Genomic DNA, 144,179 nt, shown 5'->3' with positions numbered 1-144,179 from the left:
CGGGTTTAATAACGCTGGTAGCATTAGCTGTGTAAAGTCCTGTTAAAAACACAAGTTTTTCAGCATTTTTTAGCATTTTTGCATTAGTGTTTAGGCGTGTTTTTTTTTTTCTTGTTTGTGTTTTTTAGCTTTTTTTTTTTTTTACAAAAAAAAATATTATTTGGTCAAAAAAAGTCCAAAAACACTGGTTTGCCACGTTTTTGCCACGTTTTTTCAGCATTAGTGTTTTTACAGTTAAAAAAACTCTTCTAGAAACCACTAGTTCTGGGGTTTTTTTCCAGCCAAGAAACACTGATTACAATGGGTTAAGTCAAGCTTGGCTGTAGGGTCTGGCCTCAGCACAGGACCTCGCACAGCACCCTGGGTTGGGAGCAGAACAAGATACCCCTGCCCGGGTCCTGCTCCGGTCTTTTATCTCCGGAGCAGGACGCTCCTAGGTTGCCAGGCAATGGCCGCCCTGGCATCATGTTACCGTGACAACAAGCCCCACTCCTCACTCTGGCCAAGCACAGGGAGCGCGGCCTTTGTCTTCGGTGGGTGCAGAGCACGGGAACATCGGGGCCACGCTGTGCCCGCCGAGACAAGGGGCCTGCATGTGGGGAATCTACATTCAGGCACAGTGGGGCAGCAGACTCCTTGGCGCTTGGCTGCGGAGAGTTGTGGGGACTCCCAGCAGGAGGCAGCTCCATGGCGCCCAGCACACCACTTTATGTGGGCTACGTGCGAGTGCAGGGGCATGTAATGGGGAAGGGGGGTGCCGGGATCCGGAGGGGAAGGAAGTGAGGGAGCAGGGGAGGGGGAACCTTGACAGTCATCTATAACTGCTGTACGTAAAATTTAAAAAAATGCATTTTCTTCACATTCTGGCAATTACGTCAACTTAAAATATACATTTTGGGCGAGGCATTTATGAAAATGGTGTGCTATATAAAAGCCTTCTTGGGCCGCTGGGCAGGAAAGGGTGTTAACAATAACCTTACAGCCATATAAGGAAGAGGATGGCGGTGAACGCCTCAGTGGAAAAACATTTGCTGGGGCCCCAATGTCGGTGCACACTGGTTTCTGCAGGAAGAGAAAGTGAAAGTGATTTGTACAGATACAACGCTGCAAAGAGGAACAGAAGGACAAGGAGACAGTCTTCAAGAAACTCTGGCTAAAGTTGGTGATTCCCCTTATTATTCCCTGCAGAGTATCTCTCCTTTCTCTGCTACTATCTCTCCTCTCCATGCAGAATATCTCTCCTCTCACTGCAGAGTATCTCTCCTCTCCATGCAGATTATCTATGCTGTCTTTTTCACTGCTCTCACCTCCTACACTCCTCTCTCTGTCTGAAGACTATCACTTTCCTTCCTGCAGATATCTCTTAGCATTTTCGCATTAGTGTTTAGGTGTATTTTTCCACATTTTTCCGCGTTTGTGTTTTTTAGCGTTTCTTTTTTAGAAAAAAAAAATTTTTTGCTCAAAAAAAGTCCAAAAACGCTGTTTTGCCATGTTTTGCCACATTTTTTAGCATTATAGCATTTTTACAGTTAAAAAACTCCTAGAGACCACTAGGTATGGGGTTTACTTCAAGTAGCGCTGTGCTTCATGAATGGTTCTGTAGTCTTCTGGGACCTGTCATGTGCCCCAAAAGACTACAAGTTTGGGGGCACACAAGACAGGCTCTGGCAGGCAATGGTTAAGTCCAGGGGGCACACAGCAGAAGGCAGGCAATGGGTTAAGTCCAGGGCACACAGCAGAAGGAAATCTCGGGCAGGCAATGGTTAAGTCCAGGAGGCACACAGCAGAAGGCAGACTTGGGCAGGCAATGGTTAAGTCCAGGGGGCACACAGCAGAAGGCAGGCTCTGGCAGGGAAGGGTTAAGTCCAGGGGGCACACAGCAGAAGGCAGACTCAGGCAGGGAAGGGTTAAGTCCAGGGGGCACACAGCAGAAGGCAGACCTGGGCAGGGAAGGGTTAAGTCCAGGGGGCACACAGCAAAAGGCAGACCTGGGCAGGGAAGGGTTAAGTCCAGGGGGCACACAGCAGAAGGCAGACTTGGGCAGGCAATGGGTTAAGTCCGGGCACACAGCAGAAGGCAGGCTCGGGCAGAGAAGGGTTAAGTTGGGGCACACAGCAGAAGGCAGACTGGCAGGCAATGGTTAAGTCCAGGAGGCACACAGCAGAAGGAAGGCTTGGGCAGGCAATGGTTATGTCCAGGGGGCACAAATCAGAAGGCAGACTCAGGCAGGCAATGGGTTAAGTCCGGACACACAGCAGAAGGAAGGCTCGGGCAGACAATGGGTTAAGTCCGGGGCACACAGCAAAAGGAAGGCTCGGGCAGGGAAGGGTTAAGTCAAGGGGGAACACAGCAGAAGGCAGGCTCGGGCAGGCAATGGTTTAAGTCTGGCTTGGCTGTAGGGTCTGGCTGCAGCACAGGACCTCTCACAGCACCCTTGGTTGTGAGCAGAGATGACGGGAGTCACTTTGGGTGGGGGGCCCATGGAATCCAGTTTACGTTGGAGAGGTGGGGAGATCCCTGTCTCAGCTCCACATATCCCTCTTATGTGTAGGTCACCCTGTGCCTGATAGGGGTACAGGGTGATCTGTCCTAATATTGGGGTGGGGGGTTGTTGATTGTTTGATGTTATGTGGTTGCATCCCATTGTTCTATTGTGTGTCTGACTTGGGAGCAAACTATTATGGGATGTATGTGTTTATATGTATATTGGTGTCGGGGATCCCCTCGATCCCCGCCGCGATGGTCCCGGCGCAGGCGCAGTGCACCGCCCTGTGCAGGGACACGGGCACTAGGTCCGGGCCGGCCGCGGCGTTCGAGTTCGCGCATGCGCAGTAGAAGCCGCGGCCGCCCGCTGGGCACCAATGGCAGCGCAGGGCGGGATATTTAAATGTCCCTGAGCTGTCATTCAGTGCCTTCTGGTCCTACCTGTATCCTGTGAATCTGAACCTGTGCCTAGTAAGTTATTTGACCCGGATTGCTCTTGACCTGCTGATTTCTCCTGCCCAGACCCTTGCTTTGCCTGACCTCTCTTCTGAATGCCCCTCATTAGATCTGACCTGCTGTTGCTGACCTGGCGTGTGACCCAACGATTCTCTGTCCGCTCCCTTGTACCCTACCGTCCTCTACGTTACCAACTCGGCCCGTCTGACTTCACACTTGCTCAGCCATCCATCCATCCCATCGGGGTCACCCGACCTCCTCACATCTGGCTCTCCCTGGTTGGAGCCCCTGGCGAACACCCCTACCACTGACAGGTGTGCTCAGTAGTGGCGACCTGGTCCCGGGGTACTCCAAGTCCATCCCCACCATCAGGGGCTCTGGTGAACAAGTACCCTGGGGCTTAGACTCCGCGCTCTGGGCACGCCTGACCAGTGGAGTGCTAGTGGTGCCGCTCGGCGATCCCTCACAATTGGCTTGGTGGGGGGTGTCTCCAGCACCCCTCCCTCCTGATGTGACTGTCTGTTGGTGTGTCTCTTGTTACTAAATGTAGATTGCCCCACCCTGTGTCGTCATGCAGGGAGGGGGGATTGTCCCTTGAGTGTATATATCTTGTATCTGTGTTCAAATAAAGTAGTCTACCTTCTGGCTTACTTCGAATCAGCTGTCCTCTGGATCTTGGGGTAACAATACCCAGATTCACTGGTCTCATGTTCCAGAGCCTGAGAAGCAGCTTCTTGACGGAGATACCCAGTCATGGGTGTCTGGGGTCCATTACACAGAGGAAGATACACCTGCTCCGGTCTCTTATCTCCGGAGTAGGACGCTCCCAGGTTGCCGGGCAAAGGCCGCCCTGGCATCATGTTGCCATGGCAACAAGCACCACCCCCTCACTCTGGCCATGCACAGGGAGCGTAGCCTTTGTCTCCAGCAGATGCAGAGCATGGAAACATCGCAGCAACATCCAGGTGGCCTGCATATGGGGAATCCACATGCAGGCACAGTGGGGCGGCAGACTCCTCGGCCAAGGAGAGTTGTGGGGACTCCCAGCAGGAGGCGGCTCCATGGCGCCCAGCACACCATTTTATGTGGGCTACGTGCGAGTGCAGGGGCATGTAATGGGGAAAGGGGGTGCAGGGATCCGGAGGGGAAAGAAGTGAGGGAGCAGGGGAGAGGGAACCGTGACAGTCATCTAAAACTGATGCGTGTAAAATTACCAAAAATGCATTTTCTTCACATTCTGGCAATTACGTCAATTTATAATATACATTTTGGGCATGGCATTTATTAAAATGGTGTGCCATATAAAAGCCTTCTTGGGCCTCTGGGCAGGAAAGGGTGTTAACAATAACCTGACAGCCATATAATGAAGAGGATGGCGGTGAACGCCTCACTGGAAAAACATTTGCTGGGGCCCCAATGTCGGTGCACACTGGTTTCTGCAGGAAGAGAAAGTGAAAGTGATTTGTACAGATACAACGCTGCAAAGAGGAACAGAAGGACAAGGAGACGCTCTGCAGGAACCTCTGGCTAAAGTTGGTGATTCCCCTTATTATTCCCTGCAGAGTATCTCTCCTTTCTCTGCTACTATCTCTCCTTTCTCTGCAGAATATCTCTCCTCTCCATGCAGAGTATCTCTCCCCTCCAAGCAGAGTATCTCTCCTTTCTCTGCAGAGTATCTCTCCTCTCCATGCAGAGTATCTCTCCCCTCCAAGCAGAGTATCTCTCCTTTCTCTGCAGAATATCTCTCCTCTCCATGCACAATATCAATCCTCTCTCTACTAGTATCTCTCCTCTCCATGCAGAGTATCTCTCCTTTCTCTGCAGTATATCTCTCCTCTCCATGCACAATATCAATCCTCTCTCTACTAGTATCTCTCCTCTCCAAGCAGAGTATCTCTCCTTTTTCTGCTAGTATCTCTCCTCTCCATGCAGAAAATCTCTCATGTCTCTTTCACTGCTCTTACCTCCAGCATTCCTCTCTCTATCACTTTCCCTCCTGCAGAATGTCTCCCCCTCCCTCGCTCTGTTACACATGTGAAGTATTGTCCTCTCCCCTGATGGAGGATTCTGTATATGTTGTGATTCCATCATTTATCTGTTTTGGACTACACTGGTAATAGAAAAGACAGAGAGGAAGATGGGAAATGGGGTGCAATAGTGAGGGTAGAGCTGGTACAAGGGGTGGGCAGGAGGGGCATCTGACCCGGGCGCAGAGAAGCAAGGAGGAAAAGAAGAGATGAACAGCAATCTACGGAATGCATTAACAGTGGGGGAAGGGGCACAATTCTGGATCCTTGCCCTGGGTGCTGGATGACCCTATCCCAGTACTGAGCAAGGGTGGTGAGTAATAGGAAGGGGGGGAGGAGGGCAGAAAATAGCCACAGTTTGACTGCCCCCCCCCCCCCCCCAACAGCAACTGGACAGGGTTGTACACATATCGCTACAAAAACGATACCCTATGTCGGGTTTAACGGGCAGTACAGACAGTGAACACAGCACATTCATGTAAATGGGGCTGCTCTGCATCTATGTGCATTTCAACATAGTGTTATGGGTGACATACCTACTCCCAGCCACCTGTCAACTGCCCTCTGAAAGGAGATCCACCACTGGTGGCTTTTCAGAAGGATGGCAAAGTCTGCCGCCAGTATAAAAGAACCCTTAATCCTAAATTTCTTATATTTAGCCTTCCTTGGTCTCCCCTCCTCCTTCATCGCTGGGTCTCTGTGCTTCTCTATGCAATGCAGGCAGATCATGGTTTGTGGGAGGAGCCAGAAGAATGCTGTACATTGCTTCCTGAAAACATCAAATCACCCTGCCTCTCAAGAGCCCTCAGTCCTAGGACAGGCAGAAGGCTGGCTCTTGGGAGGAGTTATGCAAATATAAGAATGCTTTGATGGGTGGGTGTCAGTCTGGAGGAGTGAGCATTCCTAGGCAGGCTGTATTTGCATGCAGACCGTTCTAGGTAATGCCCAACTGTTGCTGTAACTATATGTGATGGGAGTCGCTTTGGGTGAGGGGCCCATGGAACACAGCTCACTTTGGAGAGCTGTGTTCCATGGGCCCTGTTAAGTGTAAGTCACCCTGTGCCTGTTAGGGGTACAGGGTGATCTGTCCTAATATTGTGTAGACATGTATAGGTGGGGTGGGGGTTCTAGATTGTTTAATGCCATGTGGTTGCATCCTATTGTTCTATTGTGTGTCTTGCTTGGGAGCAAACTATTATGGGATGTATGTGTTTATGTGTATTGGCTTGGTGGGGGTCTCCAGCAGCCCTCCCTCCTGATGGGACTGTCTGTTGATGTGTCTCTTGTCACTAAATGTAGATTGCCCCGCCCTGTGTCATTATGCAGGGAGGGGGGATTGTTCCCGGAGTGTATATATCTTGTCTACTTTCTGGATAACTTCAAGATTGGTGTTGTCTAGTCTTGTATGGTCGGCTGTGGTGTCTGTTGTCGGTGTTCGGATGGGGAAGCGGTAGTCTAACAGAAGTACTCACCTGCAGTCTGGGTCGGTTCCATTACACTGAGCATCCATGAAAGAACTGAAGTCTAAAGAATGAAAGGGGCGGACCAGAGAAAGTCAGACTAGGGAAAAAAGAGCTAGATGATGCTGGACATCCTCCAGCCTGGACATTTATTGCTGAGGCTTCTAATGCACATTGTGGGAAGCTCACAGTGTGCAGTGAAATCAAAGTAGTCATTTCAGTCCAGGAGAGGAGCCGGTACAACTAAGCAAGACTGGAGGAAGGCTGGAGGTCAGCTTAAAATCAACTAAGGACCATAAAGAAGGAGCTGCAGGTCCTCATGTATGATATGCCTGCACCAGGGGGTATGAGGGGCACCTCCAACCACTGAAAACTGGTTCACTCACAAAGATTTTCAGGTGTGTTGGATAATGTATGTGTGATGGGCTGATGAAGAGGGACAGAAGAGCTTTAGTCAGCATATGCCCTCCAACGAGAGACCCCACAGCAGGAGCCAGGGTGGAGGATGGTAGGTGTCCCCTCCTCTGTCATTGTTGGAGAGATGACTGACCATCTGTGTCCAACCAAGAATCCATCCAACCCCGAGACCTTTCATACTGCTCATAGACAACACAACAAGAACTCCACCGTGATTAAACCAACTTCAACCCAACCAATGACCACATTTACCTCCCTGTCTTAGGACAGCGCCTGTCCTGCACACCGGTTCCTGGTACTATGCAAAATATGAGGTCATCGCCCTCCCCATCCACTGCATCAGGATGATTGGCAGGACAATTCATGGAATATGTAATGGGAACACAACCTTTTCATACCCACTAAGCTCTGATGCTGGGGGAGCCGCCCACACACAGGAACAAAAATGCTAATTTCTCAACAATTCCCGATAGACTGGAGACTCTTTAAAAACAGAATCCTCTGAGAGGTAACAAGCTGTCTATAGAATGATAATTTAGGATTGTAGTGATTTATGTACAAATATGGGTTACTACAATTTTTTTTTTTTTTTTAATATTTGAACTTGTTGATAATAAATATTCATACTAACTTTTCTTTTGCAGCTTAGGAGAGCCACTTCGGGTGAGGACAGGAGGCATTGGAATGGCGGACGAAGAAATGGACATAGAAGCTCCAGGTAATAAGACAGTTGGAATATGGAATAGGGATTGGGATAAGTAATGAAATGGGGATTAGGATAGTAATGGGACAGGGAATAGGACAGTGATGGGACAGGGAATGGGATGGTAATGGTATGGGGAATAGGACAGTGATGGGACAGGGAATGGGATGGTAATAGGACAGGGATTGGTATAGTAATGGGATAGAAAATGGGATAGAAATACAGTGGGGAATGGGACGGTAATGGGATGGGGAATAGGACAGTAATGGAACTAGGAATGGGATGATAATAGGACAGGAATCATACTAGTAAATGAACAGGGTTTGGGATGGTAATAGGGCAGGGATCGAGATGGTAGTGGGATGAGGAATGGGACTGTAATGGGACACAGATTGGGATGGTAATGGGGCAGGAACTAGGATGGTAATAATACAGGGATTGCCATTGTAATAGGATAGGGAATAGGACAGTAATGGGATGGGGAAAGGGATGGTAATGGAATGGGGAATAGGACAGGAATGGGACAAGGATTGGGATGATAATAGGACAGGAATCGTACTAGTAAATGAACAGGGTTTGGGATGGTAATAGGACAGGGATCGAGATGGCAGTGGGATGGGGAATGGGACTGTAATGGGACATAGACTGGGATGGTAATGGGGCAGGAACTAGGATGGTAATAATACAGGGATTGCCATTGTAATAGGATAGGGAATGGGACAATGGGATGGGAAATGGAATGGGGAATAGGACAGTGATGGGACAGGGAATGGGATGGTAATGGAATGGGGAGTAGGACAGTGATGGGACAGGGAATGGGATGGTAATGGAATGAGGAATAGGACAGTGATGGGACACGGAATGGGACAGTAATGGGATGGGGAGTAGGACAGTGATGGGACAGGGAATGGGATGGTAATGGAATGAGGAATAGGACAGTGATGGGACACGGAATGGGACAGTAATGGGATGGGGAGTAGGACAGTGATGGGACAGGGAATGGGACAGTAATGGGATGGGGAATAGGACAGTGATGGGACTGGGAATAGGATGGTAATGTGATGGGGAATAGGACAGTGATGGAGCAGAGAATGGGATGATAATAGGACACGGATTGATATAGTAATGGGATAGAATTAGAGTGGGGAATGGGACAGTAATGGGATGGGGAATAAGACAAGGATTGGGATGATAATATGACAGGAATTGTACTAGTAAATGAACAGGGTTTGGGATGGTAATAGGATAGGGATCAATAATGAGCATCACCTGTCAGAAGGCAAAAACCCACCCACACGTCTGATTATATTTCGTCAGCAACATCATAGTGGTGCCTTTTAACAACCAGTAGCCCTAAATAGGAAGCCGTGACCCAAACTAGATTGACAAGTGCCACTCAAGGTCCTCCTATAAAACAACCGCTTGGAGTGCAGGCAAGGACAGAGCTCATCCCAGCTCTAGACATCTAATGGCAAATGGAGAAGTCACACATCTCTGCAAATCCCTGTAAGAAGGTGTGTGACAGCCCCAGCCTGGGCTTCAACCAGGCCACACTCCCAACACGTTTCACTCTGCCCATGGAGCTTAGTCCCCATGACTAAACTCTGTAGGTGGAGTGAAACGTACTGAGAACGTGGCCTGGTTGGAGCCAGGGCTGAGGCTGTCACACACCTTCTTACGGGGTTTTGCAGAGATGTGCGACTTCCAGGACTTCTCCCTGAGCACATTCAACAGTGGTAGTAATACCAAGGCAAAGTGTCTCAATTCCCACTGCAGCTTGAGGTTTGCTTGGCCAAACACCCATTTGTTTAGCTGATCATACAGGATTCACTTCATTGGCACGTATGCTTTGTATATCTTGCCGAGGCCTCCCTCATATTATTTCCTCTTCTGGTCGAATGTTTTAGCCCAGTGGTCGGCAAGCCGCGGCTCGCGAGCCACATGCGGCTCTTTACAAGCTTAAATGCGGCTCTTCTGTGTGCCGGGCGCCCGCTCCCCTCCCTCCTCTCCCTCCTCTCGGATGGGCGTGTGCAGGGCGGCCGCCCCCTCCCCTCCCCTCCTCTCGGACGGCCGCCTGCTCCCCTCCCTCCTCTCGGGCGGCCGCCCCAAAAGTCAGGACTCTGCAGCTGTCAGGATGTAGGCGGGGCAGCCAGGATGTAGGCGGGGCAGCGTGACGAACTCCTCTCCTCTCACAGTCCGCCCTGAAGACCAGAACGGCGCGGGAAGCACGGCGAGAGGAACGCGCGGAGCAAAGGTAAGTGAATTGACACAGGGGGGACTTACTATATGGGGGATGAATTACTATATGGGGGACTTACTATATGGGGGGGACTTACTATATGGGGGGGACTTACTATATGGGGGGGACTTACTATATGGGGGGGACTTACTATATGGGGGGGGACTTACTATATGGGGGATGAATTACTATATGGGGGACTTACTATATGGGGGGGGACTTACTATATGGGGGGGACTTACTATATGGGGGACTTACTATATGGGGGACTTACTATATGGGGGATGAATTACTATATGGGGGATGAATTACTATATGGGAGATGAATTACTATATGGGAGATGAATTACTATGGGGGGGATGAATTACTATATGGGGGATGAATTACTATATGGGGGATGAATTACTATGGGGGATGAATTACTATGGGGGACCAATTACTATATGGGGGATGAATTAATATGGGGGATGAATTACTATATGGGGGATGAATTACTATGGGGGATGAATTACTATGGGGGGGATGAATTACTATATGGGGGATGAATTACTATATGGGGGATGAATTACTATATGGGGGATGAATTACTATGGGGGATGAATTAATATGGGGGATGAATTACTATATGGGGGATGAATTACTATATGGGGGATGAATTACTATATGGGGGATGAATTACTATATGGGGGATGAATTGCTATGGGGGATGAATTGCTATGGGGGATGAATTGCTATGGGGGATGAATTGCTATATGGGGGATGAATTACTATATGGGGGATGAATTACTATATGGGAGATGTATTTTCAGTTTTAAAAATGTGGCTCTCAAAATAAATTTCAATCGTGGTTTTGGCGAGATTTGGCTCAGTTGAAAAAAAAGGTTGCCCACCACTGTTTTAGCCTATAGAGTTAGGCTTTCTTTCTCTATTGATTGAATGTCTATAACTCCTCTCGTTAAATGTTCTCAAGACTATTTTCTCTTAGGATCGAATGTGTTGGAATGTTACATTTGCCCAGAAAAAGGTAACACACAGAAGCTGACCGACACACATATTATAAACTTTACAGGTGTTATTTATGACTTTTGCACAAATGCTGAGACATTCGCAAAGTAAATGATTTATAAATGGACCCCTAAGCAGTGAAGCTTTGTAACAGAAGCCTTTGGCTGCTGTAGAGATGCTCAGAAATTGGTGGCATGGTGTAAAGCACTTCATACTAGCAATGGCACATTCAAGTTGGCACTGAGGAACTGAAGTTCAGATTGCAAAGCACTCTACTCTCATACATTACTATTGTGGGATGAATGTTGGACGTTACAGGAGGATTTCTTGTCTCTTGATCTTAAACATCCAGATCAGGCTGCAGATCTCAAACTGTTGTACCTTCTGTAGATTTCAACGTTACTATCAAATGTGATAGTCAATGCAATTGCAAAATTCCGCTTTCGGGGGTGTTAATTGAAATGTTTTTTTCTCTGTAATTATTATTGGGTTGTGTACATTATGCATTATTAAAGAAACAGCTTTTATCACTTGACTTTAAGGCAGGCCAAATATTATACAATTTTTGTTCCTTTAACCAAGGGTTGAAGGAAAGAAAATTGCTCGATCATCAACAGAGTCAGTGTTGAAGGGGGAATCTTTCCTGCGGCACTATTGTGTTCTACCGGCAGGGAGTGAGGGGAGTCTTCCCCACCGGCAGAATGCAATCATCACTGCTGGCAACTGTAGCCACCAGAAGTGATCGCAAGAAAAAAACACAACAAGCTGGCTGTACGGAAGTCGATCAACTGGTTTAGTACAACCAACCTGCCCACAGAAAGATACAAATTTAGCCAGTTCCTGCTTAAGCGGCTGAATTTTCCATCTATCGCCAGCTTAAGTTCTACAGAGTTTTAAAGCATATTGTCTTTGTTTTTCAGACCTGTCTGAAGAGTCTCAAGAGACAGCAACAGAGGACAAGACTCCTACAAAAATGGAGCTTGGCAAAAAAGTCAAAGAAGTTGGACCCAAACCAACAGAAACAGAGCTTGGCAAGATGCTTAAAAAATTTGCACTTAAACCAGAAACATGGGTGCCACTTTTCCAGCAACTCCTAGGAGTGGAAACCACAGAGGCCTTGCAATATCTGAGTACCGAGGACTACCTTAAGCTTGAAAAGAACACAGAACATCCTTGGGAAAAACAAGCACTACAGAAGCTTTTGAATATAGAAGATCCTCAGACTACCCAGAAGAAATTACTGGAGGAACAGGCTGCAAAGAGCAAAGAAAACCAAGACAAAGCCAAGAGAAAACTAGAAGAAAACCAAGACAAAGCCAAGAGAAAACTAGAAGAAAATCAAGACAAAGCTAAGAAAGGACTAGAGGAAATTAAAAAGATGCATAAAGAAACCAAAACTTGGACCGATAACACTGCTAAGTCAGCAGCTGAGGGTCTGCAGAAGCACAAAGATAAATGTGTAAAAAATTCCAAACCACTAGAAGAAATGACTGAAAAATTGCACAGAGATCTGACTGCAACTGGGGGATCACCTCCCAATGCTGCTACTCTATCAGATGCAGATGTTCTATACCAGGCATCTGGTGGACTTGCTTTGGAAGGAATTTACATGACAAAGAGGCAGGAGGATGTTTTAATGAAACGGGAAAGACTTCTTGATGTTCCAAGTGATCTTGCTCTCACTGGTCCTCTGCAGCAGCCTGTGCTTAAGCAGAAAGAGTTCTCATCCTCTGATGAAGAATCAAGGTTCCAACAATCAATGGAGAAGTTGGGTTTCAGTATTACTACTGCAGCTAAAGGTGGCTTCTGGGGGTTCCAAGCCGAAGCCAGTTTTGGCTACAACTCAACCAGTATGTCAGAACAAAAGAGCGAGTCTCACACAGAACATGCTTATATGTCCACAACAAAATACTGCTACATTCCACTGGCCTCCTGCTATATTCCCAAAGAGAAGCTCCATCTCTCTCCAGCAGCCCTTGAAGAACTAAAATCTATTGAGGAACTTTTGGAATATTGCGATAAGGTAGAGAAACCTTCTGTAAGGGAACGATATAAAAAGTTCTTCAGCCGTTTCGGCTCGCATGCTAATCAAGGGCCACTTCATTTTGGAGGCATATACTGGTGGACAGCGTCATCCCGAGGGTTTAAGCAGGAGATGATGGAAAAAGTTAAAGAGGAAACTACAAGGGCTGTAAATGCTTCAGTGCATGTAAGTTATTCTAGTTCTTGGTCAGCATCAGCTGGTATTGATGTCACAAAAACAGACAAAAAACAATCCTCTCACAAAAATGAGACTAAAATGCTTGAAAAAAACATTGAACTGTCTGTAACAAAGACTGGAGGACCACCAACAGTGGACTCTCTAAATGACTGGAAATCAGGTCTTCAAGCCAACAACAAGACCTGGAGTGTGATTGATCGTGGAATCCATCTCATTCCAGTCTGGGAAATAATACTGTTTAGTCACAATGAGGTTTTTAAAAACGTTTATCAAGTAGCTAAAGATCTAAAAAACATCTATGCATCTGCTACTGGTCTACACCACCATTTGCCAATTGGTGAAAATGTTTCCACTGCTGTTCATGAAGCCAATTCGTTTTTTTCACAACTTCAATCTTGGGAGGTTCATCCAACACAGCAGCAATTAAAGAGGTTGATTGATTTTAGACAGTATCTCAATGAAAAGACTGGGAACTACAATGTCTGGTTAAATATTTGCCTCCCTCATGAAGAATTAAGAGGTTTCTTAGGAAGAGTTCAAGAATTTTACAGTCAAAGCTCCAGAGAAGATGAATCTGTCATTCGTTGCATGTTGAAATGTCTTCTTCAAAACATTGCATGTTCAAGTGTCAATGACGAGTCATATGCACCTCTAATTAAATGGATTTACCATTCTAAGAAAGAACAACACCTTCTTGACATCTCTGATTTTTCAGCTTTCATTGAATTGATGTCCCAGGCAAAAGAAGACCTAGAAGTTAATCCAACTGAAGATGGCGATGAGGACAATCAAGAAGCGACAACTAAACTTTCAGTTATTATTCATTCTTATCTTCAATCCTTCTTACAAACCTTGAGACGCATGGAGCAAAAAGAAGAGGAGCTTTTGGTTGTTTGCGCTGCAAGCTGTGTGGGATACTCGTTGCAGAATCATTATTTTCAGCAGGGTCTTGGGTGGCAAGAAGTCACCTTCTTGGTTGAAAAGATGCAGTATTTATTCAATGAATATAGGAATCTCAAAGATATCAAAGCTTACAGAGGACAAGCCTTTATACTGGCAGCAGGACTAACATTGGGTGATGAGGACAGTAGGCTTAGGTCCCCTGCACAAAAAAATGAACTTTACCATTTCATGGTGGGAAACATAGGAAGTGCCCTGGAACCTGAGGTTTTGGCTGTTCTACAAAAGCATACTGAACCTTTTGATTTGCAGTCCTTAATTGCTGACTTGAACCATTTACGATTGGGAACTTTTGAAGCCATTGTCAACGATACAACAGAAAGCCTTGTAAACACACTAAAAACAATAATTGTACCAACAACTGAATCTCAAGACCAACCAATTATTACCACTGTAGAAACTACTACTGACAATCAAAATGTTCATAGTTTCATGGAAATATTGGGCCTTAAGCAATATTACCCTAAAGGTCTGAACAGAAGAAACTTTCATGTAGTTCACAAATCTCTTCAGATTCTTCCAGACAAGGAGCTTGAGCTCCCTCGGCAGTTTATGCAGATGCTGATGGGTTTAGATTATCGCTTTAGGTACCTTGTGTGCAAGAACACTGATGTTAACAATGCTGAAAATGTAAAGAACCCTGAAGAAGACATCAGCACGTTTGACACAGTTGATGAGCTATTTGATTTCTGTTCCAAAGAAGAGACGCACGTGGTTCAAACCGAGACAAAGGTGATACACCCCATGGACCTGTTGTTGGCCATCTACCACTGTGCAGATGACATGATGAGGCAGTATATTTTTACCAAGCTGTCCATGTGCCAGTTTGCACTGCCACTTATAGTTCCAAGGCCATATGACTCCATGATAGAAATACCTTTGTGGGCTTTCAGACAGGTCTATAAAAGTATTTTAGACACTGATGTGTCAGATGTTGGGAAACATAAAGAAACGATGATCTGTCAAAGTGATTTTCCAGTCGTCTTTTTCACTCGGTTTGGAAACGCTCCATTTTCAAAATCCCAGATTTTAAACAATCTGCTGAGTAAGCACAAACATGACATATTCTTTCACAGAAACTGTGAAGGCAGTGTGAAAAATCGCATTTTGATTGATGGACTTGCAGAGATCTTCTGGTTTTGCCCAAGTGGGAAGGACACAGACCAGTTTAAAAAGTTCACTGCCTTTGTTAACCTCCGTGGTGATGCCTGGAAATATACCAAGCAAGCTGCACTTTTACAAGAGATTTCTTCAGTAAATGTGATTCTTTTCTCAAAATCGGATAAAAATGAACAAGGTGGTGAATTGTTAAAAAAACTAAAAGAGAAACCACTGATTATTCTCTCCCCAGACAGAGAGGTTTCTGTGAATGTAAACACAGAAAGCAAGCAGGTGATAATTGGCCTAAAAAACCAAAATGAAGCAAAAGTCTTGAAGGAACTCACTGATTCTCTTACCCGTTTGTTGTCTTTGTATTATAAGCCTTGCAGCCTTGAAATTTGTGCTGAAATAGGTCGACAGCATGGACTCTTAGTGGATGAAGACAGGGAGGAATGCACAGATGGCAAAATCCATGCTCAGAAGATTATGTCTCTTCTAAAACAAAAAGATCTTCTGGAGGCCAAGAATGAATTGTTACCTCTTTCAGGTCAACTCTGGCATTCCTGGTGCAAAAAAGACAAAGAGCTGACTCGACTACAGAACAAGATGAACCAAAGCATTGAGCAACACTCCAGCAATATTGAGATGGAGAAAAGGTTAATCAGGAAGAAACAGATAGAAAAAGCAAGTCACAATGAATTCATGAAAACCTTCATCTCTCAATTAAGGTGTCCTTCAAAAACAACCAAACTGTTCTTCTTACAGTGGCTAAAAATCTACATTGATGACTTATCCTGTGACCGTGTGATGGATCTACGGGATGATTACAACAGACTATGGAGTCAACTTCAATCAGAACAACTAGAGACCAAAGATTTGAAGAATACAGTACAGGAAGCCTTGGAGTCTCTCTCGGATCAGATGAATGCCTGTATGTTTGGTCTTGAGCATGTCCTTAGAGAAGTTGGACAGACATATGAAGCTCTCTGTGACTTGCAGTATATAGATGACTGCTTCTATGAGCTGCCTAAAATTGCAGCTGACATGATGATTTCTGGATACCCTATTGAGCTGATGGATGGGGATGCTTGCTATGTGCCCTTAAAATGGATAAAAGCTGTTCTAGGAGAATTAAACAAAATCATAGGAGATAAGAAATTATTTGTACTATCTGTACTTGGGGTTCAGAGTTCTGGTAAATCAACTCTGCTGAATACCATGTTTGGTCTACAGTTTGCTGTCAGTGCCGGGAGATGTACCCGAGGAGCTTTCATGCAGCTTGTTGAAATTGCAGATGAGCTCCGAAAAGACTTGGGCATTGATTACATCTTGGTTATTGACACTGAAGGACTGAGAGCCATGGAACTATCCAGCAAAGTAACCTTGAACCATGACAATGAACTAGCAACGTTTGTCATAGGTGTGGGCAACATGACATTAATCAACGTCTTTGGTGAAAATCCTTCTGACATCAAAGATATTCTCCAAATTTCTGTCCAGGCATTTCTGAGAATGAAACGGGTAAAGCTCTCCTCAAGTTGTCTCTTTGTTCACCAAAATGTTGGAGACTTAGCCGCTAGAGATAAAAATATGGAAGGACGTCACAACCTTCAGATGGAACTAGACAAAATGACGGCTCTCGCAGCGGAACAAGAACAGTGTAACATTCAACGATTCAGTGAGGTAATCAGATTTGATGCAAAAACACACATATATTATTTTGCTCATTTATGGGAAGGAAACCCTCCAATGGCTCCACCCAACCCATACTATAGCGAGGATGCTCAAAAAGTCAAAGATATTATACTGAGTAAGCAAAAAGATTCCCACAGCATTCTGAACATCTCAGAACTCATTGTCCGTATAGAGGACCTTTGGTCAGCTTTGAGAAATGAGAACTTTGTGTTTAGTTTTAAAAACACCTTGGAAATTTCTGCCTACAGCAAGGTGGAAAACAAATACAGAAATCTAACATGGCAGTTGAGACGAAGTTTTCTTGAATTCCAAACAAAACTGAACAACAAAATTAAGAAGGGTGAGATAAGCACTGTCAGCCAAGCTGCTGTGGAGGAAGAGGTGACAAAAACATTTGACTCAATTAAAGAAGAATTTGAACAATTTTTTGATGAAGATAAGGACAAAGAAATACTGATCCAGTGGAAAGCCAACACAGAAAACAGATTAAAGTGTCTATATACAGAGCTTGTAGATGACACCAAAAGGCAAGCAGTGGAACACATCAATCTGAAAAAGGGTCAAAGAAAAGTGGAGCAGAGGCAGACGGGATATGAGGAAGAGTTATTTAGGAAAAGTAAACAGCTGGCACTTGATGTTAAAAATGAAGGTCTAGATGAATCTCAACTAAGTGACCACTTCAACATGCTGTGGCAAGCATGGGTTGCTGAAATAATTGCCACTTCCCCACATACAGAAAAACCTAACATAATTGCTGAAGCAGAGGATGTCCTTTTGGGATATTTCAGGTATGAACGTAGTATGAATTCTAAACTCAAAAATTTCAGTAGGTGGACGTCATTCTCCATTGACTTGTCAAACCATGCTGTCGGTAAAACAAAATGGAAGGTAATGAACCACAAACCAGATGAATCTGATAGAAAACAAATCATGATAGTGTTTAGGAACCTTGTTGTAGACGTTAGTGATTATCTGGAGAAAAAAAGAAAAGAGAGGGTAGATTATAATCTAGCATACTTTCATGAGATAATAAATAAAGTGACTGACTCTGTTAACAGCATAAATTCTGACACATCAAGAAAATTTACAGTGACCAACGTATTCAAGTTTGATGTGTCTTTGCATCTCTTTGGCTTGGCAGTGCCCAAGTTTGATTCCATGCATGAGACATTTCAAAGAGCCAACAATCCTGTTGTAACTCTTGAGGACAACCGTGAAGTGTTTTTCAATTGTTTCAAAATTTCTTGCCAAGGTGCTGCCTCCATCAAAACATTTTCTGACTTCCTGTGTTTGAAGATTGTGGATGCTATGCGTTCGGCATTGTATGATAGAACAACTCTGGCGATTGTCGATGAGATGACCTGTAACTTTCCAGCCTTTAGTGGTAATCGTTCCAAACTAGAAAATTACATTTTAATAGACTTGGCTGAACAGGAAGACTTTGAGCAATACAGGGAATATATTCACTTCCCAAAGAGGTTTTTCAAAAGCTTTATTGAGAAATGTGTTAATGATTACTGTTTGGGCAAGAATTCTCAAAGAATGAAGAATTTCTTGCAGATCAGTCTTGATTATTTTCACAAAAAAATTCTGGAGAGCATCATTGAATCCACCAAATTCAATAATAAAAGCAGTGATGTGTCTAACTGGCTTGATGTCTTCTACAAACAAATTGAGGATCTTGTGAGTTTTTCAAGAGCAGATCTGAAGAGCATTGAGCACCAGGAGATCCAGGACATCCAGTTCTTTCGGGAAGTCTTGTGTACCGCTTGGGATACTGCCACTGAGAATTTTCAAAAAGAATTGGCAACAATTAATTTTGACAGTTTTGAGAAGAAGCCTCATGAAATACTTATTGATCAGCTTTGTGGCTGCTGGGAACAGTGCCCATTCTGCAAAGCAATATGCACCAATACAATCCCTGGCCATGATGGGGATCACTCTGTGGCTTTTCACCGTTCCCAGGCAATTAATGGCATGCCCTGGGTGGATTCGAATGAATTTGTCACAGAGATATGTTCAAGCCTCATTAGCTCGGATTCCTGCCTGGTCATAGACAGCGGAACTCAAATTCCTTACAAATATTATAGAAAAATTGGCCCTAACTATGCAAACTGGAGCATCACTCCGGACACATCTTCTCAACTCTACTGGAAGTGGTATGTGTGCAAATTCCGTACAAATTTAGAAGATGACTATGGCTTGACGTTTGAATGCAGAGGACAAATTCCACTTCAGTGGGAAAGTATCACTAAAGAAGATGTGATTGCCAGCTTGAGGGACCTTTAAAGTGTATCTATAACCAAAATTGTCTTGGATGGAGCAGGTTATTATCAGAACCCCTGTCAATGTTTTCTTTTGCTATGAGTGTGTCCTGTTTGGGATATCCAGGTGTCAGGAGACACAGCAGGAAACAAGAGGAACCTATCCAAAGTTTCATGATGTTCCACTTTCTGGTGACATCTGTAATGTTTTGGATCTCCCATCATTTCCTGTTGCGGTGACAGGGGTTATAACTGTTCCCTACCAAAACTAAAAACAATTCTAGATAGACTTTAAAAGACAACTGTACCCATAGTAAAAGTTGTCCTTTAATGAATCCCCTCCACTTCTCTGAGTGTGCTCACCTGGTAACATACTTATCTTCCTCCACATTCAAGTGATTTTGTATTCATGTGTATCATGGTCCCTTTCATTCCTATGGGGGAGACATACTCTTTTTGGCCTCCAGCACTCCAGAGTCTGGCTCTCCCAAAGAACTGAACGGGGTACCAGCGCACATGCCCACTAACAAGAAGACCCAATGGGTAAATTTTCTGAGGATGACATGCTCGGCAGGGCCACACAATGAAGAACGGTGGAACAAGGCGAAAGGTCAGTATGTAATCAAAGGGGCTACACTCAGGGGGGTGGACAGATTTAATAAAAGATAACTTGTATATTTAACTACACAAGATCTACCAAAAGCCAAAACTTAACCTGAGTGGATTTATTCAATCTCAGGATGATAAAACTGTTCTGAAACGGTATCCTCAGGACTGAAAAAGTCTCACTATAATTATCAATGGTGGAACTCCCCTCAGGTGTAGAAGAAGCATTAAAGGATCACTAACATTCCAAATGTTTTCTATTCCAGAATGGAAAGTCTTCACCATAAAAAAATCAAATATTCTCATTTTGTAGATAATGAGCAAGTTCAACAGCTGTGTGTCTACGTCATCTCGCTTTCCTCCATATTGACTATCCTTTACTGCCTTAGCCATGCTTGCAACGATACAATGTCCCTCCCCAGAGGATGCTGCACATATGTTATATGATGCTAGACCACGCCTAAAGCTCTCGTACCTTTCAGTGACCACATGGGGAAGGAGAGCATTAGATAAAGAAATGACAAAATAATGTATTCCTACCCATTTGTCTTGGAAGATCCTTATATATGCATGCTAACAATATTAATAAAGCTATGTTAAAGATTTTTCGTGAATATGAACTTTCTTTCCCTAAAGTTATGTTGTAAAAATGTATCACAACTGCAGTACACCTGTATATAGACACATTGGGTGGTTAGCAGGAAAGTGTCTGAATTATGGAAACTTGCTCCATGAAAATCTTCAGAGAATGGTCCATAAAAAACAGAACATATGCTTTGAGGTTCTGATAAATGGTTTTGTTGTCTTTAAGGTGAATGATAGATACAGTATTATCCATTGAGTCCATTGAGGACTAAATGTCCCCTGCTGTGGGTCCCAGACTCCCACCTCCCTTGTAATGTGCCCTTCTGTGTGCCTCATAATGTGCCCTACACCTATGTAGTGTGCCCTGCCCCCATGTAATGTACCCTCATCGCATGTAATGTGCCCTGTTGTGTGCCCCATAATGTGCCCTGCTCTCAGATAGTTTGACCTGCTCCCAAATAATGTGTCCTCCCCCCATGTAATGTGTTGTGCTTTCTTGTCATGTACTGCAATCCCATGTAATGCTCTCTTCTGTGTGCCCCATCATGTGCCCTGCTTTCATGTAGTTTGCTCTGCTCCCAAATAATGTGTCCTGCCCCATGTAATGCTCCCTGCTCTCATGCAATGTTCTGTGCTCCCATGTAATGTGCCCTGCTCCCATGTAATTTGCTCAGCTCTGCGCCCCATATTGTGTCCTGTTCCCATGTAATGTGCCCCTCTGTGTGCCTGATTATGTTCCCTGCTCTCATTTAGTTTGCCGTGCTCCTATATAATGTGCCCCACTCCCATATAATGTGCCCTACTCCCATATAATGTGCCCTGCTGTCATGTAATGAGCCCTGTCCATATGTTATGTGCCCTGCTCCCATGTAATGTTCTGTGCCCCCATGTAATGTGCCCTGCCCCCATGTAATGTCCTCTACTCCCATGCAATGTTCCCTGCCCCATGCAATGTTCCCTGCCCATATGTAATGTGCCTTGCTTACATGTAATGTGCCCTGCTCCCATGTAATGTGCTCTTCTCCCATGTAATGTGCTCTTCTCCCATGTAATGTGCTCTTCTCCCATGTAATGTGCTCTTTTCCCATGTAATGTGCTCTTCTCACGTGTAATGTGCCCTGCTTACGTTTAATGTGCCCTTCCCCATGCAATGTGCCCTGCTTACATGTAATGTGCCCTGCTCACATGTAACATGCCCTACCTCATGCAATGTGCCCTGCTCACATGTAATATTCCGTGCTCCCATTTAATGTCCAGTCTCCCATGTAATGTGTTCTGCTGTGTGCCCCGTATTGTGCAATGATCCCATATAATGTGCCCTCCCGACCCCCTGTACCCTACCGCCCCCCTGTACACTGCTTATCTCAACTTGGACCCAGAATTGAGCATCTGCGCAGAAAAAGGCAAGCACATACAGTATTTCACAATAAATAGGAATGGTTTAATATGGATTCTATTATTTAATGCAATTTCTATAAATATTTCTTGTTATATCAACAGCTCTCGGATGACACCAATGTTCCTGTATGAGTTGTAGATTTGAACATTATTTCAAAGGTTCCCCGAGATCTCAAACTTTTTGGGAAGCCCTGACATACTGTAGTTACATGGGTCCAAGCTAGACAAATGTAACCATGTAAAAATATCCATACCTGGAATTCTTCTTTAAGCCTCTTTCATACGAATGTTCTGAAAAGATCTGCCTGTCGATTTTTCAGGTGGACCTGATCGAATCCTCTATCATCCTCTACAGAGTGGTGAATGTAAATGGTCATGTGTCCAATGGTCATGTGTCATGTACATCCAATCCGATCCAATAAAAACAGATGAATGGGATCCATTCCCCATCTGTCTAGCACAGCGGTTCTCAACCTGTTGGTCGCGACCCTTTTTGGGGGTCAAACTACACTTTCATAGGGGTCGCCTAAGATCATCGGAAAACGCATATTTCCGATGGTCTTAGGAACTGAGACACCGCTCCTCTATCCATCTCCGCAGGCGGAGGGACTTGGCAGGATGTCCCGCACTCCCGGCTTGCTGCGAGCCTCTCACGCTGAACTAACACCAGCACACTGACTGGCCCGCTCCCTCTTCCCTGTGTGTTATGAGCGGCCAGCCAGGCTGGAGGCTCCTCCCCTGCAAGGGGCGGGTTGGAGGTGTCCCGCTGCCTCCCATTGGCTTCCCTTGCACCTGCTGCATGTTTCCCCGGGTGGGCAGCTGCTCACAACAGCTGGATAGATGTGAGCCGGGCCCCCCTTTGTCTCCGGGGAGGGGGGATCTGGTTACCCGCAGACAGGGGCAGACTGACAACTCATGGGGCCCCCGGGCAATAGGGGATCCTGGGGCCCCTGTGTCCTTGCCCAAACTCAAAAAAGCCTATGAAAAAGGTACCAGGGGCATCTCATGGGGCCCCCTACTGACCCTGGGCCCTCGGGCAGTGCCCAAGTTTCCAAATGGTCAGTCCGCCCCTGGTTGTTACTGTCGTGAACCCACTATTAGTCTGCTTTCACACTGATGCACTGTGGTTCACCAGCACAGTGGATGCAGCGCAGTGCACCTACGGTTGTCCTTGCTATCACTCTGTCTGGGACAGGAGCTGGGGCCACAGAGGAAGTATCAGCCTATGCAGCTCCTGCTCTCCCTGCTGCCAGCTCAATGCACTCTGATGCTCTGTGGTGGTTACATAGTTAGTCTGGCTGAAAAAAGACAAAAGTCCATCCAGTTCAACCATTAAAAAATAAAAGTTATAATCCTATACCCACAGTTGATCCAGAGGAAGGCAAAAAAAACCCAGCAAAGCATGATCCAATTTGCTCCTGCAGGGAAAAAAAATCCTTCCTGATCCCCCGAGAGGCAGTCAGATATTCCCTGGATCAACTTTACCTATAAATGTTATATCCAGTTATATTCTGTGTATCCAAGAAAGAATCCAGTACTTTTTTGAAGTGATCCACTGAGCTGGCCAGAACCAACTCTTGAGGGAGTCTTTTCCACATTTTCACAGCTCTCACTGTGAAGAAACCTTTCTGTATGGATGTCTTTGCAGTGTGGGAGGAAGCCAGAGTACCTGGAGGAAGCCCATGCAGACTCCAGGCAGGTGGTGCTGTGGCTGGGATTTGAACCAATGACCCTAGTATTGCCAGGTGGAAGTGCTAACCATTTAGCCACTGTGCTGCCTTAAAAATTACTAGCTTCAGGTGATACACAGAAATGAAACTAATTCTTCTACAGAAGTTGTACCGGTTTATCTGCAGCTGTCACTCCTCTACATCAATTCAAAATGTACAGTTTACACAGCACCTCTGATTGTGAGAAAGCAGGGGGTAGACTACAAGCACTGTAGACTACAGAGAGGTGAGCTGAGTGTAACCTGAGACTTGACTGGTGGGAAAGGACACCCCCCCCCCACACACACACACACACACACACACACAAACACAAAGTCTCATAAGGAAACATGCGAGGCTGAGACTGTCAATCAAAGACTGTGTGCTGGAGCTCCCCATCCCCACGATTCTGTGGTATCTGCATTACATGTCAGAAGTGACTTGTGTGCAGAGAAGAGGCAGCTGACTAAAATCCCGCTGTGCTTTGGGCTGAGGCAAATACTCCCTATAAAAAAATATGCTTTGTTCATTTTTCATTTCAGAGGTTTAGAACCAGTTCAACACTGATGGACATTTATATAAACCCTTTATCCCAAAAGAACAAAAAAAACTGCTGTAACTGCTTAAAAAGTGTCTGCTGGAGTTCAGCTTTAATTTGTCAAGTCCATCCAAATTTGCTGTTCAGTCTAACACTACCCTCTCCACAAGCTGAAAATACTGCTGCCCAAAGGTGGCTCTGTTGCTGTTCCAAAGAGTGTAGCCACCCTACAATAGGAAATGTGTTACTGTCAAGATCAACAGGTGAAAATAAAGTGGGGAAAAGTGAAACAAATGCAGCCACCAGATAAAACTGCATTATATTACATTTTTGGTTTTGTTGCAGTTTAGAAAATCTACCATGAGATGGCGACATGTCACAGCGCAAACTACTAAAGAAGTTGCAGCATTTAGTTTTGTTCATTTTATGACTTTCATCAGAAAAAGTCCAGATTGCAACACAATGCTAACCACAGTGACTTCTTACACAGACACATAGACACCCTACAATGGGAAGTATTCCTCTCTCTGTGATGTGGCCTCCAGCCGCAGACAGAGGAGAGCAGTGGGACACCAGGGGATAGGGGTGTAATGTCTTACAGAAATTCCAAAAAACAATTATGAGGCCCAAAAAACCAAACTCCTTTTCTTCGAGCAGAATGAAATTGTTCCTAGCAACACAACAGGAAAAATACCCCAACGTGCTAAAATTGGCCTATGTGTAGAGAAGAGGGGAACACCGGCCATCCAGTCTCAGGGGAAGATACAAATGGCCATGGTGGTGGTTTCCAGCCAAATGCTACTTTTCCTCCAATTTAAACTGCAGGGATGATTGTGCTGCAAATTCTCCAAAAGGACACTTCGTAAGGTAAAAACACACCTTGGAAACCTTCCTCTCTGACTACTCCCACCGCTTTCTATATATATTTATATATACACCCCGCAACTCCAAATGAGGTAGAAAATACAATTCCCCTGACATTCCCTCTACCTTTCTGATTACATCCACCACTGGGACATCACATCTCCAACATGACCCTCCATTAGATAGAACATACTCTTCTCCTGACCTTCTCTCTACCTTTCTGCGTACGTCCGCCACCAGAATATAAAATCTACAACAATACCCTCCATAGGGTAGAAAATACTCTTCTTCTGACCTACTCTCTTTCTTTCTGGTTACACTGACCACCGGGATATCACATCTCCAAGATAACTTTCCATAAGATAGAAAATACTCTTCTAACCTTCTCTCTACCTTTCTGAGTACACCCACCACTAGGATATCACATCTCCAACATGAACCTCCATAAAGTAAAAATTACTCTTCTCCTGAGTCCTGAATTTCTATCTGTGTTTGTAATTACACCCCCCCACCCCCACCCCACCAGGATATCACACCTCCAACATGACCCCCCATATGCTATAAAATACTCTGTTCCTGATCTTCTTCTCTACCTTTCTGAGTACACCCACCACTGGGATATCACATCCTCCAATATGACCCTCCATTTATGAGATAGAAAATACTCTCCTCCTGACTGTGTCCCTAACTTTTTTGAGTACGTCCACCACTGGGATATCACACCTCCAACATGACCCTCCATAAGGAAGAAAATACTCTACTCCTGACCTTCTCTCTTTCTTTGTGATAACACCAACCACCAGGATATCACATCTCTAACATGACTCCCCATACGCTAGAAAATACTCTGTCCTGACCTTCTTCTCTACATTTCTGAGTACACCCACCACCGGGATATCACATCCTCCAACATGTCCCTCCATAAGATAGAAAACACTCTCCTCCTGACCATCTCCCTACCATTTTTGAGTACATCCATCACTGGGATATCACACCTCCAACATGACCCTCCATAAGGAAGACAATACTCATCTCCTGACCTTCTCTCTTTCTTTCTGATAACACCAAGCAACAGGATATCACATCTCCAATATGACCTTCCATAAGATAGAAAGTACTCTTCTGGCTTTCTCTCTACTTTTCTGAGTACACCGCCATTGAGATATTACATCTGCAAGATGACCCTCCATTATGTAGAAAATAATCTACTCCTGATCTTCTCTCTACCTCCACCAGGTAGCTGAGCACCGGAAACAAAGCAAAGGAAGAAGGTGCATTGGCCTCATGCAATACCATAAAACTCTTTCAATAAATCTATAAAACTAATTCCAGTATACTCACAAAAGTACTTTACATGTTTCAAAAAAAAAAAAAAAGATGCCAGTGTAGGCAGACGCAGTTATCCACTTTGCTACTAGGTGGCGCTGTACCCCAGCAGGTTGTGACAGCAGGTGTTAGGCCCATTTTAGGTAGAACCCTCCCACAGTGATGTCAGGGATGAGTCAGCTGCTGCTATACAGTCCTAGAAAAGTGATCAAGCATGGATCCCTTTTAAGAGTGCAGTAAGCATTACTGCAAATGTGAAAGAGCTCTAAGGCTGGGCAGCACAGTGGCTAAATGGTTAGCACTTCCACCTGGCAGTACTAAGGTCATTGTTTCAAATCCCAACCATGGCACCACCTGCCTGGAGTTTCCATGTTCTCCTTGTGCCTGCGTGGGTTTCCTCCGGGTACTCCGGTTTCTTCTCACACTCCAAAGACATGCTGGTAGGTTAATTGGCTCCTGTCTAAATTGGCCCTAGTATGTGTATGTATGAATGTGAGTTAGGGACCTTAGATTGTACACCCCTTGAGGGTTAGGGACTGATGTGAATGTACAATATATATGTAAAGCGCTGCGTAAATTGACGGCGCTATAGGAGTACCTGAAATAAATAGGCTCCTTGTTTTCCTATCATAGAGAAAGACACTGTAGACATTGTGGTACACCAACCAGTAGATTTGGAGTGAGTGGTATCTGGTTATGAAAAAATAACTTTTCCTACGGGCAAGCTAACTGCTTGCGAATAACTGTTTGGTTTTTTTTTTTGTCCCTTGCTGTTGGAAGACTTGCTGGGTGTTTGAGTGCATCTCCCACTGGTTGATAAGGAATCCAAGAAACTGGCAACCAATGCAGGTGGACTGAGAATCCTTTACATCCAGGAGTTGAAAATTGACTATTTAAGAAACTGAATTGTGTCTTTTTACCAATCTTTTGATCTACAGATTCCTTCACACCAAGTACGGAGCAGGAACATGCATGAAATTGTGCATTTTCCCGCACCTCATGAAAACTCGCTTCCTTCTGCAGACACACGCGGGTGCCATTAATTCCTTTTAGCACCCCCACACATATGGCAAATGCGCATGCCTTCCAAGCCACCAAAACCCACGGTACCGCGGTTCCATTCGATTTGGTGCAGTTCTAAATATTGTACACTCTTTATTTCTGTTCCATGCGTGAAAGGCGGACCAATGAAATGATTGGGCTGCCCTAAACATAACGTCAACGCACAACCAACCGCGAATGGACAAACCCTATGGTGCGAATGATCTCTCCAAGAGAGAGTGTTTGTTACACATGGTATATAAGAGAAAGCTATTATCTGATTAGCTACAGTTTCTGTTGCAGCTGAGTGCTTTACATGCTTACATTTCCACAGTGATCTAAATGTTCCTTTAAAAGGAGAGGGCTTTATAAATTGTATAAAACAGAAAGTTTCTTTTTTTTCAATAACAAAGCAATCATCTTTGTTATTGTTGAGTGATCTACACTCTGATCCCAGGGATTGTCCCCAACATGTTCGTGGATCTTCTGCTATACATTTATGGTGGAAGGCTGAGTCTTTTGGGTTTGAAATGGGTCAATTCTTGAATTAATTTATTGTGATAATCATAGAACATTGACCGGCCATAACTAAAGCCTAGCACACACATTCAGAAAATCAGACGAAAAATACTGCTTTCGAATCCATCGTATGACAATCTGATCGTTAGTACACAGCTTTCGAGAGCTGATCACAACAGTTCTTGCAAAATTATCCAAAGGGCCAAGCACAAAAATTTTTCTCGTACGATGCCAGAACCAACGATTTTCATTTAATCAGCACAGCATTCGTCCAAAAAAGAATTGGAAGACCAAGCTCGGAGTCAAAAAAGTACATTATAATACAATACAATAAAATATATTACATCGCTTCCGAAGTTGTATTCTGTTCGAGAATTTTCGTTACTTTAGTAACCTATTGGTTTTCTATATGAGCTTAGCATGAAAAAAAAAGGATGATCATTTGTGATCATGAATATTTTCATCATGTGTACGAGGCTTAAGACTGGGTGAGGTTTGTGGTGAGTTGTTCTTTTATAGGGTCGCAAGGTGTCAACTCTTTCTTTTCTATGAGCCACCATGAAGTAGAAACTACTCTTCTCCTGACCTGGTCCCTACCTTTCTGATTAGGCCCACCATCAATATCCTATCTTCCAACATGACCTTCCATAAGGTTGAAAATACTCTTCTCCCAGCCTTCTCTCTGCTTTCTGATTATACTCACCACTGAGATATCACACCTCCAACATGGCCCTCCAAAAGGTAGAAACTACTTGAATCCTGATTTTCTCTCTACCTTTATGATCATGTCCACCATCGGAATATCACATTTCCAACATGACCCTACTTAAGGTAGAAAATACTCTTCTGGCCTTCTCTCTACCTTTCTGATTACGTCCACCATCGGAATGTCACACCTCCAACATGACCCTCCATAAGGTACAAAATACTCTTCTGGCCTTCTCTCTACCTTTCTGATTACGTCCATCATCGGAATATCACATCTTCAAAATGACCCTCCATAAGGTAGAAACAACTTGAGTCCTCATTATCTCTCTACAATTCTGATTACATCCCCTACCGGAATATCACATCTCCAACATGACCCCCCCATAAGGTAGAAACTACTCTTCTGGCCTTCTCTCTACCTTTATGATCACGTCCACCATCGGAATATCACATCCCCAACATGACCCTCCATAAGGTAGAAACTACTTGAATCCTTATTTTCTCTCTACCTTTATGATTACGTCCACCATTGGAATATCACACCTCCAACATGACCCTCCATAAGGAAGAAACTACTCTTCTGACCTTCTCTCTACCTTTATGATCACATCCACCATCGGAATATCACACCTCCAACATGATCCTCCATAAGGTAGAAACTACTCTCCTGGCTTTCTCTCTACCTTTATGATTACGTCCATCATTGGAATATCACACCTCCAACATGACCCTCCATAAGGTAGAAACTACTCTTCTGACCTTCTCTCTACCTTTATGATCACATCCACCATCGGAATATCACACCTCCAACATGATCCTCCATAAGGTAGAAACTACTCTCCTGGCCTTCTCTCTACTTTTATGATCACGTCCATCATTGGAATATCACACCTCCAACATGACCCTCCATAAGGTAGAAACTACTTGAGTCCTGATTTTCCCTCTACCTTTATGATCACGTCCACCATCGGAATATCACATCTTCAACATGACCCTCCATAAGGAAGAAACTACTCTTCTGGCCTTCTTTCTGCCTTTCTGATTACACCCACTATGAGGAGATCACATCTTCCAACCCGATATGATAGGCTGTATACTCTTCTCCTGTGTGAATGATGTCATACACCTCCCAGAGATGTAAGATATGGAGTGACTGTTCTCTGCAGAGGATAATACATCTGGGGTTGGCCTGGGAAGTTGTAGAAGGATATATTGTATAATATCCGATATTACACATACTGATGGCAAAGAAGGAAACTTTATACAAAGTTGCATCGCTCCCAGCTCACACACAGCCAGTCAAGAGTTAACTATAGTCCAGATGTTGTAGAGCGACCAATCAGGAGGCAGTCTGGGGCAGTGGGTGGGTCTTTTATTTTCCCATCTCACTCAGAAGCCAGCTGTCCCTGGATCTGCAGTTCTGAAGATCTTCTGATCAGACTGAGCTTCATGCACCTTGTGATCACTGACTGTCCTGTGACCCCTGATGATTGGATTCCCTGCACCCCTGGTCACTGGATGCCCTGCACCCCTGATGACTGGATCCCCTGCAACCCTGATCACTGGATTCGCTGCACCCCTTACTGGATTCCCTGCACTCCTGATCACTGGATCCCCTGCGCCCCCTGATCTCTGCATCTCCTGCACCCCCTGATCTTTGGCTCTTTTGTACCCCTGATATGTGCATCTCCTGAGCCTCTCTCTCTTCTGCTCCATGCCACCCTGAATGCTGGCTGTCCTGCACAATTTCACCAGTGGATCTTCCTTCACCCTATGATCCTCACCTCACCTGCACCCCTGAAAACTGATTGTCGTTTCCTTTATTACAGGGTTCTTCCTACCTGCATTGCCTTCCTCTACTTGGTGCTACTCTGACCACCTGCCTCCAACCCCCCCCCCCCCCCCAACTACTGTTGCCTTTCTTTCTCACTGCTGATTCCTCTGTTTTTTCCAGTTACCTGTTGCCCAGCACCCCAAATATCTGCCTTCCTTGCACCCACACAGTACTTTACCCTCTTTTATTCTTTTTGGGTCCTGCACTCTCCTGATCTCTATCTTCCCAACACCCCTGGACACTGTCTCCCCTGTGCCCCCTGAACACTGTCTCCCCTGTGCCCCCTGAACACTGTCTCTCCTGTGCCCCCTGAACACTGTCTCCCTGTGCCCCCTGAGCACTGTCTCCCCTGTGCCCCTTAACACTGTCTCTACTGTGCCCCCTGAACACTGTCTCCCCTGTGCCCCCTGAACACTCTTTCCCCTGTGCCCCCTGAACACTGTCTGCCCTGTTCCCCCTGAGCACTGTCTCCCCTGTGCCCTCTGAGCACTGTCTCCCCTGTGCCCCCTGAACACTGTCTCCCCTGTGCCCCCTGAGCACTGTCTCCCCTGTGCCCCCTGAACACTGTCTCCCCTGTGCCCCCTGAACACTGTCTGCACTGCATGCTTGATCTCTGTTACTCCTGTGCTACATGATCTTCACGTTATCTGCACCCCATGACCTCTATCTCTCCTGCACACCTCATACCTCTGAATATAAACCCTGCACCCCCTGATCTCTCACCTGCACCACCTTTCCTTGCTCTCTCTCACTCCCTTGCCCCCCTGAATTATCTCTCCCCTGCACCCCCTTATCTCTCTCTCCTCTGCACCCTCTGATCTCTCTCCTGCAACCGCTGATCTTTCTCACTCCCTTGCCCCCTGAATTATCTCTCCCCTGCGCCCCCTTATTCCTCTCTATACTCCTTGATTTCAAACTCCCCTGCACCCTTCATCTCTGCCTACAGTTGGTACTGTGTGAAATACCAGAGCAGGTAGGTTGCCTGTATACATTGTACATGAGACATACTGTATATATCACTGATATCATTGTTGCTGTGTGTTGTATAAGGCTGGTCTGTCGCTGCTCCCACCAGAACCCCCAGAGACTGCAGAATTCCAGGTTCACTTGTCGCACTCCAAAACCGTCTGCTATCATTTCAAATAATGACACCTTTTCTGTGGACAACCAGTGTGGTCACCTAGGGCACCGTCCTGTGGGGGGCGCTACAACTGAGTTTAGTAATAGGTACACAGTGGTCTTGCTATGAAGGCTTTGATTTTCAGCTGGAGCATTTGAGCTCTCACCATATCATGTCCTTGTGGTCCAAATTATTGCCCCGAAGCAGTCCTTATGGCACAGTTTAGGTCACAAATTGCCCAGCACAAAGGTAATCAGTTCACTGGGCCCTGGGAGTGGCGCTTCCCGGTCACAGATTGGCCGTCTCCTGCACCATTGGAATTGTGAGTCCAGGAACCCACACATGCACCAATTAGTCTTCAGCCTTTGAAGGGGACAGACCTCCATTGGGTTCTGCAAATGCTTCCACAGAGCTCACAGTTTTTCCCTTTGACAATGTCTTCAATGGCTTTTCTTTCCGGAAAGACAGCGCCATCTTTGTTCAGGCATCATCCAGGGCCACCATCTGCTTTTTGGAGATGCAAACTCACAGTCATGTAAATCCTGGTGCCTGTGCAGTTCTTGTCTGACGCCGAACAACCTTGTGCTGCAGCCTTTCACCTTGGGACTTGCTGCAAAATTACAATGTTGCAGTCTGATCACTGGAGGGAGAGGATACTGAGGAAATGCCTCCTACCACCTGCAGCAAATGATGACATCATCCCAGCCTAGGCAAAGTTACTGATTGGAGCTGGCCCACATGGAAGAAAAATATATTTCCAATATATTTAGAAAAACAATTATGTATCTGACATATATTTACAATATATTGGCCTACGCTAATATATTTTATTATGTATTCTAAAAAATGTAAATTTAAATATATTTTCTAAAGGCATATATTTAAAAATATATATTTTTTAAAATATATTCTTCAGATTTTTTTTAACATATAAAAATGTCATTTTAACGTATATTTTTACATAAATTTGTAAATGCGTTCCAAAAACGTAGATTAAATGTATTTTCAAAGACATATATTTGAAAAAGTATTTTTAAAAATATTTTTTCATATATTTTTTAATATATAAAAAAACGTATTTCAACATACAGTTTATGTGTATATATATATATATATATATATATATATATATAATTCATTTATTTTTTAAATATATTGAATACGGCCAAATTTGTAGTGTTTCAAATATATGTCAATATATTTGGGAAGAATATTTTAAAAATAGATTTTAAATAGATTTTTCTTCCACGTGGGGGAGGGCAGCTTTTTACTGTTACTGTGTATTGGAATATGTCAGGAGTTTATTCGTAATGACAGGTCCACTTTAATGTCAGAATCATGGGTAATGGGGACAGTAAAAGTGAAGAGACACCAAACCTCAGGCCATGGACCGCTCAGGCAGCGGGATTTACATGGTTGGGTCAGCTTCAGCAGAGATCAAAGCTTCTGTATCCTGTACCTTGTGTTTATAAACAAAGAGGCAATAAATAAATCACCATAATAATATAATGCTTGTTGTTAACCCCTTGCCCTCCTGATGATTCCCCCCCCCCCCCTTCCTGACCAGGCCATTTTTTGCGATACGGCGCTGCGTTAATTTAGCAGACAATTATGCGGTCACGCAACGCTGCACCCAAATGAAATTTACGTTCCTTTTTTCCCCACAAACTGAGATTTATTTTGGTGGTATTTGATCGCTTGTGCAGTTTTATTTTTGGTGCTATGAAAAAAGAATCGACCGACAATTTTGAGAAAAAAACAGTATTTTTGACTTTTTGCTATTAAACATAAAACATTTAAAAAATCAAATTTCGTCATAAATTTAGGCCAAAATGTATTCTGCTCCATGTCTTTGCTAAAAACATTCCCAATACGTGTAAATTACGTGAAAGTTATAGCGTTTACAAATGGCGGTATAGATACTGGGATTTTTTTTTATTATTTTATACTTTTACTAGTAATGGCGGCGATCAACGACTTATAGCGGGACTATTCTGACACTGGGGGGAACTGACTTGGTGTCACTGACATCCCCAGTGACACCAATACAGTGATCAGTACTAATAAAAAGCACTGACACTGTACTAATGGCACTGGGCAGGAAGGGGTTAACATGAGGGTTAACTGTATGCTGTGTGTGGTAGGTCCTGTGAATTGGCACTGCCATGTCACACATTTCACAGAGCCTGACTCGGGGGAGGAGGAGTTTCAGGAGGCGGAGTCAATACAGGGATCACTGCCTGCAGGCAGCAAGGTACCATGGGATATGTAGTCCTTAGAAATGAAGCAGGAGTTGCAAAGCTTGCGGAGATTCTAGGAATGCATGGAAAGAGAAGGCAGTGTGCAGGAGCTGACAGGGGAGAGATCTCGGCAATCACCGGGCACCAGCGAGTAATCATCGTTGATTGACAGCCAAGGCTGTAGAATTCCCCTACCTGGAAATGCGAAATCACATGTATATATACGTGATTTTGCGCACCACTGGTGCCCTGTAGCAGTATTTCTGCTATAGGGCGGCGCAGACGCTGTTAATGATAATAATATATTTCTCCTAACCCTGATGTATGTTGTGAAGACCACACAGCATTAGATCAATGCTGTGTGGTCTTCACAACATACATCAGGGTTAGGAGATCGGTGGACATCAGTGTGTCGTGCCAGTCTTGTGCCCACCAGCGGGCATACTGTTGCCCTGCACCCCGCAGACAAGCTCTGGAATATTGTCATTTATAATATACATTCTAGTGTAGGCAAACCCAAACAATTAATTTCTTTTATTTGCTCCCCTTTGGTCTCCTAAAGAGGGTTTTGTTACATTACTTTGATCCTGCCAGAAATCTTGGGTTCTCTACGTGTGCTGCACTCCTAGCAGTTCCATTGTAATCAACTATCTCTGGGGACTACAGAACACCTCCCCCCTATGTTAGGATGTATGGCTGTTGTGGGCAGCACAGTGGCTAAATGGTTAGCACTTCCACCTGGCAGTACTTGGGTCATTGGTTCAAATCCCAACCACAGCACCACCTGCCTGGAGTTTGCATGTTCTCCCTGTGCCTGCATGGGTTTCCTCCAGGTACTCCAGTTTCTCCCACACTCCAAAGACATGCTGGTAGGTGAATTGGCTCCTGTCTAAATTGTCCCTAGTATGTGTATGTATGAATGTGAGTTAGGGACCTTAGATTGTACGCCCCTTGAGGGTTAGGGACCTTAGATTGTATGCCCCTTGAGGGTTAGGGACCTTAGATTGTACTCCCCTTGAGGGTTAGGGACCTTAGATTGTACTCCCCTTGAGGGTTAGGGACTGATGTGAATGTGCAATATATATGTAAAGTGCTGCATAAATTGACAGCGCTATGTAGGCACCTGTAATAAATATGGGAAAGTGTAGGAATATTCTGTAGTTCTAACACTCTTACAGGTTACATTGTTCCAAGCTATCTCTAAAGACTACAAAACACCTCCCCCTAGGTTATGGAGAGGAGGTGGGGTATTCTGTAATTCTAACACACTTCCTGTGCTCTGTTCTGCACTCTTATCAGTTACCCAGCTCTCTCTGGGGACTACAAAACACTTCCCTCCATGATATGGAGAAGAGGGGGATATTCCATAGTTCTAACACAATTTTTTGATCTCTCTCTGTCTGTGATGCGCTTTTATCAGTTAAATTGTTTCTAGCTATCTCTGAAGACTACAGAACACCTCTCCTCTATGTTAAGAGCTGGGGTTGGGGATCTGTAGTTCTAACACACTACAAGTGGTCTCTGCCTGTGCTGCACTCATTTCAGTTACATTGCTCCCAGCTATCTCTGTATAATACACAGTACGGGGGGGTCCTGTATGATCTGTATATTACACATTACGGGGGGCCCTGTATGATCTGTATAATACACAGTATGGGGGGGGCTGTATGATCTGTATATTACACAGTATGGGGGGGGGGGCCTGTATGATCTGTATAATACACAGTATGGGGGGGGGGGGGCTGTATGATCTGTATAATACACAGTATGGGGGGGGGCCTGTATGATCTGTATATTACACAGTATGGGGGGGGGGCCTGTATGAACTGTATAATACACAGTATGGGGGGGGGCTGTATGAACTGTATAATACACAGTATGGGGGGGGGCTGTATGAACTGTGTAATACACAGTATGGGGGGGGATGTATGATCTGTATAATACACGGTATGGGGGGGGCCTGTATGAACTGTATAATACACAGTATGGGGGGGGGCTGTATGATCTGTATAATACACAGTATGGGGGGGGGGCTGTATGATCTGTATAATACACAGTACGGGGGGGGGCCTGTATGATCTGTATAATACACAGTACGGGGGGACCTGTATGATCTGTATAATACACAGTATGGGGGGGGCCTGTATGATCTGTATAATACACAGTACGGGGGGGGGGCCTGTATGATCTGTATAATACACAGTATGGGGGGGACCTGTATGATCTGTATAATACACAGTATGGGGGGGGGCCTGTATGATCTGTATAATACACAGTACGGGGGGCCCTGTATGATCTGTATAATACACAGTCGGGGGGGGGTCCAGTATGATCTGTATAATACACAGTACGGGGGGGCCCAGTATGATCTGTATAATACACAGTACGGGGGGGCCCTGTATGATCCGTATAATACACAGTATGGGGGAGCCCTGTATGATCTGTATAATACACAGTATGGGGGGGGCCTGTATGATCTGTATAATACACAGTACGGGGTGGCCCTGTATGATCTGTATAATACACAGTACGGGGGGGGGGTCCTGTATGATCTGTATAATACACAGTACGGGGGGGCCCTGTATGATCTGTATAATACACAGTATGGGGGGGCCCTGTATGATCTGTATAATACACAGTATGGGGGGGCCCTGTATGATCTGTATAATACACAGTACGGGGGGGGGCCCTGTGTGATCTGTATAATACACAGTACGGGGGGGCCCTGTATGATCTGTATAATGCACAGTACGGGGGGGGCCCTGTATGATCTGTATATTACACAGTACAGGGGGGGGGGGCCCTGTATGATCTGTATAATACACAGTAAGGGGGGGTCCTGTATGATCTGTATAATACACAGTATGGGGGGGGCCCTGTGTGATCTGTATAATACACAGTAAGGGGGGGTCCTGTATGATCTGTATAATACACAGTATGGGGGGGGCCCTGTATGATCTGTATAATGCACAGTACGGGGGGGGGCCCTGTATGATCTGTATATTACACAGTACAGGGGGGGGGCGTATGTGGGAGATTCTCAGTTTTTATCACCAAGCTCAGATGCTAAAATTAGATTGTGAGCTGTGCGGACTTTGTCCCGTCGGCTGTTTACATGGCGGGGAATGGCGGAGAGGTGAGAATCGCACACACGGCTCCCGATAATCCAAGCCTGGACCGCCTGGCACCTCCGACCTCATGTGCACTACAAGCCCCAGCATGCCTAGGCCACCAGCCCAATGTAAGGTGAGTCCTGCTTAGGCTGGGAAAGGTTTTCTAGGACATTTTTGAAGTTTGAACCAGACCAGCTTTTTATATACTATTTATATATATATACGGTAAGAATAGGTGTGTATTGGGCCCCCCATAGTTGCTGACACCAGACTCTGTCCCCTGCTTTGCTGCATTACACGTTGGCTGTGCTTTACTGATCCTTCTCAGAATGTAAGTCTATGGGTTAGATTTACTCAAAGCAAACAGACTGAGCACTTTGCAAGTGCAGTTGCTCAAGAGCTTAATAGATGAGCTGAAGCTCTGCTGACTTCCTTCATCCAATCATGTGCCAGCAAACATGCTTTTTTGTTCTTTTTAAAATTTTCCTGGCATGTGATTGGGTATTCTTTGCAAAGTGAAGCTTCACCTAGTTCTGGATCACCTGCACTTGCACAGTGCACGGTCTATTTGCCTTTAGTAAATCAATTCCTAGGAAATAGTTGACCCGCTGAGAACAATGCAATCCCCGAGTAGTAAAGTAAGCCACAGACGGATTGAATCTCTGCTGGTTCAGCGGGGATTGGCCGAGATTTGATTCATCTATGGACGGCCTGGTTGTACCCAAGCTGATCGAGATTTGATTCATCTAGGGACGGGCTGGTTGTACCCAAGCTGATTGAGATTTGATTAATCTAGGGATGGGCTGGTTGTACCCAAGCTGATCGAGATTTGATTCATCTAGGGACGGGCTGTTTGTACCCAAGCTGATCGAGATTTGATTCATCTAGGGATGGGCTGGTTGTACCCAAGCTGATTGAGATTTGATCCATCTACGGAGGGGCTGGTTGTACCCAAGCTGATCGATATTTGATTCATCTATGGATGGGCTGGTTGTACCCAAGCTGATTGAGATTTGATCCATCTACGGACGGGCTGGTTGTACCCAAGCTGATCGAGATTTGATTCATCTAGGGACGGGCTGGTTGTACCCAAGCTGATCGAGATTTGATTCATCTGAGGACGTGCTGGTTGTACCCAAGCTGATCGAGATTTGATTCATCTATGGAAGGGCTGGTTGTACCCAAGCTGATCGAGATTTGATCCATCTACGGACGGGCTGTTGTACCCAAGCTGATCGAGATTTGATTCATCTAGGGACGGGCTGTTTGTACCCAAGCTGATCGAGATTTGATTCATCTAGGGATGGGCTGTGTGTACCCAAGCTGATCGAGATTTGATTAATCTAGGGATGGGCTGGTTGTACCCAAGCTGATTGAGATTTGATCCATCTACGGGGGGGCTGGTTGTACCCAAGCTGATTGAGATTTGATTCATCTATAGATGGGCTGGTTGTACCCAAGCTGATCGATATTTGATTCATCTATGGATGGGCTAGTTGTACCCAAGCTGATTGAGATTTGATCCATCTACGGACGGGCTGGTTGTGCCCAAGCTGATCGAGATTTGATTCATCTACGTACGGGCTGGTTGTACCCAAGCTGATCGAGATTTGATTCATCTATGGAAGGGCTGGTTGTACCCAAGCTGATCGAGATTTGATCCATCTACGGACGGGCTGATTGTACCCAAAGCTGATCGAGATTTGATTCATCTATGGAAGGGCTGGTTGTACCCAAGCTGATCGAGATTTGATCCATCTACGTACGGGCTGGTTGTACCCAAGCTGATCGAGATTTGATTCATCTGAGGACGTGCTGGTTGTACCCAAGCTGATCGAGATTTGATTCATCTATGGATGGCCTGGTTGTACCAAGCTGATCGAGATTTTATTCATCTATGGACGGGCTGGTTGTACCCAAGCTATAACTTTGGCGCTATAACTATAACTTTGGCGTAAACAAATCAATATACACTTATTCAGATTTTTTTCTTACCAAAGACATGTAACAGAATACATTTTAACTGCAATTTATGCAGAAATTAGATTATTTCTTTCTTGGATATGTTTTATAACAGAAAGTAGAATTTTTCTTTTTTTTTTTAAATCGTTTTTTTCATTTATATAATAAAAATAAAAAAGCCCAGTGGTGACCAAATACCACCAAATGAAAGTTCTATTTGTGTGAAAAAAATTATATAAATGTCATTTGGGTACAGTGTTGCATGACAGCACAATTACCACTTAATGTGCACAGTGCTGAATAGCAAAAACAAATGCCCTGGTCATGAAAGGGATCTTCCAGGAGGCCAAGTGGTCAAGGGCCCATTTACACCAGGCACAGCGTTGCTTGATGCGCGTTGCGGTGCAGGCAGTGCTGATGCGCAGATCCAAGCACATCTCACTGTTCACTACTTTTTTTTTCAATGATCTTTATTGAAATGTCAGACAGTGACAAATCATACATTTCTAACAGATGGCATGCAGTGACTACTCTGCGCTGGAAAAAAGTACTACATGCATTTTTGTGAACTGACCACACCGAACATTTTGTAATGTTTTGTGGGCGTGGTGGGACTGTACTGGAATAACCACCCACCACAGTCTCACCTGGTGTGAACGGACCCCATAAATTGGACCTTTCAGCAAATTACAAGTCTGCAGCTATAAATGAATGTCACAATGTACATTTCAGAAAAGCTCCACCTTGAACTCATCTCTTACTCAGTGACTTTTGGCTAGGCTGGGCTGATGACATCAGTCTGCTGCAGGCAGGAGGAAGCATTTCCTCAGTCTCCTCTCTCTCCTTGTGATTAGACTGCAACATTGTAACATTGTAGCAAGATGAGAGGCTGCGTCAGGGGCTGATCTGAAACTTGTGAACACAGCCAAGGCCTGCACAGGCACCAGGATTTCTATGATTGTGTGATGGCATCTCAGTCTGGGAAGTAGATGTGACCCTGGATGATGCCTGAACAATGATGGCGCCATTCTTCTGCAGGGGAAAGCAGATGCAGATGGGAGGACTGTTAAGTGTTGCACTGACTCTTTATTGTTCCTTCTCTGTGGGTTACTGAAGGGTTAATACGTGGATCATGTGTACACATGTCAGATCGGATAGACGTGTACGTGTGCTGAGTCAGGGTGTTAAACTTTTTTCTAATAAGTGGTTACGGGACAGGGTGAGTCACAGCGAAAACCACCGCGCCGGGATTGATGCGTCCGTACATGACTCCACTCCGGGAAACGGAGAATAGTCCCCAATATCATCCTCTATGGCTCCCCTGTATGCCTCTTACATGGCTGCTTCACCTCGGACAGCTAGAGGGGGGGGGGGGGGCAGTCAGATTTTTTACTTCCTGCGGGACGCATTCTTATGATCTGTTCACTTATTTACATCTGAACCCAACTGGATAAAGTGCGGCCTTTCTGTGGAATGACAGAGGATGCCCATAACCTCCTCGTGGCTCTTGGACCCACGTGTACCTGCTCGTGGCTCTTGGACCCACAGGTACCTGCTCGTGGCTCTTGGATCCACAGGTACCTCCTCGTGGCTCTTGGATCCACAGGTACCTCCTCGTGGCTCTTGGACCCACAGGTACCTCCTCGTGGCTCTTGGACCCACAGGTACCTCCTCGTGGCTCTTGGATCCACAGGTACCTCCTCGTGGCTCTTGGACCCATGTGTACCTCCTCATGGCTCTTGGACTCATGCATACCTCCTCGTGGCTCTTGGACCTACATGTACCTCCTTGTTGCTCTTGGACCCTTGTGTACCTCCTCGTAGCTCTTGGACCCATCATGTGTACCTCCTCATGGCTCTTGGACTCATATGTACCTCTTCATGGCTCTTGGACCCATATGTACCTCTTCATGGCTCTTGGACCCATGTGCTTTAGGCATCTAAAACTGCATGTAAACCGCATGGGTTTCCATATACTTATGTGTCTCCTATGGTGTGTTTAGGAGGCCCCTGCTTGCCTTTTGTGTAATAACAAAGGCTACCTATGGCCTCCCTTGAGTTGTTGGGGACCTAAGCACTTGTATATCTCCGCACTTTAGACATCTATAACTGAACACAGACCACGTGGGTTTTCACACTTCCTATGGTGCACTGTAGAGGCTCCTGCTTGTTTTCTGTGAAATATCAGAGGCTATCTATGGGTTCTTTGTGGCTCCTGGGGCTGTTGTCTACCTCTGTGCTTTAGATATCTAAAACTGTGCATAAACCACAGGGGTTTCCACATGTATCCATGCATCTCCTAGGGTACATTTTAGAGACTCCTATTTGGTTATTGGGGTCCAGGTATACCTCTGTGCTTTAGACACCTAAAACTGCATGTAAACCACATGGCTTTCCACGCTACCTATGTGTCTCCTATAGTGCATAAAAGAGGCGTCTGCTTGCTTTCTGTGAAATGACAGAGGCTACTTATGGCTCTTTGTGGCTCTTGGGGCCATATATGCAGTACCTCTGCATTTTAGGAATTTAAAGCCTCATGTAAGCAGGATTTCAAAAATGTCACTTTTAAAGATGTTTGACTTTTCTTCTGACTCTAAACGCCCCTCTGTGTATATCTATGTCTCCTTGAACATATAGGCATTTACATGCATTTAGAGGCACCACCAGTGCGTTCAGGAGAGGCGTGTTTGGCCAAAAAAAACACCAAACGTGCATTAATGCTAGCGCTACTGGAGCAAAGGCATCCAGGGGAGGAAAGAACATCCGGTGTGCATGAGGCCTAAAACTGCATGGGTTTCCACAGTACCATGTGTCTCCTATGGTGTGTTTTAGAGGCTCCTGCTTGCAGCATTCCTCTTGCATTTTTCATAAAGTGCATCTTCGATGAGTATGAGTGGTGCCATAGGTAAAATGTGTATAAAATGCACCATGCACCTGCTTATCATCCCAATAGGAACAAATACAGAAAAATAAAAAAAAATAAACATAAAAATAAATATCTGTATTTATATATATATATATTTTATACTGTATACTGTATATATATATGTACATATATACACATATTCAGTATATATATATATATATATATATATATATATATATATATATATATATGCACACAGTATAAAAAAACATTGAAATTAAAAAAAATAAAACCATATATATATACACACATACACACAGTATAAAAAACATTGGAATAAAAAAAAATATATATATAATTTTTTTTGGAGTGTTTTTTATACTCTGTATATATATATATATATATATATATATATATATATATATATATATATATATATATACACTGTGTATTTATATATATATATATATATATATATAAATAAATAATATTTTATTTATACTATATATATATATATGTACAGGGGCGGACTGACAACTCAGGGGGCCCCCAGGCAATAGGAAATCATGGGGCCCCTGTCTCCTCGCCCGCACTCAAACCACACCTAAAAAAGCCTATGAAAGTTACCAGCAGCATCTATTGACCCTGGGCCCTAGGGCAATGCCCAAGTGCCTAAATGGTCAGTCCGCCCCTGTATATATATCTATATATACAGTGTATATATATTATTTTAGTGTTCTTTATACTGTATATATATATATATATATATATATATATATATATATATATACTGAATGTGTGTATGTATGTATGTATATGTATTGTACGTATATATAAATATTTATATTTTTTTATTTTTTTATATTTTTTTGGTGTTTTTTTTTTCCAACGCAAGCATATAATCAATGATATTTCTGTGACGTTTGTTTAATATGGTTTATATTGTGCCTTTTATATATCTTTCACATTTTGTTTGGCGGATTTGTAGAGGGATAATAATTGTTTGGAGATTTTGCTTCCATCTGCTTGTTATATTTTTTAACAAGCGGATTTTGTAGCAATATTAGAAGGCTCATGAGTAATGTATTAGTTCCCCTCCTGGCCGTCTGTTTGAACTTTAATTACTATATTTAAATAAAAAACATTTGAGATAATGTAATCCCTAAGACAGTAATATAATCGGTATAATAATGTGAGCTCTAACGAGCAGATTCCTCTTGTAGCAGATTGTATTGTACCTGTAGTATCTGCCTTCATTCTGTAAAGCGCTGTGCAATCTGTTGTCACGATATAAATCCTGTATAATAATAATAATAATTTCTACATACATTCTAGATACAATGTAACATTATAATAATAGAACGGTAGCAGGATAATAATGTGTACTGTGTGTGTGGAGGGCTGCAGCATAATATAAGAATCATACCCTGGGGACTCGTTCAGCTGAGGGCCATAAAAAACTAGTCTGTTGAACCCCAACCCCCCCCCCCCCCCGCCATCATCCTTTTGCTGCGATGGAGGCCGGGCTGCCTGGCACACAACCTCTACCCCGACATGTTCAGCGCATTCCAGCGAATGGAGCCATGCTGCAATCATGTCTGACAACATCGGGCTGCAAGCTTTTGGGGGCTAAATCAGGCAGTGAGGAGGCATCATATCGCCTCTCAGCTGCCCGACAAATGCCCCCTGAAAAGCAATCCATTGGGGATCACTTTTCAGAGGAGCAGCAAGGAACCAAGCCTTTCCTGTAAGCCAGTTCCGACACAAAGCTCTGTATTTCCGGGTGCTGCAGGGAGAAGAGAAATGGCCGTGGCAGTCTACTCCTTCCTCACCTATTCACTAAAAGCCTTGTCTTTTTTCACAGAATACAAGGTTTTGACATGATCTCTTCTCCTCTATTCAGAGAATTACTTGTATTCTGGGGAAAAGTGAATGGATGAGAGGGATAGAGGGGCAGGTATACAACATGATCTCTTCATTCAAGCAATGCCTCGTATTCTGTGAAATGATGAATGGGAGGGGAGAAGAGGGGCGGGTATGCAATACGATCTCTTCTCCTCCATTCACAGAACACCTTGTATTCTGTGAAAAAGAAAGGAGGCTTTTGGTGGATGGGCGAGGAGGGGGTGGGGATGCGACTGGAACCCTTTACTGCCACAACCACACCTGGAAATCCGGCATGCAGCAAGGTATGATTTTTATGCTCTGTAGCAGCCATCCACGGGCATCATACATATTATTAGCATCCATTCACATTAGCTTTGCCCCCTGAGGAGCGATCTGCAGTGGATCGCTTTTCAGAGGGCATTATGTAGCCTCCTCACCACCTGTTATGACCCCTAAAAGTCTGCACCGCCGCACCACAACTGGGTGCACTGCACGTGGCTTCAGGGCGGTTGCGGCACAACCCTATTCACTCGAACAGTCAGCAGGAGTTACCGCCGAACACGACAGGGGGTATCATTCTTGTCGCACCTCAAAGCATTGTGCCCACGGCAGGGGCGGGCTGACAACTCATGGGGCCCCCGGGCAATAGGGGATCATGGGGCCCCTGTGTCCTTGCCCAAACTCAAAAAAGCCTATGAAAAAGGTACCAGGGGCATCTCATGGGGCCCCTTACTGACCCCAGGCCCTCAGGCAGTACCCCAGTTTCCAAATGGTCAGTCCGCCCCTGGACCACGGCCAGTATACAACCCTGTCCGGTTGCCTTTGTAGCTTAAGGGGTGGTGGATACTTGGGAGGGCAGTAAAAACATGGCTCAACTGCCTGTTTTTACCACCCCACAACTGCAAGTGTAAACTTATACATAAAATCTTTTTTTTTTTTCGACTTTTGTATGTTTCGGGCTCCTTCGTGCGCACGGTCCCATGCACACATCGTATGCGTACGGCCAGCAGCCAGATCTGTCCCCTGAACATGCAGATGGTCAGCACCGGCGCTGTTCGCTCCTACGAGGGTCTCCGGACCAGGGGCGGACTGACTATTCGGAAACAAGGGCCCCAGGGTCAGTAAGGGGCCCCTTGAGATGCCCCTGGTACCTTTCATAGGCTTTTTTGGGTGTGGTTTGAGTGTGGGTGAAGACACAGGGGCCCCATGATCCCCTATTGCCCAGGGGCCCCATGAGTTGTCAGTCCGCCCCTGCTCCGGACGCAGACAGTTCACTTGGTACGGATCACGTCTGCACTTTCCGAGGGCTGGGAGCCTGATTACGCCTTGTTTCTTCCAGCAGAGAGAAGGTTAATGATGGCACCTCACCCCCCGCCCTGCGGCTCAGCAAACTTTCCAATTAGAGCCGGGATGAAAGATGTTCGGATTTGTGAAGGTTGCCGGATTTCTCGGGCTCCATGGTAACTACATTCACTGAACCAACCCGGGGGCCGCTAACTGACAAAACGCTTTGTGTGCCGGAGAGCGAGGATCAGAAGAGAACGGTCCGCACCCCCCAATAATCGCCAAACCAACCAGCCCCATGGGCAGGGCGGGGGAGGGGGGGTAGGCAACTGGATGGTCATCTGTTATTACAATGGTCAGCCTCCTATATCTATGTGATCCCGTTCTTGGCCCAATCGCCCAGCAAATCTCACCACACATTGCTAGACATGTGCAGGACGAAAACATTTGCTTCGGTTCGATTCGTCATTTACATCATTTCGGTTCGCTAAATTCATTCACTTCATTTTCACAATTCGTTTCATTTCAAATCCGATTAGATTCAATTTGGCATTTGAATTCCAATTTTTTTCTGTTCGAAATTCAAATTTCAGAAGACGGTTATAGTCCTTCTATTTCATTCTATTCTGTTTTATAGTTTTTTTTTCCTATTCTATTCTATTCTTTTCTATTCTAATGTATTCTAATTTGAATTCATTCTTTTCGAATTTTGGAAGACGGTTATATTCTTTCTATTTTATTCTGTTCTAGTCTATTCTTTTCTATTCTATTCTAAGCTATTCTATTCAAATGTATTCTGTTCAAAATTTTAATTTCAGAAGACAGTTATATGCTATTTTATTCTATTCTAATGTATTCTAATTTGAATTCATTCTTTTCGAAATTCGAATTTTGGAAGACGGTTATATTCTTTCTGTTCTATTGAATTCTATTCTATTGTTTTTCTCTATTTTAATCTATTCTTTTCTAGTCTGTTCTAATCTACTCTATTCAAAATCAAATTTATTCTATTTGAAATTCTAATTTCGGAAGAAGGTTATAGTCCTTCTATTTCATTCTATTCTGTTTTATAGTTTTTTTCCTATTCTATTCTTTTCTATTCTATTGTATTCTAATTTGAATTCATTCTTTTCGAATTTCGGAAGACGGTTATATTCTATTTTATTCTGTTCTAGTCTATTCTTTTCTATTCTATTCTAAGCTATTCTATTCAAATGTATTCTGTTCAAAATTTTAATTTCAGAAGACAGTTATATGCTATTTTATTCTGTTCTAATGTATTCTAATTTGAATTAATTCTTTTCGAAATTCGAATTTTGGAAGACGGTTATATTCTTTCTGTTCTATTGAATTCTATTCTATTGTTTTTCTCTATTTTAATCTATTCTTTTCTAGTCTGTTCTAATCTACTCTATTCAAAATCAAATTTGAAATTCTAATTTCGGAAGAAGGTTATATTATTTCTATTTTATTCTGTTCTAGTCTATTCTTTTCTTTTCTATTCTGTTCTAAGCTATTCTATTCAAATTTATTCTGTTTGAAATTCTAATTTCGAAATAAAGTTATATTATTTCCATTTTATTCTGTTCTATTCTATACTTTTCTAATCTAAGCTATTCTATTCGAATTTATTCTGTTCGAAATTTGACTTTCAGAAGACAGTTATATTCTTTCTATTTTATTCTATTCTTTTCTATTCTTTTCCTTTCTATTCTAAGCTATTCTATACAAATTTATTCTGTTTGAAATTCTAATTTTGGAAGAAGGTTATATTATTTATATTTTATTCTGTTCTAGTCTATTCTTTTCTATTCTGTTCTAAGCTATTCTATTCAAATTTATTCTGTTTGAAATTCTAATTTCGGAAGAAAGTTATATTATTTCCATTTTATTCTGTTCTATTTTAAACTTTTCTTTTCTAATCTAAGCTATTCTATTCGAATTTATTCTGTTTGAAATTTGAATTTTAGAAGAGGAGTTATATTCTCTTTTATTCTATTCTTTTCTATTCTGTTCTAATCTACTCTAATTGAAATGAAAATTAATTTTCTATATGAAATTCTAGTTTTGGAAGAAAGTTATATTATTTCCATTTTATTCTGTTCTATTCTGTTCTTTTCTTCTCTAATCTGAGCTATTCTATGCGAATTTATTCTGTTCAAAATTTGACTTTCAGAAGACAGTTATATTCTTTCTATTTTATTCTATTCTTTTCTATTCTTTTCCTTTCTATTCTAAGCTATTCTATTCAAATTTATTCTGTTCAAAATTTGAATTTCAGAACACAGTTATATTCTATTTTATTCTATTCTTTTCTATTCTGTTATAATTTACTCTATTTGAAATCAAATTTATTCTATTCGAAATTCTAATTTTGGAAGACAGTTATATTCTATTTTATTCTATTCTACTCTTTTCTATTCTAAGCTATTCTGTTCAAACTTATTCTGTTCCAAATTTGAATTTCAGTAGACAGTTATATTCTTTCTATTTTATTCAATTCTTTTCTATTTTGTTCTAATCTACTCTATTCTAAATCAAATTTATTCTATTCAAAATTCTAATTTTGGAAGAAAGTTATATTATTTCTATTTTATTCTGTTCTATTCTATTCTTTTCTATTGTAATCTCTTGTATTCAAATTTATTCTGTTCAAAATTTCCATTTCAGATGACAGTTATATTCTTTCTATTGTATTCTATTCTTTTTCTTTCTATTCTAAACTATTCTATTCAAATTCATTTTGTTTGAATTTTGAATTTTAGAAGACAGTTATATTCTATTTTATTTTATTCTTTTCTATTCTGTTCTAATTTTGGAAGACAGTTATATTCTTTCTATTTTGTTCTATTCTTTTCTATTCTAATCTATTCTATTCAAGAGTTTAATTTCAGAAGACGGTTATATTGTTTCTACTTCATTCTATTCTTTTCTATTTTGTTTGAATCTACTCTATTCAAAATCAAATTTATTCTATTCAAAATTCTCATTTTGAAAGTCAGTTATATTCTATTTCATTCTATTCTTTTCTATTCTTATCTATTCTATTCGAAATTTGAATTATTGAAGACAGTTATATGCTTTCTATTTTACTTTATTCCATTGTTTTTTCAGTTCTATTCTATTCTTTTCTATTATATTCTGATATATTCTGTTATTTTACATTGTGTTCTATTCTTTACTATTGTTTTCCTATTCTATTCTATTCCTTTCTATTCTTTTGTCTATTCTGTTCATTTCTTTTCTATTCTATGCTATTCTTTTATTGTCTATTCTGTTCTTTTCTTTTATGTTCCATTCTGTTCTTTTATTGTCTATTCTGTTCATATTTGAATTTCATTCAAATTCGAGTCTGATTTAATTCAAATTAGAATTTCATCCAGACTTTGTTTCATTATTTCGGATTCATTACTATTGTAATTCAGAAATTCGGAGACATCAGAATGTCTGAATAATAAAAAATTAGTCAGAATTTGAATTCCGAACGAAACGAACCGCACATGTCTACACATTATAATCTGATTGGACAATCTCCTTTGGAATTGCCATGGCCCTTCCTGATTGGATATAGATTGACTGGATAGATCAGGTTGGTCCACATATTAAATAGTTTTGTTAAATCTAAAGCTGATTGTATGGTCAGAATGTAATATGTATGGTGACCCCAGAATCTCAGTGCAGCCAGTGGATGGATTCGGCACAGGACACTCCATGAAGCTGGACTCCAGGCAGATGTAAAAGACACAAATGTCTGCAATAATGAATACATTGTTACATTTTTTTTTTTAAATGCCAGTACCTGATTATGACCCGTTATCAGCCTCTCCCAGTCCCTGTACAGTAGAGCTCTGACTGGGAGCGGAAGTAGCAGCACAAGTAGCCAATCAGTTCATGTCCTGACTAGGAGCATGCTGATAGGAGGAGATAGCAGAGTGACAGAGAGTCACTGTCCAATCATAGAATTGGGAGGGTCCATGACAGCCTGGCCTCTGAGGAAGTGGGCTGTCTATGTCAGGTTGCAATTATATTTAAAAAAAAAAAAAATATCCTAATATAAAGTAAATTGTGTGGATGGGTATTTATTATCTCTATTGAACCATTTATATATTTCCCCAATGGAGCTTACTATCTAATGTACCTGCAGGTATAGGAGCCAAATAGGTTGGCAGGTATGTTATTGGGTTTTAAGGAAGACCACCTAAACACAGGGAGCTTATAGCTGGATGGATACCGAGGTGCGCTCAGTATTGGAGGTCGTAACACTTGGGTTTGTTTATTAAACATTGTTTATTGTAGTTAATGATTCACAGGTAATGAATAGAGCCGACGAGTTTTGGGGGAAGTGTCTCCCCTTTAATCACTAGTACAGTGATGGCGAACCTATGGCACGCGTGCCAGAGCTGGCACGCAGAGCCATCTCAGTGGGCACGCCAGGAAGAAGAGGATGATGAGCGCGCATGGACCGGCCATCCAGATCTCGTCCACACTGGATCCCCATCAAACTACATTTCCCACATGTCTCTGGGGCCAGGGTGGGCGTGGACGAGAGAAAACGGCTCCAATGCGGCTCTGGCACCAGGGGTGATGTACCCGGGGATGGGCGCGGAAGAGAGGAAGAGGCTCCCACACTGCTCCCACACTGCTCCGGGGCCAGGGGTAACGTGTTCAGCGTGGATGGGAATGAGCTGCTGGGTTGGAAGCCACACCGACGCTGCCAGAGGTGAGATTGCTTGCAGTGTCATCCATCAGTGCCCAGCAGTGTCGCCTGTCAGGGCCCAGCAGTGTCGCCCATCAGTGCTGCCCATCAGTGCCATCCATCAATGATGCCCAGCAGTCCCATCCATCAGTGCCCAGCAGTGTCGCCTGTCAGTGCTGCCCAGCAGTGCCACCTGTCAGTGCTGCCCAGCAGTGCCACATGTCAGTGCCCTGCAGTATCGCCCATCAGTGCTGCCCAACAGTGCCACCCATCAATGATGCCCAGCAGTGCCATCCATCAGTGCCCAGCAGTGTCACCCATCAGTGCCCAGCAGTGTCGCCTGTCAGTGCTGCCCAGCAGTGCCACCTGTCAGTGCCCAGCAGTGTCGCCCATCAGTGCTGCCCATCAGTGCCACCCAACAATGATGCCCAGCAGTGTCATCCATCAGTGCCCAGCAGTGTCACCCATCAGTGCCCAGCAGTGTCACCTGTCAGCGCTGCCCAGCAGTGCCACCTGTCAGTGCTGCCCAGCAGTGCCACCTGTCAGTGCCCAGCAGTGTCGCCCATCAGTGCTGCCCATCAGTGCCACCGATCAGTGCCGTCTGTCAATGTGTCCAGGTAGGCAAGTGGTTAATTGCAGTGTTGGCACTTTGAAATAAAAAAGTTGGTTTGTGTTGCAGTTTTGGGCACTCGGGCTCAAAAAGGTTCGCCATCACTGCACTAGTACTAGCTCTGATACCAGCCTTGATGAAGGAGAGGGCACTTCCCCCGAAACTTGTCGGCTCTATTCATTACCTGTGAATCATTAACTACAATAAACAGCTTTTAATAAACAAACCCAAGTGTGACGACCTCTGATACTGAGCGCACCTCGGTATCCATTCAGTTCTACATTACAGAGCATCTTTCTGTTGCTACCTGAGAGCATGGCCAGATTTAGGGGGGTGGTAGAAAGGGCTATTCCCCCCCCCCCAGATTTTAGTTGTGCCCCCCAAAGCCAAAGCTATCTGTGTGGGGAGGAAGAGCTCTGTTGTCTGTGCCCTGGCTGTGTGCAGTACAGGAATGGGAGATGGAGCTCTTCTGAGTGCCCTACTCAAAGTGACCCCTGTCCTCTTCCCTGCCAAAAGTGACCCCTGTCCTCTGCCCTACCAGCAGTGACTCCTGTGCTCTGCCCTGCCAGTTGTGTCCCCTGTCTTCCAACGTGCTGTCCACTGCCATCAGCTCTTCTGTCCCCTATCCTCTGCCCTGTTATCGCCTGTCCTCAGCTCTTCTGTCCCCTATCCTCTGCCCTGCCAACCCCTGTACACTACCCTGCTGACCTCTGTACACTGCCCTGCTGACCTCTGTACACTGCCCTGCTAATCCGTGTACACTGCCCTGCTGACCTCTGTACACTGCCCTGCTAATCCCTGTACACTCCCCTGCCAACCTCTCTACACTGCCCTGCTGACCCCTGTACACTGCCCTGCTGTTCTCTGTACACTGCCCTGCTGATCTCTGTACACTGCCCTGCTGACCCCTGTACACTGCCCTGCCAACCTCTCTACACTGCCCTGCTGACCTCTGTACACTTCCGTGCTGACCCCTGTACACTGCCCTGCTGACCCCTGTACACTGCCCTGCCAACCTCTCTACACTGCCCTGCCGACCCCTGTACACTGCTCTGCTGACCCCTGTACACTGCCCTGCCAACCTCTCTACACTGCCCTGCCGACCTCTGTACACTGCCCTGCTGACCTCTGTACACTTCCCTGCTGACCCCTGCACACTTCCCTGCTGACCCCTGTACACTGCCCTGCTGACCCCTGTACACTTCCCTGCTGACCCCTGTACACTGCTCTGCTGACCCCTGTACACTGCTCTGCTGACCCCTGTACATTGCCCTCTTAACCCCTGCATACTGCTCCCCTGACATTTTTTATTGCACTCCCACATCAGGCAGGCTAGTTCCGGCCCGGCCTGAGAGGTAGCAGCCAAGACCCTAACAAGCCCTCTCCACTTTTTGCTTTCACCATCCACGTACCCTCGTGATGGACTACATATCCTGTGTCACCTCCAGGTATATCACACCACAGACTGGTCCAGCACTGTCACACACACACAGGGAGGTTATAGGAAGGAATCCCATACAGGTAGTAACCCTGGTGGGACATAAACCCACCACCCCGGTGCTGCAAGACCACCGTGCTGACTATTTAGTCTTCATGCATGGCTAAGCCCATTAACCCCAAGGCTCAAGCTACCTCTTTAGAGGAACAGCCCAGGGGGCAGGGTACATGTGTCTTTGCTGTTGGTTTTGCTGGAACTTGTGGTTCCACAGCTGATGGCGATAAGCTGATATTGTTAGAGGTGAATTGTTTCCACTTTATTTCGCAGCATGCAGTAACAAGAGCCGTATGTGAGGGGGATCGGGAAGATTGGAATAGAGAATATTCTTCTATCTGTCATCCGCCCACACACATCAAATTCCCCCATCTCACCCTCCACCCTCCTGGATTCACTGACAGATGTGAACCTGCGAATCACCTCCCTCCACAGCTCCATCCAGCAGCATTGTACTAAGGTGAGAGGGAACTGAAATCTGCCCCGGGGGGGGGGGGGGGGGGTAGTGTAGGGGGCATCAAGACTACCCACTGCTCACCTATCATCTCCAGGAGGGGGCAGATGGGAAGTCTTATGTAAGGGAAAGGATCTGCTGAGAAAATTGTTACATTCAGCCATCTCTGCTAATAATTTATAGATTATTCCATCACTGACTGTCTAGAGATCTGCAGAACATTGCTCTGTCCTATTTCCCCCAAGACAGAGACATACATATATAATCTGCAGATTATTCCATTACTGGCCACTCTAGAGATCTGCAGAACATTGCTCTGTCCTATTTCCCCCAAAACAGAGACATACATATATAATCTGCAGATTATTCCATTACTGGCCACTCTAGAGATCTGCAGAACATTGCTCTGTTCCCTCACAGATACATATTGATATATTCTGCAGATTATTCCATCGCTGACCACACCAGAGAGTTGCAGAACATTGCTCTGTTCCACCTGTTCCCTCACAGATACATATTGATATATTCTGCAGGTTATTCCATCGCTGACCACACCAGAGACTTGCAGAACATTGCTCTGTTCCACCTGTTCCCTCACAGATACATATTGATATATTCTGCAGATTAGTCCATCTCTGACCCCTATAGAGATCTGCAGAACATTGCTCCGTTCAATACACCCCCTGATAGGTGCATAATGATATATTCTGCTGATGGTTCCATAACCAGCTTTCTACAAATCTGCAGAACATTGCTCCATCCCCCCACCTCCCCCCCCCGACAAATACATATTGACACATTCTGCAAATTATACCATCTCTGACCTCTCTAAAGATCTGCAGAACATTGTTCCTTCTCATCTGCCCCCCGATAGACACATATTGATATAATCTGCAGATTATTGCATCGCTGTCAACTCCAGAGACTTGCAGAACATTGTTCCTTCTCATCTGCCCCCCGATAGACACATATTGATATAATCTGCAGATTATTACATCGCTGACCACACCAGAGACTTGCAGAACATTGCTCTGTTCCCTCACAGATACATATTGATATATTCTGCAGATTAGTCCATCTCTGACCCCTATAGAGATCTGCAGAACATTGCTCCATTCAATACACCCCCTGATAGGTGCATAATGATATATTCAGCTGATTGTTCCATTACCAGCTTTCTAGAGATCTGCAGAACATTGCTCTATCCCCCCACCTCCCCCCCACAGATAAATATTGACATTCTGCAAATTATTCCATCTCTGACCTCTCTAAAGATCTGCAGAACATTGCTCCCTTCTCATCTGCCCCTGATAGATGTATATTGATATAATCTGCAGATTATTCCATCACTGACAACACCAGAGACTTGCAGAACATCGCTCTGTTCCATCTTCCTCCTGACAGATCCATATTGATATATCCTGCGGTATATTCTATTACCAACTTTCTATAGATCTGCAGAACATTGCTCTATCCCATCTACCCCCTGACAGATACATATAGGTATATTCTGCTGTTAATTCCATCTCTTACCTTTCTATAGATCTCCAGAACATTTCTTCATTCCCATTTTCCCCTGATGAATACATATTGATATGTTCTGCAGATTATTCCATCACTGACCTTTGTAGAGATCTGCAGAACATTGCTCCATCCTATCTCCCCCTGACATATTGGTATTTTCTGGATATTATTTAAAATGACGGCGCTATAGAAGTACTTGTAATAAATAAATAAATATTATATCATCACTGTCCACTCTAGAGATCTGCAGAACCTTCCTCAAGCCCATCTCCCTCTGACAGATTTATATTGAAATATCCTGCAGATTATTCAGTCACTGTCCTCTTTAGAGTTCTGCAGAACATTGCACTGTCCCTGACAGATACATCCATCTATGTGCTGTGTTATGTTTCGGGGGTGCAGAGTTCATATCCGATGAATGATGTTGTTTAGCTGATGATATAAAGACTAGTGTCAGAGACTGTGAGAATAGGAGGGTCTTTAGTTAAAGTTGCATGATGGTGCCCCCAGCTGTGTTCTTGGTGCTGTTGTCCTGTGCGGTTCTGATGCATTTGAATACACTGTAACTCTTCTAAAGATATTGTAATTGTTATGTTAAAGCTGAAGACACATCTGAATGCAGCTCTGTAATCATTAACACATCATTAAATGTTTTTTTTTAACCTAGTATCAGTCTCTTGCAGTCCCTCTACAGCAAGGACTGAGTTTGAGAGGAAGAAGCAGTACAAGGAGCCAATCAATTCATAAGCTGTCACGTAGCATACTGACTGGAGGAGAGAGCAGAGTGATGAGATGAGCTCATCACTGTGCTGCTTCTCCTTTCATTGTCTAATCACTGGTTGGGGGCTTGTCCGGGATGACTCAGGCTCAGAGAAGGTGGATCTGGCCATCAGACTGAGGACATTTAGTGGTAGAAAAAGTACTTCAGGGGAAATCTCCAGATTGAATGTGAATATTGCAGCAAAAGCTGGATTTCTGTTCTTTTAATGAACTATTTATATGTATTTTGTTATTGGCTGGAGCTCTGCTTTAAAGTGCATGTAACCAAAACTCTAGTTTTTCAGCGTGCTTTGCGTCATACCTCACTGCATACAGTTTTCTTCTGCAAATTGTTTTCTGTGAATCTGTTACAAAGTTTCTTAACTGGGGATCCTGTCAGTAGCAGCACTTCCTCTTGTAGGCTGATGACACTAAGGGGTCTATGCAGGGCTGTGTATAAGGGGGTACCACCAATCCTCCTGTATGGGGCCCAGGCCAGCAGGAGGGCCCAGGCAGCTGGGCAAATCAGATGTGGGCAGGGAGGGTGATCGGCACAGAGGGGGTGCAAATACTGGAACCGATCCCCTGTATGGCTCTCTCTGCAGCAGCTGAAAGCCAGCTTCTTCTCCTCTCCCACCCCCTGGCTTTCAGCTGCTGCAGAGAGAACCATGCAGGGGATTGGTTCCAGTAATTGCCCCCCCCCCCCGTAGCACCTGATCACCCTCCCTATGCACCATACCCTTCCCCATGCTTCCCCCCTGTGTGCTCCCACCCCCACAGTGCTGCTGGCTTCCCTCCCCTCCTTCCTACCAGCAGCTGCAAACACACAATAGGATCCTTTAAGATGTAGAGTAGAGGAAGGGTTCTGTAAATATGTCACATTTTACCAGCCCCTTTCCTTCCTGAATGAACACAATGAGTGCTCGATACTGATCACTCACTGTGTTCATTCATAACTGAAGCATAGTAAACTGTGTTTTTTTTGGGGGGGGGAGGGAGGCCTGTCAGGTTGGCTGTATGGGGCAGCCCTGGGTCTATGTATAATACATTTGCTGTGCAGGTGTCTTAACCATTCACAAAGACACCACAAATGTTTGCTGTATTGTTTGTAATATGATTACCTCCTATGATTATCAGCTCCATCTAGTGGCCATAATGGGGTATTTTCCTGAAATACCTCAATCAAAAAAAAAATCTGCATTATGGCCACTAGATGGAGCTGATGATGATAAGAGATTACCACATTACAAACAATATGACAAACATTTGCATGGCCCAGGTAAATGGTTCAGATACCTGCACAGCGAATGTTTATACATAGACCCATTAGTGATGTCACTGTGTGCTGTTTATGGCAGGAGCTCCAAGTAAGAAACGTTGTAACAGATTCGATAAAAACGATCTGTACGGGAAGGGCATGTAAGGCGATTGGTTTGCACTGATACATGGATTCTGGGAAATGATGCTGCATGCTGGAAACAGACCTGAGGAGAGGCGCCGCCATGCCGGGGGTGTCCAAGGTGTGTGTATGAGAGCACTTAGTACATACCTTCTGCAAACAGAAACGTGTACATAACCATAGCAATATCTACGAGGGGAAGGAAAACACAGCACTCCACCCTGACTCCACCCGGCTTCCCAGATTCAGGAGTCTGTTGATAGAAGGTCATCAAAACCACACTCACCAGGAAGGACTCATAGATTCACATGTCCTGCCTGGTGGAAAGAAGAGAAAAAACTGCCATGAAAGAAGTACAGGGACCTCCACTGCAGACCTCCCCCCTGAAAATGCTGAGTCCCTGTCCTACAACAAGCATGCAGCCAATGAAGTCCATACTCCTGATCTGCATCCTTGTTCTGAGAGAATGTATGAGAAGCTGCAGGATCAGCATGACAGATAACTAGATCCTCCCCACTTCTTCCATGTTCCCTCAGGCTCTGTTCACACCAGGGGCGGACTGACAACTCATGGGGATCAATAGGGGATCATGGGGCCCCTGTGTCCTTGTCCAAACTCAAAAAAGCCTATGAAAAAGGTACCAGGGGCATCTCATGGGGCCCCCTACTGACCCCGGGCCCTCGGGCAGTGCCCGAGTTTCAAAATGGTCAGTCCGCCCCTGGTTCACACCAATGTGTTTTTTAGTGCTTTTTGCAGAAACGCACTACAGTCCATTTAACATGGTTTCCTATGGGACACTTTAACGCCTTTTTGAGCTGCTGCATTTTCGGAAAGGGTCGGGGACTTTTTTAAAAGCAAAAAGAAGCGTTTTTGCTACAATATAGTTCAATGGAGAATCTGCTGAAATGCATGGTAGTGCATTTTTGCCGCATTTTGCGTTTTGCATTTTTATTCTACCCAGCAAAAAAAATTCCATTTTAAAAAAAAAAAACAAAGCTGCACAAAATGCGGCAAAAATGCGTATAGAGAACCGCAAAACGAACTGCGAAAAGCACTGCAAAACGGACAGAAAGAAAAACTGCATAGTTGTGAACGGAGCCTAAGTCAGTGTTAGTTATTCACAGAGACAGGTGTCAGGAAAGTAATTACCTTCTTAGACTTCAAAAGACTTGAAAAACTTTCTCTGTACTGCAAAAGTAAATTTGCATTGGATTCAACTGTGGCTTATTGACAAGTTAAACTGCCTGTGGATGGTGCCAAGTCAGCAGGTGACCATACTGGCCAGACATACTGGGTCTATGGAGGTATGTCAATACATAAAGCGGCATTTGAAACAGAACGCACGTAGCTTGTCTCTTTTCATTTACTGATCTCATGCCATGAAAAAATGGATTCAGACGTTCGATTTGCCTTTTTCATCTGCAGCTGGTGATACAATGTATCAGAATTTATTATTAATATTTTAACCAGAAAAAGAGTGTTTATTGATCTAACTCCCCCATGTCTCTGTGAGCTGATTCTGTATTTTCTGAGGTTTGGGCGGACATTGTTATTTTTTTTTTCCGTCTGACGTTACAGCCAGAGGTGTAACTACAATCCACCCAGCCCTCTGCGAAATGTGATCGCCGTTCAGCTCGCCGACCTTTTAACAAACCCGATGAGTGTTTCCGCATTTCTTAAATCCAGATGGATAAAACAATATCTGGGCGTCCAAACACAATCCTAATATCCATAATATTCTCAGTATATCAGACTGAATGGGAGACGAGAAAGAGCTGCTGTATTCTGGAAGATAAGGGGGCACAGCCACTATGCTGGGGGCCCCTCTCACCTCAGTGGCCCATGGACGGCTGCACTCGTATTGCTACCTGAGAGCATGTCCAGATCTAGGGGGGTGGTGGGAAGGACTATGCCCCCCAGATTTTAGTTGTGCCCCACAAGCAAAAGCTATCTGTGTGGGGAGGAAGAGCTCTGCTGTCTGTGCCTAGGCTGTGTGCAGTGAAGGGATGGGAGATGGAGCTCTGCTGAGTGCCCTGCCCAAAGTGACCCCTGTTCTCTGCCCTGCCAAAAGTGACTCCTGTCCTCTGCCCTGTCAGCAGTGACTCCTGTCCTCTGCCCTGCCAGTTGTGTCCCCTGTCCTTAGCTCTTCTGTCCCCTATCCTCTGCCCTGTTGTACCCTGTCCTTAGCTCTGCTGACCCCTGTGCTCTGCTCTGCCAACCAATGTACACTGCCCTGCTGACCCCTGTACACTGCCCTGCTGACCCCTGTACATTTCCCTGCTGACCTCTGTACACATCGGATGTGGGCAGGGAGGGTGAGCAGCACACCGGGGGGGCAATTACAGGAACCAATTCTCTGTATGTCTCTCTCTGCAGCAGCTTAAAGCTGCTGCTTCCCCCCCCCACCTTCTCTGGCTTTCAGCTGCTGCAGAGAGAGACATACAGGGGATCGGTTCCTGTAATTTATCAGCCCCTTCCTTTCCTGTATGAACACAATGAGTGATCAGTACCAATCACTCATTCACTCATTGTGTTCATTCATAAGTGAAGCCTAGTAAACTGTTTTTTGTGGGGATGTGGGGAGCCCTGTTAGGTTGGCTGTATGGGGCCCTGTGGTTTGGGGGGCCCTGTCAGGTTGGCTGTAAGGAGCCCCGCGGTTTCTAACAGCAGCCCTGGCTACTTCTACAAGGTAATATCTGGGTTTGGAAAGGCATTTGGTGCACTCACTGTGTTCATTCATAAGTGAAGCATAGTAAACTGTTTTTTTTGTGGGGATGGGGGGAGCCCTGTTAGGTTGGCTGTATGGGGCCCTGTGGTTTGGGGGGCCCTGTCAGGGTGGCTGTAAGGGGCCCCGTGGTTTCCAACAGCAGCTCTGGCTACTTCTACAAGGTAATATCTGGGTTCGAAAAGGCATTTGGTGCACAGAAAGTGAATTTATTTCCCTTGTGACTATTGAAGATTACATATAAATGAAATTTTAATGCTTGTAGTTTATTTTTAAAGCAAAACTACCACTTTCCAGTGATGCGTCCGTTGCATCACTTGCTGGCTGCTGCCATCTTCTCCCTGGGCTACTTCCAGGTGTTGAGTTTTTGGCCTTCTGATTGGCCAGTGGGGGATGATGTCATCCCATGCACAGGAGTCAGTCATTCCAGTAGAGCCAGTGCGCATGCGCAGGTCAGTGCGCATTCACTAGGAGACTGTGTGAAGGCAGGTTTGTGTGTTGTAGAACATGTCTCTGCTCCAATAAGGAGCTGTCTGCTTGCAATTCTCAAAATTTCAGGTTTAATTCCACTTTAAATGCATATTGCAACACTTGCTGCAAGTATAACATGCATTTGCCCGCATGCTCCACCAGTTAAGTCGCTCTTGCTGCTGCTTGACCAACATCTGTATCCTCTTGTATCCAATCAAGGCCTCAGCAGCATTCCCTATAATATGGCCTGTTTTCATTGGCCAAAGCTGATCATTATTTTCCTATATTCGCCGTATTCTTGCTCAGTTTTCTGTCCTGATGAAGAACCTCTGCACTTGCTCCCGCTCAATCGTCATCTACATTTAATGCCCAGCTCATGGGGATTTTACCCTAACATCCTCATTTGTGTACTCTTTGCCATTTCCTTTTTATCATAGGCAGACTCACATTGTATTTGATGGTATTCTGGGACTTGTAGTTCGCCCCTAATATGCAAATTTTGCTTTTCGACCATTTGGGCTTTTGGAGTCTCACCAGACGCTGCCTGCTCTATTCTTCAATTAGCTGTACTGAAGTTGGTTGTGTGCGGGAAAATACGCCTCTACACTCTCAAATCTTCATCCCAGAAGAAAAAGACCAGTTCCTTTATACACAGGGATCCATTGATCAAAAAATCTATCATTTTTACAAATGTGTGAATCTTGGGTGAAAACATTGACACACAGATGAGTTGTGTATTTCTATGGGAAGCTCTGGGGGGAAAAGTGTGATGTCATGTTATCTCAGTGTGTCAGTGGATGAAAGTCTTAGTGCTGGGCTGGGTGTCTCAGGAGGGAGGGAGGGGGCGATGGAGCCGCCTGGCCGCACATGACCTCAGAGCGTTCAGAATTAAAGAAACAAGATTGTGGGGAAGAGAATTCATCATCCCTTCATCCCTGACAGCAAACTTAGAGCTGTCTCCAGGGATCTGATGATCCCAACATTCCCAGAGCCCAAATCTCCTCTCTGCATGCCAGGCAGTACTACTTCCAGTGCATGTTATATAATATGGCACTTGATATATAGAAGCACGAGAAGGATTGCTAATGCTACTGTATATATATATATATTGAGAGAGAGAGAGGCACACGGAGGAGCGCAGTACTCCCACTAATGCTACTGTATGTGTATATATATATACATATATATATATACATACACACACACAGAGGTGCACAGTACCATTGCTGTTGCTGAGTATATAGGAGTACGGAGAGGAGTGCGGTACTACTTCTATCACTCGGTATATAGGAGTATGGAGAGGAGTGCGGTACTACTTCTATTGCTCGGTATATAGGAGTACGGAGAGGAGTGCGGTACTACTTCTATCGCTCGGTATATAGGAGTACGGAGAGGAGTGCGGTACTACTTCTATCACTCGGTATATAGGAGTACGGAGAGGAGTGCGGTAGTACTTCTATCGCTTGGTATATAGGAGTAAAGAGAGGAGTGCGGTACTACTTCTATTGCTCGGTATATAGGAGTACGGAGAGGAGTGCGGTACTACTTCTATTGCTCGGTATATAGGAGTACGGAGAGGAGTGCGGTACTACTTCCATCGCTCGGTATATAGGAGTACGGAGAGGAGTGCGGTACTACTTCCATCGCTCGGTATATAGGAGTGCGGAGAGGAGTGCGGTACTACTTCCATCGCTCGGTATATAGGAGTACGGAGAGGAGTGCGGTACTACTTCCATCGCTCGGTATATAGGAGTGCGGAGAGGAGTGCGGTACTACTTCCATCGCTCGGTATATAGGAGTACGGAGAGGAGTGCGGTACTACTTCTATCACTTGGTATATAAGAGTACGGAGAGGAGTGCGGTATTACTTCTATCATTCGGTGGAGAGGAGTGCGGTACTATTTCTATCGCTCGGTATATAGGAGTACGGAGAGGAGTGCGGTACTACTTCTATCGCTCGGTATATAGGAGTGCGGAGAGGAGTGCGGTACTACTTCTATCGCTCGGTATATAGGAGTATGGAGAGGAGTGCGGTACTACTTCTATCACTCTGTATATAGGAGTACGGAGAGGAGTGCGGTACTACTTCCATCGCTCGGTATATAGGAGTACGGAGAGGAGTGCGGTTGTCAGGGATCTCCTCGATCCCCGCCGCGATGGGCTCGGCGCAGGCGCACTGCTCCACCCAGCGCACGGGCACTAGGTCCGGGCCGGCCGCGGCGTTCGAGTTCGCGCATGCGCAGTAGAAGCCGCGGCCGCCCGCTGGGCACCAATGGCAGCGCAGGGCGGGATATTTAAAGGTCCCTGAGCTGTCATTTCGTTGCCTTCTGGTCTTACCTGCTTCCTGTGTTCCTGTACCTGTGCCTAGTAAGTTATTGACCCGGATTGCCTTTGACCTTGCTGATTTCTCCTGCCCAGACCCTTGCTTGCCTGACCTCTCTCCCTGGATGCCCCTTATTAGATCTGACCTCCTGCTGCTGACCTGGCGTGTGACCCGACGATTCTCTGCCTGCTCCCTTGTACCTTACCGTCCTCTACAATACCGACTCGGCCTGTCTGACTACGCACTTGCTCAGCCATCCATCCATCCATCCCATCGGGGTCCCCCGACCTCCTCACATCTGGCTCTCCCTGGTTGGAGCCCCTGGCGAACACCACTACCACTGACAGGTGTGCTCAGCAGAGGCGACCTGGTCTCGGGGTACTACAAGTCCATCCCCACCATCAGGGGCCCTGGTGAACAAGTACCCTGGGGCTTAGACTCCGCGCTCTGGGCACGCCTGACCAGTGGAGTGCTAGTGGTGCCGCTCGGCGGTCCCTCACAGTACCAGAAGGCCATGACTGAGCCTCGAGGAGGACTCTCCCCGTTGGACGAGGTTTGCAGGCACCTGGCTACCCTGACGCAAGCTGTAAACACATTACAGGACAGATGTCTGCAGATCGAGAATCGGTTTCAGGCCTGCACCATCTCTGTTCCTGTTTCACAGGCCCCGGCTCCTGCACCACCGGTCGCAGCAGTCCATGAGCCGGCTCCTGGGCCTCCCACATCACTCCCTATGGCGGAACCCCGAGTACCCTTACCCGAGCGCTTCCATGGGGATCGCACACGCTTTCGGTCATTCCGTGACTCCTGTCTGCTCTATTTTGAACTGCAGCCACGGACCTTTTTGACGGAATCAGTGAAAGTGGGGTTTGTTGTCTCCCTGTTGCAGGGTGAACCCCAAGACTGGGCCCACCGACTAAGGGGAAACAATGACCCTCACCTGGTTACGGTCGACAGCTTCTTTAACGCTATGGCCATCTTATATGATGACCCACAACGGGCAGCCTCGGCCGAGGCCACATTATACGCACTCCGACAAGGTCGGCGGGCGGCTGAGGAATACGCGTCTGACTTTAGGCGCTGGATGGGTGACACTCGTTGGAACGAGTTCGCACTCTTGCACCAGTTTCGTATGGGCCTATCAGAGGCTCTGAAAGACGAGCTCGCCCGGGTGGAGGTGCCCGAGACATTAGAGGACCTGACTGCACTCACTATCAAAATTGACCGTAGACTACGGGAGCGCAGATTGGAGAGGTCTGGTCAGGGTCGCGGAAATCCCTGGGGGTCATTTCAGGGATCCAGTCAACATACTAGGCCAAGCACCCAGAACCTGCCGTTTGAAGATGCTCCCGAACCCATGCAGCTAGGCCTGGCTCGGCCTAAACTATCGCCTGAGGAACGCCAGCGCAGACGCTCCCAGAATCTGTGCCTGTACTGCGGCGAAGCTGGTCACATGGTGCGTTCCTGCCCGCAGAAACTGAGTAAGTTCACCTCATCTTCTTTATCTGTTGGCAATATGAACCCGTCCCAGTACTTAGTTGTTCCCCTCTCCTTTCAGCTTTCAGAAAGGACCGTGGAGGTGACGGCCATAGTTGATTCGGGGGCATGCAGCTGTTTTGTGGATATCAATTTTGCTCACCAGCAGGGTATTCCCCTCCGCCCAAAGGAGAAGGGGTTTCACATCTTTTTGGCTGATGGTTCCCGGATAAAGTCAGGGGTGGTTAACCAGGAGACCCCTTCCATTGTGACTTCCATTGCCGGTCAGCACCGGGAACTCCTCCGCCTGGATGCTATTGCATCACCCCTTTTCCCAGTCATTCTGGGGCTCCCTTGGTTGCGGGCCCATAACCCCCAAATTGACTGGGAAACTGGGGTTGTCTCGTTCCCTTCCCCATATTGTCGGGAACTGTGTCGAACTTCGGGCCCGGAGGTCCCCCAGGTCCTCCTGTGCTCTGAAGGGGATGACAGCCTAAAACAAGTGATCCCTGCAGCCTACCATGAGTTTCTTGATGTGTTCAGTGAACGGGGAGCAGATGCTCTACCCCCCCACCGCCCATATGACTGTCCTATTGATCTGTTGCCCGGTTCGGAAATTCCGTTCGGGCGAATTTTTCCCCTTTCTGAGCTAGAATTAGGGGCCCTGAAGGACTATATTGAGGATAGCCTCCGAAAGGGATTTATCCGTCCCTCCACTTCCCCAGCAGGTGCAGGGATCTTCTTTGTAGAAAAGAAGGACAAGACTTTGAGGCCATGCATTGACTATCGGGAGCTGAATAGGGTCACCGTTAAAAATCGTTACCCATTACCACTGGTACCTGAATTATTCCAGAGCCTAAAAACTGCAGTAGTGTTTACCAAGTTGGACTTAAGGGGAGCCTACAATTTGGTTCGCATAAGGGAGGGGGATGAGTGGAAGACGGCCTTCCGCACCCGTTTCGGCCATTTTGAGTACCTGGTCATGCCTTTCGGGTTGTGCAATGCGCCAGCCACCTTCCAACACTTTGTGAACGACATCTTTAGGGACTTCCTGGACATCTTTGTCATCGTCTACTTAGACGACATTTTAATTTTTTCATCCTCCCTGGGGGAGCACAGGGTACATGTATCAAAGGTGTTGGGGCGGTTGCGGCAGCACGGGTTGTACGCTAAAGCAGAGAAATGCTGCTTTGAACAGGCTAGCGTTACATTTCTGGGTCTGATCATCTCCACCACGGGGGTCGCAATGGACCCTCAGAAGGTCTCAGCGATCCTAGATTGGCCTGAACCCACGGACAGGAAAAGTGTCCAACGTTTTATTGGGTTCGCAAATTTTTACCGGAAGTTCATCAAGAACTTCTCGGGTCTGGTCTCCCCCATCACTCAGTTAACCAAGCTTGGGACGCGATTCAGATGGACGCCCGAGGCACAGGAAGCTTTTGAAGCATTAAAAAGGTTATTTACCTCGGCACCCATTCTGGGCCATCCCGACGCCTCCCTGCCCTACATCTTAGAAGTAGATGCATCTGAAAACGCGGTTGGCTCCATCCTTTCCCAGCGGAAGGGCGCCAAGGAATTACTCCACCCAGTAGCATTCTTTTCACGGAAACTTACCCCTACGGAGAGGAACTACGACATTGGGGATCGCGAGCTACTGGCTATCAAAACCGCTTTAGAAGAATGGAGGTACCTGCTGGAAGGTGCCTCCCACCCCATCCTGATATTCACGGACCACAAGAACCTGGAATATCTGAGGACGGCCAAACGTCTACGCCCACGACAAGCAAGATGGGCATTGTTTTTCTCGAGGTTCCAGTTCCACATCACATACAGGCCCGGCTCGAAAAACACGAAGCCTGACGCGTTGTCACGCATGTACGAGGACACCAAGGAGATTCCAGTGCCCGACACTATTCTTCCTGCAGGAAATTTCTTGGCCCTTCAGACAAACCTTCACTCCGAGATCCTGAGAGCGTCCACAGCAATGTCCACCTCCGATGGGGCCCCCCTCCAGAACAAGGAGGGACTCCTATGGAGGGAGGACCGGATTGTGGTGCCAGAGGATGCCCGAACCTTAGTCTTGGGACATTGCCATGACCATCCACTGGCAGGACATTTTGGGCCGGTCAAGACCCTGGAACTTCTCCGACGTTCCTTCTGGTGGCCGGACATGGCCAAGGATTGTAAGAACTACGTGGGCTCCTGTGCCATCTGCCAGCGAAACAAGCCTTCAAGGAATAAGGCGTGGGGCCTGCTACGTCCATTGCCCATCCCTGAACGACCCTGGCAGAAAATCTCCATGGACTTCATAGTCGAGCTTCCACCTTCACTGAACCACACAGCAATTCTCGTGGTCGTGGACCGCTTGTCCAAGATGGCCCATTTCATCCCTTTACGGAAAACCCCATCAGCAGCCGAGACGGAGCAAGTCTTCATCCGAGAGATCGTTAGACTGCATGGGGTTCCCGAAGACATCGTCTCGGACCGTGGGGTGCAGTTTACCTCGCGGTTTTGGAGGGCATTGTGCAAAGCCCTGGATATCAAGCTGTCCCTTTCCTCGGCTTTTCACCCTCAGACCAATGGCCAGACCGAAAGGACCAATCAGACCCTGGAGCAATACCTTCGATGCTACACATCATTCTCTCAGGACGACTGGGTGCCACTCCTCCCTTTGGCGGAATTCGCGTACAACAACGCTTGCCATTCAGCAACTGGACAGTCCCCGTTCTTCGCCAACTATGGGTTTCATCCTGTCTTCCTCCCGGACTTGGTCCCGGAATGCCCGATTCCAGCGACACAGGATGCACTGACCTTCTTCACCTCCAACAATAGGAAACTACAGGAAGCCATCCGTCAAGCCCAAGAGGACTACAAGAGGGCTTTTAATAGGAAGCGAAGAGGGGATCTGGTGTTGCAGCCCGGAGAGAAGGTTTGGCTGGCTACGTCGAACTTGAGGTTGCTCTGCCCGTCAAAGAAGTTGGGACCTAAATTTATAGGCCCTTTTTGCATCAAACGAATGGTCAATGAGGTGGCCTATGAACTTGTTCTCCCTGAGACACTCAAGGTCCACCCTGTCTTCCACGTGTCCCTGTTGAAACCAGTAGTCCCTGATGCCTTCCCAGAACGGGAATCCAGGCCCCCGGAGGCCGTAACGGTTGAAGAGGAAGAAGAATTCGAGGTGGAGGCAATCCTGAAGTGCCGACGAAGGGGGGGCCAGACCCAATTTCTCATCAAGTGGAAGGGCTACGGCCCTGAGGACAATTCGTGGGAGCCAGCCCATAATGTCCATGCACCTAGGCTTGTCCGGGGGTTTCTTCGTGATCACCCGTGGTGGAGAGATCGGGTGGGCATCCGGAGGTTGCCCGTAGGGGGGGGGCAATGTCAGGGATCTCCTCGATCCCCGCCGCGATGGGCTCGGCGCAGGCGCACTGCTCCACCCAGTGCACGGGCACTAGGTCCGGGCCGGCCGCGGCGTTCGAGTTCACGCATGCGCAGTAGAAGCCGCGGCCGCCCGCTGGGCACCAATGGCAGCGCAGGGCGGGATATTTAAAGGTCCCTGAGCTGTCATTTCGTTGCCTTCTGGTCTTACCTGCTTCCTGTGTTCCTGTACCTGTGCCTAGTAAGTTATTGACCCGGATTGCCTTTGACCTTGCTGATTTCTCCTGCCCAGACCCTTGCTTGCCTGACCTCTCTCCCTGGATGCCCCTTATTAGATCTGACCTCCTGCTGCTGACCTGGCGTGTGACCCGACGATTCTCTGCCTGCTCCCTTGTACCTTACCGTCCTCTACAATACCGACTCGGCCTGTCTGACTACGCACTTGCTCAGCCATCCATCCATCCATCCCATCGGGGTCACCCGACCTCCTCACATCTGGCTCTCCCTGGTTGGAGCCCCTGGCGAACACCACTACCACTGACAGGTGTGCTCAGCAGAGGCGACCTGGTCTCGGGGTACTACAAGTCCATCCCCACCATCAGGGGCCCTGGTGAACAAGTACCCTGGGGCTTAGACTCCGCGCTCTGGGCACGCCTGACCAGTGGAGTGCTAGTGGTGCCGCTCGGCGGTCCCTCACAGCGGTACTACTTCTATCACTCGGTATATAGGAGTACGGAGAGGAGTGCGGTACTACTTCTATCACTCGGTATATAGGAGTACGGAGAGGAGTGCGGTATTACTTCTATCACTCGGTATATAGGAGTACGGAGAGGAGTGCGGTATTACTTCTATCACTCGGTATATAGGAGTACGGAGAGGAGTGCGGTATTACTTCTATCACTCGGTATATAGGAGTATGGAGAGGAGTGCGGTACTACTTCTATCACTCGGTATATAGGAGTACCGAGAGGAGTGCGGTACTACTTCTATCGCTCGGTATATAGGGCATAATTCCCCCCACTGACACCAATGATGGGGCACAATTCCTCCCAATGTCACCAACAATGGGCTTAATTTCTCCCAATGACAACAATGGGGCCCACTGACACCAATGAATGGGCATACTCCCCCCTCTCGACATCAATGGGTACTGTTCCTCTATATGATGGCAACGATGGGGCACAATTTCTCCCAACGACACCAACAATGGGGCCTACTGACATCAATGATGGGGCATAATTCCTCACTGACAGCAATGATGGGGCACTACTCCTGCATATGACACCAATGATGGGACCCAATTCCTTCCAATGATACCAACAATGGGGCACAAATTTTCCCAAAAACACCTACAATGGGGCCCAATGATGCCAATGATGGGACACAATTCCTCCCACTGACACCACTGATGGGGCACAATTCCTCCCACTGACACCAAAAATGGGGCATTGTTTTTTCCCACTGACACCGGGACCTTTTCTACCTCCAATGGCCACAGTTCGGCCCCCCTAAAGAGTGAAGGACCGTAAATAGTCCTTTGTCTAGAAAGTTTGGAGACCCCTGCTCAAGATGACCTGTTCTGGGACTGGATACTACCTCTATCACTGTGCAACCTCCAAGCTACACCACACTCACCGGCCACTTTATTAGGTGCGCCTTGCTAGTGTCATTAAAATCCCCTTTCTTCCCCCCTTCGCTTTGAACTTCAACAAGTCGTCTTCACCACGTCTACATGCCTAAGTGCATTGAGTTTCTGTCATGTGATTGACTGATTGACTATTAACCACTTGCCGTCCGGCCGCTGTATATAAACGGCCGTACAGTGGCACGCCTGGGGCGGGTTGCCGTTCATAAATGGCGCCCACCATTTTGGACTGTGCGTGCTCCCTGGGACCGCGCAGCACCTCAATAGAGTGCCCACTGTGTCCTCCAGACACAGTGGAACACTGATCATCATACGGGACCTCTGTGCGAGGTCCCAATCATGTAATCACTGATTGGCCAACCAGTGATCACATGAAGAGTAGTAAACAAGTTGTCACTTCTGACATCATTGCTTACTACGTGTGAAATCTGTGAATGATCACAGAGGTCACATGGTACAGGGCTATTCACAACAGCCTTGTACCATGTGACAATCTGTGACCAATCACAGCTCACACAGTATTTCTCTATTGCTGCAAGAATGCAGCCAGAGAGAAGGAGAGATGATTGCTTTTACAGTCTTTATGGGTGTAAAAGCAATCAATGTAAAAAAAAATAAAAATCTTCATCACCCCCCACAAGTAGTACAGTGTCACCATGGTGACACTGTACTGCTAGGGTGACAGTATGTAAAAAAAATAAAAAAAATGTTTTAAAAATTATCATTTTTGGTTATAAACTAATTTGGGTTATTTTTTTTACCAAAAAGATAACTGAATAAATTTTGGCCAAGATTTATGATGAAATATTATTTATTTGCAAAATTGTGTAAGAAAAACATTTTTTTGAACATTTTTGTGCTTTTTCATTTATATAACAAAAAAAAAAAAAAAGAATCCCAGTGGTGAATAAATACCACTAAAATAAAGCTTTATCTGTCGAAAAAAATGCTAAAAAATTCATATGGGTACAGTGTTGCATGACCGCGCAATTGTCATTCAAACTGTGATAGCACTGAAAGCTGAAAATTGGCCTGGACAGGAAGGGGGGGAAAGTGTCCGGACTGGAAGTGGTTAAGCAATCTGTGTTACCAAGTAATTGAACAAGTGTATCTAATAATGTGGCCGGCAGGGGCGGACTGACAACTCATGGGGCCCCCGGGCAATAGGGGATCATGGGACCCCTGTGTCCTTGCCCAAACTATGAAAAAGGTACCAGGGTCATCTCATGGGGCCCCCTACTGACCCTGGGCCCTCGGGCAGTGCCCAAGTTAACAAAATGGTCAGTCCGCCCCTGGTGGCCGGTGAGTATATATTACATTTTAGTGTTTTGGGTTAATTACCGTTTTAAAGCACACTAGACAATGGCGGAAAATCTCAAGAGTGGCAACTCATTGCAGAAAATCCAAATCCTTCTTGTGTTGGGTTTTTGGTTGGTTTTCTGCAGTCTTCTCCTTGTACTCTTGTATTCTCTGCAGACGTAGCTCCTTCCCCCGGCGGGCGGCCAGTCTGAGTCAGATCGGCGTTGACATGAGTGATTATTTGCAGTATATATGTACACAGACCTGTGCACACCGAGGGCGGCACGCAACGTACTGTATAAGTCTGGAGATTCCCCGCTCTGCAGTAAATATTTATTCTCTCGCGTTCCGTGCAATTCCAGTCGATGTCTGCTGTGTCAATATGAAGCGGCCAAGCGCAGCGCTGAGGTCTATCTGGCATTACGGTGGACTCTGGGGTCTCCAGCTCCACCTCCGCATGCAATAATTGGAGCGCTAGAAGGAAAGGTTAGACGCTCCTTGGGGCAGTGCTGGTGGCGGTGTGGAGGTATGGGGCCCGTCCCTGGGGGCGTCTGCCCGAGTCTATATAAAACTTAGAGAAGAATCATTAGATGCTCCCTATTTCAAGTACTTATATAGTACTTATGTGGCGCTTTATATATATATATATTGTACATTCACATCAGTCCCTAAACCTCAAGTGGCGTACAATCTAAGGTCCCTAACCCTCAAGGGGCGTACAATCTAAGGTCCCTAACCCTCAAGAAGTGTACAATCTAAGGTCCCTAACCCTCAAGGGGCGTACAATCTAAGGTCCCTAACCCTCAAGGGGCGTACAATCTAAGGTTCCTAACACTCAAGGGGCGTACAATCTAAGGTCCCTAACCCTCAAGGGGCGTACAATCTAAGGTCCCTAACACTCAAGGGGCGTACAATTTAAGGTCCCTAACACTCAAGGGGCGTACAATCTAAGGTCCCTAACACTCAAGGGGCGTACAATCTAAGGTCCCTAACCCTCAAGGGGCGTACAATCTAAGGTCCCTAACACTCAAGGGGCGTACAATTTAAGGTCCCTAACACTCAAGGGGCATACAATCTAAGGTCCTAACCCTCAAGGGGCGTACAATCTAAGGTCCCTAACCCTCAAGGGACGTACAATCTAAGGTCCCTAACCCTCAAGGGGCGTACAATCTAAGGTCCCTAACCCTCAAGGGGCGTACAATCTAAGGTCCCTAAGCCTCGAGGGGCATACAATCTAAGGTCCCTACCCCTCAAGGGGCGTACAATCTTAGGTCCCTAACCCCCAAGGGGCGTACAATCTAAGGTCCCTAACCCTCAAGGGACGTACAATCTAAGGTCCCTAACCCCCAAGGGGCATACAATCTAAGGTCCCTATCTCACATTCATACATACACATACTAGGGCCAATTTAGACAGGAGACAATTAACCTCCCAGCATGTCTTTGGAGTGTGTGAGGAAACCACAGTCAGGGCTGCTGTTAGAAACCACGGGGCCCCATACAACTAACCTGACAGGGCCAGTCACCAGGTCCTGGCCAGTGATTACTCGCCGGCGCCCGGTGATCGCCGAGCATCTCCGACAAGGAGGAGAACTGTTTGTAAACAATACAGTTCACCTCCCTGTCCTGCACGGTACTATGGATGGCTGTGCATAGCAGAACCATGCAAAGCAGTGTGCTTACAGTGAAGCACACGGCCACAACACATAGTACAACAAACACAGCACACAGTTAACCCTTTGATCGCCCCACATGTTAACCCCTTCCTGCCTAGTGGCGTTAGTACAGTGTCAGTGCTTTTTTTTTAGCACTGATCACTGTATTGGGGTCACTGGGGATGTCAGTGGCAGTTAGTCAGTTCCCCCCCAGTGTCAGAATGCCCGCCACAGTCCCGCTATAAGTCGCTGATCAGCGCCATTACTAGTAAAAAAGAAAAAAAATTCCAGTATCTTTCCCGCCATTTGTAAATGCAATAATATTCACGTAAACCAATTAATTTACACGTATTGGGATTTTTTTCTAGCAAAGACATGTCGCAGAATACATTTTGGCGTACATTTATGACAACATTTCATTTTTAAATTTCTTTTTTCAGGACATGTTTAATAGAAAAAAGTCCAAAATATTGGGTTTTTTTTTTCAAAATTGAAAAAAATTCCAAAAGAAAGCTCCATTTTTGGGAAAAAAAAGGACGTAAAATTTAATTTGGGTGCAGCGGTGCATGACCGCGCAATTGTCAGTTAAAGTAACGCAAAAAATGGCCTGGTCAGGGCTTCACTGTCTCTTTACTGGGCTTTTATAAGTTTTATCTTCCCAAAGAAAAATCTCCCACTCTTCACAATGAGATGACCTCAGCATCTGCCAGCCAAAAATAAAGGGCTTCTATGGGGGTAAGGGGAGAGGCTGCAGGACATGGTGGAAGCCTGCCAGAGCAAGGGATAAGATCATTATTGCAACTAATTCGTCTACCCCTTGACTTCACCAGCATTTTACCCTTGCAGTGTGGGGGAGGGGAAGGACAATTTATTTCTCTGCCTAGGGTGAGGCTTTAACAAATAGTAAATACGTTTTAACACAAGCCTCTGCTGACCTCTGTAGCTGTATGCACTGTGACGCAATTCATCCATAAGTTTGTTAGCAGAAGCACTAAAGTTGTTTATGTCACAAGTGGACAATATGTAAAATCGCATAATCATTTCCACATTGTATTTCAATTAGTTCTAGCCTCTTCCTAACAACCTGCAGGATCTGGAAGATTGTAAACTCAATTTGTGAAGATCCCCACACATTTACTTCCTTTGAATTCTTTGACATGTAATCACTATGTCCTGTGAGTAGGCACTGCAGATCAGCACCGCCTCCCAGCAGTGACTCAACAGATCAGCTCCCCCTCCATGCAGTGACTCAGCAGATAAGCTCATCCTCCTCACAGTGACTCAGCAGATCAGCTCCCCCTCCGCGCAGTGACTCAGCAGATCAGCTCCCCCTCCCAGCAGTGACTCAGTAGATAAGCTCACCCTCCTCGCAGCAGTGACTCAGCAGAGCAGCTCCCCCTCCCAGCAGTGACTCAGCAGATCAGCTCACCCTGTATGCAATGACACAGCAGATCAGCTCCCCTTCCCAGCAGATCAGCTCCCCCCCCCCCATGACAGCAGTGACTCAGCAGATCAACTCACCCTGTCAGCAGTGACTCAGCAGATAAGCTCCCCCTTCCAGCAGTGACTCGACAGAACAGCTCACCCTCCTCGCAGTGACTCAGCTAATCAGCTCCCCATCCCAACAGTGACTCAGCAGATCAGCTCCCCTCTGACAGCAGTGACTCAGCAGATCAGCTCCCCCCTGACAGCAGTGACTCAGCAGATCAGCTCCCCCCTGACAGCAGTGACTCAGCAGATCAGGTCCCTTCTGCCAGCAGTGACTCAGCAGATCAGCTCTCCCTGTCAGCAATGACTCAGCAGATCAGCTCCCCCTGACAGCAGTGACTTAGCAGATAAGCCCCCCTTCCAGCAGTGACTCGACAGATCAGCTCACCCTCCTTGCAGTGACTCATCATATCAGCTCCCATCCCAGCAGTGACTCAGCAGATCAGCTCCCCCCTGACAGCAGTGACTCAGCAGATCAGCTCCCCCCTGACAGCAGTGACTCAGCAGATCAGGTCCCTTCTGCCAGCAGTGACTCAGCAGATCAGCTCTCCCTGTCAGCAATGACTCAGCAGATCAGCTCCCCCTCCCAGCAGTGACTCAGCAGATCAGCTCCCACTGACAGCAGTGACTCAGCAGATGAGCTCACCCTCCTCGCAGTGACTCAGCAGATCAGCTCCCCCTCCCAGCAGTGACTCAGCAGATCAGCTCCGCCTGACAGCAGTGACTCAGCAGATCAGCTCCCCCTGACAGCAGTGACTCTTGTTCAACCCTATAATGGTGTCCCACTACCTGTGTTATCCAACAAAGTCAAACTATTGCGGCACCAGTGTCCAGCTTGTACATTGGCAGGTGGTGTGTATGGAGCCTCTCAGTTTGTAGTTTGGTACATTATCACAGTTGTTATTTTTATTTTTTCTACATCTGAGATGTCCATCCTTCCATTCCTCCAGCTTTCTCCCTCTCGCCATGACTGAGGCCTCAAGATGACACAATGACTGGAGTTGTTGCTACTCAGAAGTCGAAGTGGGTGTCCTTTAATGATGACACCATACTACAAGGTAAGGTGATTCCAGCAGTTTGTGACACCATGATAATCACTGACATGGTGATCACGTGGCTTAATTAGAAAACAAAGCCATGTTATTTTATTTTCAAGCATACTTCGTCTAAGTAGTCCCAATGGGACAACTGAAAGCTGATTTTGACAAAATTTTGGAGAACCTGGCCATTGTAAATTAGCTGCTTAACTGAGTGTAAGGAGATCATCTGGCCCTCTCTAATAAACATCTTGGTGGACTCCATTTACAGAGGACCTAAAGTCTAGTCTAGTGCATAGAGTCCTCTGAGGGGGCCAATAGTTAAATTGTAACAAATTGTGCAGAAAAGTGAAAATATCTACAGATACACAAATATAAATCAGATCCAGGGCTTTTTATCTCAGAGAATAGGTGCAGATACTCCCCAGTTTTGAGTTACTCTTTGTCTCCGCTCCCTACCCACCTCTGATCATGGTTCCTTGATTCCACCACATACCCACCTCTGAGCACTGTCCCTTGGTTCCACCACATACCCACCTCTGAGCACCATCCCTTGGTTCTACCTTCTACCCACCTCTGAGCACTGTCCCTTGGTTCCACCTCCTACCCACCTCTGAGCACTGTCCCTTGGTTCCACATCCTACCCACCTCTGAGCACTGTCCCTTGATTCCACCACATACCCACCTCTGAGCACTGTACCTTGGTTCCACCACATACCCACCTCTGAACACCATCCCTTGGTTCTACCTTCTACCCACCTCTGAGCACTGTCCCTTGATTCCACCTCCTACCCACCTCTGAGCAACGTCCCATGGTTCCACCTCCTACCCACCTCTGAGCACTGTCCCTTGGTTCTACCTTCTACCCACCTCTGAGCACTGTCCCTTGGTTCCACCTCCTACCCACCTCTGAGCACCGTCCCATGGTTCCACCTCCTACCCACCTCTGAGCACTGTCCCTTGGTTCCACCTCCTACCCACCTCTGAGCACTGTCCCTTGGTTCCACCTCCTACCCACCTCTGAGCACCGTCCCATGGTTCCACCTCCTACCCACCTCTGAGCACTGTCCCTTGGTTCCACATCCTACCCACCTCTGAGCACTGTCCCTTGGTTCCACATCCTACCCACCTCTGAGCACTGTCCCTTGGTTCCACATCCTACCCACGTCTGAGCACTGTCCCTTGGTTCCACCTCCTACCCATCTCTGAGCACTGTCCCTTGGTTCCACATCCTACCCACCTCTGAACACTGTCCCTTGGTTCCACATCCTAACCACGTCTGAGCACTGTCCCTTGATTCCACCACATACCCACCTCTGAGAACTGTCCCTTGATTCCACCACATACTCACCTCTGAGCACCGTCCCTTGATTCCACCACATACCCACCTCTGAGCACCGTCCCTTTCTTTCACCACATACCCACCTCTGAGCATCGTCCCTTGGTTCCACCCGCTACCCACCTCTGAGCACCGTCCCCTGGTTCCACCCCCTACCCACCTCTGAGCAACATCCCTTGGTTCCACGCACTACCCACCTCTGAGCACCATCCCCTATTTCCACCCCATACCCGCCTCTCAGCACCACCCTTTTTAGAGAATACAGAACCAAGTATCATTTTGTGCTACTAAGTAATTTGTATTTAATTTGTTAATGATAACAAGACAGTAAAACAGATCTCCTGCAATGAGCAACATTAGACCCCACCCCAGCAAAAGCAGACCCCCCCAGCAACAATAGCACACACACACACCAATAGACTCCTCTCCCAGCAACAATGACTACCCCACAGCAAAATACCAACCCCAGCAACAATAGACCCTCAGCAGCAACAACAGATTTCCCAGCAGCCAGCAACAATAGACCTCTCCCTCAACAGTAGATCCCTTGCCATTACATACATTCAGTGCTGGAGATGCCGGAACTGCATTCCCCCGCGTTCCTGCTGAAAAAAAAAAGCCTTGATCAGATCCCATCACTTCTTGGGGATGATCAGCACAGGCAATTTATGGCCATCAGGTAATCTGCCCAAGCATGCCTTCTCAAGACCCTCTTCTGTAGATGATTACCAATAGGATGAATATTTTGTCTCTTTTTTTAGATGAAAATAAAGAGCGCCAAGCAGGTCGCCAGTCAACGGAGCAGGCAAAAGTTGCAGACAAGCAGAGCGGAGGTGCCGCAGGGGCGGGTTCTTCCCTGGTTCACCAGTCTGATGGAGCAGGCAGATCTCCAAAGCCCATGAGGACCGACGTCTCATCCTGGGTTCACTTTGAGGAGACTCACCATCCTCCTTCCCCAGTGACGAGTAAGTCAGGTAATGAAGAGAAACTAAAACAATCTCGTACCCAGGAAACAGTGAGTTTAAAGTGCATTAAATGTGTAAATAAATAATTGCTGCTATATAATCAAAATGCTGAGTACAAAAGCTAATTTCATAAATAAACCGCGCTGATCTAAACCTTCCTAAACAATATATAAAGCATGACCATGACAGACATGCCATAGCAATACACAATGACAAGAAAGTGTTAGTAAACCACCTTATAATAAATCTTACCTGCTTGTGAAATGAATATCTGCTGAACGTCCCCCGTCTAGGAGAAATTCCATCGAGCAACAGTTGGTGATGTCACCTACGCATACGCTCTGAAGGAATGGCACACCCGTACTGCTCCTTCAAAGCTTTGTGCCGTGCCCAGGGCTCCCGCGTGTGATTACGGCTCTGCCAATCAGATGGCCGGAGTCCTCAAACCCAGAAGGAAGACTGGGTGAAGATGGAAGCCCTGGCAGCAGCGACAACGAGCTGCTGGAGCAGTGTTGGTGCTTCCATTAGGCAAACTAGGCAGCTGCCTAGGGCACAGGCCGGCCGGCACTCTCTCTGTGTGGGACGCCGCCACGTCATGAATGATCCTTCAGCTGAGACGAGAGGCGACAGAGGGGGGGAAGAAAGCACAGAGTAAGATGCCGGGTGTCTGGGGCCAGTGTAGTAGCTGAGCTGCCGCTCATTCCAGTGTTCCTCTCAGACTCAGTCCTTTACTGCAAGCCGGCTGGTGGCTGCTGATCACTGTGGAGTTCCAGCCCTTCTCTTCCCATTCATCAGAGGAGGCGGAGCTGCGCCAACGGAGGAAGGTAATGTCTGATGTCTCTTATCTGTGTGAGTGTGACCCAGCCAGCCATCCATCACATGTGTAATGTGTCAGTGAGTGATGACATCATCACCATCCCACAGCCTGCTCTTCTAGTGCCTGCTGATCTGTGTCAGTGTTGGTGGTGGTGTGTTGTGTCGGATCTGTCACTGTGTGGGATCGCTCAGCTCAGCTGTCTGCTGTCACAGCATTTTACCTCCCCCCATTGCCCGGGGAATTCAAGTCTGGGATCTGGGATCTGTGGATGTGGGATCTGTCAGAGTGTGGATCCATCCTCCTCCATTCACTGCAACCGTCACCCTGCCACTGCCAGCCACAGATGCAGTCCATCACTGACACTGGTTAATATTGGTCCTGGTGGGGTCTTATGGCACTTAGTTTTGCAAATTAAAAGAAATTTAGCAGTTTCATGTTTTACTGATTCAATATTTTCTACTTTTTAGAAAAAAAAAATTTCCTTTTTTTTTATGGGGGGGAGCGCAAGTAGCTGGTCTTGCCTAGGACGCAAAGTAGTCTTTATTTTTTTCCTATGATCATTATCCCCATCTAGTGGCCATAATGTGGTATATTTCCGATTCTCATTCTTTTGATGAATGAAGAACATCTGACCTGGACCCATAATAGCCCAGTAACAGTTGATTTTGCCCGCATCCGCTCAGAACGAACGTTCGTACATGCAGTTTCCCAGGATGAATAACTCTGCTTTTCTTTTTTTTAAACAGCCAGCCCCCCCCCAGTGTGTTGGTCAACGCAGATCAGTGTAGAAGGAAGCAGCAAATACAAAATTCTGTCTATGTGACCAACTGACACCACAGCATTGCTAGGTGTGCATTGAGGAAAAATGTAGGCATGCTGCATTTTTTAGCAGGGAAGCACACAAAAATGTGCCACAACGCACGTAAAGATGTTGCAGCACTCTGCTGCACTACAGAATGACATATAAAAATGGAAAGAGCTAAAAAAAAAACAAGCGGTGCAATGCTATTTACCAATGCAGAAACGCTGCTCCCACAATAACGCATGTTTGGGTCCATTTACTAAAACTGGAGAGTGCAAAATCTGGTGCATCTGTGCATGGGAGCTTTGACAATAACCCAAAGTTTACACCTCTGCAGGTTGTGTTTCAGCCGTTTCTGCATTGCGTTTTGCATTTTTTGAACATGCGTTTTTGATGTTTTTTTTTTACTCGTTTTTGATACACTTTGCGGGGGGGGTCTTTTTTTTTTTCTTGTTGCTAGGCAGATTTAAAACGGAAAAATGCACTACATGCTTTTCTGCAGCATTTCCAACAAAAAATGCAACTTTTTGCATTCCAAAATGTCCCGGGCCAGTTCACACTACATGCGTTTCAGTTGCTTTTTTCCTGCATCCAAAACGCACAGTGTTTCAGCCGTTTCTGCATTGCATTTTGCTTTGCGTTTTTCATTTTGCACATGCGTTTTTGATGCTTTTTTGATGTGTTTTTGATGCGTTTCGCTTTTTTTTTCTCTTGTTGCTAGGCCAATTTAAAACAGAAAAACGCACTGCATGCTTGTCAGCAGTGCTTCCATTGAAGTCTATAGAACAAAAAATGCAACTTTTTACATTCAAAAAAGTCCCTGAGGACAAGTTCACACTACATGCGTTTCAGTTGGTTTTTTCCTGTATCCAAAACGCACAGTGTTTCAGCTGTTTCTGCATTGCATTTTGCTTTGCGGTTTTCATTTTTGCACATGCGTTTTTGATGCTTTTTTGATGTGTTTTTGATGCGTTTCGCTTTTTTTTTTCTCTTGTTGCTAGGCCAATATAAAACAGAAAAACGCACTGCATGCTTTTCAGCAGTGCTTCCATTGAAGTTTATAGAACCAAAAACGCAACTTTTTGCATTCAGAAAAGTCCCTGAGGGTCAGTTCACACTACATGCGTTTCAGTTGCTTTTTTCTGCATCCAAAACACACAGAGAGTAGGTTATATGGTTGTCAATGTCATCGTTCACATCAGTGCTTGCAGTTTCAGTGCGTTCTGCTTGCAGAAAAAAAAAAGTAGAACATGCTGCATTTTTTCTGCACAGAACTGTACTGGAACGTGGTAAAACACATCAAAAACGCACTGGAAGGCGCCAAAAACACACTGGAACGTACATGTTCTTATTTAAGTTGAAGAAAAAGAGAGGGGAAAAATGAACTGGAATGCATAAAAAACATACTGGAACTTGTCAAAATTGTATCAGAAACGCAACGGAATGCGTTGAAAATGCGCATGCAGAAACGCATCCAGAACGCATCTGGACTGCATTTCTATAGTGTGATCCGCCCTGACCCTTTAAAAAAAAACGCACCGGGTGAAAAAGCGGAGATGTGAACGCGTCCCATAGGAAATCATGTTAAATGGACTGCTGTGCGTTTCTGCAAAACTCTGCAGAAGATGCATTGGTGTGAACCTGGGGTAAAACCTGGAAGCTGATTGGTTACTATGCACAGCTGCACCAGATTTTGCACTCTCCAGTTTTAGTAAACCCCCCCCCAATTGTGCTTTGTGAATAAGCTCCTGAAGTAAAGTGATCTGGAAACATCCTCGCTTCCATTCTGAAGAAAAAAGGGTTAAAATCTGAGTTTTCCTTTAGAAAGATTATTGCATTTTTTGCGATCTCATTATCATGGCTGTCCACGCCATCCAAGACTCCGCCAGGAAATTACATTGTAGATAAAACCGGCGCTGTAGTTATAGGAGCGCGGTGCTGATGGCGGACAGATAAAAAACATAAATATCACGGGCGGTAATTTTGCATCGTGTTATTACCTCCTGCCGTCTGAAACTTCATATATCTGTGGCGCGCCGCGCTCAGACCCCCTCCCTCATTGGTCACAAAATATTATTACCGTTTCTGCTGTGGAGATACAAACGGAACTCCAGGCAAACAGCTGATTTATCTGCCAAAGGATTTGTATTCCTGTCCAGCCTGTCCTGAGATTTACACCTTGAAAGCCAACCTGACTTCTATACTGCTGTTCTCAAACATTGTAGGTCACTTTCCCACCCCCTGGCCTGTAATTGTACAGTGGAGAAGCAGCAGCAGACTGATTGGTTGTCTTTCTGCTCTCTCCTCCTGTCAGCATGCTGCTTGTTTGTATTTATATTTGAATACAGGACATCTGACTGGCCCCAGGTACTGCCTCTCCCACTCCCAGTCTGAGCAAAAAATTCTGGGTGGGGTTTAGGATATCGGCTAACATATTAATAGTGGGGGCGGGGTGAAGAACATGGAACTCCCCCACTGACTGCCGATACTTACTAATAATCCTGGGTGTGGTTTAGGAGATCAGCTAATTAATATATTAATATTGGGGGCGGGCTGAAGAACCTGCAACTCCCCCACTGACTGCCGATACTTACTAATAATCCTGGGTGTGGTTTAGGAGATCAGCTAATTAACATATTAATATTGGGGGCGGGCTGAAGACCCTGCTACTCCCCCACTGACTGCCGATACTTACTAATAATGCCTCACCACCAGCCCCCTCGACCCTATCCCCGCACAACTCCTACGACCCCCCTCCCCCTCCATCCTACGCTCCCTCACCCACATCTTCAATCTCTCCCTCTCCTCCGGCACTTTCCCCTCCCCTCTGAAACATGCACACATCACCCCCATACTTAAAAAGCCCTCCCTGAACCCCAATGACCCGAACAACCTCAGACCCATCTCCCTGCTCCCATTTACATCTAAACTTCTCGAGCGCCTAGTCTACACCCGCCTATGCTCTCACCTCAACGACAACAACCTCCTCGATCCCCTACAGTCCGGCTTCCGTCCCCTACACTCCACCGAAACTGCCTTACTCAAACTCTCCAACGACCTGCTAACCGCCAAAGCTAATGGCCACTATTCAGTGCTCCTACTCCTTGACCTCTCCGCTGCCTTCGACACAGTCGACCACCCCCTCCTCCTCAAAAAACTACACTCCCTCGGCCTCAGAGATTCTGCTCTCTCCTGGCTCTCATCCTACCTGTCACAACGCTCCTTCAGCGTTACCTATAATGCTACCACCTCCCCCTCACTCCCCCTCTCTGTTGGGGTCCCTCGAGGCTCTGTCCTCGGGCCCCTTCTCTTCTCCATCTATACCTCCTCCCTTGGCCAACTCATACACTCTCACGGCTTCAACTACCACCTCTATGCCGACGACACACAAATCTATCTCTCAACCCCCCACCTCACCCCCTTGGTCTCAGCCCGAATCACACACCTACTGAGCGACATATCAGACTGGATGTCGCTCCACTTCCTTAAATTGAACCTCTCCAAAACCGAGTTTCTTGTCTTCCCCCCAGCCCGGACACCACCCCCCATTGATTTCTCCGTCACATCCAACAACGCTACCATCAAACCCGCCCCGCAGGCCAGAGTACTGGGTGTCATTCTGGACTCCAACCTATCCTTCCAGCCCCAAGTCCAATCTTTAACAAACTCATGCAGACTCCACCTCCGCAACATCGCCAAAATCCGCACGTTCCTAACTCCAGAAACCACTAAACAGCTCATCCACTCCCTCATCATATCACGACTCGACTACTGCAACTCCCTCCTCACTGGCCTGCCTCGCCGCTGGCTATCCCTGCTTCAGTCCATCCTGAATACAGCTGCCAGACTCATCCACCTTTCCAACCGCTCTGTCTCCGCCACCCCCCTCTGCCAATCCCTCCACTGGCTTCCGATTGCGCAACGGATCAAATTCAAAATCCTAACGCTGACGTACAAAGCCGTCCACTACACTGCCCCGAACTACATCACTGACCTAATATCCAAGTACCGCCCAGCACGCACACTCCGCTCCTCACAAGACCTCCTTCTCTCTAGTTCCCTGGTCTCCTCCTCCCATGCCCGCCTCCACGACTTCTCCAGGGTGTCACCCATCCTCTGGAACTCCCTGCCCCAACCCATCAGATTATCACCTACTCTCCTCTCCTTTAGGCGCACCCTGAAAACCCATCTCTTCAGGGAAGCCTACCCCACCCCCTGCTAACTTGCCGACCTCCTCCACTCTTCCTACCACTCCATCCCCCACAGCTATCTCCTCCTGTGCCACCATCCCCTCCCTCCTAGATTGTAAGCTCGAAAGAGCAGGGCCCTCAATCCCCTCATGTTTTGCATTGTATTGGTATTGTTCTGTCACATGTTCTGTCCCCCTTTGTAATGTAGAGCGCTGAGCGAACTATTGGCGCTTTATAAATACTGTATAATAATAATAATAATAATCCTAGGAGTGGTTTAGGAGATCAGCTAATTAACATATTAATATTGGGGGCGGGCTGAAGAACCTGCAACTCCCCCACTGACTGCCGATACTTACTAATAATCCTGGGTGTGGTTTAGGAGATCAGCTAATTAACATATTAATATTGGGGGCGGGCTGAAGACCCTGCTACTCCCCCACTGACTGCTGATACTTACTAATAATCCTGGGTGTGGTTTAGGAGATCAGCTAATTAACATATTAATATTGGGGGCGGGGTGAAGAACCTGCAACTCCCCCACTGACTACCGATACTTACTAATAATCCTAGGAGTGGTTTAGGAGATCAGCTAATTAACATATTAATATTGGGGGTGGGCTGAAGAACCTGCTACTCCCCCACTGACTGCCGATACTTACTAATAATCCTGGGTGTGGTTTAGGAGATCAGCTAATTACCATATTAATAGTGGGGGCGGGGTGAAGAACCATCAGCTCCTCCACTGACTGCCAATACTTACAAATAATTCTGGGTGTGGTTTAGGAGATCATTAATTAACATTAATGAGGGTGTGGTAAAGACACTATAGCCTCACCCACTGACTGCCAATTGCCATACAAATAATTCTGGGTGTGGTTTAGGAAATCGGCTAATCAACTTGTCTATAGTGAGGGCAGGGCAAAGGCACTGCTGCCCCCTATGGCTGTTCAGCTAATGAACATATTAATATTGGGGGTGGGGTGAAAAACCTGCAGCTCCCCCACTGACTGCCAATACTTACAAATAATTCTGGGTGTGGTTTAGGAGTTCGGCTAATTAACATATTAATAATGGGGGCAGGATACAGACAGTGCACCTCCCCCCCACTGACTACCAATGGCCTTACAAATAATTCTGGGTGTGGTTTACCAGATCAGCTAATTAACATTAATGAGGGTGTGGTAAAGACACTGTAGCTTCACCCACTGACTGCCAATTGCCATATAGATAATTCTGGGTGTGGTTTAGGAGTTCAGCTAATTAACATATTAGTGGGGGCGGGATACAGACAGTGCACCTCCCCCCACTGACTTCCAACAGCCTTCCACATAATTCTGGGTGGGGTTTAGGAGATTGAGGCTGCTGTCAGCTGCACTGTGCACAAGGTGAAGGTGATTTTAGGAAGGCTTTTCTTGTAAAGGGTCGTAACGCGAGCTTCTGTGATATTTCTGTACATCAGGCTCCCCTTCAAGAGCATCGGAATGGCGTTCCTTCAGTCGCAGCCCATACAGACGCCCTGCATTGCCATCACAGAGCAGCTCAGAGGCCAATTATGAAGACAGCAGTACCAGTATGGGACCCCCCTACACCGCCACGTCCGCCGCCCACAGTGAGGACATTGTCAGCGAGGACGCCTCAGCAACAGGATCTGCAGGTAAGGGACTGACCGGATCCCTGTGTTGGGTTGCACTGAGTTTAAAAAATGGAGCATGTCCATTATTCTGTGCGTTTTTATGCGCTGAGATTTCCAATAAAATAATAAAAATATGTAAACATTAAAAAAAAAAAAAAAGTGGATGAAGCCCTGGTGTACACCGGTGCGACTCGTCATGTGATTTGACAGTTTGAAATCGCATGACAAGTCGCACCCTATTGTCAGCAATGGAACCGGTCAAGTCAGAGTTGCACTGATTTTGAAAGTTGGCCCTACTATGTGTATGTATGAATGTGAGTTAGGGGCCTTAGATTGTACGCCCCTTGAGGGTTAGGAGCCTTAGATTGTACGCCCCTTGAGGGTTAGGAGCCTTAGATTGTACGCCCCTTGAGGGTTAGGGGCCTTAGATTGTACGCCCTTGAGGGTTAGGGGCCTTAGATTGTACGCCCCTTGAGGGTTAGGGGCCTTAGATTGTACGCCCCTTGAGGGTTAGGGGCCTTAGATTGTACGCCCCTTGAGGGTTAGGGGCCTTAGATTGTACGCCCCTTGAGGGTTAGGGGCCTTAGATTGTACGCCCCTTGAGGGTTAGGGGCCTTAGATTGTACGCCCCTTGAGGGTTAGGGGCCTTAGATTGTACGCCCCTTGAGGGTTAGGGGCCTTAGATTGTACGCCCCTTGAGGGTTAGGGGCCTTAGATTGTACGCCCCTTGAGGGTTAGGGGCCTTAGATTGTACGCCCCTTGAGGGTTAGGGGCCTTAGATTGTACGCCCCTTGAGGGTTAGGGGCCTTAGATTGTACGCCCCTTGAGGGTTAGGAGCCTTAGATTGTACGCCCCTTGAGGGTTAGGGGCCTTAGATTGTACGCCCCTTGAGGGTTAGGGGCCTTAGATTGTACGCCCCTTGAGGGTTAGGAGCCTTAGATTGTACGCCCCTTGAGGGTTAGGGGCCTTAGATTGTACGCCCCTTGAGGGTTAGGGGCCTTAGATTGTACGCCCCTTGAGGGTTAGGGGCCTTAGATTGTACGCCCCTTGAGGGTTAGGAGCCTTAGATTGTACGCCCCTTGAGGGTTAGGGGCCTTAGATTGTACGCCCCTTGAGGGTTAGGAGCCTTAGATTGTACGCCCCTTGAGGGTTAGGAGCCTTAGATTGTACGCCCCTTGAGGGTTAGGGGCCTTAGATTGTACGCCCCTTGAGGGTTAGGGGCCTTAGATTGTACGCCCCTTGAGGGTTAGGGGCCTTAGATTGTACGCCCCTTGAGGGTTAGGGGCCTTAGATTGTACGCCCCTTGAGGGTTAGGGGCCTTAGATTGTACGCCCCTTGAGGGTTAGGGACTGATGTGAATGTACAATATATATGTAAAGCGCTGCGTAAATTGACGCCGCTATGTAAGTACCTGAAATAAAGTAGTTCCTGCGCTATTTTTTGCGATTTCAGGTGCAACTCACATAGACATATGGGCATGAAGTCGCTGACATGCGACTTTGAAATCCCACCACTCCAAGTGAAGTCGTACAATTTCAAGGTTGGATCCAGTGTAAAGCGGTATTAAATCCCAAAGCAAAAATGTCATAGATTGCAGCTTACCAATCATTAGATGTGGTGGCTGCATTAGTTTTTTCTTCTTTTTTTCTTTAAGATTTTTTTTTCCCTTCTGATTTTACCTGGTGATCTGGCCTCCTGTATTAGAGCGCCCCCACTCTGAAGGCAGGAGTACAGGGGGCACCTTTGGACAGCAGCATTGTCAGTCTGGGGGGGAAGGGAGTGTTACATAGTTCCATAGTTAGTCTGGCTGATAATGGGGCAGCACAGTGGCTAAATGGTTAGCCCTTCCATTTTGCAGTACGTTGGGTCGTTGGTTTGAATCCCAGCCACTGCACCTCCTGCCTGGAGTTTGCATGTTCTCCCTGTGCCTGTGTGGGTTTTCTCTAGGTACTCCAGTTTCCTCCCACTCTCCAAAGACATGCTGGTAGGTTAATTGGCTCCTGTCTAAATTGGCCCTAGTATGTGTATGTATGAATGTGAGATAGGGACCTTAGATTGTACGCCCCTTGAGGGTTAGGGACCTTAGATTGTACGCCCCTTGAGGGTTAGGGACCTTAGATTGTACGCCCCTTGAGGGTTAGGGACCTTAGATTGTACGCCCCTTGAAGGTTAGGGACCTTAGATTATACTCCCCTTGAGGGTTAGGGACTGATGTGAATGTACAATATATATGTAAAATGCTGCCTAAATTGATGGCGCTATATAAGTACCTGAAATAAATAAATAAAAGGCAAAAGTTCAACCATAAAAAAAAAAGTTACAATCCTACACCCACAGTTGATCCAGAGGAAGGCAAAAAAAACCACCAAAGCATGATCCAATTTGCTCCTGCAGGGGAAAAAATTCCTTCCTGATTCCCCGAGAGGTAATCAGATATTCCCTGGATCAACTTTACCTATAAATGTTAGTATCCAGTTATATCCAGTGTTGTACTAGCATATTTACATACACTAACACATTGAAGGCAAACTGCAGCTCACACTTTATAATCAATTACAGCAAACCGTTTGTTTTCTCTTTTAGGATAAAGGTTTTACATAAATGAATAAAAGCTAATCATTGTAAGCACCCCTGTCAGTGGTAAATGGTTTGTCCTATCCCTGTAACAGCAAGAGAGCTCGTTCTGTTGAAAAACAATTGACTTGCTGACTGGATCACCAGGTGAAAAATAGAAGAAAGCCTAAAAAAGAACACTAATGCAGCCACCGCATCTAAGAATTGGTAAGATTTAATATATGTTTGCTGCTGGGTTTAATACCACTTTAAGACCGGGTTCACATATATGCGGTGCGGTATATCGCATGTGATTCGCAGAGGAACTGCACACAAATCGCATGTGATTTGTACAGGAATGCGGTGCGGTTTTGTATGGCTCTAATCACAGCACACCCGCTCCAAAAACGTGCAGGACGCATTTTTTTTTTCGTCCGCACTAGAATCGGATCGTATGGGTATTCACACCTATGCGATCTTATTCTGCACATCGCACCGCGTTTTGCGGGCCACTTTCAGGGTGTCGTTAGCTTAACATACACACCCGCAGTGGTTCATATGAACGGGGTGCAATTCTGATGCAGTGCGGAAATCGCACAGAAAACGCACCACATAAGTGTGAACCAGGGCTAAGACAAGGACTAATTTCAAGCATGGATAGATGTGAACCTGGACTGAGGATTTGTATGGCTGGAGGGCGGCTATGTCACAGCTGCGTTCACCCTGCATATTCTACAGTTGACACGGCTTTCAGTATGATTGGTCAGTGTCTCAGACGCAGGTAACGGCAGCCAGGAATATACAATAGATCGTTGTGCCTCGGCTGCGTATCCTTAAAGGGGACCTTCACCCATGAAAAGCACTTTGTCTCCTTTGACTCCTCCCCCTCCCTTGTAAACAATTGGAATAAAAAACATTTCTTTATTGTTATAGTTTATAGCACCGACCTAGGCAGAGGTGACATATGCTTTTGTGATATCTGTGCGTATTTTGTGCATGTGAGTCAATAAGATGTGGCAGAGACCCACAGCTCGTTAGCATATAAATTGAGCTAAACCCCCATGCATGCTCAGATTCTCCGTGAGTCTATAGGACCCAGTGCTAAACCCCCATGCATGCGCAGATTCTCCATGAGTCTATAGGACCCAGTGCTAAACCCCCCGCATGTGCAGATACCATGTGAGTCTACAGGATCCAGTGCATAACCCCCCGCATGTGCAGATACCATGTGAGTCTACAGGATCCAGTGTATAACCCCCCGCATGTGCAGATACCATGTGAGTCTACAGGATCCAGTGTATAACCCCCCGCATGTGCAGATACCATGTGAATCTACAGGATCCAGTGCCAAATTTCCGGGCATGCGCAGATACTATGTGAGTCTATAGGATCCCGTGCAAACCCCCCCCCCCCCCCATGCATGCGCAGATACCATGTGAGTCTGTAGGATCCAGTACTAAATTCCCACTCATGCGCAGATACTATGTGGGTCTATAGGATCCCGTGCTAAATTTCTGCGCATATCTATGTGAGTCTATAGGATACAGTGCTAAATTCCCACGCATGCACAGATACTATGTGAGTCTATAGGATCCAGTGCTAAACCCCCCGCACATGTGCAGATACTATGTGAGCCCCTGGTACCTTTTTTTTCATAGGCTTTTTTGAATTTGGGCAACGACACAGGGGCCCCATGATCCCCTATTGCCCAGGGCCCCATGAGTTGTCAGTCCACCCCTGTGCTCAGATACTATGTGAGTCTATAGGATCCAGTGCTAAACCCCCCAAACATGTGCAGATACTATGTGAGTCTATAGGATCCAGTGCTAAATTCTCATGGATGCGCATATGCTATGTGAGTCTATAGGATCCAGTGTTAAACCCCCCGCGCATGCACAGATACTATGTGAGTCTATAGGATCCAGTGCTAAACCCCGCACATGTGCAGAAACTATGTGAGTCTATAGGATCTAGTGCTAAACCCCCCGCACATGCGCAGATACTATGTGAGTCTATAAGATCCAGTGCTAAACCCCCCGCACATGTGCAGATACTATGTGAGTCTATAGGATCTAGTGATAAATTCCCACGCATGCGCATATGCTATGTGAGTCTATAGGATCCAGGGCTAAACCCCCCGCACATGCGCAGATACTATGTGAGTCTATAGGATCCAGTACTAATCCCCCCGCAAATGCACAGATACTATGTGAGTCTATAGGATCCAGTGCAAACCCCCCCCCCACATGCATGCGCAGATACTATGTGAGTCTATAGGATCCAGTGCTAAACCCCCTGCACATGCGCAGATACTATGTGATTCTATAAGATCCAGTGCTAAATTTCCACCCATGCGCAGATACTATGTGAGTCTAAAGGATCTAGTGCTAAATCCCCGCACATGTGCAGATACTATGTGAATCTATAAGATCCAGTGCTTAACTTTTTTTTTTGTTACTTGGCTTTGATTCTCTTTTGTTACTTTTTTTTTTTTTGTTACTTTGTTTTGTTTTTTACTTTGTTTTGTTTCTTTTTTGCTACTTTATCTTTTGCATTTACTAAACCCCCAGCCTTCTGTACAGAGTTTCAGTTGGCAGCCACTGCAGTGAGCAGGTATCCCCAGCCGAAGCTGAATTTCTGTGGTGGTAGTTGCATCGCCCAGAGACTCTCTGTGTATTCGGTGGGCTGGTAGCGCCCCACCTTCCTCTCTGGCCCCTGAAGTTGGTGGTGGGGGCCGCTCTGGGCATGGCGTGGCACGGGAGGTGGGGAGGGGACAGTTTCCCGGGTGATGGCCCTGTCCCACCAGCAATGTGTTTATGTCAGGCCTCCAGCTGGATCTGCCTGAAATCCTCCCGGGTGAGCACGCTGCCAGGAGACCCAACCGAGGAGGGCACGCCGGGGGATTGGTGACCACGCCAGCTGGATATGAGGTCACTTTGTCATCATTTATTAGGGAATAAGCGCTAACCGTCTCACCGATGGTGGAAAATCTTTTGCGGCAAATTCGAATGAAATACGCCACCGCATGAAACTGACTATACAGGGGATTCCAAATGCAAGATTAACCCCTTTGATGACAGCAAAGCAAAAAAAAAAAAAAATACTATGTACAAAGCAGGTAAAATAAGTGTTAAGGTGGCCATACACCAGTAGAATCTACTCAAATGTTTGTACGGAAAGTCAGATAAATCGATCTTCGGAGCCTTCCATGGTACCATTACGTACTCAACAAATTTCCTATAATCCTTTATTCGATTGCCATGTTCATGTTTCAAATTGGGCGTTCGATGTCAGGATACACATGCGCTTTACTATATGCACGATTTTTCCTGAACAAAAACCATATTCACACTTAGACTGGTAAGGCCTCATGCACACTGCTGCGTTTTTGGGGCTGCCTGTTCAGTGTCCCACCTCAACCTGCCTGCGAAGTGTCCCACCTCAACCTGCCTGCGAAGTGTCCCACCTCAACCTGCCTGCGAAGTGTCCCACCTCAACCTGCCTGCGAAGTGTCCCACCTCAACCTGCCTGCGAAGTGTCCCACCTCAACCTGCCTGCGAAGTGTCCCACCTCAACCTGCCTGCGAAGTGTCCCACCTCAACCTGCCTGCGAAGTGTCCCACCTCAACCTGCCTGCGAAGTGTCCCACCTCAACCTGCCTGCGAAGTGTCCCACCTCAACGATGTTCTACAGCAATTCAGAAAGGAAAGAAATACCATTTGCTGCTAAATGACAGTTGCCTGCTGGCTGACCTTATGGCTTTGTTACAAAATAGGGAATTTTGAAGAAACTTCACCTGCAAAATCAATTTCTCTAAAACCCCTGCACTTGTCCCCAGAGCTGAGGCAGTAATGACTTTCCGAACATTGGCATCTGCATAGCAGCATTTTCACTGGCCTCCAGGGGTGGACTGCGGTGAAGGAGAACAATGGAAACTGTGGTGGTATGCAGATGACACCTGCTCAGCAAGTTCATTCAAAGTCTTGGGGAATTCTCAGGATTACTTTTTTTTATATATATATGTAAAATGAAAGCAATGACATATATGGCCGACAGAGGTGACCCATGTCTCAGATGTCCTGCCAGGTTGGGGTCTCCTTGTGATGTGTGTGTATGTGATAAGTGATAACCCAGCTGTGTGCATTGTGTAGAGGGGGAGTGGGGTCTGGGGTGGGGGTGGGTCTCCTGTGGGTGAGGGGTCAGAGCCCTCTATAGTACTGTACATAGAGGGCTGGGAAGGGGGAGGAGGAGGTCTCGGGGGTCTGGAGCCCAGTGACCACTTTGTGGACTTTCACTCTACAGATAGCCACAGACTAGAGAGAAGCCATGAGATTCCGATCAGGTAATACAATGTATCAATATTATATCATGTGCTGGGATTGATCACAAATAGGGTGAAGGTGTGGGGCTTATTTATTAACACCGTCTATGAGAGCCCAGCACAACCAATCAATACTTTGACCAAAGAGAGCCCACCACAACCAATCAATATTTTGACTAAAGAGAGCCCACCACAACCAATCAATGCTTGACCAAAGCTGGCCATCCACTGGTAGAGTTTCATTCTGTGATATCTCTCTAACTGACATCTGAGACATCACTTCTCATTGTACAGGAGATCTTTCCTCCCTTTCCATTAATAATGTCACTGATTGATGATCTTGGCTGGCGCGGTGTATGTACATGTGAATACGTGTTCTCATCATGTATCATACTATGAATCATGTGATAGTTATATATCCTCTGGCGGTATTCGGCAGACATTGTTTGGGTTTTCTCTGTGTGGTGTGATGGGTTGGCAGTGAGTTCATAGCAGACTGACAGTAAAGTGTCGGTATGATGGTGTGTACAGAGTACAGAGTGTGCTGAGTATACTGGGGACATCGGCATCCAGTGTATGATATGGGCCTTCGTCATGTGGCCTCCCTGGGGTGGTTTTGCCTCCTTAGGGTCATGTGGCCTCAGTGAAGTAATGTGTTCTCAGTGGGGTGATGTGTCCACTATGGGGTGATGTGTCCTCAGTGTGGGTGATGGGACCTCAGTGGGATGATGTGTCCTCAGTGAGGTGATGTGTATTTAGTGGGGTGATGGGACTTCAGTGTGGTGATGTGTCCTCAGTGGGGTGATGGGACCTCAATGGGATGATGTGTCCACTATGGGGTGATGAGATCTCAGTGGGGTGATGTGTCCTCAGAGGAAATATGTGCTGTGTCCACTATGGGGTGATGGGACCTCAGTGGGGTGATGGGACCTCAGTGGGGTGATGTGTCCACTATGGGGTGATGTGACCTCAGTGGGGTGATGTGTCCACTATGGGGTGATGTGTCCACTATGGGGTGATGGGACCTCAGTGTGGTGATGTGTCCACTATGGGGTGATGGGACCTCAGTGGGATGATGTGTCCACTATGGGGTGATGAGATCTCAGTGAGGTGATGTGTATTCAGTGGGGTGATGTATCCACTATTGGGTGGTGGGACCTCCGTGGCTTGATGTGTCCACTATGAGGTGATGGGACCTCAGTGTGGTGATGTGTCCTCAGTGGGGTGATGGGACCTCAGTGGGATGATGTGTCCACTATGAGGTGATGAGATCTCAGTGGGGTGATGTGTCCTCAGTGGAAATATGTGGCCTCAAAAGGTGTGATGTGGCCTCATTTGGTGGATATGGTCTCACTGCGGAGATAATGCCTCAGTGGGGTAATGTGGCCTTGGTGGGTTGATGTATCCGCAGTGGGGTGATGTGGCCTCTTTTGAGGGGATTTGGCCTCAGTAGGGTATTGTTGTCTCAGTTTTGATGTGGGGTGACGTGGGTTTCTGTTGGTGCTACACTGTGATTGTACTTTACTGTTCCTCTCTCTGGCTTGCCTTAGTGCAGGGGTGGGCAAACGTTTTGACTTGAGGGCCGCAATGGGTTCATATATTGGACCCGGGGGCCAGACCAAGAGTAGATGAATGATGTGTATGTGTCATCCCTAGTAAGTATAGTAATATTCCCCCATAGTAAGCATAGTAATTAATCCCCCATATAGTAATTCATCCCCCCATAGTAATTCATCCCCCCATAGTAATTCATCCCCCATATAGTAATTCATCCCCCATAGTAATTCATCCCCCCTATAGTAATTCATTCCCCATATTAAGTCCCCAAGTCCCCCCTGTGTCAATTTACTTACCTTTGCTCCGCGCGTTCCTCTCGCCGTGTTCCCGCGCCGTTCCGGTCTTCAGGGCGGACTGTGAGAGGAACCTAGCTCCCCTCACGTTCGTCACGCTGCCCCGCCTACACACATCCTGATAGCTATCCTGACAGTATCACGCTCCACGGGCCGGATTAAAAGGTCCGCCGGGCCGTAGTTTGCCCATTGCTGCCTTAGTGGGTACTTAGTGGTGAGGTTAGTAGGCGATTAGGTACTGGGTTAGTTGGTAGTTAAAAGTAAAGTTAGTAGGTTGTCAGTGGTGAGGTTAGTAGGTTGTCAGTGGTGAGGTTAGTAGGTAGTTAGTGGTAGGGTTAGTATGTTCTAAGTGGTGACGTTAGTAGGTTCTTAGTGGTAAGGTTGGTTGGTAGTTAGTGGTGAGGTTAGTATGTTCTAAGTGGTGAGGTTAGTAGGTTCTTAGTGTTGAGGTCAATAGTCAGTTAGGTGTGGGGTTAGTAGCTAATGGTAAAGTTAGTAAGTTCTTAGTGGTAAGGTTAGAAGGTAGTTGGTGGTAAAGTTAGTAGGTTGTCAGTGGTAAGGTTAGTATGTTCTAAGTGGTGAAGTTAGTAGGTTCTTAGTGGTAAGGTTGGTTGGTTGGTAGTTAGTGGTGAGGTTAGTAGGTTCTTAGTGGTAAGGTCAATAGTCAGGTGTGGGGTTAGTAGGTTGTTAATGGTAAAGTCAGTAGGCTCCCGGTGGTGAGCTTAGTAGGTTCTTAGTAATGAGCTTAGTAGGTGGTTAGATGTGGGTTAGTAGGTAGTTAATGGTAAAGTTAGTAGGTTCTTAGTGGTGAGCTTAGTAGGTAGCTAGGTGTAGGGTTAATAGGTTCTTAGTGGTGAGGTTAGTAAGTTCTAATTGGTGAGGTTAGTAGGTAGTTTAGGAGTAGGGTTAGTAGGTTCTTAGTGGTGAGGTTAGTAAGTTCTAATTGGTGAGGTTAGTAGGTAGTTAGGTGTAGGGTTAGTAGGTTCTTAGTAGTGAGGTTAGTAGGTTGTCACTGGTAAGGTTAGTAGGTTGTCAGTGGTGAGGTTAGTAGGTTCTTAGTGGTGAGGTTAGTAGGTTCTTAGTGGTGAGGTTAGTAGGTAGTTTGGTGTAGAGTTAGTAGGTTGTCAGTGGTGAGGTTAGTAGCTTGTCAGTGGTGAGGTTAGTAGCTTGTCAGTGTTGAAGTTAGTAGGCTCTTAGTGGTAAGGTTATTAGGTTCTTAGTGGTGAGGTTAGTAGGTTGTCAGTGGTGAGGTTAGTAGGTTGTCAGTGGTGAGGTTATTAGGCTCTTAGTGGTAAGGTTATTAGGTTCTTAGTGGTGAGGTTAGTAGGTTGTCAGTGGTGAGGTTAGTAGGCTCTTAGTGGTGAGGTTAGTAGGTAGTTAGGTGTAGGGTTAGTAGGTTCTTAGTGGTGAGGTTAGTAGGTTGTCACTGTTGAGGTTAGCAGATTCATAGTGGTAAGGTTAGTAGGCTCTTAGTGGTGAGGTTAGTAGGTTGTCAGTGGTGAGATTGGTAGGTTGTCAGTGGTGAGATTGGTAGGTTGTCAGTGGTGAGATTGGTAGGTTGTCAGTGGTGAGGTTAGCGGGTTCTTATTGTTGAAGTTAGTAGGTAGTTAGGTGTAAGGTTAGTAGATAGTTAGTGGTAATATTAGTTGTTCTGTCTGATTTACAAGGGCTGTGTATGGATCATCTACCATTCTGTCTCTCCCAGCTCCCTCTTTGTCCATGGCTGGCCCGCAGAGCTCACACTCTGTACACTCTGCTTATGCTGATTCAGCTGTTTTTCCCATATAGAGCAGACAGAGCCCTGTAATCGCTGAAGTTGACAGGAGAAGGCGGAGCCTGGTGCTGAACACCTGCCACTCACAGGTGTGACCTGGGAGGTGGAGCTGCCCCCTCCAGTGACCTTTGCCCTCTCAGGTGTGAGCTCTGCAGATCTTCATCTCCAAAATACATCTGACCACTCTTCCAGCCAGAATCCAGAAACATGGTGTGAGAGCCATGGAGCCCCCATCCCCCCATACTCTGCTATCCACCATTTTAGGCTAAATATTGCCCAGTGGTCACATAGATATCCATTGTGCTGGAAAATCTCTGCTGCTCCTTAAAGGGCCAGTTCATCCAAAAGTGAATTTTCCACTACAGGTGGAGTCTGGAGGGGTGAGTCACCCGCACATCCATTGGTGAGATCGCCCCACTGCGGCTCTTGGCTCTGTTTTCATTCATCTTGAGGTGTTCATTACTTACCTTTTTTTACACCCAGTGACATCATTACTGGGTCTCTGTGCTTCTCTATGCAACGTTGATGTTGGCTGGTGGGAGGGGTAAGCAGGGTGCTGTACATAGCTTCCTAAAAACATCACAGCACCCTGCCTCCGTACGTCTTTCAAAAGCCCTCAGCCCTGATACAAACAGTGGGCTGGTTCTTGTGGTGGGGGAGGTATGCAAATATTAAAATTCTTTGATGGGTGGGTGTCAGTCTGGAGGAGTGGGCGTTCCTAGGCAGGCTGTAAATGCATAGCTAATGACCATATGTAATGCTGAGCCTCCATGATTGAAAGAACTGAACCCCCAATGAAAGAAATGGGCGGGGACAGTCAGGCTAGGGAGGAAAGAGCTAGATGATGCTGGGTGTCCTCAAGATCAGAATTTAGGCTGACTTGCGGCAGCTTCTAATGCACATGATGAGCATAGCTCACAGTGTGTGGTGAAACAGAGGAAGCCATTCCAGTCCAGGAGAGGAACCGGTACAACTGTGCCAGACTGAAGGGAAGGCCAGAGGTCAGATTTTGCTCTCCAGCACCGATTTTTTTTTTTCTTTTTTTTTCTTTTTTTTTTTTAAGCGGAGTGATCCTTTAAGAAGCCTCTCCTTAGCAAGGACATGCAGTCAAATATTGTTGGGTCCGGGTCGGACTGACAACTCATGGGGCCCCCGAGCAATAGGAGATCATGGGGCCCCTGTGTCCTTGGCCAAACTCAAAAAAGCCTATGAAAAAGGTACCAGGGGCATCTCATGGGGCCCCCTACTGACCCCGGGCCCTCGGGCAGTGCCCAAGTTTCCAAATGGTCAGGGTGGACTGACAACTCATGGGGCCCCTGGGCAATAGGGGATCATGGGGCCCCCATGTCCTTGCCCAAACTAAAAAAAACCTACAAAAAAGGTACCAGGGACATCTCATGGGGCCCCCTACTGACCCCGGGCCCTCGGGCAGTGCCCGAGATTCCAAATGGTCAGGGCGGACAGACAACTCATGGGGCCCCTGGGCAATAGGGGATCATGGGGCCCCCGTGTCCTTGCCCAAACTCAAAAAAACCTACGAAAAAGGTACCAGGGGCATCTCATGGGGCCCCCTACTGCCCCCGGGCCCTCGGGCAGTGTCCGAGATTCCAAATGGTCAGGGCGGACTGACAACTCATGGGGCCCCCGGGCAATAGGGGATCATGGGGCCCCTGTGTCCTTGCCCAAACTCAAAAAAGCCTATGAAAAAGGTACCAGGGGCATCTCATGGGGCCCCCTACTGACCCCGGGCCCTCGGGCAGTGCCCAAGTTTCCAAATGGTCAGTCCGCCCCTGGTCGGGAGCATTGCGAGCGTACAGGACTGATGAGGTTGCTGAGGGATCTGCTGACCCGAGTGGGCCCAAGAGCTTGCAATCTACGCAGCCACAGCAGCGTCTTGGCGGAGTGGCGTCCTTTCTCCGGCTCTCCCTGTTTAATTATTCAGTGCAGCCTGCTCCTTCCCACACAGACATGAAAGGCAGAGTCCTCCCCTGACTGACAGGCTTCTTGCACAGACACGCACAATGCATACCTCTCCCCGCTCACACACAGCCCGGGGTGGCTGCGGCTGGCTCTCCGTCCCTCTCCTCCGTCCCCGGTAGACGCAACTTCTCCCCGCCGCGGCGGCGGCGCCCCGCTCTGGGCTCGCCGGCGGATGTCGGGGGGAATCGGACTCGGGAGGACTTGCCTCTCAGGTGAGTGTTAACTTTCTGGCCATTGTGCAATGAGGCACGAGGTGCCAAAAAAGAGGGGGAGGGAGGGGGACGTCTCCGGCCGCTTTGCGTTTTTACAAATCTCGTTCAAATTTCGGCGTATTTCATACCAATAAAGTTCAGCAACTGGTCATTCGCCGCCACTTTCGCTTCCGTCCAGTCGCTGATTTGCTGGAACAGTCCCTAACTTTCATCGCATGCCCCTGGATGGAAATGAAGGTAAGGCTTGGCTCACACCTACAGGTGCGATTGAGCGCGGGCGCGTTCCCACGCGTCGCGTGGCATGTTATTTGTTTTTTGGGGTTTTTTTCAGTGGGCTCCCCTACACGCGAGAAACGTGGAAAAGAGGTCTTTGAGGCCTCATTCAGATTAACAAGCGTCGCCGCTGCGCGATTTTGCGCGTCGCATAGGGCCAGCCCATTCACTGGTGCGCATTTAGGAACTCCTCCTTTCCGGGCGATGAGCTTCACAAGGTTTTTAAAGGCGACAGTCACGGAAGAGTCGCATCACGTTTGGGGTGTCATTGAAGTATAATGGCACCCAAAACGCACGCTGCCTGTTATGTTGCAATTGCCATGCGATTTGGAATCGCGTCCAAAATTGCAAAGATTGTGCCCGTGTTTCCAAATCGCAAAGTGTGAGAGGAGCCTGACTCTTTTACCAAAAACGCACGGCTGCAGCACCACACGGTTTGGGATACGTGAAAACGCGTGCATTTGCCCATGCGTGGGGGGGCACCATTAAAAATGAATGACAATGCCGCGCACCTGCTGCACGTTTTTCGGTGTGTTGGAATTATGCGCACGTTCCCGACACGAAGCTATGAATTGCGGCGCTTCTGCCCGCGATTCCAAATCACAACGTGTGAAAGGAGCCTGCGTCTTTTACCAAAAACGCACGGCTGCGGCACCACACGGTTTGGGATACGTGAAAACGCGTGCATTTGCCCATGCGTGGGGGGGGCACCATTAAAAATCAATGACAATGCTGCACACCTGCTGCACATTTTTCGGCGTGTTGGGATTATGCGCACGTTCCCAACACACGAACCTATGTGTCACGGCGCTTCTGCCCGCGATTCCAAATCACAACGTGATTGCGGCACTTCGTGGTTTGGTGGACACAAAAACGCACGCATTTGCACATGCGTACGGCTGCCATTAATATGTAACGCCATTGCCACGCATCTGCCAAAGTGCAGCATGTTTCTCTGCGTGTTGTTTTTGCGCACGTTCCTGGGGTCTGAATGTAGTCTTAGGGCCGGTTCACACTATAGAAACGTAGTCCGGATGCGTTTTTGCATGTGTGGTTTTTACACGTTTTTAGCACATTCCGGTGAATTTTTGACGCATTCCAGTGCGTTTTTGAAGCATTACAGTTCATTTTTCCCCTCTCTTTAAAATTGCGCAATTTTTGTGCGATTTCAGCTCGATTTCTGAAGACTTTATTGCGACTTGTGAAGATTTACAACGATTTCTTGCGATTTGCATTATATTCTATGTAGGTGACTACTTTAGAAATCAGGCCGCAGAAAATCGCATGTTAAGACACTGACATTCACATTCATTAGATGTGATTTCAGGTGCAATTTCACTTCGCAAATTGCGTCTGAAATCGCACCAGTATGACCGGGCACTAATGCATATAAAAAGGTACTGCAATGCATTAAAAATGTGCGCCAATGTGCATTTACCATGCATTTTCGCCACTTTTTATCGTTTTTATGCGTTTTTATCGGAAACGACAGATCCCAGAAAGGATTAAAACCAATAAAAATTTTTTTTTTTTAATCACATTGCGCTTCCATGCGTTGCGTTACGTCACTTATCAAACTTTGGCATTTAACTTAAAGAAACTGTCTGCTGCACTTTATAAGCGTTCTTGTGCAGGAAGAGCGCCCAGAGCTGAGGCTGCCACCACCATTGGCGCACGCCCTCAGTGCAAACGGCAGACGATTGCTGATTGGTCGGTGACCTTTACACATGAAGTCCATTACAGTGCGGCAAATCTTCGGCTCTCGGGAGGGAATTTCATCTCCCCTCCGTTCAGATTAAGATTTAGTGCTGCAAATTCGGAGACATATGTTCGCACAGCGTATGTAAAAATATATCAGCGCTGCGAGCCATCTGGCCCCCGAAATGTTGTCATCGCTTGCGGATCACATGCGTGCCGCCGATGATCGCTGCAGTGAAAGCAAGCGGCAGGGGGACAACTTTTACCGGCGTTTAAATAAATCGGATTTATGGAGCATGAAAAGGTGGCGGAACGTGACCCCAGGTTCACACCTAAGCGTTTTGCAGAAATGCAGTACAGTCCATTTAACATGATTTCCTATGGGACAGGTTCACATGTCCGGTGCGTTTTTTTTGGAAAGGGTGAGGGACTTTTTTGGAACGCAAAAAGTTGCGTTTTTGGTTCTATAGACTTTAACAGAAACGCTGCAGAAAAGCACGTGTTGCGTTTTTGCCTAGTTTTTGATGCGTTTTGCATTTTTAAATCTGCCCAGCAACAAGAAAAATTTTTAAAAAATGAAAAAAAAATCCGAAAACGCGTCAAAAACGCAACACAGAAATGGGTGAAATGCAACCTGCACAGGTGTGAACCCAGCCTGAATCAGAATTCTGCTAGGACTTGGAGTTCCCTGAGGGGACATGCTGGCACTTGTAGTTCCCCAACAACGTACACTCCACATGGATTTCATTCGATTGCGTTTGCGCCTGAATAATGCCATGCTGACGCATTTCGCAGGAACGTGCATTGCGATTTGTTGTTTATTTCTTGCAGTTGTTGTTTTGCCTATTTATGTGATAATGGGGCGGCGAGCGTTCCTTGTTGGTTCCGGTCGGCGGTGAATCGATCTGTTGTCAGGGGTGGCAGAGTCCCGAGTCTGATTGTGCCGCAAGCCTCACCTTCACCTCTCAGAGGAAAAACCTGTTCTGTCTGTTTAATCTGCATGGAGAGATCCTTAAAGGACACGCACCCCCCGGAGTAGTCAGTGCTAAGGCAGGGCATCCCGTGTTTGCTGAAGGTGCAGCTGAGCGAGCGGCCAGGAAAGTGATGCAGATCGCAGGTTATTGAACTGCAGAAGCAGCTTTTAAATTCTATTCCACTTTTCGGACTTTCAGATGGGGGGGTGGGGCGGGGCGGAATTGACTGCAGGGTGTCTGGGCTCCTCCCACCTCCACCTTTGTTCCTGCTGACATTTATTATGAAGTCAGGAAAAACTCAGATCTGCTGTTTTAAGGTGGAACCATTAGAGATCTGTTTTGATATAAGTCGCTGATATCCTTCACTTCTAGGGCCCATGTACTTCTTTGCAGCGCATATGTTGCGCATTAACGTATGTTGCGCCACGAACGTGCGTTGCATCAGGAAGGCCATTCAAGAAGAATGGGCTGCCGACCCACCCTAACGTGCTAAATACCATCCTTGTCTAATGTAACGCATTACCACGCCGCATGCTACAACACAGGTGCGTCGCCTTTGCAACACAGACATGTAAACATGGCCTTGGTAAAGTTGCCCTTGGCCCCGTTCACACCGAGCAATCTGATTTCGGACAGAATTGGCACAATTCCAAGTCGTGCAGAAATTGCTGCAAAACACGTGACTCACGTTTTGTGGCCACTTTTATAGCCCCATTAAGTTTGCCCCACCCCAATAGGTTATGTTTACCACAGCAGGTTGTGGCCCCTTCAGAATCTCTTTATGATAGCAGATTGTGGCCTCTTTAGGTTCTCCTTACCCTAGAAGGTTGTGTCCCCTTTCAGCCTTACCCTAGAAGGTTGTGTCCCCTTTCAGCCTTACCCTAGAAGGTTGTGTCCCCTTTCAGCCTTACCCTAGAAGGTTGTGTCCCCTTTCAGCCTTACCCTAGAAGGTTGTGTCCCCTTTCAGCCTTACCCTAGAAGGTTGTGTCCCCTTTCAGCCTTACCCTAGAAGGTTGTGTCCCCTTTCAGCCTTACCCTAGAAGGTTGTGTCCCCTTTCAGCCTTACCCTAGAAGGTTGTGTCCCCTTTCAGCCTTACCCTAGAAGGTTGTGTCCCCTTTCAGCCTTACCCTAGAAGGTTGTGTCCCCTTTCAGCCTTACCCTAGAAGGTTGTGTCCCCTTTCAGCCTTACCCTAGAAGGTTGTGTCCCCTTTCAGCCTTACCCTAGAAGGTTGTGTCCCCTTTCAGCCTTACCCTAGAAGGTTGTGTCCCCTTTCAGCCTTACCCTAGAAGGTTGTGTCCCCTTTCAGCCTTACCCTAGAAGGTTGTGTCCCCTTTCAGCCTTACCCTAGAAGGTTGTGTCCCCTTTCAGCCTTACCCTAGAAGGTTGTGTCCCCTTTCAGCCTTACCCTAGAAGGTTGTGTCCCCTTTCAGCCTTACCCTAGAAGGTTGTGTCCCCTTTCAGCCTTACCCTAGAAGGTTGTGTCCCCTTTCAGCCTTACCCTAGAAGGTTGTGTCCCCTTTCAGCCTTACCCTAGAAGGTTGTGTCCCCTTTCAGCCTTACCCTAGAAGGTTGTGTCCCCTTTCAGCCTTACCCTAGAAGGTTGTGTCCCCTTTCAGCCTTACCCTAGAAGGTTGTGTCCCCTTTCAGCCTTACCCTAGAAGGTTGTGTCCCCTTTCAGCCTTACCCTAGAAGGTTGTGTCCCCTTTCAGCCTTACCCTAGAAGGTTGTGTCCCCTTTCAGCCTTACCCTAGAAGGTTGTGTCCCCTTTCAGCCTTACCCTAGAAGGTTGTGTCCCCTTTCAGCCTTACCCTAGAAGGTTGTGTCCCCTTTCAGCCTTACCCTAGAAGGTTGTGTCCCCTTTCAGCCTTACCCTAGAAGGTTGTGTCCCCTTTCAGCCTTACCCTAGAAGGTTGTGTCCCCTTTCAGCCTTACCCTAGAAGGTTGTGTCCCCTTTCAGCCTTACCCTAGAAGGTTGTGTCCCCTTTCAGCCTTACCCTAGAAGGTTGTGTCCCCTTTCAGCCTTACCCTAGAAGGTTGTGTCCCCTTTCAGCCTTACCCTAGAAGGTTGTGTCCCCTTTCAGCCTTACCCTAGAAGGTTGTGTCCCCTTTCAGCCTTACCCTAGAAGGTTGTGTCCCCTTTCAGCCTTACCCTAGAAGGTTGTGTCCCCTTTCAGCCTTACCCTAGAAGGTTGTGTCCCCTTTCAGCCTTACCCTAGAAGGTTGTGTCCCCTTTCAGCCTTACCCTAGAAGGTTGTGTCCCCTTTCAGCCTTACCCTAGAAGGTTGTGTCCCCTTTCAGCCTTACCCTAGAAGGTTGTGTCCCCTTTCAGCCTTACCCTAGAAGGTTGTGACCCCTTTCAGCCCTCCCCTAGAAGGTTGTGGCCCCTTTCAGCCTTACCCAGTAGGTTGTGGTCCCTTCAGCCTTCCCCTAGAAGGTTGTGGCAACTTCACCCAAACCCTAGTAGATTGTGACCCCTTCAACCTTACCGTAGAAGGCTGTGGTCTCTTCAGCCTCACCCAGGAAGGTTGTGGCCCTTTCAAGTTGTCTTTACCCCAACCAGTTGTTTCCCCCTTGGGTTCCTTTTTATTTCAACAGGTTGTGGCCCCTTCAGATTCTCTCTATCCCTGAAAGTTGGGGCCCCCTTAGGTTCTCCTTGCCTAAGCAGGTTATCTTTACCTCAGCAGGTGCTGTCCCCTTTAGGTTGTTTTTACCGCAGCAGGTTGTGACCCCTTCAGGTTCACCTTACCCCAGTGGTCCCCTCAGGTTTTCTTTATGATAGTAAGTTGTGGCCCCTTCAGGATCTCTTTGCCCCAGCAGGTTGTGGCCCCTTCAGCTTCTCTTTGCCCCAGCAGGTTGTTGTACCTTCAGCTTCTCTTTGCCCCAGCAGGTTGTGGTCCCTTCGGCTTCTCTTTGACCCAGCAGGTTGTGGTCCCTTCGGCTTCTCTTTGACCCAGCAGGTTGTGGTCCCTTCGGCTTCTCTTTGCCCCAGCAGGTTGTGGCCCCTTCAGGTTCTCTTTGCCCCAGCAGGTTGTGGCCCCTTCAGGTTCTCTTTGCCCCAGCAGGTTGTGGCCCCTTCAGGTTCTCTTTGCCCCAGCAGGTTGTGGCCCCTTCAGGTTCTCTTTGCCCCAGCAGGTTGTGGCCCCTTCAGGTTCTCTTTGCCCCAGCAGGTTGTGGCCCCTTCAGGTTCTCTTTGCCCCAGCCAGTTGTGGCCCCTTCAGCTTCTCTTTGCCCCAGCAGGTTGTGGCCCCTTCAGCTTCTCTTTGCCCCAGCAGGTTGTGGCCCCTTCAGCTTCTCTTTGCCCCTGCCGGTTGTGGCCCCTTCAGCTTCTCTTTGCCCCTGCCGGTTGTGGCCCCTTCAGCTTCTCTTTGCCCCTGCCGGTTGTGGCCCCTTCAGCTTCTCTTTGCCCCTGCCGGTTGTGGCCCCTTCAGCTTCTCTTTGCCCCTGCCGGTTGTGGCCCCTTCAGCTTCTCTTTGCCCCTGCCGGTTGTGGCCCCTTCAGCTTCTCTTTGCCCCTGCCGGTTGTGGCCCCTTCAGGTTCTCTTTGCCCCAGCAGGTTGTTGTACCTTCAGCTTCTCTTTGCCCCAGCAGGTTGTGGTCCCTTCAGCTTCTTTTTGCCCCAGCAGGTTGTGGTCCCTTCAGCTTCTCTTTGCCCCAGCAGGTTGTGGCCCCTTCAGGTTCTCTTTGCCCCAGCAGGTTGTGGCCCCTTCAGGTTCTCTTTGACCCAGCAGGTTGTTGTACCTTCAGCTTCTCTTTGCCCCAGCAGGTTGTGGTCCCTTCAGCTTCTCTTTGCCCCAGCAGGTTGTGGTCCCTTCAGCTTCTCTTTGCCCCAGCAGGTTGTGGCCCCTTCAGCTTCTCTTTGCCCCAGCAGGTTGTGGCCCCTTCAGCTTCTCTTTGACCCAGCAGGCTGTGGTCCATACAGCTTCTCTTTGACCCAGCAGGCTGTGGTCCATACAGCTTCTCTTTGACCCAGCAGGCTGTGGTCCATACAGCTTCTCTTTGACCCAGCAGGCTGTGGTCCATACAGCTTCTCTTTGCCCCAGCCAGTTGTGGCCCCTTCAGGTTCTCTTTGCCCCAGCAGGTTGTTGTACCTTCAGCTTCTCTTTGCCGCAGCAGGTTGTGGCCCCTTCAGGTTCTCTTTGCCCCAGCAGGTTGTTGTACCTTCAGCTTCTCTTTGCCGCAGCAGGTTGTGGCCCCTTCAGGTTCTCTTTGCCCCAGCAGGTTGTTGTACCTTCAGCTTCTCTTTGCCCCAGCCGGTTGTGGCCCCTTCAGGTTCTCTTTGCCCCAGCAGGTTGTGGCCCCTTCAGGTTCTCTTTGCCCCAGCAGGTTGTGGCCCCTTCAGCTTCTCTTTGCCCCAGCAGGTTGTGGTCCCTTCAGCTTCTCTTTGCCCCAGCAGGTTGTGGCCCCTTCAGCTTCTCTTTGCCCCAGCAGGTTGTGGCCCCTTCAGCTTCTCTTTGACCCAGCAGGTTGTGGCCCCTTCAGCTTCTCTTTGACCCAGCAGGCTGTGGCCCCTTCAGCTTCTCTTTGACCCAGCAGGCTGTGGTCCATACAGCTTCTCTTTGACCCAGCAGGCTGTGGCCCCTTCAGCTTCTCTTTGCAGGTGAAGGTGCAGCTATATACAGAGGGGCACACAGAGATCCATGCTGGTTCTTTATGGCAATTAATTCTGTTTTTCTTTATTCCTTCACTAGCTGGAATCTGATTGGCGGTTATGGGGGGTATAGTGGAATTTCTTGGGTGTCCTAATATTTGTTTGGAGGGGGGGTGGCGGTGGCACTTGTCTTGGCGGGGGAGGGGCAGTCGGCGGTCAGGGACAATAGACGCTGTCTGCAGTCATGATGCTGATAAAGGCCTCTGAGAAGTCAGAGTCCCTCCCATTTCCCACACTCTTTTCTCTATCTGTTGCTCTTTATCTTCCTCCTTTCCGCACATTTCTGCTATGAGGAGTCTCAGTCCCGGGGAGACCTGCGCTCTATTTATTCAGGCTGAGGACACTTTCTTGGGGCCCCTACATGGGTGCGAGTAGAGGGGCCCCTTGTTTAAAGAACTGCACCATATTGGGCACAAGCACATTAAAGGGGAAACTTTTCCTTCCATTTGGATGGAGTGTGGAAGGGTTAGACCCTCGTCGTATCCTCCTTTTTTTTTTTTTTTTTTTTTTTTATTGCTGCATGTAGGTTTTGGATGCACCTTAAAGCTGAACTCCGCCCGGCACAAAAACTTCATTTCAATATATTCCTCAATACCCACAAAGGATATAATTCAGCTTCAAATGCTGTGCAAACCCAGATGTTACCCTATAAATGTAGCAGTGACATCATCATTGTGCTTGTGGGAGAGACCAGTGGCGTCCCGAGGCAGGTGCTGGGAGGTGCGGCCCGCACCGGGTGATACTGACCACACGGGGCGACACTGGACCCGCTCCATGAAAAGGTAAGTTGTAAACAGGGGCGGACTGACAACTCATGGGGTTCCCGGGCAATAGGGGATTATGGGGCCCCTGTGTCCTTGCCCAAACTCAAAAAAGCCTATGATAAAGGTACCAGGGGCATCTCATGGGGCCTCCTACTGACCCCGAGCCCTCGGGCAGTGCCGAGTTTCCAAATGGTCATTCCGCTCCTGGTTGTAAAGCAAGCCGACGATTCCCGCAGGATGGATCGGATCTATCCTGCGGGGATCGCCGGATTTCTTTACAATTTACCTTTTCTTGGAGTGGGACCGGTGTCACCCCGCATAGGTTGCATGCCGGCGATCCCCGCATCATGCGGGGATCGTCAGCATGCAACCTATACGGGGTGACACCGGACCCGCTCCAAGAAAAGGTAAGTTGTAAAGAAGGCCGACGATCCCCGCAGGATGGATCGGATCTGCGTATTGAGCATAATGGATCGGAGTCCGATCCATTATGCTCAATCCTTAGATCCGGTCCATTCTGAGGGGGTGTCACCAAGTGTTACCGCACCGGGTGACACTAACCCTAGGGACGCCTCTGGGAGGGACCCATCAGGCTCCACCTATTAGAGAAAACTGGAATTTAAAAAAATCGCACTGGAGAACGGCGGCCCAATTCACAAGCGAACGGCGATTAAATAAAAGCGCAAGTCTGAATGGCGTAAGTTTTCCTGACGATGTTGTTGGAGAATCCTGGGCCAGGAGTCACAGGAAGACGGGTCGATAATGTGGACACTGACCCATCTCCCGCTTGGCGTAGGCTGTGGAAGACCTGGCCGGGGTGTCAGGATAAATCGCCCCCCACAAGCTGCTTCCTGATCTCTGGCTCTGCTTTCCTAATGTGAATTGTTTGAATTCCTTGTGTGTGTCTCCAACAGGCATTGTGCGCACTCTCAGTGCCTGTTGTTGTGTCTGCGCTCCTCCATGCCCAGGCTTGTCCCTCCTCCTGCAGCCTCCCCCGGGGACAGTGTTCACTCCAGGTGTCTGTGATGATAATAGTCCTCATCATGGCGGCTTTATTGTGAAATAATTGCAGGTCAGCGCAGGTAAAATGTAACCTGGGATTAGAATTCAGTCAAAATCGCAAACCCACGTCTCTCCGGCTGACTACCGCCTCTGGAAATGAACATCTAACATTTTTAGGTTGTCACCAGAACAAGAAGAGAGGTGAAATCTTCCAATGGGGACGCCTATTAAAGTATAAGGCTGGGTTCACACTGATGTGGTGCGTTCTCTGTGCGAATTCTTCACCGCATCAGAATCGCACCCCGTTCATGCGAACCGCTGCGGGTGTGTATGTTAAGTTAACCACACTCCGAAATCCATCCGGATAATGCAGTGCGATGAGCAGAATTGGATCGCACGGGTGTGGATACCTATGCGATCCGATTCTAGTGCGGACCAAAAAAACGGCCCTGCACCTTTTTGGTGTGGATGCAGTGCGCATAGAGCCATACAAAATGTACAGCTCCAATGCAGTGCGGTTCCTGTGCGAATCACATGCGATATACTGCACCTCATACAGTTGTGTTCAAAATAATAGCAGTGTGTTGAAAAAAGTGAATAAAGCTCAAAATCCTTCTAATAGCTTTTATTTCCATCCACACAAATGCATTTGGAACATGACACATTCTATTCCAAATCAAAACATGAAGAAAAATATATCAAATTTGTGTTGTTCCTCTAAAAAAATTGAAGAAAAGTGAATATTAGACTGTTCAAAAAAATAGCTGTGTTTGTATTCTTCTTTACAAACTCAAACATTCACTATATAAACTGAAAAATGTTTGAAGATTTTGCTTTCCTTTGAATCACTTAATGAATATTTGGTTGTAGTCGCACTGTTTCTGAGAACTGCTGTACATCTGTGTTGCATGGAGTCACCCAACTTCTGGCCCCTGTGATCAGGTATTCCAGCCCAGGATGATTGGACTACATTCCACAGTTCTTCTCTATTTCTTGGTTTTGCCTCAGAAACTGCATTTTTGATGTCACCCCACAAGTTTTCTATTGGATTAAGATCCGGGGATTGGGCTGGCCACTCCATAACGTCAATCTTGTTGGTCTGGAACCAAGATGTTGCACGTTTACTGGTGTGTTTGGGGTCGTTGTCTTGTTGGAACACCCATTTCAAGGGCATTTCCTCTTCAGCATAAGGCAGCATGACCTCTTCAAGTATTCTGATGTATTCAAACTGATCCATGATCCCTGGTATGCGATAAATAGGCCCAACACCGTAGTATGAGAAACATCCCCATATCATGATGCTTGCACCACCATGCTTCACTGTCTTCACAGTGTACTGTGGCTTGAATTCAGTGTTTGGGGGTCGTCTGACAAACTGTCTCTGCCCACTAGACCCAAAAAGAACAATCTTACTTTCATCAGTCCACAAAATGTTGCGCCATTTCTCTTTAGGCCAGTCAATGTGCTCTTTGGCAAATTGTAACCTCTTCAGCACATGTCTTTTTTCCAACAGTGGTACTTTGCGGGGGCTTCTTGCAGATAGGTTGGCTTCACATAGGCGTCTTCTAATTGTAACAGTACTCACAGGGAACGTCACACCTTCTTTCATCTTCCTGGAGCTGATTGTTGGCTGAGTCCGCGCCATTTTGGCTATTCTTCTATCCATTCCAATGGTAGTTTTTCGCTTTCTTCCACGTCTTTCAGGTTTTAGTTGCCATTTTAAAGCATTTGCGATCATTTTAGCTGAGCAGCCGATCATTTTCTGCACTTCTTTATATGTTTCCCCTCTCCAATCAACTTTTTAATCAAGGTACGCTATTCTGAACAATGTCTGGAACGACCCATTTTCCTCAGAATTTCAGAGAGAAATGCACTGTAACCAGCATGTACAACATTTGCTGCCTTCCTTCCTTAAATAAGGGCAATAATTGCCACCTGTTTTTCAAAGAATGAATGACCTCACTAATAGAACTCCACACTGCTATTATTTTGAACATGCCCCTTTCAATGAGTGATTCAATGACACAGAATCAGCAGCATGCATGTCATGACTGTTGGGTCTGTTGGATTTCTATTACTCTACTACACCTGCTAGTAAATTATTTGCCATGTAGAAATATCATTTCCACCAAAAACAGCGATTGATCAGGTTAGTGATGCTATTATTTTGAACACAGCTGTATATGTGAACCCGGGCTAAGGCAAATCGTTTTTATGTTAGTTTTGGAGAGAGTGGAGAGGGATTGGAACACCTGATTTTTTTTTTTTATTCCAGGTACTTATATAGCAGCACTTTACATATATATTGTACATTCACATCAGTCCCTAACCATCAAGGGGTGTACAATCTAAGGTCCCTAACTCACATTCATACATACACATACTAGGGACAATTTAGACAAGAGCCAATTCACCTATCAGTATGTCTTTGGAGTGTGGGAGGAAACCAGAGTACCCAGAAGAAACCCGCACAGGGAGAAAATGCAAACTCCAGCCAGGTGGTGCCGTGGTTGGGATTTGAACTAACAACCCTAGTACTGCCAGCAGGGCTCCTGTTAGAAACCACTGGGCCCCATACAGCCAAACTGACAAGGCCCCTCTCCAAATAAACACAGTTTACTAGGCTTCAGGTATGAATGAACACAGTGAGTGATCGGTACCAATCACTCATTGTGTTCATTCAGAAAAGGAAGGGCTGGTAAATGTGACATATTTACAGGACCCTTCCCCCACTCTCCATCCTGAAGAATCCTATTGTGTGTTTGCAGCTGCCACTGGGAAGGAGTGGAGGGAAGTCAGCAGTACTGCGAGTGTGGGGGGACACAGGGGGGGCCTGGGCAGCAGGGGGGGAACATATGATGAAGAGGGAGGGTGATGGGTGTGGGATGGGGGACCTATTACTGGAACCGATCCCCTGTATGGCTCTCTCTGCAGCAGCTGAAAGCCAGCGGGAGGGAGAGGAGAAGTCAGCTTTCAGCTGCTGTAGAGAACCATACAGGGGATCGGTTCCAGTAATTGCCCCTCCCCCCATCGTGCCAATCGCTCTCCCTGCCCACATCCGATGTGATTGGCCCTTTACCGTGATGTGTGGTTAGCTTTCTCCAAAGGACACAGCAATTACAGAGCGCGTTGGGTGTCCCTGTGCACCAACATGACTCCAGTGCACCCCCATATCTCCAAATGTGTCCCTGTGAGCCAACATGACTCCAGTGTGCCCCCATATCTCCAAATGTGTCCCTGTGAGCCAATACGACTCCAGTGCGCCCCCATGCCTCCAAGTGTTTCCCTATTCCGTCATGACTCCAGTGCGCCCCATGTCTCCAAGTGTACTCCTGTTTCATCATGACTCCAGTGCGGCCCCATGTCTCCCAAGTGTGCCCCTATTCCATCATGACTCCAGTGCACCCCCATGTCTCCAAGTGTGCCCCTATTCCATCATGACTCCAGTGCGCCCCCATGTCTCCCAAGTGTGCCCCTATTCCATCATGACTCCAGTGCGCCCCCATGTCTCCAAGTGTTTCCCTATTCCATCATGACTCCAGTGCGCCCCCATGTCTCCAAGTGTTTCCCTATTCCATCATGACTCCAGTGCGCCCCCATGTCTCCAAGTGTTTCCCTATTCCATCATGACTCCAGTGCGCCCCCATGTCTCCCAAGTGTGCCCCTATTCCATCATGACTCCAGTGCGCCCCCATGTCTCCAAATGTGCCCCTGTGCGCTAACGTGACTCCTGTGTGTCTATGCACACCCTTGTGTCTCCAGGGTACCTCTGTGCATAACCATGTCTCTAAGTGCACCTCTTTGTACCCCCATGACTCCAGTGCGACCCTGTGTCTCCAAGCAGCCTCCGATACACCCAACAGTGGTCTGGAATTGCTACACTACGCTGTCAGTACCCTCTACTGCCTTTCCACTTTCAGGTTCTATGGTTAGTACAGACGTAGCTGTGTCAGTTGTTGGACTCCCAGCAATAATATCCCGTGTATTTTCTTCTGCATCAGATTCTCCATTCCTCCATACAACAGACCATGCGTCCTTGTCTGATCATTTCTCACATATACCCTAAACCTGGCAATGGTCACACGCAGGTCATTAATTCCTGCTGTCATCTAGTTGGCAGGCCGGGCGATGATGACATCATAGCTTGTGCGGTGATGTCACCTGTTGGGACAGGGTGTAATCACAGCTGTGTTTCCTGCTCTAGGGACTGTTCAATGTATGCTGCGCCCAGACCCTGAGGTGGAGACCTCCCGTTAACCCCTTCACTACCAGAATCTCAACAATCACAAAATGGAACTGCCTGAAAGGGATGATTCTCATTCACCTCTGTGCCCTGGGTTCAGGGTCCAGACAGGGGTCGTTATCTTCTGAAAGGCAGTCATGTTACATGTCCAAGCTTCTAGAATAACTTGGATTTATTTCATGGAGTTCAGAATGATCACACTTGGGTCCTTATTTGTGTTTTGCTTCACAGTGAGGACTACAAGTCTCATCATGCTCCAGGCATAATGGCCAACTGTGCCAGATTTCCAGAGACGAAATGGAGCATGTGGGAATTAGTCCTTGAAAATGTCCTGGGTTTTGGATTCATCTTTTAAACAAGTGTGGGATTTCTAGAATATCATGGATGGGTCTCAGATTTGAGAAAGGGAGCGACACTTTGAAGCATTCAAATTTAATGCAAAATCCCCAGTTCCTGCCATGCATTGGGGTCATCTGTCCATCACTGCAGATTTGATACTTCTATCAGATTATACCCATTCCATGGAGCCAGCTGAGCATTCTATAGGAACTGAACCCCATCATGTCTCCAGCCAGAAGAACATCTGAGCTATTGCTTTGGACACCATCACTACTTTCCTTCACACCACAGTCATCAAGCGTTACCCTTTCTGCAGGGCAATTCAGACATCTTGCCCTCAGTCCACCATATCCAACCAAGCAGGCAGCAGCACCCAAGGGAGGGACATCTTCCAGAAGACATGTTATGGGCATTGGCCCCAAAAGGGAAGATCATGTTTGATATCCCGGTGGGGAGAGACAGCGATCTGTTACATAAGGTATCCTTGAGGATCCCTGGAGTAGTCTGAGCACAGTGCGAACTGTGAGAGCACCTACATATCTAATAATTCCAGCAGAAGTTTATTACTCTTAATAAAAAGTGAAAAGATACATCCAATGGATTTAGTGGCCCAGTTATATTGTCAGTGCAGTTGTTGGTTGTCACCACCTATATAATAACTTCCATTGTTTTGTAACTTTGTTTTCAGCCTAAGCTTCTATTACAGCCAGCAAAAAAGCTCAGATGAAGAGGAACGTTTTAGCCCATGGAACACATTGGCTAAAGATCAGAAGTCATTATATCGGTGGTGCAGCCAGCAACTGCATAGCTGATATAATAATGTCCATTGAGCCCCAAAACACATTGGCTCTTTTAGACCTTTTATCAAGAGTTATAAACTTCTACTGGAATTATTAGACATTCACACTATGCTCTTCCAGTCTTCTAGGGGACTTTTAATAACTTAGATAATATTGTGTAGAAGTAACACAATAATTTCCTGGGTGACATAAAGATAAGGGCAATGGGTAGACTTCTAATAGGTCTATAGGTTGGCCTTCATGCTTCTAGTTACAAAAGGGGGGACAGTCTTGGAGGGGAGGGACAAAGGGGCTTGGAGAACTGAAGGACAGTCATGGAGGGCAGAGAGACAGAAGGGTTTGGGATCCTGAAGAGGGATAGTCATGGAAGGAAGAGACACAAAGGGGTTTGGGGAATTGAAGAGGGACATTCATGGAGGGAAAAGGGAGAAACAGGTTTGGACAACTAAAGAGGAACAGTCATGGAGGGAAGGAGGGGTTGGGGAACTAAAGAGGGACAGTCATGAAATGGGAAGGTAGAGAGAGGTTTGGGTAACTTAAAAGGGACTATCATGGATGGAAAAAGGAGAGGGGTTTGTTAACTGAGGAGGGACAGTCACAGAGACAAGAGGGATAGAGGGGATGGGGTGGGCTAAACAGTGACAGTCATAGAGGAGTTTGGGGAACTGAAGAGGGACAGTCAAGGAAAGAAGAGGGTCACAGGAGTTTCATGGATGGAGGGTTTGGGGAACTGGAGAGGGACAGTCAAGGAAAGAAGAGGGTCAGAGGAGTTTCATGGAGAGGAGTGGATGGAGGGTTTGGGAAACTGGAGAGGGACAGTCATGGAGGAGTTTAGGGAACTGAAGAGGGACAGAGGGGTTTAGGGAACTGAAGAGAGACAGTCATGGATAGAAGAGGATCATAGGGATTTGGGTAACTGAAGAGGGATAATTGTGGAGGGAAGTGGGATTGAGGGGTTTGGGAAACTGAAGAGGGACAGTTATGTAGGGAATGGGTTAGAAGAGTTTGGGGAACCAAAGAGGGACAGTCATGGAGGGGTTTGGGGAACTTAAGGGGGACAGTCATGAAAGGGAATTGGAGAGAGGGGTTTGGGGAACTGAAGAGGGACAATCGAGTTTGGGAACTGAAGAGGGACAGTTGAGGAGTTCGGGGAACTGAAGAAGGACAGTCATAAGTTTGGGGAACTGAAGAGGGACAGTCATGGAGGGGTTTAGGGAACTAAAAAGGGATAGTCATGAAAGGTAAACGGATAGAGGGTTTTGGGGAACAGAAGAGGGATGTTCAAGGAATTTGGGAACTGAGGAGGGGCAGGACGAGGAGTTTGGGAACTGAGGAGAGGCAGTCAAAGAGGGGTTTGGAGAACTGAAGAGGGACAGTCGAGGAGTTTGGGACCTGAAGAGGGGCAGTCGAGGAGTTTGGGAACTGAAGAAAGACAGTCGAGGAGTTTGGGAACTGGAGAGAGACAGTCGTAGAGGGGTTTGGGGAATTGAAGAGGGACAGCCACAGAGGGAAAAAGGAGAAGGGAGTCTGGAACATTGAAGAGGGACAGCCATGAAGAGAAAAGGGACAGAGGAGTTTGGGGAACTTAAGAGAGACAATCATGGAGGTTTTTGGAGAACTGAAGGACAGTTATCAAAGGGAGATGGACAGAGGAATTGGGAAACTGAAGAGGGACAGGAAACGATGGGAGAGGGACAGAGGAGTTTGGGGCCCTGAACAGGGACAGCTGGGCATTCCCTGTGTCCCTGCATTCGCCTCCGGCTAAATCTGGTGGGTATGCCAGACTCCAGCATAGCTTGGATTTGGTCCCTGTGCTGCTATGGTAACTGGTGGCATTATTCCTAACTCTTTGTATCTGTGTATTGTGAAGGTGGGGGAGGGAGGAGAGCTGGGTACAATGGACTGGGGGATACATCAGCACAGAGCACCCCCTCCTCTGGGGAGATCAGAAGACTCACCCTCTTTCTTCGCCCATCCAGCCTCACACAACTTTCGGGCTGTGTGTCACCAGAGGACAGAAGGTGCACAGCCTGTTTGTGAACCTTCCATGAACAGCTTGTGATGGTGCTACAAAATGTACAAAGTCGCCAGCTGGGCTTTTAAGGGATCATCCTGGTCGCCATCCTGGTTAATGTTCAAGTTCCCAGGAGCTGAGCTTTAAGCTCTTTTATGTCCTCACTTTGTACAGCGCTGCAGGAAATGTTGGAGACATAAATCAATAATAATTAGTTATTCTAACATCTTGTGATTTACTGCTATTAATTTAGTTTATATTTGGAAATGATAAGGAGTGATGATACCTATATACAATAATATTTATATTTCCCTATCTGTGATAATATCAATGTGTGATATTATTTATATTCCCTGTTATAACCATTTAAGCTCGGGAAATTCTACCCCCTTCATGACCAGGCCATTTTTTGCTAATAAGCACTGCGATATTTTAGCTGGTAATCGCGCAGTCATGCAACACTGTACCCAAAAGGAAATTTATATACTTTTTTTTTTACACAAATAGAGCTTTCTTTTGGTTGCATTTGATCACCACTCTGTTTTTTATATTTTGCAATGTAAACGGAAAAAAAGATGAAAATTAAATAAAAACCCAATATTTTTTACTTTCTGCTACAAAACATACAATAAAACAAAACAAGTTTCTTCATAAATTGTTGCCAAAATGTATTCTGCTACATGACTTTGATTAAAATAATCCTAATAAGTGTATATTGATTGGTTTGCTTGAAAGTTATAGCGCCTACAAGCTATGGTGTAGATACTGGAATTTTTTTTTATATCAGTAATGATGGTGATCAGCGACTTATAATGGGACTGCGATGGTGCTGCGGGCAATATGACACTAACGGATGCTGGGGGGGAAGGGACTGACTACCATTGACATCACCAGGGACATTAATACAGTGATCAGTGCTAGGGTCATCGGTTCGAATCCCAGCCACGGCACCACCTGCCTGGACTTTGCATGTTCTCGTAGTGCCTGCGTGGGTTTCCTCTGGGTACTCCGGTTTCCTCCCACACTCCAAAGACATGCTGGTAGGTGAATTGGATCCTGTCTAAATTGTCCCTCGTATGTGTATATATGAATGTTAGTTAGGGACCTTAGATTGTACACCCCTTGAGGGTTAGGGGACTGATGTGAATGTACAATATATATGTAAAGCGCTGCATAAATTGACGGCGCTATATAAGTACCTGAAATAAATAAATCAGTGAAAATACTATACATTGTCACTGTACTAATGACACTGGCTGTGAAAGGGTTAACATCTAGAGTGATCAAGGGGTTAAATGTGTGCCTAACTATGTGTAATGTGTGTAAAGTGTGCTGCTTTTTACTAATGATCTCTTAGTGTATTGCAGGGATAAGAAACAGATTGTTCTCTCTGTACAGAGCTCTTTGTTGATTGTCAACACAGAGCTCTGGGCTGTGATTGTACACAGCTGATCAGCAGGTCATGCCCATGCATCATTGGACGGGACATGCTGACAGGTTCAATCACAGCAGCTGCCAGCCAGGGGGGGGGCGCACATGTGCTTGCCCAAGACCACAAAGTAGGCTGCGATGTACAGATGCATTGCTTGCCTCCAGTGGCCGCCCATCCACAGTACATTGGTGGGGGGGGGGGGGCGGTCTGCACGTGGATAATAATCTAATCCTCATCATATGTATTATGTATTTTTCTCTATCTGTGATAATATTGATCCATTATAATACTTATGTTTCTTTATCTGTAACAAACCCGTTCAGCGCAATGGCTTATAGGTTAGCACATTTGCCTTGCAGCACTGGGGTCCTTTCTTTAAATCCCAACCAGGACACTGTGTGCATGGAGTTTGCAGCTGCCTTGACGTCATGGGTGGCATAACTTGCAGCGCGGCGGTGTGTGAACCCAACCCTATATTACCCTATATTTGAGAATATTCGTATTTCCCTATCTGTGATAATAACTGTCTATGGCATTGTTGGGTCAGTGTGAGTGGCTCTGGTCCCCATCCCTCTCCCATCTGTTCCGCTCTCATACATCACACCATTCCTGAGTGCAGCGGCCTGTCCTTCCATCCTGTCTCTCTGGAGATCCAACAAGAGGACAGTGTGTGCTCAGCCTCCTCTCTGTATACAGACAGTGACCCTCTGTGTGCTCAGCCTCCTCTCTCTATACAGACAGTGATCCTCTGTGCTGCAGGAGAGTCTTCGGGGAGGTGTGCCGGCCGCCTCTGCTCTCATTATTCTATAAAGGGCTCAGCCTGTCCCAGAAAGAAAAAAAAATCTGTCAGTTTACAAAAGTTTGTTTTACTCAATCTATGGGATACGTGATGTCATGATTTAAAGGGAATTTAATTTGAAGTTTATCTAAAGTGTGTGTGCATGTGTATATATATATATATATATATATATATGTGTGTGTATGTATGTATGTATATGTGTATATATATATATATACACACACACACACTATATTGCCAAAAGTATTAGGCCAGCCCTCCAAATCATGTGATTCAGGTGTTCCAATCCCCTCCATGGCCACAGGTGTATACAATCAAGCCCCTAGGCATGCAGACTGCTTCTACAGACATTTGTGAAAGAATGGGTCGCTCCCAGGAGCTCAGTGACTCCAAGCGTGGTCCCGTGATAGGTGGTCACCTGTGCAATAAGTCCATCCGTGACATTTCCTGGCTACTAAATATTCCACGCTCAACTGTTAGTGGGATTATAACAAAGTGGAAGCAACTGGGAACAACAGCAACTCAGCCACCAAGTGGTAGGCCACGTAACATGACAGGGCGGGGTCAGCGCATGCTGAAGCACACAGTGCGCAGAAGTCACCAACTGTCTGCAGAGTCAATAGCTAAAGTCCTCCAAACTTGGTGTGGCCTTCAGATTAGCACAACAACAGTGAGTAGAGAGCTTCATGGAATGGGTTTCCATGGCCGAGCAGCTGCATCCAAGCCTTACATCACCAACTGCAATGCAAAGCGTCGGATGCCGTGGTGTAAAGCATGCTGCCACTGGACTCTAGAGCAGTGGAGACGTGTTCTTTAGAGTGACCAATCACGCTTCTCTGGCAATCCGATGGATGTGTCTTGGTTTGGCGGTTGCCAGAAGAATGGTATTTTGCCTGACTGCATTGTGCCAAGTGTAAAGTTTGGTGGAGGGGGGATTATGGTGTGGGGTTGTTTTTCAGCTGTTGGGCTTGGCCCCCTAGTTCCAGTGAAGGGAACTCTTAAGGCATCAGCATACCAACACATTTTGGACAATTTCATGCTCCCAAATAGGTGGAAAGAGTTTGGGGATGGCCCCTTCCTGTTCCAACATGACTGCGCACCAGTGCACAAAGCAAGGTCCATAAAGACATGGATGAACGAGTTTGGGGTGGAGGAACTTGACTGGCCTGCACTGAGTCCTGACCTCAACCCCATAGAACACCTTTGGATGAATTGGAATTGGCCAGGCCTTCTCGTCTGACATCAGTGCCTGACCTCACAAATGTGCTTCTGGAAGAATGGTCCAACCTTCCCGTAGACACCCTCCTAAACCTTGTGGACAGCCTTCCCTGAAGAGTTGAAGCTGTTATAGCTGCAAAGGGTGGGGCCAACTCAATATTGAACCCTACCGACTAAGACTGGGGGGCCATTACAGTTCATGTGTGTGGAAAGGCAGGCCGACCAATACTTTTGGCAATATTATTTTTATACAGGATTTATATAGCGCCAACAGTTTGCGCAGTGCTTTACAAAATGAAGGTAGACATTACAGTTACAATACAATTTGGTACAAGAGGAGCTTACAATCTAGTGTAGGAGTTTAGAGCTTAGAATCTAGTGTACTACAATATAGTGTGTGTGTGTGTGTGTGTGTGTATATATGTGTGTGTGTGTATATGTATATATATTTATTTATTTTTTTGCTTTTTGTGTCCCATTTTCTTCTTGTCCTGCACCCATATTTTAAATTCTGGAAGTAATCCTCGTGTTTCAAAATTTTTGTGAGATGACCATTTTCACTTGGCTCTTCCAACCACCTATCCCAAGATTTGATCTTCTAATAAGTGGTTCCTCCATCATTATCAAAGAGGCAACAGCCTATGAGCAGAACCAGCATTGAATATCCAACAGCGCTAAGGCTCCGTTCACACTGCTGCGACCCAAAAGTCGTGTGACTTTGCATTGCGACTTGCTTGGGGCTTCAATGCAGCTTCAGTAGATTTTCATGCAACTTCAATGTTTTGCAACTTTGGCAAAAAAACCCTCTGAAGTGGCAGCTAGAGTCGCAAAAGATACGATAAAGATACCATCCAGTAACCGATCCAATAGCAATATTCAAGTGATGCCCATCAAATGGGAGTGAGGTTTACATGTTTCAAGGGCAGAACCCTCTTCATCAGAGTGCTGATGAAGAAGCTCTTCCCTTGACCTTCAGGGCTCTGATGAAGAGGGTTCTGCCCTTGACCTTCAGGGCTCTGATGAAGAGGGTTCTGCCCTTGACCTTCAGGGCTCTGATGAAGAGGGTTCTGCCCTTGACCTTCAGGGCTCTGATGAAGAGGGTTCTGCCCTTGACCTTCAGGGCTCTGAAGAAGAGGGTTCTGCCCTTGACCTTCAGGGCTCTGAAGAAGAGGCTTCTGCCCTTGACCTTCAGGGCTCTGATGAAGAGGGTTCCGCCCTTGACCTTCAGGGCTCTGATGAAGAGGGTTCCGCCCTTGACCTTCAGGGCTCTGATGAAGAGGGTTCCGCCCTTGACCTTCAGGGCTCTGATGAAGAGGGTTCTGCCCTTGACCTTCAGGGCTCTGATGAAGAGGGTTCTGCCCTTGACCTTCAGGGCTCTGATGAAGAGGGTTCTGCCCTTGACCTTCAGGGCTCTGATGAAGAGGGTTCTGCCCTCAATGTTAGCCTCACTCTAAGCTGACTGCCATCACTTGGGTATTGCCATTGGATCAGAAAACAAGAATAGAAGAGAGGGCGCGCCAGCTTTGTGCATTACCATAAAAACAATTTATCAGTGAAATCCAGTAACTGATCCAATAGCATAGTTCAAGTGAAACCCATCAACTGGGAGTGAGGCTTGCATGTTTCAAGGGCAGAAGCCTCTTCATCAGAGCCCTGGGCTCCATTTGTACATTGATGCCACAAACCCTCCATCAATGACAGGTGATACAAATGGCTTGCAGAAATATGGTGGTGTATAGGTTAGTGAATGATCGGTCACATGCTTGATGGTTGGGTAGATTCTCCAGCAAGTTGACAGGATCCCTGCAACTGTTGTTTGCTCCATAAGAAAACTGACAGGAATGTTCAGTGTTCTTCTCACCAGACCTGTCTAGGGAGGGCCAATTAAACTTTCCCTGTCCTTGGGGGGTGGGGGCAATTAGCCCTTCCCTGTCCATAGCAGGACAATTAATCCTCCCTCTCCATGGGGAGCAGGATAACCCTCCCCTGTCCAGGCAGGGTAGTTAAACCCTTCACTGTCTTTGAAAGGCAGATTAACCCTTCCCCATCTATAGAAGGCCAGATTAACCTTTCCCTTTCAATGGAGGGCAGATTAAAACTTTCCTATTCATTGGAGGGGAGATTAACCCTTAATTTTTCGTGGATGGCAGATCAACCCTTCCCTGTGCATGGAGAGCCGATTAACTGTTCACTATCCATGGTGGACAGATTAACCCTTCCCTGTCCATGGAGGGCAGATAAACCTGTCTCCATCCATGGGGGCAGATAAACCTGTCTCCATCCATGGGGGCAGATAAACCTGTCTCCATCCATGGGGGGGGGCAGATAAACCCTTCCCTGGCCATGGAGAGATTAACTCTTCCCTGACCATGGAGGGCAGATAAACCCTTACCCATCCATGGGGGCAAATAAACCCTTCTCATCCATGGGGGGCAGATAATCCCATCGCTGGCTATGGGGAGGCAGATCAACCCTTACCTTTCCACAGGGGAAAGATTGACCCTTCCCTGTGAAGGGTGGATTAACTCTTCCCTGTACACAGATGGCAGACTTACCCTTCCATGTCTACAGAAAGCAAATGAATCCTTCCCTGTCATTGGAGGGCAGATCAACCCTTCCTGGTAGAAAGAGGGCAGATTAACCCTTCACAGGGCAGCCCTGAGACATTCAGTGTTCTTAGTCTCTCATAGGAAATTGAATGTCGGGCCATTAGGAACCATTGTGTATCGGCCCTCCAGGCCTAAGAAGAACTCTGAGCTTCAATAAGATCTTTCATTTCCCTGCCTCATCCTGCATTTAATGCTCTGTATCCCACATTCATCTTCTAGAAGGATTCATTCCACCATTGTGCTGAAGGCGACTCTATTCATTAAGTCTGTCATTGTCTGTGTCATAGCCAAGAGCCCAGGGAGATCCTCCACCTTTCAGACACAGAGGACCTGGGGGGGGCACTTATACCGCTCTATATCCCAGGATATATCCCAGGATAATGGTCTGTCCTGAGTGCTTTCCCTAGGGAGTCATAGCTTAATTCTTATCTCTCGCCTGTTCCTTGGGGGTCACATGTACCTCTCACTTAGACAATGACTTTTTTTGTGCTGTGTTGTCATGCTTAGGGTGCTGTTTCTAAGTGGAGGAAGCCAACTCCAGCCAAAATTTTTCAAGAGTTTCATTTTTTATCAAGCTTCTACCCAATTGGAATGATTTCCCCTCACTTCCTGTTTGTGTGTGCACAGAAAACAGGCCATCAGTGATTTCTCCCTCCAGAATTGCCAGTTCCCTGGCTGTCATGTTCTTGCAGCGGAACGTAAGGCAGATAAAGATTCTGTGTGCCCAGCCCATTATGTCCATGCATGCTCGTTGTAACAGACCTTCAGCTGGTCTTTCGTCCCAACCGGGAGTACACATCAGGGTGGCTACGGCAGGGCTCCAAGAAGACCCTGCATGGCAGCGTAGACACCATGTGGGCTGAAATAACAGAGGTATAGATTTTGCTGCAAGATTGTGTTGCAAAGACAAAGGGCACAGCAACAATAGACGTACCTGAGGTATGGTGCTACCAGGGCAGACTGACAACTCATGGGGCCCTCAGGCAAAAGGAGATCATGGGGCCCGTGTCCTCACCCACACTCAAACCACACCCAAAAAAGCCTATGAAAGGTACTAGGGGCATCTCATGGGGCCCCTACTAACCCTGGGACCTCGGGCAGTGCCCGAGCGCCCAAATGGTCAGTCCACCCCTGGGTGCTACATACCCACATGGAAGAAAAATATATTTAAAATATATTGAAAAAATATTCTATTTTAAATACTACAATTTTGGCCATATTCGATATTTTGTAATAAAAACACATTTCAACATGCAGTGTGTGTGTATGTGTGTGTGTGTATGTATGTGTATGTATGTGTGAATATATATATATATATATATATATATATATATATATATATATATATATATATATATATAATTTTTTTTTTTCAAATATATTGAATATGGCCAAAATTGTAGTATTTCAATATATTGCAATATATTTGGGAAGAGTATTTTTAAAATATATATTTCAAATATATTTTTCTTCCATATGGGTATATAGTTTAACAAGGGTTTAACCACTTGCTGACCATCATACATGTATAACTGTCCTTTTAGCAAGTGGTTATTAGAAGATAAGCTGAAGCCATGATTTTGGAACCAATTATTTCAGCTGTTTCATACGTAATCGCTTTTACAGTGCTACGAGGGGGCCACTAACCACAGGGGAAAGATTGACCCCCCCCCCTTCCTCCTTCCTTCCCTCCACAGCGGCCTTTGGCAGTTCCTGGGCTCCTGGGCTCTCTTGTTCCTCCAGGGAGCCTAGGACCACAGTGAGCAGTCAGAATGGCTTAACATCCGTTCCTCAGTTTCCTTTGTGATGAATGAACCCAAGGATTTTGTCACTCCCGGTTTCCGAGCTGCCATTCCATGGCTATTACAGGCAGAGAAGCAGATAGCTAACCAATCACAATCTCTGCTTGGTTAGCTGCTTTAGAGGGCAAGGGAGACTGATGTCTCCATAAAGAGGATCTGTTACTTGCCCAAAGCTATCACAAAGGGGCTTGTCAAAATTGGCCTTTCACAGTTTTAAATCTTGACATGTTTGGTATCTATTTACTCGACCTACAAAATCTTTTATATGTTACAAAATAATTATTATATTGTGTTTGTCTACACTAAAAATTCATTTTAGTTTATTTTTCGCTAAAAATGTGCATTTGATAAACGGTTTTGCCAATATATTGTGTGACATAAAACATGGCAACAGCCACCATTTTATTCTCCAGGGCCTCTGCCTTCACAAACTATATCATGTTTGGGGGTTCTATATAGTTTTCTAGCATAAAATGCTAAAAAGCAAAATAAATAACAAAAAATTCAATACGTATTCAAATAAATAAATATATATACTCTGCTTCAGTTATGAGTGAACACAGTGAGTGATATGTACCAATCATTAACTGTGTTCATTCAAGGAAGGAAGGGGCTGGTAAATGTGATACATCTCCCCCACTCTCCATCCTGAAGGATCCTGTTTGTGAAAAATGTACAGATTGGCCCGGACAGCAAAGGGTTAATAACGCATTGACGTCTATGGAAACTTTTAAATCTGGCCCACAGAGGACACAAAAAATACAATTATCCTGAAAGATCATTACATAAATCACTGTTCCGAGTTAGGATTCGGCTGATTGCCTTTGAACAAGAGCAGATGCAGCAAAGAATTCTGGGAAAAGGGGGTAATTGTTCATACTGTGACACCGCAAGTTCCTGGAGTCACAACTGTCCCACTTAATTATTTTCTGGCCACCGTCCACGCTGACATCTGCCAGGAGCGGGGGGGGGGGGGGACGTGTCACCTCTTTGCATCAGCGAGGTTAAATGATCGGATATTGTCCCAGCCAGCGACAATACGCACCGAGATGTGACATCCGATGAAAGTCAGAAGATCATCCGACGAGGGAGATTGTGTCACATATGATGTGTAACTCATAGTAACATTCCCCATTCTCCTGTAATAAGTCCCCTGCCTGCTAATTCATCTGCTTCTCATTTGGGGACCGCACTGCGGCGGGAGGCGATATGAAAGTGTCACATCTGGCCGCCATGCCTGACACGTCGCAGTGACACTGAGAGATGAGATCTCTGTGCTGATAACCACAAAATGCTCAATCTCCTCTGAGACCCCCATTGTGCCCATCCAAGTGACAGTAGAATGTGCAGAACCTCCAACATATAATGGCAGTGTGCGGGGGGATGAGATAGACTGGCCAGCTTACCTGGCATGAGTATTAGAAGACGCTAAACTGATCCTAAAGGGTCACTCCACCCAAAGCTGATACTCCAGTGTTTGGTAGGTGCTGAAGAATTAGGATTCAGTCTTTCAGAGACTGTATTGGTGAGATCCCTGTGCTCGGTTCCAGGTATTATACATAGAGATCATATCCCCCCTTATGTATTATACATAGAGATCATATCCCCCCTTATGTATTATACATAGAGATCATATCCCCCTTATGTATTATACATAGAGATCATATCCCCCTTATGTATTATACATGGAGATCATATCCCCCCTTATGTATTATACATGGAGATTATATCCCCCCTCATGTATTATACATGGAGATCATATCCCCCCTCATGTATTATACATGGAGATCACATCCCCCCTCATGTATTATACATGGTGATCATATCCCCCCTTATGTATTATACATGGAGATCATATCCCCCCTTATGTATTATACATGGAGATTATATCCCCCCTCATGTATTATACATGGAGATCATATCCCCCCTCATGTATTATACATGGAGATCACATCCCCCCTCATGTATTATACATGGTGATCATATCCCCCCTTATATATTATACATGGAGATCATATCCCCCCTCATGTATTATACATGGAGATCACATCCCCCCTCATGTATTATACATGGTGATCATATCCCCCCCTTATGTATTATACATGGAGATCATATCCCCCTTATGTATTATACATGGTGATCATATCCCCCCTTATGTATTATACATGGAGATCACATCCCCCTTATGTATTATACATGGAGATCACATCCCCCCTTATGTATTATACATGGAGATCACATCCCCCCTTATGTATTATACATGGTGATCACATCTCCCTTATGTATTATACATGGTGATCACATCCCCCCTTATGTATTATACATGGTGATCACATCCCCCCTTATGTATTATACATGGTGATCACATCCCCCCTTATGTATTATACATGGAGATCACATCCCCCCTCATGTATTATACATGGAGATCACATCCCCCCTCATGTATTATACATGGAGATCACATCCCCCCTCATGTATTATACATGGAGATCACATCCCCCCTCATGTATTATACATGGAGATCACATCCCCCCTCATGTATTATACATGGAGATCACATCCCCCCTTATGTATTTATACATGGAGATCATACCCCCCCTTAATCTCCTCTTCTCAAGAGAGAAGGGGGGGGGTCCTGTCTGTAAACCTGGAAGCTGACAATCTATTTATACCAAAGATTGGATCTGATCCACAGACAGGTTTATAAACAGGAGCAGCTGTCTCAGATCTCTGTCATCGTTCAGCATTTCATGCCCAATCTGTAAACAAACACGAAAACGGGAGTCACGCCTCCGCCGCCAACGCTGCTGTCACCAATACCGCTGTCCCTCATCACTCCCCTGTGTCCTGTAATAAAGTGACTACAGGGAGGATATGATGGTGTGTGATTCCAAACTAGGAGCATCTGTACACTTCATAGGGAATGGCAGAGTCTGTCAGCACCGTGCTGTCTGGGAGCATTGTTCTCCTGAGTCGCTGTACACATTACAATCTGATTGTACAATCTCCTTTGGATCTACTTACAAATATGTAGTACAAAGGTGTACAGCAGGGCTCTTCACACTTCTCAGTACAAGGGCCACATCATATAGTGTGCAAATATCTGCAGGCCAAAAAGAAAAAAAAATCAGTTTTATAAAGGAATGAGTCCCCCCCCCCCCCCCCTACATCAGGGTTCCCACCAGATTCCCCTTTACATCAGGGTCCCCGTACATCAGAGTCATCCTCTTACATCAGATGTCCCCATCAGAGTCCGCCTTACATCAGGTGTCCCCATAAAAGTGCCCCCTTACCTCAGGGTCCCTGTACATCAGGTGTCCCCAACAGGGTTCCCCCTTACATCAGGTGTCCCCATTAGAGTCCCCTTTAAATCAGGTATCCCTATCAGAGTTTCCTTGTAAATCAGGTGTCCCCATCAGAGTCCCCCATTGCATCAGAGTGCCCATCAAAGTCCCCCTTACATTACAGTCCCCCCTTATATCAGGTGTGCCAATTTGAGTTCCCCCTTAAATCAGGATCCCCATCAGATTCCCCCCTGACATCAGGATCCCCATCAGAGTCCCCCCTTACATCAGGATCCCCATCAGAGTCCCCCCTTACATCAGGATCCCCATCAGAGTCCCCCCTTACATCAGGATCCCCATCAGAGTCCCCCCTTACATCAGGATCCCCATCAGAGTCCCCCCTTACATCAGGATCCCCATCAGAGTCCCCCCTTACATCAGGATCCCCATCAGAGTCCCCCCTTACATCAGGATCCCCATCAGAGTCCCCCCTTACATCAGGATCCCCATCAGAGTCCCCCCTTACATCAGGATCCCCATCAGAGTCCCCCCTTACATCAGGATCCCCATCAGAGTCCCCCCTTACATCAGGATCCCCATCAGAGTCCCCCCTTACATCAGGATCCCCATCAGAGTCCCCCCTTACATCAGGATCCCCATCACAGTCCCCCCTTACATCAGGATCCCCATCAAAGTACCCCCTTACATCAGGTGTGCCAATTTGAGTCCCCCCTTACATCAGGATCCCCATCAGCGTCCCCCCTTACATCAGGATCCCCATCAGCGTCCCCCCTTACATCAGGATCCCCATCAGCGTCCCCCCTTACATCAGGATCCCCATCAGAGTCCCCCCTTACATCAGGATCCCCATCAGAGTCCCCCCTTACATCAGGATCCCCATCAGAGTCCCCCCTTACATCAGGATCCCCATCAGAGTCCCCCCTTACATCAGGATCCCCATCAGAGTCCCCCCTTACATCAGGATCCCCATCAGAGTCCCCCCTTACATCAGGATCCCCATCAGAGTCCCCCCTTACATCAGGATCTCCATCAGAGTCCCCCCTTACATCAGGATCTCCATCAGAGTCCCCCCTTACATCAGGATCTCCATCAGCGTCCCCCCTTACATCAGGATCTCCATCAGCGTCCCCCCTTACATCAGGATCTCCATCAGCGTCCCCCCTTACATCAGGATCTCCACCAGCGTCCCCCCTTACATCAGGATCTCCATCAGAGTCCCCCCTTACATCAGGATCCCCATCAGAGTTCCCCCTTAAACTATATGTTCCCATCTGGGTTCCCTCTCACATCAGGTGTCCCCATCAGAGTCCCGCATTACATCAGGGTCCCCCATCAGAGCAGTGTTGTATTTAGTTTTTTTTTGTTGCCCCCCCCCCCCCCCCCCCACGGCAGAGAGAGAGCCTCACACCAACCAACACCAGACGCCCCCGCCATGGAGAGAACCTAACAGTGACCAACAACACCTATGTCCCATCCCCCCCCCACCCTTCCACTAACACCCCCCATCCACCCACCACGGGGACAGAGAGAAAAACACTCACCTTCACAGCTCTGGACATCCCCGGGAACGACAGTTGGGCCCTGAATGCACCATCAAGCAGCCCCTCTCAGATCCCACCTGGTCCCCATGTCACATATGTCCCTTCTTCCAGGGGGCAGTGCTGCCCCACTAAACAATGCCACCCTAGGCAAATGCCTTGTTTGCCTTGTGGTAAATACGCCCCTGCATCAGAGTTCTCCGTTGCATCAGGGTCCCCATCAGAGTGCCCCCTTACATCAGGTGTCCCTATCAGCATCCCCCCTTACATCAGGTGTCCCTATCAGAATTCCCCCTTACATCAGGTGTCCCTATCAGAATCCCCCTTTACATCAGGTGTCCCTATCAGAATCCCCCCTTAAATCAATGTCCCCATCAGAGTCCCCCATTACATCAATGTCCCCATCAGAGGCCTCCTTCCATCAAGTATCCCCATCAGAGTCCCTCTTACATCAGGGCAGCCACTAGAGTCCCCCTTACATCAGGGTTCCCATCAAAGTCTCCTTTACATCAGAGCCAGGCATCGGCCCTAGCAACTCCAGCCACCTGTCAACCACCCACTGAAAAGCGATCCATTGCAGATTGCTGTTCAGAAGGGCAGAAAAGTTGCCACCAACGTGAATGAGCCCTTACTATACTATCCCATCACCATAAGCTCTCCCTCCCATTGCCAGCTTTTTGGAACTGGTAGTTTTAGCATCTGCACAAGGGAGGTGACATCTGATTGGAGGTTGGTGCACCTGGTTATATGTTCTGACCTGGTTTCTTTGTAGGGTGTGTAGGTGTTTTCAGGGGCGGACTGACAACTCATGGGGCCCCCGGGCAATAGGGGATCATGGGGCCCCTGTGTCCTTGCCCAAACTCAAAAAAGCCTATGAAAAAGGTACCAGGGGAATCTCATGGGGCCCCCTACTGACACCGGGCCCTCGGGCAGTGCCCTAGTTTCCAAATGGTCAGTCCGCCCCTGGGTGTTTTATGTGCACTTGCTGGTGTGCTCTGTTTTGTTTTCCTCTTTATGCCTGTGGTTTAGTCTAAAGGGTTAAGGGAGTTGGGTGTAAGTGTCAGGGGTTCTTCCTGCAGCTGAGGGTTGTGTGACTCTTATCTCAGTCTTTTCCTGGTTCCGGAGGTTGTGCGGTCAGTGCCAATGCTGATTCTCAGGCCCAGAGATTCTGGGAAACAGAATGCAAAAAAACACAGGCGTCCTGTTTATATAGTGCGCAGCCTGCAGGACGTCAACAAACTCATTAAAAAGTTAAACATTTGTAAAGGCCGTTGCCATCACTATGTATAGGTATTTTGATTTGCGATGGGAGTACAGCCAATTTACAAGTCTAAGCAATGACATCTTTAAGTGTCTCTTTTTTTTATATCCCCCCACTACATCATGGGACCTGCTCAGCTATGACATGCTCAGGAAGGGAAATGGTCATATCCTTTCCATGGCCATGAACATTCAAAAATTGGCACGTTTGCCTGGCTAGAGTTCCACATTAACTGTAACTACTTTTCCATTCCTATGAAGTTTACATTAGTTGACATTTTTGAAAGCTTACTCTCATGTTGTTTGTTGCCTTGTGTTATATCTTTAACTTTTTTCTTTTTCATCCTTCAGATAACTCCTCTCTCCAAGATGATGATGAGCTAGACATGGAGATCGTCGGCTGGCCATCCAACACTTGTCCACTTAATGGTCACACCGAAACCAGTTCTCGTTTTCCCAGTTGGGTCACTTTTGAAGAGGAAATTGCTCCACCTTCCCCAAGCAATGCTCCTCAAAAGCCAACAGCGAGCCCAAAATCTCCTTCAACGCCGGACTTTGTTTCTAAACCTGTTGGAGCCTTAAAAAAAAGGGAAAGGCCCAAGAGCTCATTGGTTGACCTAAACAGGACGCAGAGGCTTGACTTTTCATCTTTGCACAGGCAGCTCTCGTTAAATTCCACCCCCACAAAGGCTCCCAACCCATTTTTAGATGAGGCCTTGAAAGATGTCCAGCCATCACCAATCAATCCTTTTAGCTCATGGTTTGAGGAGCAAGAAAGGCGTTCTCAACACTCTTCAGTATCCAGTGGCCCGGACTCAAGTCAAAGAAATTCCATCTCTCTTCTTGCTGAGGAACTTGATACTGATCAGTTTGAGGATTATCGAAAGAAGGCTTTGCAAGCTGATGCTGTAGAACATCTCAAACAGATTCAGATTGAAGACCCAGATTCCCCTGGTAGCCCTACTCTGCCAGATGACCCTCTGAGGTATGATGAACCTCTTGGCCATTGTTTGACTTTTACCAAGCCCCAACCAAAGGATGGTTGGCCAATGATGCTTAGGATTCCAGAGAAAAAGAACATTATGTCCTCCAGGCATTGGGGCCCTATCTATGTCAAAGTCACTGAAGCTGGGTTTTTGCAACTCTTTTACGAAAAGGGTTTGGAAAAGCCTTTTAGGGAGTTTAAACTAGAGGTCAACCATGAGATTGCAGATCCTAAACTGCAAAACTATGATGACAATGGCAGGATTCACACTATCCGTATCGACCGGGTACTGTACAAAGAAAAACGTAAATACCAGCCAATGCCTCTGGTCAGTCACACAGGGGAGAGGGAGCAAGTGGTCAAGCTGGGGACAACAGACTATTCAGACTTTATAAGCATGATTGCCTCTGTCCAGGATGTCCTCTTCCGCCTTCCGGCCACAGTAGACCTTAGCACTGTGCACCAAAATTACATAGAGGAGGAGATCACTGTGGACGTGAAAGATGAATTCCGTGGAATCCTTGGCAAGGGGGAAGTCCAGCTCCTCGAACACTCTGTGATCACACGAGTCCATGTTCTTAGCTTTATCTCAGGTATGGCGGACTGCAGCCTAGGACTTAATGACATCCTTATTAAAGGCAATGAAGTTGTCTCCAGACATGACATTATGCCAACCACTACAACCAAGTGGGTGAGACTCCATGATTGCCAATTCCACTCGTCTGTGGACGAGGAAGCATTTCACAGCTCCAGGATGGTGGTGTTTACACCGTTGGATGCGTGTAGGTTTGAACTAATGAGGGTAAGGACAATATTTTCTGAAAAGACTTTGCCTTTCACACTCAGGACCATGGCTTGCATTCGCGGGGCCGAGGTCGAGCTCCAGAGTTGGTTGGTCATGTCTTCGGGCTTCTCCTCCAACAGAGACAGTCTGTCACAGGTCCCTTGTGAGAACATCACTATTCGGCACCCAGTACCACCAGAGTGGGTGAACTATTTCCGAAGAGACAGTGTATTGGGCGAGAAGTCCTTGAAGGCCAAAGTAAACAGGGAGGCCAGCTTCGGTTCTCCCAGTGTATCTGGGACAGAACCAGCCATGAGAGTAACACTGGGAACAGCCAAGTATGAACATGCCTATAATGCCATCGTGTGGAGGATAAACAGACTGCCAGATAAAAACTCAGGTAAGAAACGTTGTTCTGGGATTCCTGACAACACTTCACTACCCTAAGCTTTACTATAGGTACACTTTAATTTCTGTCATGAGACTTGTTTGTATTTATCCTTAAAGCCCGACTCTGGGCTCCAGGTTTAACTTACTTTGAGTCTGAGAGTCAGCAGTCAGAGGTTATCTATTGTAACGGTCGCTGCACTGTCAACATACTATCCACCAGCTCCTGAGTGTGCATAACAGCTGTTTACATTATGTGTGAGTCTTATGTGAAACTGAAATCCACTCTGAAATGACGGTAGGTCAGGGAGTTAACAGGTCATTTATTCTCATAAACATAAAGGAAAGTAGTGAGCGCTCTTGGAAACAGCAGCTATAACACCAAAGGTAATCAATAAAAACCTTCAGAAGATCAAAGCAAATAATAGGTGCAGCACTATAGAAATATATATAATAATCAATGTCCACAAATAAATATGACAAATATTAAAATGTTCCTCCATGCAGATCTGGGTAGTAAATAATGGTGCTCCAAAAAGGTATGGTAGAATTACGCACTCACCAGATGCGTAACGTAAATACGCATTGTATATATGTGTAGAGGTCCTGCCACAGGATAATCCTCCCTCTAGACATGGTGGTGCTGTCAGTAATTGTCAGGGATGCGGGTGTGACCAGAGATGTGTGTACTGACACAGGGAAACACAGGCTCCAGATATGGTATAAACAAGACAATTTATTAAGACTAACAATACAAACATAAACGCAGTGCACCAAACCCCAAGCTGACACAAATACATACAACAAGGTGAAACAAACCCAAACCTAAACTGATACAGATACACAGGTACATACACATATAGAGCACAACGTAGTCAGGCAGGCCGGGTGGATAACTATCGGGCAGGTAGGTACAGGAGGAGCAAGCGGAGAGAATGGTCAGGGTCACAAGCCAGGGATCAAAACAGGAGAAGTCAGCAGAGGTCAGGATCAGGCAGGGTCGGCAACAAGTCAGGCAGAAACAGGAACAGGAATGCAGGTTACAAGGTACAGGGGCCCATGGAAAAACACACACCAAGGCACAGACTGCAGGTCTGGCCATCCCTTAAATACACCTGCAATCAGCCCCAGGTGATGGCTAATTGCCGAAGTGAACCTCTGGTTGTTGAGAGCACCCGCTGGCCAGCCCTGGTACTGCAGCCCAGAAGGCAGGTGAGTCCCACCACTATTGGCAAGTCCATTCCTGACAGTAATTCACGGGATAGTACAGGATCCAGCTAAACCAGAGGTCCCTTTAAGGGATGGATGGGTGTGGATATCGGCATTAAGGAACTCCCCTCTCTGGATGTTGATGGATGGCTGGATCAGGATGGGCTGTAAAAGTAAATAGCTCCACACAGGAGACCATAGAAAATGCCTTTTTTTACTGTGAAGCTGCTTGTTTGTCTATGTCAATGTGCAAAGCGTCCACACCCGTCCATCCCTTAAAGGGACCTCTGGTTTAGCTGGATCCTATACTATCCCGTGAATTACTGACAGCACCACCATATTTAGAGGGAGGATTATCCTGTGGCAGAACCTTACCCATATCCTAAAGGGGACCTCTACACATATATACAATGTGTATTTACGTTACGCATCTGGTGAGTGCGTAATTCTACCATACCTTTTTGGAGCACCATTATTTATTACCCAGATCTGCACGCAGGAACATTTTATTATTTGTTATATTTATTTGTGGACATTGATTATTATTAGAGATGAGCGAATCGAACTTGGCGAAGTGGAATTCGTTTCGAATATTAGGAAAAATTCGATTCGCATCGAATCCGAATTTTAGCCAACTTCGGATGCACGAATCGAATTTTCCCAGATCAGCCGGCAAAAGTGTCACTGCAGAGAGCTCCGCTATTTCTGACAGTTCTCTGACAGTTCTGACAGTTCATTTACAGCGGTTGAAACATTGTATCTATTTGTTTCCATTTAGGATACAGATGTTTTTATTCGGAAATAGATGCAATGTTTCAACCGCTGTAAATGAACTGTCAGAACTGTCAGAAATAGCGGAGCTCTCTGCAGATACACTTTTTGCTGTACTGGAATACTTCTTCTTTTCATTCTTCTTCTTCTTTTCATTCTTCTTCTTCTTCTTCTTTTCATTCTTCTTTTCATTCTTCTTCTTCTTCTTCTTTTCATTCTTCTTTTCATTCTTCTTCTTCTTCTTTTCATTCTTCTTCTTCTTCTTTTCATTCTTCCTCTTCTTCTTTTCATTCTTCTTCTTTTCATTCTTCTTCTTCTTCTTTTCATCTTCTTCTTCTTTTCATTCTTCTTCTTCTTCTTTTCATTCTTCTTTTCATTCTTCTTTTCATTCTTTTCATTCTTTTCATTCTTCTTTTCATTCTTCTTTTCATTCTTCTTTTCATTCTTCTTCTCATTCTTCTTTTCATTCTTTTTCTTTTCATTCTTCTTCTTCTTCTTTTCATTCATCTTCTTCTTTTCATTCTTCTTCTTCTTTTCATTCTTCTTCTTTTCATTCTTCTCATTCTTCTTTTCATTCTTCTTCTTCTTCTTTTCATTCTTCTTTTCATTCTTCTTTTCATTCTTCTTCTTCTTTTCATTCTTCTTCTTCTTCTTTTCATTCTTCTACTACTTTTCATTCTTCTTCTTCTTTTCATTCTTCTTCTTCTTCTTTTCATTCTTCTTCTTCTTTTCATTCTTCTTCTTCTTCTTTTCATTCTTCTTCTTCTTCTTCTTTTCATTCTTCTTCTTCTTCTTTTCATTCTTCTTCTTCTTCTTTTCATTCTTCTTTTCATTCTTCTTCTTCTTCTTCTTCTTTTCATTCTTCTTCTTCTACTTCTTTTCATTCTTCTTTTCATTCTTCTTCTTCTTTTCATTCTTCTTCTTCTTCTTCTTTTCATTCTTCTTCTTCTTCTTCTTCTTCTTCTTCTTCTTCTTTTCATTCTTCTTTTCATTCTTCTTCTTCTTTTCATTCTTCTTCTCCTTTTCATTCTTCTTCTCCTTTTCATTCTTCTTTTCATTCTTCTTTTCATTCTTCTTCTTCTTTTCATTCTTCTTCTTCTTCTTTTCATTCTTCTTCTTCTTCTTCTTCTTTTCATTCTTCTTCTTCTACTTCTTTTCATTCTTCTTTTCATTCTTCTTCTTCTTTTCATTCTTCTTCTTCTTCTTCTACTTCTTCTTCTTCTTCTTTTCATTCTTCTTTTCATTCTTCTTCTCCTTCTTTTCATTCTTCTTCTCCTTCTTTTCATTCTTCTTCTCCTTCTTTTCATTCTTCTTCTCCTTCTTTTCATTCTTCTTCTTTTCATTCTTCTTTTCATTCTTCTTTTCATTTTTCTTTTCATTCTTCTTCTTCTTTTCATTCTTCTTCTTCTTCTTCTTCTTCTTCTTCTTCTTCTTCTTCTTCTTCTTCTTCTTCTTTTCATTCTTCTTTTCATTCTTCTTCTTCTTTTCATTCTTCTTCTTCTTCTTCTTTTCATTCTTCTTTTCATTCTGCTTCTTCTTCTTCTTCTTCTTTTCATTCTTCTTTTCATTCTTCTTTTCATTCTTTTCATTCTTCTTCTTCTTCTTTTCATTCTTCTTTTCATTCTTCTTTTCATTCTTCTTTTCATTCTTCTTTTCATTCTTCTTCTCATTTTTCTTTTCATTCTTCTTCTCATTCTTCTTTTCATTCTTCTTCTTCTTTTCATTCTTCTTTCTCTTCTTTTCATTCTTCTTTTCATTCTTCTTCTTCTTCTTCTTCTTTTCATTCTTCTTCTTCTTTTCATTCTTCTTCCTCTTCTTATTTTCATTCTTCTTTTCATTCTTCTTCTTCTTCTTCTTTTCATTCTTCTTCTTCTTCTTCTTTTCATTCTTCTTCTTCTTCTTTTCATTCTTCTTCTTCTTCTTTTCATTCTTCTTCTTCTTTTCATTCTTCTTTTCATTCTTCTTCTTCTTCTTTTCATTCTTCTTTTCATTCTTCTTTTCATTCTTCTCATTCTTCTTTTCATTCTTCTTTTCATTCTTCTTCTTTTCATTCTTCTAATTCTTCTTTTCATTCTTCTCCTTCTTTTCATTCTTCTCCTTCTTTTCATTCTTCTCATTCTTCTTTTCATTCTTCTTCTCCTTCTTTTCATTCTTCTTCTTCTTCTTTTCATTCTTCTTTTCATTCTTCTTCTTCTTCTTTTCATTCTTCTTCTTCTTCTTTTCATTCTTTTCATTCTTCTTTTCATTCTTCTTTTCATTCTTCTTTTCATTCTTCTCATTCTTCTTTTCATTCTTCTCATTCTTCTTTTCATTCTTCTTCTTCTTTTCATTCTTCTTCTTCTTTTCATTCTTCTTTTCATTCTTCTTCTTCTTCTTTTCATTCTTCTTTTCATTCTTTTTCTTCTTCTTCTTTTCATTCTTGTTCTTCTTCTTCTTCTTCTTCTTCTTCTTTTCATTCTTCTTCTTCTTCTTCTTTTCATTCTTCTTCTTCTTCTTCTTTTCATTCTTCTTTTCATTCTTCTTCTTCTTCTTTTCATTCTTCTTTTCATTCTTCTTCTTCTTCTTCTTTTCATTTTTCTTCTTCTTCTTCTTTTCATTTTTTTTCTTCTTCTTCTTCTTCTTCTTCTTTTCATTTTTCTTCTTCTTCTTCTTCTTTTCATTTTTCTTCTTCTTCTTCTTCTTCTTCTTTTCATTTTTCTTCTTCTTCTTCTTCTTCTTCTTTTCATTTTTCTTCTTCTTCTTCTTCTTCTGCTTTTCATTTTTCTTCTTCTTCTTCTTCTTCTTCTTTTCATTTTTCTTCTTCTTCTTCTTCTTCTTCTTTTCATTTTTCTTCTTCTTCTTCTTCTTCTTCTTCTTTTCATTTTTCTTCTTCTTCTTCTTCTTCTTTTCATTTTTCTTCTTCTTCTTCTTCTTCTTTTCATTTTTCTTCTTCTTCTTCTTCTTTTCATTCTTCTTCTTTTCATTCTTCTTTTCATTCTTCTTCTTCTTTTCATTCTTCTTTTCATTCTTCTTTTCATTCTTCTTCTTCTTTTCCTTCTTCTTTTCATTCTTCTTCTTCTTCTTTTCATTCTTCTTCTTCTTCTTCTTTTCATTTTTCTTCTTCTTCTTCTTCTTCTTTTCATTTTTTTTCTTCTTCTTCTTCTTCTTTTCATTTTTCTTCTTCTTCTTCTTCTTCTTCTTCTTTTCATTTTTCTTCTTCTTCTTCTTCTTCTTTTCATTTTTCTTCTTCTTCTTCTTCTTCTTCTTTTCATTTTTCTTCTTCTTCTTCTTCTTCTTCTTTTCATTTTTCTTCTTCTTCTTCTTCTTCTTCTTTTCATTTTTCTTCTTCTTCTTCTTCTTCTTCTTCTTCTTTTCATTTTTCTTCTTCTTCTTCTTCTTCTTCTTTTCATTTTTCTTCTTCTTCTTCTTCTTCTTCTTTTCATTTTTCTTCTTCTTCTTCTTCTTCTTCTTTTCATTTTTCTTCTTCTTCTTCTTCTTCTTCTTCTTTTCATTTTTCTTCTTCTTCTTCTTCTTTTCATTTTTCTTCTTCTTCTTCTTCTTTTCATTTTTCTTCTTCTTCTTCTTCTTCTTCTTTTCATTTTTCTTCTTCTTCTTCTTCTTCTTCTTTTCATTTTTCTTCTTCTTCTTCTTCTTCTTTTCATTTTTCTTCTTCTTCTTCTTCTTCTTTTCATTTTTCTTCTTCTTCTTCTTCTTTTCATTCTTCTTCTTCTTTTCATTCTTCTTTTCATTCTTCTTCTTTTCATTCTTCTTTTCATTCTTCTTTTCATTCTTCTTCTTCTTCTTTTCATTCTTCTTCTTATTTTCATTCTTCTTTTCATTCTTCTTCTTCTTATTTTCATTCTTCTTTTCATTCTTCTTCTTCTTCTTTTCCTTCTTCTTCTTCTTCTTTTCATTCTTCTTCTTCTTATTTTCATTCTTCTTTTCATTCTTCTTTTCATTCTTCTTCTCATTCTTCTTCTCATTCTTCTTCTCATTCTTCTTCTCATTCTTCTTCTCCTTCTTCTTCTTCTTCTTCTTCTTCTTCTTTTCATTCTTCTTCTTCTTTTTCTTCTTCTTTTCATTCTTCTTCTTCTTTTCATTCTTCTTCTTCTTCTTCTTTTCATTTTTCTTCTTCTTCTTCTTCTTCTTTTCATTTTTCTTCTTCTTCTTCTTCTTTTCATTCTTCTTCTTCTTTTCATTCTTCTTTTCATTCTTCTTCTTCTTTTCATTCTTCTTTTCATTCTTCTTCTTCTTTTCCTTCTTCTTTTCATTCTTCTTCTTCTTCTTTTCATTCTTCTTCTTATTTTCATTCTTCTTTTCATTCTTCTTCTTCTTATTTTCATTCTTCTTTTCATTCTTCTTCTTCTTCTTTTCCTTCTTCTTCTTCTTCTTTTCATTCTTCTTCTTCTTATTTTCATTCTTCTTTTCATTCTTCTTTTCATTCTTCTTCTCATTCTTCTTCTCATTCTTCTTCTCATTCTTCTTCTCATTCTTCTTCTTCTTCTTCTTCTTCTTTTCATTCTTCTTCTTCTTTTTCTTCTTCTTTTCATTCTTCTTCTTCATTCTTCTTCTTCTTCTTCGTCGTCGTCGTGCCCCATGACTGCCCAAATGAGTGAAGTGTGCGGTGATTCTAAGATCGACGGCACTCATCTGCATGTCATACTGACTGACAGTATTATTTCTCTTCCCCAGCAGACTCCAAGGGCATTTAAATTAAAGGTACAGTGTTCTGCACTAATATAAAGGCTCTCTGAAGCCTAGAAACCCTTTAAATAAGTTAAATTCGCGGCGAATAAATTCGCATCGAATCGAATTTCTCCAGCAAATTCGGCGAATCAGCCGAATCGAATTTTTGAATAATTCGCTCATCTCTAATTATTATATATATTTCTATAGCACTGCACCTATTATTATATAGTTCTGATCAGCCTTTTTCATCCAGGGTGCCTATTATATAGTTCTGATCAGCCTTTTTCATCCAGGGTGCCTATTATATAGTTCTGATCAGCCTTTTTCATCCAGGGTGCCTTGAGGTTTTTTCGGGGGTGCTTTGGCAAAATGTCTAAAGATTGCCCAAAACTTGTATACAAACCACAAAGCCTCATGTTTTTGTTATGCACCATTAAGACCTTCTAGCCACCGGTGTCCTGACACCCAATGACATCACCGGTTGATAAGGAGTATGTCGGTTACCTGCACAGCATTCTAGTTTGACCCTTCCCTGCCCCTCACTGTCAGCGTTGGGGGTCAGATTAGCTTAGTGATGGAGAAAAACTGAGGGAGAAGAGAAACATTGGAATAGTAGTCAGTACCAGTGTGCAAAAGTGTATTTGCTTTGGAAGAATAAATCACCTCTGATGTTGGGTGTCCTACATGTGTGGATGCTGTTGGGTCATCTAAAACTATTAGAACATTTTTTTACATTTTAGAATGGGGTGCCTAGGGACTTTCCATAATTTTAGAAGGTGTCTCGGGATTGTTCATACTTTTAGAGAGTGTCTTGATTGAAAAAAGGTTGAGAAGCACTGGTTTAGATGACCAAGGATCATGAGGCCTAATGCATTAGGCTCAGACAAAGTAAGCAAAGGTATACAAGGGGTCAAAGAATACATCCTTCAAGCCGGCACCGGCTGAATAATTTAACATTGAATGTTCATATTCCTGCATACACCCCACTGTTCTCTTGATATGCAAGTCTCCCTCTATTGGTCATTTATTTATCAGGCAGGTATTCATTGTCCCTGCAGATTGGCTGCTGAGATACCAGGATCACTATCATAGCAAGGGCAGACTGACAACTCATGGGGCCCCCGGGCAATAGGGGATCATGGGGCCCCTGTGTCCTTGCCCAAACTCAAAAAAGCCTATGAAAAAGGTACCAGGGGCATCTCATGGGGCCCCCTACTGACACCGGGCCCTTGGGCGGTGCCCGAGTTTCCAAATGGTCAGTCTGCCCCTGTATCATAGTCTATTGTTTTAAATCAGTCTCAGGCAACTGGTGGGCTTTCATCAACTGAAAGGAGCAGTAAAGCATAATCACGAAGAAGAAAAGAGAACTTGTATGATGAGCCAACATGATTGTCCCCAATATACATATAAAATAAGTCAGGGCTTAGTTATCGCTTCTCGGCCTTTTGCTAAGATCAAGTGTAGTATCTGTTCTTATCAGTTGTCTTGGATAGAACCCTGGCTCTCTTCACCAATTGTGGAGTTATGCAGGCCATAGACAGGTCGAAAAAAAAAAAGAAAAATCGATCGTTCAATAGGCCGACGTTACCACCAACTGTAAAAAAAATTGGCCGATTTTCGTCCCATCTATGGCCGGCATTTAATTACTTCTGTCCCTGCAGAGAGCTCTGCTATTATATTTGATATGAAAACGTATTGCGGTTGCAACAATGTATCCGTTTGTATCCATTTTGGATACAGATGGTTTTTATTCGGATACAAATAGATACATTGCTGCAACCGCAATACTTTTTCATGTCAAATATAATAGCGGACTGGAATTCTTATTCTTCTTCTTTTTCTTCTTCTTCTTTTTCTTCTTCTTGCAGGCCATGGCTCATGCACAGATTTTTTATTGGTAAAAAGATCGGCCAATTTGCCCATCATTGCCGGGAAAATAGGCCATTCGGCAAAATCGACCGATTTTTTTTCCAACTTCACCGATGAAAAAAATGTGCCAAAACCCCAAAAATGGCCGACCAATTAACCCATTTTTTTTTTCGGCCGAAAAATCAGCCGATTTTCGACCCATCTATGGCCTGCATTAGTTAGTAATTCCAGATGTAATTAAGTGCGAATGGTGAGAGTGGTGGGGGAGCCTTTTCCTTCCCGGCTGATTCTTGGCTGGTACACCAGGCTTGTCCTAGGTTGTCGGAAAGGCTCTCCCTTAGCTTCCTAAGTTCTGATGCCTTTTTGGTAGGGATGGGACTGCACTGGTCTGGCCAAGGGCCGGGCTGAGAAAGAAGCCCGTAGTCCGGAGGTGCCACAATTCTCACGGTGAGGGAACTCACTTTGTGTTTTAGGCACTTTGGTCACTGCACCAGCCAGGCTTTTTTTCACACCTTCCTCTAGGGCTGGTCCTTTTGGCTGGGACCAGAGTAAATTTTATTTATTGCTGGCCAAACGGCCAGCCATAGTATTTCCCCATGGCACTATAGCACTTTTCCACTTCTCCTTTCCCTTTTTTTTTAATGTTTGTCACTTGCACTTTTGCACAGCACTTTCACTTTTCCTGATTAATAGGGTGTAGCCTGCCCTGAAAGTTGTGGGGGGGGCATGTGGCCTTTTTGTCCGGGTCTCCTCCTCCAATGGGGTCTGCCTTTGGGGGAACCCTGCTTAGAACTCGAGGTGGCCTTGCTTCGGCAGGCCTCCTGAAGAAAGGGGTCCACCTGGTTTCGGCCGGGAGGACCTAGTGAGTGCCTCAGTCCCCGTCAGGAGCCTTGCACCCCAGAGATCAGGGCTAGGGCCCTTTCTCTTCAAAGGAGGGCCAGACGTCCACCCTGTGCACTTTTTGTGTGCTCACTTTTTTTTTTTTTTGCTAATTTTGTGAGTGTGTTCACTACACCACGGGACTTCAGGGAAAAAAAAAAGTCAGTGATAGTCTGCACAAAGGCGTGATGGAATAATAAACTTTTATTGTTTTTATATAATCAAAAATGCGATCTGTGAATAATTAACTTATTAGTGTATTTCAGGGCTTTTTTCAGCAGCAACATGGGGGAATGCAGTTCTGGCACCTCCAGCACTGAATGTATGTATGGCAAGGGGTGCTGGGATGTGCTGGAGAGTCTTTTGATGCTGGCTTCTGGGGGATCTATTGTTGATGGGGGGGGGACTTTTTATGCATGGAGATCAATATTTACTGGGGAGGCCTATTGCTGCTGAGGGGGGGGCTTATGTAGATAGGGCCCCAATGCCTGGAGGACATAATGTACTTTTTTTATCACTGACTTCTGTTCCCTTTTAAGGATGGGGTCACCCCCACTGCTTCTACTGCCACCTGGAGCTCGGATCAGACCGGGAAGTGCCACGAACCTTTGCGAAACACGTGGAGGTAGAATACCACATGCCAGCGGCCTCGTCGTCAAAGATCGCTGTACGTTCCATTTCTGTAGAGGACAGGACAGAAGTCAAAAAGTGGGTGAACTATTCGGCCCATTATCATTACAAGGTGAGATCTGATCATACCATACCATGGATTTGTTTCCATTGCAAACGTCTTAGGGAACAGTAATATCTTATAAAGGAGACAACATTCACATCAGTCTCTGCACCTGAGAAGCTTACACTCTAATACCCTCCCAATCATACACTATTATTATTGTTATTATTATTATACTGTTATATAAACCTGACATATACCACAGCGCTGTACAGAGAACACTGAGCCAGTCACATTGGTCTCTGTACCAGAGGAGCTTACACTCTAATGTCCCACCACAGTCACACACTATTATTATATTACATTTATATAACTTCGATATGTACCTCAGTGCTGTACAGAGAACACTGAGGCAGGCACCTCAGTCTTTTCAGCAGAGGAGCTTACACTCTAATGTCCCACCCCAGTCACACACTATTATTACAAGAAAATGGCGCCCATCCGCACTCAGCATCGGCTCACTGTGAACTAGTTGATCAATCCAAATAAATGCAAATGGATTCAGCTTTCATCCTCTACCCATGGAGGAATTCACTAACATGTTTCGCCAAATTAGGGGTTAACTGTAGAGGCATCCACATGGGTGAAACGTGTTAGTTGATTCCTCCGTGGGTAGGGGATGGAAGCTGGATCCATTTTACATTTTTGGATTGACCACTTAGTTCACAGTAAGTCGATGCTGAGTGCGGATGGGTGCCATTTTCTCGTGGTCTGGCTTGATGAGCCAGTTTCTGTCCTAACTGACACCAGCCTACAGTGTAACCAGTCTGGCGGACACACTATACACTGAGGCATCTGGGCGGTACTGTTTTCTTTTGGCTACCACACACTATCATTATGATACATTTATATAGCTCTGACATATTCCACAGTGCTGTACAGAGAACACTGAGCCGGTCACATCACTCTCTGTACCAGAGGAGCTTACATTCTAATGTCCCACCACAGTCTCATCCTATCATTATACATTTATATAGCTCTGACATATTCCATAGAGCTGTACAGAGAACTGTCACTTCAGTCTGCACCAAAGGAGCATGCACTCTAATTTTGTGCCACAGTTACACACTATTGTTATTAAACATTTATATAGCTCTGACATATTCTGTAGCGCTGTACTAAGAACCCTGAGCAAATAGCAGAGAAACTGAGCCAGCGAAATTGGATTCGATGGTTGTTTTCCTCTAAATTCACATTTATGTAGTTTTATGAGAATCGCTATATCTGCACTTTGATGAATTGATATGTCAGGCCATCAGTAATCACCGTCCTTCTCTTCTGGCCAGGTGGAGATTGAGCAGAAGAAGACATTGAACCCGGACATGGATAGTGAAATGGTAGACAACCCTCTGGAATGTGTCACTCAGTAAATTTTCTGGGAACTAATGAACAGGGGATGAACCTAGGCAAGACTTGGACCACACAGACCAGACCTGCCAGGCAGTTATGGAACAAATACTTCCCCTATCTGGATTTACAAAATGTTGACATTTTGTTGGTGGTCGTTTCTCTTGAATTCCCGGACTTCTTATCTGGGGTCTTTATGGATGGAACATCAGAGGTTTAGTTTCTAGGCTTCTACGTGGTGGTCAGTGGATGGCATCTTGGATCTCTTACCATAATTCAAAGACTGTGGTCTGGACTCTCCATGGACAGTCCTGTGGTTGTGGTTGTCCATTGTGAAATCAGTCTTTGAGGATTCTCCTGGAAGCCTCTTTTACCATTTCCAAAGTCCTTACCTTTTCACAACCTGTTCAACATGAACATTTCATCTGTGAGAGCACAGAAAACAAACTTTCAAGGACAACTTATTGAAATCCTGCGTCGGAAATCACAGGGAAAGAATCTTTTTTTCTTGTAGAAACAATTTGCACAGAAATTTTTCATATTTTATTAGGGAATATTTAGGGATTTGCAGTAAAGGGCTGAATCATCTCTTGACTTATACATCAGATAACTGCTTGGTGAGATTGTAGCACCGTCACCCACATCCCACTAACAGGGTGAGGTTTGTGACATTGTACTGGGTGATTTCACTCCAGAATATCATTTGACCTTTATCAAGGGCTGCTCTGTGCACCAACACCCACTTGGGCAGTTTTGCGGTCCAGCTGTGAATGGATCAGTGTCTGTTATGTGTCCAGCATCATCTGTTCCACAAACACTGGACATTAATGCAGTCCATTTCTCTCCAGACCCTCTTCATCATAGAAACTCAGCTGTGAGTTGGGTACGGCCATGGGCACGGTTCACCCGTCCTCCATGCTGCAGAGCTATTAAGTGGACTGCTGTTTACACCCAACACTAGGCTCAATTCACAAAGATTACACATCAGGACAATTAACATTTTTATTAAAGTGACAGTTTTTTTTAGTCGAGTCTGATGAAATTTAACAATTATAATCATATGGCTGTGAGTGCCTTGGGTCATTGATAAAACTTTGTGAATTGAGCCTACTATGTGCTATCACTGCAACAGCATCGTCACCTACAGTCAGTGTAAACCCTCCGATCCCTCACATTACAGCGATGTCCCCCACCCTCATGTTTTAGTATCCCAGGCATGGGCATGTTTTCATGATTCACCTTACTCAAATGAGGCAATCATTTTTTTTACAGGCTCAGTAATTATCAGAGCTGTTCCCGCTGAGACAAATCCTAAGAAAATGACCAGCTGAGCAGTGAGGTTGGGAAACACTTAATGGTCTTTTTATAAAAAAAAATTGCCTGCCAGCCATTACGAATAACCACGACAATTTTTTCTGATGTTTTTATTTCCTATGATTGACAGCTCCATCTAGTGGCCATAATCTGGTGTTTTGCTGATTGCTGTATTTCAGGGAGATACCACATTATGGCCACTAGATGTTGCAGGAGGTCATAGGAAATAAAAATATTAGACACATTTTTTTCATGCATTGAGGTGAGTTGGCAGCCCATCTATTTTGAATGCAGCAGATTGTGTTATGGTGTGAACAGGCCTTCAGGCACATAATTGCTTATTGTGTTAAGGCAGCTCTTTTACTTTAAAGGGTCTTTTACAAGCCTTGACATATTAAAAATAAAATTCCTGCCCTATTTTTATTTAGAAACGCAGCACTCCACAACTCACATTGCATTAACATCTGTGCATTATGGTGCTCACAAGGGCGGTAACGTTTATATATACTATGTATGTGTAGTTGGGGTGGCGATGCACATATACCGTGAACTGTGGTGCGTGCGCGTGCATGTAGTACGTGTGGGTTTGTAGGTGTGAATCCCACCATCAATGTCATTCTCATCACATTGTAATAAGCACAAAAAAAATCCTGTACTCTGCTGTCAACTTTTAAAAGTAAATGTCCTGCCTAAGAGCAGACACTGTAAAATGCCTGCAATTACCTTTCTTATTTAAAGTGTAACTCCATTTTTGTTGAGAAAAAACAATCCCCTCTGGGTGATCAATGTCCATTGCAAGGATTTCAGCAAACCTTGTTGCAGATTCCTACCTGTTTTTATTCTAAAGAAAAATCTGTTTGTTTCACCGTATCCTTTGCAGACTGATTCCCGAATGGGAGGGGTCCGATTCCTAAATGGGAGGGGGTCTGATTCCTGAATGAGAGGAGTGTGATTCCTGAATGGGATGGGTTTGATTCCTGAATGGGAGGGGTCTGATTTCTGAGTGGGAGGGGTCTGATTCCTAAATGGGAGAGTTCTGATACCTGAATACTGATTCTTGAATGGGAGGATCTGATTCTTGAATGGAAGGGATCAGTTCTTGAATGGGAGGGGTCTGATTCCTGAATGAGAGGAGTCTGATTCCTGAATGGGAGGATCTGATTTCTAAATGAAGGGGGTCTGATTCTTGAAAGAGAGGGGTCTGATCCCTCAGTGGGAGGGGTCTGTTTCCTAAATAGGAGGGGTCTGATTCCTCAGTGGGATGGATCTAATTCCTGAATGGGAAAGGTCTGATTACGGAATGGGAGGGGTCTGATCCCTCAGTGGGAGAGGTCTGTTTCCTAAATGGATGGGTCTGATTCCTCAGTGGGAGGGGTCTGATTCCTGAATGGGAGGGGTCTGATTCCTGACTGGGAGACATCTGATTCCTGAGTGGGAGGGGGTCTGATTCCTGAATGGGAGGGGTTTGATTCCTGAATGGGAGGGGTCTGAGTCCTCAATGGGCAGGTCTAGGTTATTATAATTAGTTGGTGGGTTCCATCTAGTGGCAGAAATGTGATAGTTTTCTGAACTACTTCAATGAAAAAATATATTGCATTTTGTCCACTAGATGGAGCTGAGGATAAAAGGAATTAATCTATTGCATTCTGTACACCAGCTGAGTACAGAATGTCTCCAGGTTACCATATTGTAATTTTTAAAACATTTTTTAGAAAATCTCAGCAACTTTGAGATAGGAATAGAAAGGTCACTTTTAATAATATTAAATTACAAAATAGTTTGTTTATGCAATATTAATTTTTTGGACAAAAAGTTAAATTGTTCTTTAACCACCTACCCTCCAGAGGATTTACCCCCCTCCCTGACCAGGCCATTTTTTGCGATACAGCGCTGCGTTACTTTAACTGACAATTGCGCGGTCATGCAACGCTGCACCCAAATTAAATTCATGTCTTTTTTTCCCACACATGGAGCTTTCTTTAGGTGGTATTTGAGCATCTCTGCATTTTTAATTTTTTGCACTATAAATAAAAAAAGACTGACGATTTTGAGGGAAAAAAACAATATTTTTGACTTTTTTCTAAAAACCATATCCAGTGAAAATAAATAAATAAATCAATCAAATTTCATTATAAATTTAGGCCAAGATGTATTCTGCTCCATGTCTTTGCTGAAAAAAATCCCGATACATGTAAATTAATTGGTTTACGTGAAAGTTATAGCGTCTACAAATGGCGGTATATATACTGGGATTTTTTTTTTTAATACTAGTAATGGCTGCAATCAGCGACTTATAGTGGACTGCGGGACTGTGGCAGGCATTCTGACACTGGGAGGGGGGGGGGGGTACTGACATCCCCAGTGACACTAATACAGTGATCAGTGCTAATAAAAAGCCCTGACACTGTACTAATGACACTGGGCAGGAAGGGGTTAACATCTTGGGAGATCAGAGGGTCCCCTGTGTGCTGTGTGTGTTACTAGGAAGGCATGCTGCTTTGTACGGCTGTGCTCTGCAGAGCCATACAAAGCAGTGTGCAGGAGCAGACAGGGGAGAGATTGCTTACAGTGATACCCGGCGATTGCTGGGTGGCGGCGGGGAATCACCAGCCGGGACCCGGTGATCGTCAGCTGAAGCCGACAACAGCCTACCCAAAAATGCAAAGTCAAGTATATATACGTGATTTTGCACACCCCTGCCGCCTTGTAGCAGTATTTTTTCTATAGGGCGGTGGGCAAGCAGTTAAACACACAAAGACACAGATATTGTCGGCAAATATTTGGCGCACAGAAACCTGCGCCATAAAGGGTTGCAGTAGAGCCCCAAGAGGATGAAGGCGCAAGACAGTTACATATTCTACTTTGTGTAAAAAAAAATCTATTCGCTGCAACATAATTGTTTATTTGGCGATGCACTAAAGCATCACATGCGACAATTTGCATTCTTCAACAACCGTCAATCTTCCCTGATCTGGCTTTGTGTCTACCCGCTCAAAGGGAAGGTGAAAAAATAT

At 45.8% G+C, this 144,179-nt stretch overlaps 2 protein-coding genes and 1 pseudogene across 10 annotated transcripts; all 3 read left to right on the top strand.

The window, feature by feature from the left end:
- The first annotated feature begins 939 nt into the window (after positions 1–939).
- LOC149444208 (interferon-induced very large GTPase 1-like) lies at positions 940–20,244 on the top strand. 2 transcript variants are annotated; one of them, XM_089654819.1, is made up of 3 exons: positions 940–1,158; positions 7,489–7,562; positions 11,713–20,244. In XM_089654819.1, exons 2-3 carry the CDS (start codon positions 7,529–7,531, stop codon positions 19,056–19,058), a joined length of 7,380 nt encoding a protein of 2,459 aa, XP_089510945.1. In that variant the 5' UTR covers positions 940–1,158; positions 7,489–7,528; the 3' UTR covers positions 19,059–20,244. The 2 variants fall into 2 exon arrangements, with proteins under 2 accessions (XP_089510945.1, XP_089510946.1); XM_089654820.1 differs by lacking the exons at positions 940–1,158; positions 7,489–7,562.
- A 9,472-nt stretch (positions 20,245–29,716) lies between these two features.
- STON2 (stonin 2) lies at positions 29,717–142,035 on the top strand. 8 transcript variants are annotated; one of them, XM_089654814.1, is made up of 9 exons: positions 29,717–31,134; positions 44,688–44,808; positions 51,704–51,890; positions 72,976–73,083; positions 75,163–75,375; positions 82,638–82,832; positions 126,571–128,388; positions 138,311–138,513; positions 139,791–142,035. In XM_089654814.1, the coding sequence occupies exons 4-9, from the start codon at positions 73,017–73,019 to the stop codon at positions 139,872–139,874; spliced, it is 2,580 nt and encodes an 859-aa protein (XP_089510940.1). In that variant the 5' UTR covers positions 29,717–31,134; positions 44,688–44,808; positions 51,704–51,890; positions 72,976–73,016; the 3' UTR covers positions 139,875–142,035. The 8 variants fall into 8 exon arrangements, with proteins under 8 accessions (XP_089510940.1, XP_089510938.1, XP_089510942.1 ...); XM_089654813.1 differs by lacking the exon at positions 29,717–31,134 and adding an exon at positions 36,617–36,767; XM_089654815.1 differs by lacking the exons at positions 29,717–31,134; positions 51,704–51,890 and adding an exon at positions 36,617–36,767.
- On the top strand, positions 136,453–136,539 carry LOC149444207 (U2 spliceosomal RNA; annotated as a pseudogene).
- Positions 142,036–144,179: the final 2,144 nt, after the last annotated feature.

This window comes from Staurois parvus, unplaced genomic scaffold (assembly GCF_062004578.1).
Source record: "Staurois parvus isolate SC_StPar_1 unplaced genomic scaffold, SC_StPar_1.0 ptg000801l, whole genome shotgun sequence".
In the NCBI taxonomy this organism is placed as follows: Eukaryota; Metazoa; Chordata; class Amphibia; order Anura; family Ranidae; genus Staurois; species Staurois parvus.
The sequence above is the reverse complement of the archived record's forward strand: the minus strand, read 5'-3'. Positions and strand labels throughout refer to the sequence as shown.

Coding starts and splice junctions, on each gene's coding strand:
- LOC149444208 (XM_089654819.1), top strand. CDS start 7,529: ATGGCGGACGAAGAAATGGACATAGAAGCTCCAG. Junction 7,563..11,712: donor AATGGACATAGAAGCTCCAG/GTAATAAGACAG, acceptor TTTGTTTTTCAG/ACCTGTCTGAAGAGTCTCAA.
- STON2 (XM_089654812.1), top strand. CDS start 73,017: ATGACTGGAGTTGTTGCTACTCAGAAGTCGAAGTGGGTGTCCTTTAAT. Junction 82,833..126,570: donor CTCAGCAACAGGATCTGCAG/GTAAGGGACTGA, acceptor TTCATCCTTCAG/ATAACTCCTCTCTCCAAGAT. Junction 128,389..138,310: donor ACTGCCAGATAAAAACTCAG/GTAAGAAACGTT, acceptor TTCCCTTTTAAG/GATGGGGTCACCCCCACTGC.